Source organism: Hemiscyllium ocellatum, chromosome 33 (genome assembly GCF_020745735.1).
Source record: "Hemiscyllium ocellatum isolate sHemOce1 chromosome 33, sHemOce1.pat.X.cur, whole genome shotgun sequence".
In the NCBI taxonomy this organism is placed as follows: domain Eukaryota; kingdom Metazoa; phylum Chordata; class Chondrichthyes; order Orectolobiformes; family Hemiscylliidae; genus Hemiscyllium; species Hemiscyllium ocellatum.
The window spans coordinates 24,971,454-25,081,244 of record NC_083433.1 but is presented as its reverse complement, the minus strand read 5'-3'; the positions used below and the strand labels follow the sequence as shown (position 1 = coordinate 25,081,244).

Here is a 109,791-nt window from a genome sequence, read left to right as displayed (position 1 = left end):
GATTGAGTTTTTTGAAGAAGTAACAAAGATGATTGATGAGGGCAGAGCAGTGGATGTGATCTATATGGACTTCAGTAAAATTTTGACAGGGTTCTCCATGAGAGACTGGTTAGCAAGGTTAGATCTCACGGAATACAGGGACAACTAGCTCTTTGGATACAGAACTGGCTCAAAGGTAGAAGATAGAAGTAGTGGAGTGTTGTTTTTCAGACTGGAGGCCTGTGACCAGTGGAGTGCCACAAGGATCGGTGCTGGGTCCACTGCTTTTTGTCATTTATATAAATGATTTGGATGTGAGCATAAGAGGTATAGTTAGTAAGTTTGTAGGTGACACCAAAATTGGAGCTGTAGTGGACAGGAAAAAAGGTTACCTCAGATTACAATGGGATCTTGATAACATGGGCCAATGGGCTGAGAAGTGGCAGATGGAGTTTAATTCAGATAGATGCGAGGTGTTGCATTTTGGGAAAACAAATCTTAGCAGGACTTATACACTTAATGGTAAGGTCCTAGGGAGTGTTGCTGAACAGAGAGATCCTGGAATGCAGATTCATAGTTTGTTGAAAGTGGAGTCGCAGGTAGATAGGATAGTGAAGAAGGTGTTTGGTATGCTTTCCTTTATTGGTCAGAGTTGCAGCTGTACAGGACATTGGTCAGGCCACTGTTGGAATATTGCATGCAAATCTGGTCTCTCTCTTATCAGAAGGAAGTTGTGAAACATGAAAGGGTTCCGAAAAGATTTATAAGGATGTTGTCAGGGTTGGAGGATTTGAGCTATAGGGAGAGGTTGAATAGGCTCGGGCTGTTTTTCCTGGAGCGTCTGAGGCTGAGGAGTGACCTTATAAAACCATGAGGGGCATGGATAGGATAAATAGAGTACATAGGTTTAGGGTGAGAGTGGAAAGATATAAAAGAGACCTATGGAGCAATATTTTCACGCACAGGGTGGTACATGTATGGAAGAAGCTGCCAGAGGAAGTGGTGGAGGCTAGTACGATTGCATCATTCAAAAGACATCTGGATGGATATATAAATAAGAAGGGTTTGGAAGGATATGGGCTGGATGCTGGCAGGTGGGACTTGATTGGGTTGGAATATTAGTCAGCATGGACAGGGATCTTGATCACATGGGTTTGTTTCTGTGCTGTACATCTCTATGACTCTAAATGAAGGAAGGGTGGCTGCATGGGTTTCCTCTCACTGTCCAAAGATATCCAGGTTAGGTGGATTGGCCATGCTAACATGCTCACAGTATGTAGGGATGTTAGGTTAGGTGGATTATCCATGGGAACTGCAGGATTACAGTGATGTTGCGGTGGTGGTGGTGGTGGGGGGGGGGGGCGTTGGGTCTGGAGGGATGCTCTTCGAAAAGTCGGTGTGGACTCAATGGGCTGAATGACCTGGTTCCATACTTTAGGGATTCTATGATTCTGTACAGCGAGTAGTTAGGGTATAGAATGCAGTGCCTGGAAATGTTGTGGAGGCAGCTTCAATTGAGGCATTCAAGAGGAATATTGGATGATTATTTGAATAGAAATGGTATGCAAAGATATACAGAAAAGGCAGGAGATTGGTACTAGGTAACAGAAGCCGTGATGAATGGCCCCTTTCTGCACCATAACAATTCTATGATTCATCATCCTTTCAGGTGCAATCACATCCTTCCTACAATGTGATAACCAGAACCATACGCAGCACCTTTGTGATGGTGTAGTCAGCATTTTATACAATTCCAGCAATAACCATCCTACCCTTGTATTTAGTATCTCAGTTAATAATGTAGCCCTTATATCTTCTTAAACACCTTATCTCTCTGCCCAGTTACCTTTAGGGAAGAAGGATATGCAGATCCCTCTTCTCTTTAGTAATCTCCAGTGTCTATCAATCATAGTGTAATCCTCTGGCTGTTAGTCTTCTACAAATGCATTACTTGTCCTTGAAAAGGAGGTAGCAGGCTTCTTTCTTGAACTACGAAAGTCTTTGAGCTGTAGGTATGCCTGCTGTGCTGTTAAGAAGGGGTCTTAGGATTTTGTATCCATAACAGAGAAGGTGAAATACTTCCAAGTCAGTATGGTGTACAACTTGGGAGAGAAATTTGCAACAATGGTTTCCCACACATTTGTTGGCCTCATCCTCTTGGTACCTAATGTGGGTTTGGAATGTGCCATCAAAGTAATCTTGGTCATTTGGTGCAGTGAATCATGTGGATTGTACAACTAATGCCTCTGCACTGATAGTGGAGACAGTGAATGGTTAAGATAATGAGTGGGGTGACAACCAAAGTGGTCTCCTTTGTCTTGTATAGTGTCGAGTTTCTTGAGTATTGTTGGAGCTGCACCTGTACAGGCAAGTGGGGAGTATTCCATCAAACTTCTGATGTTTGCATTGTGGACAGACTTGTGGAGTCAGAAAATTAGTTACTCACTGTAGAATTGTTTGCCTTTGACCTGCTTTTGGAACCACAGTATATATGTGGCTGGTTCAGTTTCTGATCAATGGCAAGATTTAATAATAGGAAAATTAATCAATGGTAATGCATGATGTTTAGATTCTGTCTTATTGGAGATTATTGACTGGCACATGTGTGGTACAAATTGAATTTGCCAATTATTGGTCTAAGATTGGATGGCGTCTGGGTCTTGCTCCATTTGGACACCACAATATCTGAGTTGCCAGAAATGGTATTTAATACTATGCAATAATCGGTGATCATCCACTTCCAACTTTATGATAGCAGGAAGGTCATTGATGACGCAGGTAAAGATGGTTAGGTTGAGGAACTGCTGCCATGTTACTGTGAACATTTTGGACCCCTCTTATCTCAGGAGAGATATGTTTTTTTGTTTCATTATTAATTCGCAGGATGAGGGCATCACTAGTAAGATCAGCATTTATTGCCCATCAAGAATTGCCCAAAGGCCATTTAAGTCAACCACATTGCTGGTCATATGTAGGTCAGACGGGGCAAGAAAGTCAGTTACCTTCTCTAAAGGGCAATAGTGAACCATAGAATATAGAACTTCACAGTACAGGCCCTTCGACCCTCTAATGTTGCACTAACCTGTGATCCAGAAGTCACAGCATAACAGTGCTTCACAGGAAGCTCCAAAACACTGAAGATGTCACCTAGACAGGGGACAAAATGTCTGCAAATCAATTTCCCAGCTCGGCGGACACACCCACGACTACAACACTATACTTGTCCTTTTTCTCCACATCAGCCCCCAACCAACCCCCTTCATCTCACATCATGAGCATTGCCTTTTCTTTCTTTTAACCCCCCCATGTACTTACCCAGCTTCCCCATAAATACATCATAAAAATCATTACCATCTGCAGATAAAATAGGAATACTGCATCGAACTCTCTCTGATATGTCCAACTATTTTCGGAGATCAAACTAACAAAGAAAATTCCATGTTCTTCTTTTCTTGGTTTTGAGTTCTGAACATAATTAGGAGGACATGTTGGAAGGGCATCATGACAATATTGATGAGATGAGGCATTGCGAGAGACTTAGACATTGGTGGGTCCAACACAGGCGGTGGCAGAGGTGAATCGGCTTAGACGTAAAAGATGGTGCCTGAAGATTGGCGACTTCAATGTTTGTTGGGTCTGGTGAAGTGGTGGTGGTTCTGAGCTGGCTCAAAACTCGAACGTAGTTGGACATCTTTTTAAGCTATATCTTTTTATTTTTCTCTTATTCTTAAACAATTAAAATGGCACCATATTGTGGCAACAAATGAAAGCTTTTCACTGTATTTTATTGTATTTCTCACTTGTAAAATACACGTGACAATAAAAATTATCCATTCATTCTCTTAGCAACAACATGGAAAATCAATTGAATGAATTTACAAAGTCACTTGTGTTGGGAATTGGGGTTCCTTTCAACATATTAATGGGAACAATCGAGGCAGTTTAAATTTGCATTAAAAATTAGAAAAATTATTTGTGAAGAAATTAATTAGCCTGTCAAAGCACAGACAGCACTGATTCTGTCACAACAAAAAATCTTCAAATCTGTTACTACTATATTTGAATTTGGGATTTTTTAAGAAATGTATTGATCTTAAACTAGCCAATTACTTTTGAAAAAAATTATATTTTTTTGGAACAAAGAACAAGCAAGCAGGATTTGATAATGCTTGGGACCATATTGAAATGTTTGATTTCTGTTTTAAATATATCACAAAAACAACTTTGTAAACTGGACTGTTAGGTTTCTCCAGAATTCCTGAACCAGATAGATTATTTATAATAAAAGGATACTGACAGGGAAAAAATTAGGGTATCAAATGGGAAATGAAAAAAAAAATCATCTTAGATGCAGTTGTGAATTATATCAAGTGAATAGAAAGTATAGGTGAAATTAACTAACTGATAGCTTTTTCTTGAACATGTGCCCTTGCTGCTTGCAGTTTTTTAAAATAAGACAACTGAAAGGTGGGGTGGAGAATGTAACAAGAACCGCCTGATGAGTAAAGATAAAGGGAGCATTGAAGAATCTTTTAAGTCTAAGCAAATCTGCTGCTGTAATTGAATATATCATAACCAGCTAAAGATGAGCTAAAGTTGTCAAAGGATGATAGCATGGTCTCAATGAAGAATGAGGAAGAAATTCAACAATGTGAGGCAAGGAAAAAGGAAACCAACAAACAGGAGAGGGGTATTTGCCTCACTTGGATACTAACCTTTTACTCCCACAACACTAAGACAGTTATGATAGGAAGTTCCACACATAACACCACAGTGCTCAGAGTAGATACCTCCATTCAGAATGATGCACTCAAGGCCATCTCTCAGTTTGGTCACCTGTTCCCTTCTTTGTTTCTAAACCTCAGATCAATAAGACCAGTATCTTGGAAAAACGTGTTTAAAATGATTCAATTGAACAAAGAAATGAATTAAGGATTTAAAAGCAAGACAATCTTGACGGTTTACAATGCAGGTGAGAACTCTTGGTATCGGATGCTGACCTTAGGTTTAGTGGATATTCAAAGCTTGACATCACCAGTTCTAGTAGCATCAGCATTTTATCTGCAAATCATATTAAACAATTAAATTAGGGGATTTTCCTTCTCAAAGGGAGGACTTCTTTAAAATAGCGTTTTCTTAGTATTCCATATTTAGTATTTCCTGTACTATTGCATTACAGAACTAACCTGTTTTCTGCAAGTATAAATTAAAAAAAAAATTGGGCACCACACTACCCTCTTATGAGTATAAATATTTTTGAAAATAAGATTTTGTGTTATGCAAGAACATTAAACCTTCAAATGGAAATGGGCAAGGGGACAATGGTAATCTGTTAATATGGTCGTTACCATGGCCCTTGGCTGAATGTGTTTAACTAGATGATTAGCATAGCATGGATGACCAGTCCCCAAACTAAGGTATGTCAACAGGGAAGGAGTTGATTGAGCAGCATAACATCCCTGATACTTCAGCCAGAAGGCCTAGGTTCAAGTCCTAATTACTCCAAAGGTGACAGTGTATACAGAAGAGGCACTTCAAGTCTGAGTCAACTTATTTATATTTATCCCACTTTCCAGTACTTGGCCCATAGTCTTGAATGTTATGATATTTACAGAGCTCATCCACCTACGTTTTTTAAAAAGTAGTGAGATTTCCCACCTCTACTGCTCTCCCAGGCGGTGCATTCCAGATTCCCACACCCTTCACTGCAAGCATTTTTCCTCAAATCCTCTCCATTAATGCCCCTCACCTTAAAATAATGTCTCCCTCATTACTGGCTCCACAACCACCTGATGAAGCTAGTGCTTCCAAATAAACTGATGGACTGGTGTTGTGTGTGGATTTTTAACTTTGTACACCCCAGTCCAACACTGGCACCTCCAAGTCATCATTATTGATCCTTCAATTGAGGGAGAATAGCTGCTTATTCATTCTATGCCCCTCAATCTTATAAACCATAAACAGGCCTGCCCTCAGCTTTCTCTGCTCTGAAGAAAACAACCCCAATCAATCCAGCATCTCACACCTGTAAAGTGCCAACTCAGGCAACACCTTGGTCATTCTTCTCTGCAAACCCTACAGTGCAATCACATCCTTCCTGGTGTGGTAACCAGAACCCCACTTAGTCCTCCAACTTAGGCCTAACTAAAGGTTTTATAGCTCCACCATAACCTCCCTGCTCTTATATAACCTATGTCAGAAATCACACGACACCAGATTCTAGTCCAACAAGTTTATTTGAAATCACAAGCTTTTGGAGTTTAGCCCCTTTGCCGAGTGCCTGATAAAAGGGCTACACTTTTATGAGTGGGTTGCTCTTCGGGGCGGGGGGGGCGGTATGACTTTTGTTGGGCCGAAGGGTCTGTTTCCACACTGTATGAAATCTAATTTTAAAAAATTCAGGGATGAATGCTCTACAACTTCAAAATTGCCATCCATTATTTTCCATTCTACAGAACAGCTTCGGGATTGGTGAAACTTTCAATCTGTCAGATCGTATACCTTTTTAGTCTAATTCACTGATGTATCATATCTAAACTACCGCTAATTCAATTAACTAGCTGAAAAATTGCTACAAGTTGTTGACTGTCTATATTAAGTTATTATGATCAGAGACCCTCAAAAATCAACACTTGATGGTCATCTCTTTCTGTTCCATCAAGCATACAGTTGACACTGAATTGAAAAGTGCTGTTCAGACATATCTGGTGCTTCTCTCATCTCAGAGCAACAGCCTTTCCTCATTAAGTACATTTTTAAAAAAGCATTCTACATCCCCTTTCAATGGGTGAGTAAACACATTTAATCAATTGTACTTGAGGTAGAGAGATTAAGAGAAAGCTGAGCGGTGGAAGAGGGGGAAAAGTAACTGCTGCTCCACTCCACTGGGATCTAACTGCAGGAGCAGATCCACTCAGAATGAAACATACCCATGTTTGGCAAAAGGAGTGTGTTGCGAGTAAATGCTTTATTTACACAAGAAAATGTACAAGTATGCTAATTATACAAGAATTATGCAAAAACAGACGTGGATACAGAATGCCAATAATCAAACTGCATATTGATATTAACCAGTAAATATTGTTTAAACAATTTTTATGTATAAAGGTTCACCTTGAGCCACAGACTGGTGTTAGATTTTGGTCCCAAAAGCACAGGACTAGACACCTCGTGCAAATAATTGTTCTTTACAAACATGAACTTGATGGTGAGGCTGAATAGCTTATTCCACCAAGGAGTGGGGCATCACAGTTGAGCCTGATCAATTTACATCTGATAAAATTGTACACACTCTCCAGTGTGGGACACAGGTTAGCAAATTGAAATGTGCTGCCTTGACATGCTCCCTCACTGCATTCCTTATTCCACAGTTCTGAGTGTCAACCTGCTCCTTTGTCTGGCTTCTGCTGCTGCTCTCTAACTGGAAGTCTGCCTACAGCATGTGTTAAAAACAATGACTGCAGATGCTGGAAACCAGATTCTGGATCAGTGGTGCTGGAAGAGCACAGCAGTTCAGGCAGCTTCCAAGAAGCAGCAAAATCAACGTTTTGGGCAAAAGCCCTTCATCAGGAATAAAATTGCCTGACACTTTATTCTTTCTGGACTGGGGGGAGGGGAGAGAAACCATCACCACTGCCTAGCACTGCTCCTGGCAGGAATTCTACATGTGGGTAAACTATATCTGGTTTCCATATGATGGGATCGTTGTTGGGGCATGTTTGCTATTAATCCATAGATTTACTCATCATGTGAGCTTAAACCCAACCAAATAAACAAAGAAGCAAGCAGTTTTGTGACAAAAGTTGCAGGACAGCAGAGCAATAGGTCATTTGAAACTGCAGTTATTTTCTTTGATTGTTACTATTGCATACTCATGTGAAGTGTAGCTTCCGCAACAGAAGTTTAAGGGGATTTTGTAATTTATGAAGCCACTTTTGTCCTGTGTCCTGTTCAGATAACTGGATGCAGAGAATAATATAATAATAGTGGTCAGTAGGCAGTAGATACCTGTATAATTCAACATGCAGACAAAGAAGCTCTCGAAAAAGTCTTTATTCACCGAGAGCAGCAAAGTCACAAAGGGAATTGAAAGTGCATTAAACACGCGGTTTTAATTTTGGTAGATCGTTAACTGCAATCAGTCAGAGAGCAGTAGGCATCTTCCATGGAATGCTGCATTGCATCACTGCACATCCTGACAGCTGTGTGTTGGGGCTGTGCAATAACTACTCACACGTCAGTGAGAGAAACAGAGCCCACCATGAAAAAGGCAGCAGTTCCTTCTGGCCCACACTCCATTTTTTGGTCCTTTTGCTCTGAGCCTTTAAACAGATACCCGATTGTCTTTGGCCCATTTCTTTAAGGTTCGGATTATGTATTCCACCTGAGGATTCCCAGTATTCCGAAGGAGGTGGAGAACTTCTCTCATGGTGTCCCTAGTAAAGAAGCACAATAATTTAGTGAGGTCTGGTCATGAAAAAGAACACATACCATCCCTCCATTGTTCTGTGCTAATCTCTCCTACTGCAGAGGAGGGCAAGAATGGCCACTGGCTAACCCCCCAAAGTATCGATCTAGATCTATAACTCTGATTTCTTGACAGTCCCCAATTTTAATCGCTCCATGCCTACAACTGCCTGGGCCTTTAACTCTCTATGAACCTCACCTCTCTTTATTCCTGAAGTCAGCTTTGGTCATCAGCTTATATAATATGACTTTATTCGGTGTGATGTTGAATTTTGCTTTATAATGTTCCTGGCATCCTTGGATATTTTATTATTGTAAAAATGCTACATGGATATAACTTGCTGCTGCAATTGTAACAAATGGAAATCTACTGGTACTTTGCCCAAGTAGACTTTACCTAATTTTTAAAAAGTTATTCTTGGGATGTGTGTATTGTTGATTGTGTATTTATTGCTCATCCCAAATTTCCCTTGAGATGGTACTGCTGTGCTGCTTTCTTGAAGCACTGTACTCTATGTATTGAAGACAGGCCAACAATGCCATTAGGGAGTGAGTTTCAGGATTGTGACCCAGCAATACTGGAAGAAAGGCGATATACTTCCAAGCAAGGGTGATTAGTGGCTTGGATAGAACTTGCAGTTGGTGGTGTCCCAATGTACCTCATGTCCTTGTCCTTCCAAATAAAAGTGCTCAAGGGCTGTCTAAGAAGCCTAGTCAAATTTATACATTGCTACTACTAAATGTTGGTGATGGACGGATGTTTTTGGATCCGGTGCCAATCAAACAAGTGCTCGTTCTTAGATGGTGTCAAGATACAAGTGTTGTTGGAGTTATTCTTATCCAGGCAAGTGGAGAGCATCTACCTCACTCTGAACTTGCGCCTTACAGATTCTGGACAGGATGTGGGGACTCCCGTGGTGAGTCACTTGTACAGGATTCCTGGCCTCTGATCAGCTCTGTTAGCCACAGTATTTATATGGCTCATCCAGTTCAATTTCTGGTCGATGGTAATCCCAGGATGTTGATCGTGTCGCAGTGATGGTAATACCATCGAATGTTAAGAGATGATGGTTGGATTCTCTCTTGTGAGAAGTGGTCGTTGCCTTGCACTTGTGTGGCACAACTGTTTATGCCACTTTTCAGCCCGAGCCTGGATACCTACTGTCCTGATTTTAACGAGGACTGCCTCAGTATCTGAGGAATTGCAAAATCATCATCAAACATCCCCACAGCTGACTTTATTATGGCAGAATGGTTACTGGTTTGGCCAAGGACATTACCCTGAAAAACTCATACAGGAATATCCAGGAATGGAGATGACTAAACTCCAACAATCACAATCATCTTCCTTTGCGCCAAGTATGACTCCAAACAGTGAAGAATATTCCCAGATTTCCACTGGCTCATCAGATATCATTTGTACTTTATGATTCTAGGTTTGCTCAAGTCAAGCCACACATGGTCAAATCTGGCTTTGAAATCAACTCATACCTCATTTCTGAAATTCTACTTTTTTACCCACATTTGAACCAGGGCTGTAATGATATTAGGTGAAACCCAAACTGGACATCAATGAACAGATTATTGCTAATGATTAAGAGAAGACTAAAGGTGGGGTGGAGGGGAGGGGTTGGTGGGGGAATGTAATTTACTTGGTTTGATTTTTTTCTACTTTTTCTATACAGGACAGACAAGGGCTATTTTCTACATTGTCAGGAATTTCTCAGAGATATAGCTCTATTGCGACAGCTTGGTTAGCAGTGTGGCTAGTTCTGCAGCATGTGTCTTCAGTACTATTGCCAGAAAGTTGTCAGGCCCAAAGCTTTCAGTATTCAGTGCCTTTGTTTTTTGATATCACATGGAATATATTGAACTGGCTGAAGATTTGCACCTGTTATGCTCGGGACTTATGGAGGAAGCATCTACTAGGACTTCTGGCTGAAGATTGTTGAGAGTGCTTCAGCCTTATCCTTGGCAGTGACCTGCTGGGCTCTTCCAACATTGAGGATGGGGATATTTGTGGAGCCTCCTCTTCCAGTGAATTGTTTGATTGTCCAGCATCATTGAAGACTAGATATCGTAGCACTGCAGAGCTTGGATATGATTTGTTGATTGTGAAATCACTTAGCTCTGTCTGTCACTTGCTGTCTTTGCTATTTTGCACTGTAGTGTCATCCTGTTTTGTAGCTTCACCAGATTGACACTTAGTCATTTTTAGATATGCCTGGTGCTGCTCTTGGCATGGTCTCCTGTACTCTTCATTAAACCTGGCTATGATGGTAATGGGAGCATGGGGGATATATCGGGCCATTAAGTTGCAGATTATGTTGGAGTACAGTTCTGCTGCTGCTGATGGCCCACGGTGCCTCATGGATGCCCAGTTTTGAATTGCTAGAAGTCCATCTCATTTGGCTTGATGGTAGTGCCCCTCAACACGATATAAGAATTCTCAACTGTGAAGGCAGGACTTCATCTCTACAAAGAGTGTGCAGTGGTCACTCTTACTTTCATGGACAGATTTATCTTTGACAGGCAGATTGGTGACAATAATGTCAAGTTTGCTTATGTCCCTTGTTGGTTCCCTCATCACCTACTGCAAATCCAGCAATGTCCTTTGGAACTGAACAAGTCTGTTCAGTAGTGCTGCTACTGAGCTACTCTTGATGGTGGACATTAAAATCCCCAAACCAGGGGAGTCTGCATTCTTGCCACCCTCATGGCTTCCTCCAGATGCTGTTCAACATGAAGAATATTAGCCTGGGTGATAGAACATGGTAATCAGCAGGAAGTTTACTTGTTCATGTTTGACCTGACGCCATGAGATCTCATGGGGTTAGAAGTCATTGATAAGGATAGCTAGAGCAACTCCATCCTGTCTATATACCACATTGCCATCTAGGATCTGTCATGCCATTGGGACAGGATATAAGCAGGGATGGTAATGGCAGTGTCTGGGACATAATCACACTCTTGGGAGTCATACCTTACAGACAATGAGACTGCTGTTGTTAGTCTCTGAGACAGCTTTCCTAATATTAGCACTAATCCCCAATATTACTAAAGAGGACTTTGCAGAGTTGACTGGGCTATGTTGTGTTGTTATTTCTACTGCCTCTGTCAATACCAGCTGGTCAATCCACTTTCATTTCTTTTTTGAGACTTTCCAGTAATTGTTCTAACTGACAAGGCAATTTATAGGGCAAGACGGTGAACAGGCTACCTGTGCCTCATACTTTGACCTCTATATTCTTTTGTAAAAAACCAACCACCAAAACAATACATGTTCTGCCACTGGTACTTCAATGCATATACCTCATCCAAGCCGTTTTGGCCTTGCGCTTGGTGTGCTCAATCTAAGGTTCTGTGTCCTGGATAACATTCTCAAGAATCTACTTTCAAAACGCTGTGAACATAGAGTCATAGAGATGTACACCACAGAAACAGACCCTTCGGTCCAATCTGTCCATGCCGACCAATATCCCAACTCAATTGAGCATCTTCATATATTACACCGGAGAGGTGGCTCATGCCCCAACAAAAGCTGCCTTCATTATATCATTGATATTATCCTGAAAAAGATTAGTGGTCCTCTGCTCCATCTTTGCCTGATGCATTCCCCGTTCTGCTTGGTTGACATGGTTGCCTGACTTGCATATAATTCATAAGAAATCAGATAGTGTTCCAGAGTGACAGTCTGGATGATTGCCCACCTCCCTCACACCAGCCTGAAATGCTGAGATTAATTGCAGTAGCCTATTGCTACCTTGATTGAAACCAAATTGGGGCAGCATGGTGGCTCAGTGGTTAACACTGCTGCCTCACAATGCCAGGAAGCAGGGTTCAATTCCAGTCTTGAGTGACTGTGTGTATGGAGTTTGCACATTCTCCCTGTGTCTGCATGGGCTTCCTCCAGGGACTCCAGTTTCCTCCCACTATCCAAAGATGTGCAGGTCAGGTGAATTGGCCATGCTAAATTGCCCATAGTGTTAAGGGATCTGTAGGTTTGTTGCATTAGTCAGGGGTAAATGTAGGGGAATGGGTCTTGGTGGGTTAGTCTATGGATGTTGGTGTGGGCTTGTTGGGCCGAAGGGCCTGTTTCCACACTGTAAGGATTTTATGATTCTAATTACATCAACCCAAAATGTTATATTCTAGACAATAACACAGATGAAGTCATTCAGCCCAGCATGTCTGTTGATGGTCCTTTAAATTAGCTTTATTTCCCCACAACTCTTTAAAAAAAAAGTGGAAAAGAAACTTTTACAAAATTACTATAGATTCTGCTACCTCAACCTTCTGACAGAACATTCCAGATTTTAACAAGTTGCTGTATTTTAAAAAATATAATCTTCCATCTGTTCCTTTTGCCAATTATTTTAGATCCTTGGCATCTCACTCTGACCTTCCCGCTCAAAACTCCTCAAAATTTCAAACACCTGTTAAATCTCACCTTGATTTTCTTAGTCCCAAGATAAAGCAATCCCATTTTCTCCGGTATCTCTCCATAATTGAAATTGCTCAATCCAAGAGATTTACCCTGATATTGCTCTGTTTAAATGGGTCTGCCACTCATTGGATGAATTGACTGAGCTGTCAGGTACACTACAATAAATCTTGTGTTACTTTGCACTTTATTTCCTTTGTTGGAGCTTCCTTGACAGGTCATCATACCAGAGGTGAATGTTCATGCACACAATCTGCTGCCCCACCATTCTTGCTCTATAATTGGCTGCTGGGAGGTTACAAGAAAGCTAGCCTGACTTTTACTTTGCTTGGATGGAATGGCGTGGGTTTGGTGTTTAGCCAATGCCTGTGTCAAGCTTCAAGAAGTACAGCAAAAACAAAATCCACTGCTAGCAAAGAATCATGGGAAGGAACATACAGTTCGAGTTCCAGCCAAACATTCAGTAGTTTTATCTGTCACAAAGAGAACACTGATGGTCAGTGATAAAAAGATTTAGTGTCAGAGTGGGAGCGCCTGCAAGCGAATTTCCCACACCACTGACTGCCTGATCCAAGTTTTCCTGAGCAGGAGTCAGCAAGAAAAGCCTGACGTGGGAAGGAGTTAAATCTCTCAGAGAAACCATTCAGCCAAACAGATGGGTTAGCACTGAGGTGTGCTGGGCAAGACCTGTTGCCAGAAAATTCCACTTTGAACATATACAAAAATGATGGCTCCATCAAGCCTGGTGCAAACTCATGATGGCTCTGGCATTAAGTACTTCTTACTCTGTACATCTCACTCTCAGCCATCAGCTCTCACAGCCATGCAATGTCCTGGGAGACAGAAAAATAAAAACAGAGAAAAACACAAGAGAATTCCTTTCCCAGCCCTTGGTGGTTTGAAGAACACAATAAATGTACCATACCACAACTCTGGTGTACTGATGGCATAACAACATTGCCTGCATTCACTGCCCCAGGCAAACAAGTTGCAGCAGAATAACTGCTGTGAGAAAGAGATTCACCCACCATCTGTTCAACCCTTAACTCTCATCCAAATCACAGGAAGGTCAGAGTATAAAGCAGTGCCAAGGAGACCTACATTAGATAACAGAAGGAGCACATTCAGATAAAAGGGAATAAATGTGTGGAACAATCTGTCTGGCAAGCGATAGAGTGAATGCATGAGGGAGATAAGTTACTAAGAGTCAAAATAGTACTTTTCATCTTTGTCCATTAGGAACTTAATTTTGAGAGACTTTTTTAAAAAACTGTTCACTTCTGAACAGATCGGATCTAATAAAAAGACAAAGTGCTGGAGAAGCTCAGCAGGTCTCACAGTATATGTGGAAAGAGAAACAGAATTAATATTTTGAGTCTTCTTTTGATTTAAAAATGCTAATTAGAATGATTATTACTGGACTCCTCTCAAATGTGTAACTCTGGTTCTGCTTAAAGCAGCGGTGGGCCTCCCATGTTGTGTCATGACAGCAACTAACCACTTACTGTTATTAACTCAGTTGCATCACAGGCTGCTTGCAACTGTAAGAAGTCACCAAACCAGATAGTATCATTGGCACTGACTTAAAAAGACTATTACATAAAAAGCAATACAGTTGAGCAATGGGAGGCATGGGAGTAGTGCCTAGACTAACTACATGCTTTGAGTGGAAAGGAAAGGCATCAAAGCTTGAATTTCAGGGATGACTAAAGAAATCAGGGTTAAAATTAAAAATTCAAAAGGAAGCTCATGATTCATAAGTGTCAAGAATCAAGAGGGAAGCTGAGAAGGAATAAAGGAGGGGCAAAAGAATTCATAAGGATATTTTACATTGATCCCAGCAAGATGATGAGATACTGGTTCAACTTTTCATCCAAAAGATAGCAACTCTAATAATACAGCACTCCTTAGCACTTCACTGAAGTATCAGCAAAGATTGGATTAATGAGTAAGATAACAGCAAACTTCAGGAGGTCAAAGGCTTTTGAAATAGGCAGACACATGACAGATCAAATATAATTTAGAGATTCAGTATTTTTAGCTGTCACAAAGAGAACACTGATGGTCAGTGATAAAAAGAATTAGTGCCAGAGTGCAAGCGAATTTCCCACACCACTGACTACCTGATCCAAGCTTTCCTGAGCAGGAGTCAGCAAGAAAAACCTTACGTGGGAAGGAGTTAAATCTCTCAGAGAAACCACCCAGCCAAACAGATGGGTTAGCACTGAGGTGTGCTGGGCAAGACCTGTTGCCAGAAAATTCCACGTTTAACATATACAAAAATGATGGCTCCATCAAGCCTGGTGCAAACTCATGATGGCTCTGGCATTATAGCACTTCTTACTCTGTACATCTCACTCTCAGCCATCAGCTCTCACAGCCATGCAATGTCTTGGGAGACAGAAAAATAAAAACAGAGAAAAACGCAAGATAATTCCTTTCCCAACCCTAAGTCCTAAGTGATACGTTTTAGGAGGAACATTTTGGGAGTGAAGGGATCAACAAAGGGGCGGGGGACTGAAAAAAAGGAATATTTTAATCAAGCGGATTATTTGATAAGTCGGTGGAAACACGCCCAATATTAACTTTCAAAGAGGCATTGCATATATTAAGAATTTTGCAGAAACATGCATAAGGGGTGGGATTAATTGGGTAGCTCTTTTAAATGGCTATTACAGACACAATACACCAGCTGAATTCCTGTGCTGTATGAGTGGATAATAACCTGACAGGCAGCAAGAATTTAAAGCACACTAGAGGATTTCACAATCATTGTAAACAGCCATGTTTATAATGGACAATTGACAACATGTGATCAGCCTAGGTGTTACAAATCTGTCAATCATTATTTACATGGCAGGAAGCCTTCTACAAAACATAGAGCAGTTCCTACAGCTCTGTTAGTTTCTAACACACAAATACGCAAGTGTTTGAAATAAACCTTGTTCCTGGAGATACTCACTTTGGTTCCCGGCCCGCTAAAATCATTTGAAAAATCCCAACACACGCTCCACGTTTTCCTTCCCAGTACTCCGGATTTGGATCCAGGCGCTCAAGCACATCAAAAGCTTTTGCAGCATAGTAGAACTGTCCCATCTGAAAGGAAAAAGATATTACAGCTGAAGTCTATTGAATTCACCAGTTTAAATTTGATTTAACAAAATACATTTATTTTTTGAAGCTTGTCACTTTCACTAAATCTGTTAGGATTGAATTTTTTTTAAATGACAAAGGGAAGAGAATTTGCATGGGACCCACAGTACAGAAATAATCTATTTGGCCCATACGTCCCTGCTGGTTTTTATACACCAAATGAGTGTTCACCCAGTCTAATATCCTGTATGTGGCTGCAATTCCAGATTATTTCTCTAGTCAATGAAAACCAACATCAGGAACAGGACATGCAGTCAGTATTGCTGTTGGCTATGCTCTCAGTATCAAGGCTGTGTCAGTGCTGGGTGGTGGGACTCACACCTCAATGTATTAAAATGTAGATTAAGAGATGATCAAAATTTAAACAATTTTTGCGTGAATAAAGTGGAGGAGCATTAACTGATGGCAATGTTGATTGTATAAAGAGAGTCTTACAACGAAAGGAAGCAAACAGCATAAGCAGCAAGTGATAGACAGGGCTAAGCCATTCCACAATCCATGGATCAGATCTGCTTAGGCACTGCAGTCCTGCCACATCAAGCTATGAATTGTGATATGCAATTAAACAACTCATTGGAGGAGGTGACCCCACAAATATCCCCATCTTTAATAATGGGGAAGGCTAACACATCAGTACAAAAGATAAGGCTGAAGCATTTGTCATAATTGCCAGCTGGAAGTGCAGAGTGAAAATGATCCATCTCAGCATCATTGGTGTCAGTCTCCAGCTAATTCAATTCACTCTATAGGATATCAAAGAACAGCTGAAGGCATTGGATATTGCAAAAGCTATGAACCTGATAACTATCTGGCAATAATGCTTGAGAAGTGTGTTCCAGAACTTGCCATATTCGCAGCCAAAGGTATTCCACTATAGTTCAATATTAGCATTTATCCAACAATACGGAAATGTCAAATACCTGTATACTAAAGCTGGACAGATCAAGCCTGTTACCACACTATCAATTTACTCTTGATTGCGAATAAAGTGATGGCATTTTCCTTCTGCAATTGCATCAAGCACCACTGGCTTAACAGTACACTCTGCACAGCTATAGCCTTGGTCCTGATTTGGGGGCGAGTTGGTGCGGTGCGTGTGTGCGTATATAGTAAAAGTGGAGTCAACAGAAACCTCTTCACTGTTTGGAGTTATATCTAGCACAAAGGAATATAGTTGTGGCAGTTGAAGATCACTCATCTCAGCTTCGAGACATCTCTGCAGAAGTTTCCTTAGGCCCAAAACCCAACCATCTTCTGCTGTTTCAGCAATGATGTCCTCTCTATAAGGTGACAACTGGGAATGTTCACTGATGACTGCAGAATGTTTATACTATTTGTGACTCCTCAGATTCTAAAGAAGTCCATTTCCAAATACAGTGGACACTTAGACAATATCGAAGCTTCGGCTATCAAGTGGCAAGAAACATTACTTAAGTGTCAGGCAATGAGCATCTCCAATAAGAGATGATCTAACCATCACCTTTCTGGATCCCCTCTCACCAACATCCTAGAGGGTTTCCATTGACTAGAAACTCACCAACAACATTCAAGAAACTTGACATCATCCAGGACAAAGCAGCCCCTCTCATCGGCAATACATCTTCAATCATTCACTGTCTCCACTGCGATGAACTATAACAGCATTGAATACCATCTAGAAATGTACTGGAGAAATTCACCAAGGCATCACCGACAGCACTTTCCAAATCCACAATCAATATCTGGGCAGGAGAATGGGGTTGAGAAACATATTAGCTATGATTGAATTGTGAGGCAGATCCAAGGGCCAAAAGGCCTGATTCTGCTCCTATATTTTATAGTCTTATGGGGTCAGTTGATAGAGTGAGATGCGTTGGTTCCAATTTAAATGCACCAATATACAGCCTCAGATCACATAAGCTGCATCCTTCAATCCAACAAGAAGTCTATGACTCTTCAGTCCAGGAGGATGCAGAACTTTGGCAGAAAGATGCTCTTGTTGGCACAGCAGTAAGTAGATCTTGGGTGGCCTCACAATTCAGTGATGAGCATCCATGTGCTACTCCAGGCTACTTAGGTAAGACACGAGGTCTTCTTCCCCAAGGACAGCAGAAGACCTCTCTGCCTAACCAAGGAAATCTGGACAGAGAAGGTCGACAAATTTGCAGTCATCCAGCGAAAGTGGTAACACTGCCTCAAGTAAATCAATGGCTTCTTCCACTCAACAAGGTAAGTACCACACTTCAGTTCCCCAAAGACAGCAACTAGAAAGCGGGTGAGGCAGGAGTATGGCTGCTGGTGTGGGAGGGCTCACCACGTAGTTAGAAATAGGTTGAGGCTACATTCTCCCATTGGATAGGAATAACGCCTTTGTCAAAGGGCATAAGCTTGGTACTGATGATCCTTGCAAACAGCATTTACAAGCAGCTAGCACACAAGCTGAATAGGCATACTGGGTGACAAACATCACTCTTTCACATTTCCACCTCCAAGATTAGCAGGGTCCCAATCCTGCTGCCCACGAAGGAGGTAGTTTCTAGAATTTGCAGGGTACCTCAACAGATACTTGGCTGTAGCTGGTGAGACAGCAGTTCAGTTACAAGACGTAAGCTTAATGACCAACTATGAGGAGCTACAGGTGAGCATAGGATGTAGTGCATCTGTGTTCTCCAATGTACATACCTCAATCCAAACAGCATTCGATTCTGTAGATCCTATCTGAATGGGAGAAAATTGCTGATCCTTTTATTCTCCCACCAAGGTCAAGCACAGGACGGAACTGCTATTTCTGGGGGGACATGTAGGGAGGAGCAATGTCCTGAGGGGTGCAGTGACATTTTATCCCCCAGTATAATCCAACAGTGGAAATAATTTCATCTCAGTGAGTATAGATCACAAGTTTCCACCTATTGTTGATGGCTCTTTGGCAGTGCAGGAGTGTCACAGTCACATCAAGGGCTGGTTACAGGCAACAATGGCATGTGTGGCTATATTTTGCACATTCTAGAAGTACCAGGTCTTAGAGGAAAGGGGTCAAAACTCAAGCAGAGATCAATGGCATTAGTGCAGGTTGAAATTGAAGTTTATTTGGTCAGATGGGTGCGGTGCAAAGAGACGTCAATATCAAGTGTGCATGTGTGTCTGTAGATTGATAAAATATCTATAAGAGTTGGACATACCCAAACAAATATCAAAACTCAGTTTTGAATTTCTGGAAGTTTTGCAAAAGTAAATTTGAACTGTTTGTTACTGGAATCCATTGGGCACTAATTGTTCCTTACATCCTGTCACAGTTACCTTGTAGCAGTCATTAGCCAAGAGCTGCAATAGACTGAAGGATTCTCCTGATGTCTCCATCTTCAAATAAAGCTCCCATGCCAGGCGGGGCTTCTTGTTCATGATATCTGTGAAGGTGGAAAAAACATAGTGGCAACTTTTGACATGCACTCAGTACCAGGACTTTAAACAAACATGAAAATTGGCAAAGTGGGGATTGGAACATTAAGTTTACTGCATAAATGAGATAATTCTCATGTGACAGAGAATTTCCTTCAAAACTATCCCCAGTGATTTTGAGTGTATTCAAATTAAATATCACAAATGCACAGAGGAACAAGGGATCACTTAGATCTATTTAGTTAGTCATTGTCACTTGACCCTTTCTTAGAAGGGTAACATAAACATTAAACTTCAGACTCTGGTCAATGTTTCACAATATGGTTCTAATCTAAGATCACATCACCTCTGCAGTAGAGAAAGCACTAATCAGTCCATTATGCCCTTGCTAACCCTGTGAGACTGCTATTTATTCAATCTTCTTCTGCATCCTCCCTTTGAATTACTCATGTTTTGACAACTTGTAAGACAGACTTCAAGATGATACAAGGAGCTTCTTTCTGTCCCCTGCATCATACTCACAGAAGAGCTGATTGAGAGGATGCAGAAAGGTGCCAGTTAGAAGGCAATTTTCCATCTGCTTGTGACTAGGGAATATATTGGGAGTATTTGCTATTAGCATATCACTGAAGGCACTGATTAGCAGTTTGGGGCATTTGATGAGCAACTTGCCCCAACAATGGGGAAATGTCTCAAGCTTCTGGTTTGAGTCTGCTGAATCACAGAAACCAGAGAGGTCAAAGCGAAGTTAGGTAAGGGCATTTTGTGACCTCTAAAATTCACCATATGCATCTCTCAACTAGGGAAGACAGCATTCAGCCTCCTGCTCTGGATGGAGTCGTTCCCTAGAAGTTCCCACTGAGAGAGTGCTATGAGCTCTCTCTCAATTGTACCACTTGACTACAGGCAATCCCTGGGTTGCAAACAGATTTTGTTCCAGAGTCTGGTTGCAAATCAATTTGTATGCAAATCAGAATATTAAAGGATATTCAACAATAGGAAGGATGTGGAAGTATTGGAAAAAGTGCAGAGGAGATTTACCAGGATGTTGCCTGGCCTGGAGGGAAGGTCTTATGAGGAAAGGCTGAGAGACTTGGATCTGTTCTCACTGGAGAGAAGAAGGCTAAGAGGGGATATAATAGAGACACACAAGATGATTAGAGGATTAGATAGGGTAGACAGTGAATGTCTCTTTCTGAGGACGATGACATCAGCTTGTATGAGGGGGCACAGCTACAAATTAAGGGGTGATAGATTTAAGACAGATGTCAGAGTCAGGTTCTTTACTCAGAGAATGGTACTGTCGTGGAATGCCCTGCCTGCCAATGTAGGTTAACTCAGCCACATTAGGGACATTTAAATGATCCTTGGATAAGCACATGGATGATGATGGGATAGTGTTGGGGGATGGGCTTAGATTAGTTCACAGGTCGGTGCAACATCAAGGGCTGAAGCGCTGTAAAGTTCTATGTTCTAATATTAAAAAGGATGCTCAACAAAAGATCAACCTGCATAAACATGTATCGAGGCTACATTGTTTTGCATGGCGAAACACCTGTTAATACCGAGCAAGTTTTAGTTTTGGCTCAGTCAGGAACTGACCAAATAAAAGTTCACTATTGATAAATGAAGGCAAAAGTAACCAACACTAGAGAGATATGAAGGCAGTGTAATTCTTCAAAATGACTGCACTTTTCAAACAGTTTAGATTAGATTATTTACAGTGTGGAAACAGGCCCTTCGGCCCAACAAGTCCACACCGACCCTCCAAAGAGCAACCCACCCAGACCCATTCCCCTACAATTACCCCTTCACTTAACACTACGGGCAATTTATCATGGTCAGTTCACCTAACCTGCACATTTTTGGACTGTGGGAGGAAACCGGAGCACCCTAAGGAAACCCATGCAGGTACAGGGAGAATTTGCAAACTCCACATAGACAGTTGCCTGAGGCGGGAAATGAACCCAGGTCTCGGGGCACTGTGAGGCAGCAGTGCTAACCACTGTGCCACCGTGCCGCCCATATTATGGAGCTTCAAAATAAATACAAAAAAATGTAAATACTCAGCAGGTCAGGAAGTATCTGTGGAGAGAAACAGTTATCCTTTCAGATCAATGACCCGTCATCACTAATCAATCTGACATGTTAACTCTGTTTATCTCCACACATGCTGCCAGAACTTCTGGGTACTTGCAACATTTTTTTTTGTTTTCATTTAAGTATTTCAATATGTATAAGGTTTTGTTTTTGTAGTCATGGAGCTCTACTTACAGCAACGGGCCAGCCAGCTGAGGTAAATGTAGTCATTCTTCAGCTTCTCACTCTGAATCAGCTGAAAAACCTATTAATTTTAAAGAAGTACGAAGTTCACAGAGAAGAAATGCTGTATTAGTAAATTCTGTGTATCAAGCCATGCACAACAGCAAGATACCAGGTTCAGTGGGTGACTTGTGTTGAGTCATCTCATGCAGTAAGGGTACACTTGGACTCACTGAGCTCATCTAAGGAGCAGCAAGAACAACTACTGTCAGAACATTCAGTCGCTATCCAGTGATTCTTTCTGGAAAGCTCACATGTGTGAATGTCAGAGTTCAAATGTGATTTGTTTCATGGTCAAAATATCTAATTCTCACAATGAAGAATACCAGCTGAGTAAAATGCTAAAGGAAACAATGACATAAACTGATTCAAAACGAGAAAGTGAAAAGGGAAACAAAACCCCAACTTCTCCAGCCAGATACTTGAGGTCAAAAGCAACCTACAGCTTCCTCAGTTCAGCAAGAACAAAATACCATGGACAAGTGATGGTTCAATTTGAATGGTTCAAACTGAACAAAGGGTTGAACATAAATCTACAGATCTCCGTAAGGAAGTTTTTTTGATTGAACTCTGCAGTATTCTATTACATTTATTTATTAAGTATTGGTAATGAGCTTGTATGACATCAGGACTCCTTTTGATGCTATTTGATAAGTGATCACTGCAAATAGCAAGTTTAAATTTGAGGATCCCAGATAGAAGCTGAAAATCCACAATGCAAGACATCAATAAGATTCAAAAGACAGGCAGAAAATGCAGTCAATTAGTAACAGTGATGACAAAAGATTAAACTTGAGGTTTAAAAACTGGTATACCATGAGAGCAACTGTAGAGTTTTCAGGTCTTGAGGAAAGAAGAGTTAAGCTAAGAAACCAGAACAACAGGTGATGGTATCATCAGAGAGAGAGAGTGAAGTCTGAAACAAGATCTAATTAAAGTTAACAGGAACAAAAAAAGACAGATTAAACTGACACTGAGATTGTGATCAAACCAAAAGATAATGGGTAGGAGCTAGGAAAAGATCTGCTCCTGAATATCATGTCTAAGAATGTGCTTATGGGGATGCTGTTAAAAGAGCCTTCAGAGATTCAGCTTTTGATTGCTGCCATTGGCGTTGCCATTTTTAAATTTGCGTTGAAGAACGCAGTTGGGCTGTGATATAAAACTAATCCTCCAACTAAAAAGACAAGATTTCATCAAACAAGACTGGATGTACAGAACAGACAATTCACTAGGATGCTGTGGAAGCAAGTTCCAGCTTGTAAATATTAAATTCTAGATGAACAGAAGTCTTAAATACCTGATTAATGAGATATCACATCAGTACAACAGAAACTCCCAAATGTTTCACAGAGCTAAAGGAATTTACAATAAAGCTGATATGAACTGTGTGGTTTGTTTATTCATGCAGCTGAATATTTTATAATTGCATGCAAGAGGCATTCCCAAAAATTCTAAAGAATTTAAAAGGAATTTTAAAAAAAATTCTGAACCTATATCATGGCTTATGCAATACAAACACAATTGCTATAAAGTTAAAAATCACACAACACCAGGTTATAGTCCAACAGGTTTAATTAGAAGCACTAGCTTTCGGAGCGCTGCTCCTTCATCAGGTGGTTGTGGAGTACACAGTTGTAAGACACAGAATTTATAGCAATTGTTATTAAAGGTGGTGTATAAATACAAGTTGACAATTTTGTAAATCAATGATGGTAGTTGTTTTACAAAGATTTTGGTAATCTGCCCTAATGTCTCCTGATCTGACCTGGCTCAGTGCCAGTTGCCAGTGATTTATACTCCTGTCAACTGCCTGAGGATACTTTACCACTTTAAAGTCACTATATCAATGCAAATTGATGCTGGGGTTGGTTCAAGTTTAGCAGTCAATGCCTTCAAGAGAAGAAGATTAGTGAGAATCAGCCATTTTCTTCAGGGTATACAGAATGAACAACCCAAAGATCAAAATCCAAACTTCTACCATCTTGGAGGAACCTGGTTTAAATTGCTATTTCTACTACTTCCTCAAGTTGCTAACTGTGACAGAATTTACTGCTCTTGATTTGGTATTCATCTACCACTCAGGCAACAGCGCATTTCAAATCTCCAAGCCCAGACAGAATTTAAACAGGGGACATCAATGAGGAAGGAGAACAAATGGGAGCAGGTGGAGTTGGAGTCCCACACATTATCTGGTCAGCTCCCCTGCATACAAATCAGTGGAAAGTAAAACAGGGCTGAATATTTTAGGGACAGCCATTCTAAGGATTACCCTTTTTTACATCTGTACCGAAGCTCAAAGTTCTGCTGATATATATTGAGGAGAAAGTGAGGACTGCAGATGCTGGAGATCAGAGCTGAAAATGTGTTGCTGGAAAAGCGCAAGTCAGGCAGCATCCAAGGAGCAGGAGAATCGACGTTTTGGGCATGAGCCCTCCTGAAGAAGGGCTCATACCTGAAACGTTGATTCTCCTGCTCCTTGGATGCTGCCTGACCTGATATATATTGATGCTAGGAAGTAATTTTTAAAAAAATCTTGATCAATAGCTGGAACAGGTTTGCCAGGAAGAGTGTCTGAAGCAAAGATGTGGGATTCAATTAACCAATTGAACAAGAATTCAATGTCTCAATCAAAAGTATTTTGTAAACACAGGATTAAAACAGCAAATGGACATTTTCAATGATCATATCGCCTAAGAATCCCTGGCAGCGAAATCTTGGAACTGAGATGATTACCTCTAGCAATAATAATATTTTTTGTGCTTGCTATGACACCAACGAATCAAGAGCATTCCCCCCATTTGAGTTGTAATTTACTGCTCATTTTTCTGAAAAGGAATATATTCAGGAGAACCTCTCTAAGTTTTTATGAAAAAATACACAACTTCTATAAACAACTCTAGGAGCTGTGGAACAGGACTAGTTTCTAAGTAACTGCCCTGTCTGTAGAGAAAGCAATAAGAATCACTCTCTTCAAGCTAGTCTTTAAATCTCAGGAAACAGTGATATCTGTGCTGTAGCTTCTCAGGTTCCTATCATTTATGTTGGAGCTCACAGACTTGCCCAAAATCATCCCTCTTACTTATCTAGCTGTTTCAAAGTGTTTTTGATGGTGGTGGGAGTCACCAGTCAGCTGTGATGGAAGAAGGGTGTCCCATTGGTGTCAAAGAATAATTAAAGCTAAATTTAGCATACTGATCAGTTATATATGCCCTGAACCAATAGCGCATGTTGTTCAGAGAAACATATTGCACAGGGAAGCCCATTTATTTTTCCTTGTTAATAGCATGATTATTGCTAATGTGGTTTAGTGTGGATTTAGAATATTTGTAATATATTCATCCTCCCAAAGAGATCCCAGCTACTCTAAAGGGAGGCCTGTGGAATCTCTAGAATTGTAACTCAAATTACAAAGCAAGATTGCAGCTCAAGTTCCTGAATGACTTACCTCCTCAGCCTCTTTGAAGTTGCCAACAGCTGCTTTTGCCTGTGCATAGTTGAAGTTAAAGAGGTCATCATTATAGAAGTAACTCTGTTTAAAAAAAAGAAAGAGTGGGTCATATTGTGCAGGCTCTTAATATAACACAGGTAAAAAATGAGGTCTGCAGATGCTGGAGATCACAGCTGCTGGTTAAAGCACAGCAGGTTAGGCAGCATCCAAGGAATAGGAAATTCGACATTTCGGGCATAAGCCCTTCATCAGGAATATAACACCACAACTAAGACAAAGTGAACCCAGTTTTCTGTTCACAGAATAAATGCTATTGAAAATCAGGTGGCTGAAGAGATTAAATCTCCCCCTCATCCTGCAAAACACTCAATGTATTTTCTGAACATGCTATTTTCTTTTATCTTCAGATCTTTCTTCCATCACACCTACTTCATGAGTGCTGTCCTCCCAAGCCAGTTCCACAAGATCTGCATGTTAATATTGATTTTCCCTTTGCTCATCCATCTGCTTGTGGGAGGTGGAATATCTTCCTTCCTTCACCACCTTGGGCAACTGTCTGTAGTGTTTACACATTCTCCCTGTGTCTGTGTGGGTTTCCTCCGGGTGCTCCGGTTTCCTCCCACAGTCCAGAGATGTGCAGGTTAGGTGAATTGGCCACGTTAAATTGGCCCTAGTGTTAGGTGGATTAGTCAGGGGTGGGTTTCTTTCTGAGGATCGGTGTGGACTTGTTGGGTCGCAGGGCCTGTTTCCACACTGTAGGTAATCTAATCTAATCTGTGCTATACCGTGATGGTCTACTGTTCAGTCCTATTCTATGCAAACATGCCAATGTGTCAAAGAGTGCATCTGTTAACAGCTGCTCCTCATTCTCAGAGAGATGGTAGTCTACTGTTTTGGGAAAAAGTCCAGGGCTTGTTCCCCACTTTGATTTAGAGGTTTAAATTATGGATTGATAGAGTGGAAATAAAGCCTCATTCCAAACTGAAATTCAGGTTATTGGCAACAAGTGCTACCATTTAAGTGCAATCAGAACACTTTATCACTGTTGTGAGCCCATTATCAGTTAGGACCTATCCCAATTCATAACATAGCTTGTGAAGACTGCAATCCCTTTACACACAATATGAAAACTGGAGGATACAGAGCAAGGCATATTCACAATCATTTCCAATATGAAAGGAAAACATCTCCAAGAAAGACTAGTATTAGTTTTTGATCAAGCAACCTATAAATCTTGTTCTTCACTAATTATTCAGATGGAACTGTGCTCAGTGGCACAGTAAATTGCTGCTATGACCTGATGAAACTTACCACTCAGCTGAATGATGCTTCTAGCTGGTGATTAGATTAGATTAGATTACTTACAGTGTGGAAACAGGCCCTTCGGCCCAACAAGTCCACACCGACCCGCCGAAGCGCAACCCACCCATACCCCTACATTTACCCCTTACCTAACACTACGGGCAATTTAGCATGGCCAATTCACCTGAATTCAAAAAAGTAATTCAATTCACCTGACCCGCACATCTTGAATGGTGGGAGGAAACCGGAGCACCCGGAGGAAACCCACGCAGACACGGGGAGAACGTGCAAACTCCACACAGTCAGTCGCCTGAGTCGGGAATTGAACCCGGGTCTCAGGCGCTGTGAGGCAGCAGTGCTAACCACTGTGCCACCGTGCCGCCCACAGCCACCATGCTGCCCACAATGGTGATGCATTACTTCAGAAAGGAAGGAATAAAGAGGAAAGATAACCTCAAACCAATCTTAATAGGACACACCAAACCATGAATTTTATTTATTATTCCTACATTACAGCAGTAACTGCATTTAAAAGTAATTCAATAACTGCAAAATACTTTGGGATGTCCTATGGTTGTGAAAGGTCCTATACAGAGGAACCTTGATTATCCAGCATGCAAGTATCCAGCAATATTGCAAGGTCCCGATGCTTGGCTAAACTATGTTAAGCAGCATTCAATTATCTGGAATTCGATTAACCGAACTAAATACTCTCTGCCTGTGTCCTTCGGAAAATTGATGTTCCTCTGTATATTGCTACATAATAGAGGCGTTCAAGATGGCAACGTCATTTTTCAAGGGCAATTTGAGGTGGATAATAAGTGTTGTCTTCACTAATGACATGCATGTCCATGACAGATAAAACTAACAGAAATGTGTGATGCATTTTTTTCTTTTTATGAAGGAGCATAAATATAAAATTCAACTACTTATAGCCAGCATGTTTCATGTTAAAGACAGACCTTTGAGTGAATTTTGCACTCATTTTGGGAGCAGCAAAACTGTGGAAAGGAACACTTTCTTATTTTTGACTTTCAGCCTTAGCTTCAAGCACTGTCAAGCAAAGTCAAGATTCACAGCAAAACTTACTCCACTATGCCACAACAATGTACCATCGTCCCAAACTCCGAACAAGATCTTTTCATAGACGAGGCTGGTATTTCACTTACCCAACTGGCTCAGCAGGCTTTTAGCTTCAATTCCTCAGAGTTATGGGCAGTTTTAAGATCTGGTCTTTAAGATCTCGTACTAGGAAATAAACTGGCCTAACTGTATGAGCCATGCCAGACCCCTCAAATATTTTATGAAGGTAGCCTAGATCCGAACTGTTTGTTACTTTAAAGACATAAATGAAGTGGATATTCCAGATGTGTTGCAGCTGGTCAAATTACTTGGCTTTAAGCAAAATAGAATTTATTTAAACATTACAGTTGAAATAAGAACAAAAGAAAATGGAATTTAGAACAACTTAACTATCGGAAAACTTTATCGACCCGATACAGCAACTGAACTAAGGAACTGTTCCAATCCAGTAACATCCCATAAACACACCACTTGGTTAAAAAGGTAAATTGAAACTCAGATTCTTACATGGAGGAGGGAACAATATCCAAAGAAATGTCAAAGAGAAAATCAGTCAGAAATCATTCACTAAAGCTGGCAACCTTTCCTGGACTTCAGCATCTTGTGACTACCACAGCTAAACCAAACTAAAAAAAAACCTGCGGGTAAAAAATGAGGTCTGCAGATGGTGGAGATCACAGTTGAAAATGTGTTGCTGGTTAAAGCACAGCAGGTTAGGCAGCATCCAAGGAATAGGAAATTCGACGTTTCGGGCATAAGCCCTTCATCAGGAATGAGGAGAGTGTGCCAAGCAGGCTAAGATAAAAGGTAGGGAGGAGGGACTTGGGGGAGGGGCGATGGAGATGTGATAGGTGGAAGGAGGTCAAGGTGAGGGTGATAGGCCGGAGTGGGGTGGGGGTGGAGAGGTCAGGAAGAAGATTGCAGGTTAGGAGGGCGGTGCTGAGTTGAGGGAACCGACTGAGACAAGGTGGGGGGAGGGGAAATGAGGAAACTGGAGAAATCTGAGTTCATCCCTTGTGGTTGGAGGGTTCCCAGGCGGAAGATGAGGCGCTCCTCCTCCAGCCGTCGTGTTGTTATGTTCTGCCGGTGGAGGAGTCCAAGGACCTGCATGTCCTCGGTGGAGTGGGAGGGAGAGTTAAAGTGTTGAGCCACGGGGTGGTTGGGTTGGTTGGTCCGGGTGTCCCTGAGGTGTTCTCTGAAGCGTCCCGCAAGTAAGCGGCCCGTCTCCCCAATATAGAGGAGGCCACATCGGGTGCAGCGGATGCAATAGATGATGTGTGTGGAGGTACAGGTGAACTTGTGGCGGATATGGAAGGATCCCTTGGGACCTTGGAGGGAAGTGAGGGAGGTGGTGTGGGCGCAAGTTTTACATTTCCTGCGGTTGCAGGGGAAGGTGCCGGGAGTGGAGGTTGGGTTGGTGGGGGGTGTGGACCTGACGAGGGAGTCACGAAGGGAGTGGTCTTTGCGGAAAGCTGATGGGGAGGGGAGGGAAATATATCCCTGGTGGTGGGGTCCGTTTGGAGGTGGCGGAAATGACGGCGGATGATACGTTGTATATGGAGGTTGGTGGGGTGGTAGGTGAGAACCAGTGGGGTTCTGTCTTGGTGGCGGTTGGAGGAGCGGGGCTCAAGGGCGGAGGAGCGGGAAGTGGAGGAGATGCGGTGGAGGGCATCGTCGATCACGTTTGGGTGGAATCTGCGGTCCTTGAAGAAGGAGGCCATCTGGGCTGTGCGGTGTTGGAACTGGTCCTCCTGGGAGCAGATGCGGCGGAGACGAAGGAATTGGGAATATGGGATGGAGTTTTTACAGGGGGCAGGGATATGGGTGTCATTGGTAAGGGCAGCATATGTTGCCCATCCCTCATTGGTTTTGAACTGATTAGCTTACGAGGTCATGTCAGAGGACAGTTAAGGGTGAACCACATTGTTACTGATTTAGAGTCATATGCAGGCATGGCCAGGTAAGGACAGAACATTTCCATTCCTAACGAATATTACTAAACCAAATGGGGTTTTAAGACCATCAACAATGGCTAGCTGGCAGCCATTAGACAAGTTGTTGAAATTCCAGATTTTCTTTGAATTCAAATTTCACTATCTGCTGTCGTAGGATTGGAACCCTTTTCCTCAGAACATTAGTCTGGGCCCAAGAAAACCACTCCAGTCAGATTACCACGATGTCACCAGTGTTTCCCAAAGTAAAAATTGATGAGGCTCACTTCCTGACTCCTTGATAGTGTTCCCACTGCTGACCACCCAACTACACATCCCGTCCCACATTTGCTAATATCATTGATGTAGTGGTTCTACAAGGTCAGCCAGCTGGACCTTAGAATATGAATTTCATGATTAGACCCGATTAAGCCCTCAGGCCCAAAAGAACTCAATTAGTCCCAATGCTAGACACCAGCTAGCTAGTAAGCTAGACTAAAGGAAACAAAAAAAACCCAAAAGTATGCACCCTCACCCTGAATGCTGGAACTCAAGTTGCAGTTGAAAAGATCAGATCAACAGAATGTCAACCAATGATGAGTTTTGAAATTGACCTCTAAACTAACAATGTCAATGCTACTTTTAAAAAAAACGTTGACTGCAAAGGTCTCAATGTTCAAGAATCTGAAATTCATAGATGAATTTGTTTTTTTTTAAAAATGGACTTGTCTTTTTTGATTTGCCTCATTTCTGCTCTTTGGATATTTGTGCAACATCCACTCATCTTCTATGGAAACTCTCATTCATGCCATTTGTTATCTTAATACTTGCCTATTGCAGTCCTGGCTGGTTTCCCACTTGCTACATATTGTAAACTTGAAATCATCGAAAATTCTATGGCACATAGTCTAAATTGAATCAAGTCCTAATGACCCATGAGCTCTGTACTCACTGACCTTCAGATAAGAAATATTTCAATTTTAAAATGCTCATTTTTGTTTCAAATTCCTCCGTGATCTGACCTCTTCCTATCTCTATAATCTTCTCCAGCTCTATAACCCTCCAAAATTTAGAGTTACTCCATTCTGGTCTTGCAGAATCCCCAATTTTAATCACTATCATTATTGGCTGTGCCTTCTCGTCCTTGTTTTTGGTTATTTGTCCAAATAGTTCCTAAAATGGTTTGGTGCCAAATTTTATTTGAAGTGATGCGCCTTTAAACATGTTGTTACATTAACAACCCCAATAAATACAAGCTACAGTTGTTAGCATAAATCTAACAGGCAGAGGTAGAAAGACCGTAATCCACTGCATCCAAATCCCTCAAATGTCTTGTGTTTTAATAGAGACACAGAAGGGTTGAACTGATCACTGGAAAATACCTTTAAATTCATGGAGCTTACCCTAGAGGATTTGCATGAAACTGGGGTGTGAAGCAAATTTATATTCAAGTTTATCTAAATTATATCTGCCAACTTTGGTCTGTGCCTCACATAACAATACTTCAAACCCTTTTGATTTATATGTCTACGTGTGTTTCCTCTGGGTGCTCTGGTTTCCTCCCACAATCCAAAGATCTGCAGGTTAGCTGAATTGGCCATGCTAAATAGCCCATTGTGTTCAGGTATATGTAGTTTAGGGGCATTAGTCAGGGATAAACATAGGATAATAGGGTAGGGGAATGGGTCTGGGTGGGTTACTCTTCAAAGATTTGGTGTGGACTTGTTGGGCCGAAGGACCTGTTTCCACATTGTAGGCATTCTGTATTGTATCCCTTTGCTATCAGTCCCTTTTTTATTGGATACATCATTTCATTCATTGGTATTGTATAACTGCCTTTCCTGACAGCTGGGTAAACTACCTTTCCAGACCAAAACTCCATTTAATAAATACCCTTTCTTTTGGTTCATCACTGCCATACAAATAAACTGCAACAGCCAGCTGTTAGCCTGGTTTCTTTAAATATCAATATTTTTCCATTGTACTGTTTTCTTATTTAGCTTGTATCCTGATCTGATTTTTTCTTTCAAACTTAGGGATTTGCCTGTGATACTCAGGACACCCTCATAATACCCAGGTCATAGTCTTCTTGTACTCTGAAAAAATGTCATTTGGACCTACAATTGGTTGCCTTTCTTCAAGGTGATTTCTCCCTATTATTTCGCTGTAGGTTTCTCTGTATGTCACCTAATAATTGTCAAGGTTAACCCTTGTCAGAAATTTTCTGTAAATAAAGTGTACAATATTAACTCCATTTCTCTAATGAAGTAGTATACTCTATGAGTGACAGTGACAGAGTCATACATGGCTGCAGCTTGAGCAAACATGCTTCCCCTCCCTGAATCCATAAACAGACCCTTATATACACTTCTACTATTCATGGAATTCTGATTGTTGATTTCCATGTTTCTAAGGTAGTTGTAAAGTCATCTAGTAACTCTACCTTTTGGTTTGCGCATTAAAGCCTCCCAATGCATCCTTTAGTGAACCAATAACTTGCTCAACCACAAATGACTCTCAACATTTGCCTCAAATCCCAACTTCCTTTCTCCTTTGTCTTACATTCAATATTTCTGTTGGTATTTCATTTCTTTTTCATCTCTTTGCTAATCTTTATAATCCTCTTTTCTATTGGATTTCAAAAGACTTTTATTAATACATTATACCACACTTCATATTCCTACTTAACTATAATGGTCCCAATCACAGTTTAATCTCTTAAATGGACTAGAATTACTGCCTCACCAACATATCCAATTGATCTACTCAGTGACACAACTCAGCAAATTGTCATTCAATCCACTGTGCCTGTCCCAATGTAGGAAGAGCTACAAACATACAAACAGTGCAACAAAAGTAGGCCACTCGGACATTCAGGCCTGGTGCTGCTATTCAATAAGACCATGGCTGATCTGACTTAACCTCAGCTCTACGTTTTTGCATACAGCTCACAATCTTTCATTCCTTCAGTAATCATGAATCTACCTACCTCTGCCTTCAAGAAAAATCTGCATTCACTGCTCTTTGAGGAAGGGAATTCCACAGACTCAACCCTTAGAGAAATTACTTTCCATCAGCTCTGATTTAGATATGTTGTGGTTCTGTTCGCCGAGCTGGAAGTTTTTGCTGCAAACGTTTCGTTCCCTGGCTAGGGAACATCATCAGTGCTATTGGAGCCTCCTGTGAAGCGCTGCTTTGATGTTTCTTCCGGTATTTATAGTGGTTTGTTCTTGCCGCTTCCGGGTGTCAGTTTCAGCTGTAGTAGTTTGTATGTGGGGTCCAGGTTGATGTGTCTGTTGATGGATCTTCTTGCCGTTTCCGGGTGTCAGTTTCAGCTGTAGTGGTTTGTATATGGGGTCCAGGTCTATGTGTCTGTTAATGGAGTTTGTGGATGAATGCCATGCCTCTAGGAATTCCCTGGCTGTTCTCTGTCTGGCTTGTCCTATGATGGTAGTGTTTTCCCAGTCAAATTCATGTTCTTGGTTGTCTGAGTGTATGGCTACAAGCCAACTTCCACACTCAGACAACAACTCACTAGAACAAAGGACCCAATAGCCAGCACGAGCCAAATAGTTTACAAAATACCATGCAAGGACTGCACAAAACACTATATAGGACAAACAGGAAGACAGCTAACAATCCGCATCCATGAACATCAGCTAGCCACAAAACGACACGACCAGCTATCCCTAGTAGCCATACACTCAGACAACCAGGAACATGAATTTGACTGGGAAAACACTACCATCATAGGACAAGCCAGACAGAGAACAGCCAGGGAATTCATAGAGGCATGGCATTCATCCACAAACTCCATTAACAGACACATAGACCCGGACCCCATATACAAACCACTACAGCTGAAACTGACACCCGGAAATGGCAAGAAGATCCATCAACAGACACATCAACCTGGACCCCACATACAAACTACTACAGCTGAAACTGACACCCGGAAGCGGCAAGAACAAACCACTATAAATACCGGAAGAAACATCAAAGCAGCGCTTCACAGGAGGCTCCAATAGCACTGATGATGTTCCCTAGCCAGGGAACGAAACGTTTGCAGCAAAAACTTCCAGTTCGGCGAACAGAACCACAACAACGGACACCCGAGCTACAAATCTTCAACCAGACTTTAAACTGTTTTAGATATGTGCCCTCTTATTCTCGAGTCACAACACCTAGTTTCAGGTTCTATCCCCTCAAGATCTTACATATTTAAATTAAGTAACCTCCGACTGTTCTAAACTCTAAATGATACAGGTCGAGTTTGTCCAGCATTTCCTCATAAGACAATTCATTAATTCCAGGTAATAATCTAGTAAATCTTCTCTGAACTGCATCTAAGGCATTAACATTCCTCTTGTAAGTACAGTGGCCAGCGCCGTACACTGTAGTGCAGATCAACTTGAACTGGGTAAACTTCACTTCCTGCTCCTTCCTCTTAGCCATATACTTTTTTGCTCTTCAAGTGTTTATCTATTTCAAACTTAACAACATTCCAGATCACAACGGGGGAGAGGTAATGACCTCACGGTATTATTACTGGACTGTTAATTCAGAGATCCAAGATCCATGGCAGATGACGGAATTTGAATTTAATAAAAATCTGGAATTACGAGTCTTAATGGTGACCATGAATCCATTGCAGATTGTTGGAAAATGCATGTACTTCGCCGATGTCCTTTAGGGAAACAAACTGCCATTCTTACTTGATCAAGCATATACGTGACTCCAGACCTACAGCAATGTGGTTGACTCTGAACTGTCCTCTGGAATGGGCAATAAAGCATCGAGCACTGCCTTCACCCAATGAATGAATAAAAGAAATTCATTCCAGAACAAAATACAGAGTTTGCATGTCACTTCTGGTTCTTTTGTCAATGTATTTAAATTTCTGTTTTGTGGTTAAAAAGAAGCATCTCCCAATATTCTGTCATTGGAAACAGTTTCTCCTGATTTAAACGATTGAAATGGATTATTTTGGAGGGCTCTACATTTTCTCTAAATCTTCTCAGATCTAAAAACCTAATTTGGTTTTAGTCAATCTAAACCTTCAAACTAAATTTGAATCTCCATGAAGACTGTATTTTGTAATTTCTTACTCCTAATTTCTCCACTTCCGCCATATCAGCTCACAGGAGGAGCAGTTTCACTCCAGGATATCCCAGGTGGCCTCTCCACGTGGTCAACAATGCTCTTCAGCGTATCTCCTCCATTTTTGACACCTCTGCGCTTGAACCCCATTCCTCCAACCGCAACTAGAACGCCCCTGGTCTTCACCTTCCACCTCTCTAATCTCGGGATACAACACACCTGCCAATTTCCGCCAGCTACAATCAGACCTCACCACTAGAGATGTATTTCCCTCCCCATCCTATCTGTATTTTACGGAGACCATTCCCTCCATGACTCCCTCGTTAGGTCCACACCCTCCACCAACCCACACTCCATTCCCAGCACCTTCTCTTGCAGCTGCAAGACGTGTAAAACCTGCCCCAAAACCTCCCCCCTCATCACTGTTCAAGTTTTCAAAGGATCTTTTCACATCTGGCAGAGATTTTCCTGCTCATCCAAACACCTCATCCACTGTATCCGTTGCTCTCGATATGGTCTCTACATTGGGGAGACAGGATGCCCACTCACAGAATATTTCAGGGAATATCGCTGACACACACGCAACAACAATCCCACTGCCCTGTGGCCGACCACTTGAACTCTCCCTCCCACTCCACCAAGAACATATAAGTCTTCTCCACCACCAAATCCAAGTCATCTGATGCCAGGAGGGAGAATGCCTCATCTTCTGCCTTGGGACCCTCCAGCCACATGGTATTAATGTCAACTTCACCAGTTTCCTCACCTCCCATCCCCCCACCTCACCCAGATCTAACCCTCCAACCTGGCACTACCGTCTGACCTGGTCTACCTGTCCATCTTCCTTCCCACCTATCCATTCCATCCTCCCCTCAGACATATCACCATCAGACCCCACCTGCACCTCCCTATCGCCTTCCCAGCTACTTTCACCCCAACCCCACCCTCCTATTTATCTGTCAGTCCCCATCTCCATTTCTGATGAAGGGCTGATGCCCGAAACGCTGACTCTCCTGCTTCTTGGATGCTGCCTGACCTGTTGTGCTTTTTCAGCACCACAGTCTTTGACTCAGATCTTTGATCGCCTATTCCTTTTACTCATTTCTATAAGTATCTCAATTCTAATAATACCACGATGGTTGCCACACATTCACTGGGCCTATACTCAAGATAGCTGAGATCTCTGTGCATCTTCAATTTTGTCTCTTGCGTATCCCCAATGTTCAATGGTCCACTACGGGAGGGCTATTTTCTCCCTAATTTCTGACAATTTCTGACTCCCCACTTAAGACGCTCTCTACAATCTATTTTGTTTGTGAAGATTTTGACCATGTTTGATGTCTCCTATATGTCTCAGTCTTAGACATTAATATCACTCCTGTGAAGTGTCTTAAAAAGCTTTACTACACTAAAGGTACTTAAAAAAGTAGATTGTAGCTTATACATTAGTCAGATTTAATCCAGAATAGCCTCTGACTTCACTGGCTGTTGAAAACGAGTCCCTAAGCAGCTGGTACCAACTCCAGAAAGAAGAAATTTTACAATCATAAGACACAGGAGCAAAAATAGGCCATTTGGTCCACTGAATCCATTCTGTGAATAATGAGATCATGTATGATCTGGTAATCCTGCTTTTTTGTCATGATTTCCTTACTGATTATAAATCAGTCTATGTCAGCTTTGGAATATTCTTAACATCACAGTCGTGAGAGGCCTCTGAAGTAAAGAATTCCACAGAGAAGAACTTCCTCCTGATCTGGGTTACATGTTGAAATGAGCTTACTCTGAGATTATGCCCTCTGATTCTAGACTCTCTCACAAGAGAGCAATCTGTCTGCTTATAGCCTGTCAAGTCCTTTAAGAATCTTATATGTTTCAATAAGGTCACCTCCCATTTTTCTAAATGCTGATGAGTGCAAGCAAAAACTACGCAACCTCTCCTCATAAGAAAATCCCTCCATGCCAAGAATTAATCTATTGATCGGTCTCTGGACTGAATCCAATTTCAGTACAAGATCCCTTCGAGAAGGAAAACCATCCACATCTTGTAAGTGTGCTTTGACCATGACTTTCTATAGTTTTCATAAGACCTTTCTATTTTTATCCTCCAGTTCCATTTGAAGTAAAGGCTAACATTCCATTTGCCTTCCCTGTTACTGGCCAAACTTGGATTCTAGCTTTTCCTAAATTTATGCACAAGGACTCATAAATTCCTCTACTGCAGTCTGCATTTAAATTAATATGCAGCTCTTGTATCTTCTTGCCAAAGTGCATGTACTCACATTTTCCAACATTATATTCCATCTGCTAAGTTTATAGCCTTAAATTTTCTATTTACTAAATTCCACTGTGATATGACCTCAATCAGTGTGCATATAACTGCATACAGTTTCAGACTCCCCTTATCTGTACAAACATTTTGCCCAACCACAAAATAGAGGTTTCAATCTGGGAGGGGAAAAATAAGTCACTCTTGGGATTTGGGTGTCATTAGTCAAGTTGCCTTTCAGAAGGTAGTGACAAATCTTCCTTTTGAACCACTGGTAGCAATTTGAAAGAGGAATGGCAAAAGGCATGGCCCAAGAATCCATGGGAAGCACCCTCTCCTCAATTATGAGGTTGTTGATTCAAGTCCCATTCAAGGCTGACACTCCAGTGTAGTACTGAGGCAGAGCTACGTTGGTTTCTCTTCTTCTGGGTAAGTCATTAACTGACATCCTGTCTTTCTACCAGGAGGAAAATCAAAGATGCAGTGATAACAATTTTGAAGAAGAAGAGGGTATTATCCTTGGGGTCACAGCTGATGTTTACCCCGAAACCAAGTTCACTTAAAGCAGTTTAGCTGGTCAGAAGATTCTCGTTTATAAGAGAATGATGGGCATAAAGTGGTTGCATATTTCCTATACTACACTTTGAAAATACCCCACTGGCTGTAAAAGATTTGAAGTGTGCTGTGGTTACTAAAGCCACAATGTAAAAGCAAGTCTTTCACTTCAGAGAGCTGTATAAAGCTAGCTATGCTGGTGTACGATTGTAGACACATATAGGCCAGACAGGGTAAGGCAACAGTGAATCATCAGTTTTGAACCACAATCCAATAGCTCATGATCACTTTTACTAGTTAAAACAAATTCAAATTCTCAACCTTTCGTGATGGAATTTAAATTTCTTTTCCATGGATAATTAATCCAGGCTGCTGGGATATTAGTCCAGTAACATAATCACAACAGCAGTTGCCTCCTCCTCCATCACTTGACTATCCTCTCAATACATGGCCATATGGAGGAAGTGAGAGAATCTGGAAGAATGGAAACAATAGCAACAAAAAAAAACACGACTGACCTTGACAGAGTTTAAATAGATCAAAACATCCTCAAACTGCTTCAGTAGAAAAAAACAGGAGGCCATACACTGACGTCCAGGGATGGTATCTGAAAATAAGATGGGAGTTTTACAAAGAATAAAGAACTATGGTCCAGCTAGGTTTGTAAAAGCTAATTCCCTGGCTTTAAAATCTCTTTCACATAACAAGGAAACCTTTGAGTATACCTGAGCATACTGGCCTCAGTATGCTTTGCTGACTGAAGATAACCAGTAAACTGACACAGGGAACTGTGGCAATACAGGTACAAGGCTGTTCATTACTTGAGGTTTTCTTTCATTAGTACACTGACATCATGCTCTGGAAAACCAGGCACCACACTATCAATCCCATTCAAAGCAGGCCAACAAGAAACATAACTGTTCACTAAGTTGGTCTCTTTGATGAGAGCTTGTCCACTGGTGAGGGTTTTTTTTAAGTGAAGAGAGGTTGAGACAGAGGTGCAGAGCGGTCTGTTCCAAGCCAAGTGTGGCTTTGGAGTGTTTTTTTTAAAAGGTCGGAACAATCAAAGGAGCATGAATGGATGGAGTCAGGCTGCCATAGAAGCGGGTTTTAGTTTAGTTTTCAGTAGTTGTTGGGGCTTTGATGCTGGCTGGGGAAGCTCTACGTTTCTGTTATAGGTAAAAGCTTGCTCGGGTTCCCTGCCTGCTGCCGGAATCACATGTGAGACAATCGATTTTACTGACTTTGCTTTTGCAAAGATGTGTTTATGGGATGTTACTGTATTGGAACAGGTGCTGTCAGTAGTTGAGTTGTATATTATTCTGTTAAGTTTACTATCAGAGTTAAAGTTATAATGTAACCAATTAAATTCAATATGGAGCACAGCACCTTACACCTGCATTTAAATAAGTTACAAGTCAGGGTTGATATATTTGAAGAGGGTTTGGTCTGGCCCATAACATGAGATGCTGTGTAAACTGGGCCAATATGCCTTGCACTTAGGTGATCTCATTGAAGCATCCAAGATTCTGAAGGGGTAGACGCTGACAGATTGTTTTCACTGGTCTGAGAATTTTAAACATGGAGGCATAGACCAAGGATAAGATAATTATTTAGGACTGGGGTGAAGAGAAATTACTTCAAAAAGAATTTTGTAATGCTTTCTATTTCTTTACTCTAGATAGTTGTGGGTACATCAATGAATATATTTAAGGAAGCAGTAGACAAATATCTGATCTCTCAGAAAATTAAGGAATTTGGGGAGTGGACAGAAGTTAGAGTTTAAGTCATGATCACAATTAAGGTCAACCATGATCCTATTAAATGGAGAAACAGGCTCAGTGGGCCATATGGATTACATCTGCTCCTTTTCTTACGTTCTTGATTAAATGTTAAATAGCACGATCCCCTCTCCTCTTATCTGGACGCTGCAGTCTGATGCTGTCTCTTGCCACTGTTGTTTGTGATATACATAAATGATTTGGAGGAAGGGGTAGGTTGCCTCATTAGTAAGTTTGCAGATGACACTAAGATTGGTGGAGGAGCAGATAGTGAAGAGTACTGTTGGGGAAAACAGCAGAATATAGTTAGATTGGGGAGTTGGGCAGAGAAATGGCAGGTGGAGTTCAATCCAGACAAATGTGAGGTGATGCATTTTGGTGATGCAATTCAACAGCAAACTATACAGGAAATGGAAAAGTCCTGGGGAAAATTGGTGTACAGAGAGATCTGGGTATTCAGGTCCATTGTTTCCTGAAGGTATCAATGCAGGTCAGCAGAGTGATCAAGGAGGCATATGGTGTGGTTTCCTTCATCGGACGGGGTATTGAGTACAAGAGTTGGCAGGCCATGTTACAGTTGTATAAGACTTTGGTTTGGCCACTGTGGAATACTGTGTACAGTTCTGGTCTCCACATTACAAAAAGGATGTGGATGCTTTAGAAAAGATGCAGAGAAGATTCACCAGGATGTTGCCTGGTATGGAGGGTGCTAGTTGTGACGTGACGTTGAGTAGATTAGGATTATTTTCAATGGAAAGGAGGATGTTGAGGGGAGACCTGATTGAGCTCTCCAAAATCATGAGAAGTGTAGACAGGGTGGACAGCAAGAAACGTTCCCAGAGTGGAGAACTCAATTTCTAAGGGTCATGAGTTCAAAGTGAGAGGGGAAAAATTTAGGGGAGATATACAGGGAAAGTTCTTCATTGCAGAGGATGGTGGGTGCCTGGAATGTGTTAGTGGTGGGGACAGGAACGATAGTGTAATTTAAGATGTATCTAGACAGATACATGAATGGGCAGGGAGCAAAGGGATACAGATCCGAAGAAAATAGGTGACAGGTTTAGTGCGAGGATCTGTTCGACTTGTAGGGCTGAAGGGCCTGTTCCTGTGCTGTAAGGTTCTTTGTTCAATCTCAGTTCTGCTGCTTAGCAGGAGAACAAGTTAGTACACGTCTGAATTCCATTTTCTAAAACTACAGATTGAGGTTTTGTTTATCCTCCAACTTGCATTCTGCAATGGGTGAGGTAAGGGGATATAACCTTCACTCAGCCAAAATAATGGAGACTGCAAACAAAACAAAATGGAATTTGCTGGAGAGATTCAGCAGGTCTGGTAGCAGCTGCGAAAAGGAAACAGAGTTAACATTTTGAGTCTATTGACCCTTCTTCTGGAGGTTGCACTTCAATACAGAGGACCTCATGTTCTGTCAAGCTATTCAGTACACATTACAATTAAATGAAGCATCCTGGTTTTAAGCCGGTCACACATTCACAAGACTGACGTACGTACCACATTCACTGGCAGAGCCTCCGACCAGCTGGAAATATTGTTGTGCAATCTTCAGGTGCTCCCTCTGTGGGAAGTCAAAGAGAAAGACATAGTCATGTGCACTTTTGTGCATAGGCATTTGTCAAACACTAAATCACATTTCCCTAAAGGTCTGGTGATGCTGAACAAAGTTGGCAACATAAAAAACAGATCAGTGCCCTTACAGGTTTCCTCCTTCGTCACTGTCAGGACAAGCACAATCAAAATCAGCCAAAGTGAGAACAGAAGACCTCTTCAAATCTTTAACACATAAGTGGGTATGAAACAAATCCTCATCTTTTTCTGATTGTCACTAAATTTTTTCTTAATTTGAAATGATCACAGGGCAAAATGAATCACCCAACATGTTGAAATTACATTTGAACATTGAACAGCGTAAGGAAGAAGCAGGGAAATGGAGGTAAGAGGTCAAGGCCATTCAGGAGTGAAAGCATGAAGCCACGAGTAGTTGAAATCTGGAACACTGTTGCGCAAAAGGCTGTGAATGGACAAGAACAACTGGAATTTAGAAGGCTGAAATTGATAAGATTTTTATTATATAAATATATCAAAGGACATTGACTAAAGATGTAAGAATTGAATTTAGATCGGCAATGACGTAATTGTACAGACTCAAGGCTGAATCCTGTTCCTATGCAAAATCTGTTCCACATGGGTGTTTGCTGATATTTACACACCATACTGTTGAAAGTAATCTGAAGAAGTATTACACAAGTTTAGTTCTCATAAATCATTGACTATTCTGTATTGGTTCTCCTCTGGGACCAGCCTCACGACCAGGAGTGAGAGAGAGTGAGAGAGAGAGTGAAAGAGTTAGAATGAAAGAGAGAGTGAGAGTGAAAGAGAGAGAGAGAGAGAGAGAGAGTGAGAGTGAAAGAGAGAGTGTGAAAGAGTGAGTGAGAGAGTGAGAAAGAGAGAGAGTGAGAGTGAGTGAGACAGTGAGAGTGAGAGAGTGTGAGCAAGTGAGAGAGTGAGTGACAGAGTGAGAGACAGAGTGAGTGAGTGAGTGAGAGAGAGAGTGGGAGAGAGTGAAAGAGAGGGGGAGTGACAGTGGGAGAGAGAGAGAGAGACAGAGAATGAGAGAGAATGAAAGTGAGAGAGAGAAAGACAGAAACAGAGTGAGGGACAGAGTGAGAGTGTGAGAAAGAATGAGAGAGTGAGAGGGAGTGTGAGTGAGAGAGTGAAAATGAGAGTGTGAGTGAGAGAGTGTGTGTGAGAGAGAATGAGTGAGAGTGAATCAGAGTGAGTGAGAAAGTGAGAGTGAATGAGAAAGTGAGTGAATGAGAGTGTAAGTGAGTGAGTGGGTGCGAGCATGAGAGAGAGCGTGAGAGTGTGAGAGAGAGTGAAAGAGAGTGAGAAAGAGTGAGAGTGAATGAGAGAAGACAGTGAGAGAGTGAGAGTGAATGAGAGAGCGAGTGAGTGAGAGTGAAAATGTGAGAGTAAATGAGAGAGAGAGTGAGTGAAAGTGAGAGTGAGAGGAAGAGTGAGAGAGATAGAATGAGAAAAAATGAGAGATTAAGGAGGCGGGGGGGTGAAGTTGAGAGGGGGAGGAGAGAGAGAGGTAGGGAGAGAGAGAGTGAAAGAGAGCAAGAGAGTGAGCATGAGAGAGTGAGAGTGAGAGAGAGAGAGAGGGTGTGAGAGTGAGTGAGAAAGAGTGAGAGTGAATGAGAGACAGAATGAGAGAGAAAGAGAGTGAAAGAGACAGTGAGAGAGAGTGAGTGAGAGGGAGAGACTGAGAGTGAATGAGAGAGTGAGTGAATGAGAGTGAGAGGGAGAGAGTGAGGAGAATGGGGAGGGGTGGGGGCATGAGATTGAGAAGGGGAAGGGCAGACAGAGGGGAGAGGAGGGCAGGGGTGAGGAGAAGGAAGGTATGTGGGTTGAAGAGGAGAGGTGGGGACAGGAGGGGGGAATGAGTGGAGTGGGGGTGAGAGAAGGGGGGGGAGAGAGGAAGAGAATGGAAGAGTGTGAGAGGGAGAGAGGGAGAGTGAGAGGGGGGGAGGGAGAGAGGAGGATGGGAGAGAGAGTGAGGGAGAGAGAGGGGAGAGAGAGTGAGTGAGGAGGAGGGGGAAGGGGTGAGGGAGGATGGGGTTGAGAGGGGAAGAATGGGGTCAGAGGGGAAGGGGAGGGTAGGGATTGAGGCTGAGGAGGGGGAGGTGGGAAGTTGGATTGAAGAGGAAAGGGGGGAGAGGAGGGGAGGGGGTGGGGCGGAGAGAGAGAGAGAAGGAAATGGAGAGAATGGGAGAGTGTGAGAGGGAGAGAATGGGAGAGAGAGGGAGTAAGAGGGAGGGAGAGAGTGGGAGGAAGAGAGAGAGGGACAGAGAAGGAGGGAGCGAGAGGGAGAGAGGATGGGAGGGAGAGTGAGACAGAGGGATGGAGAGGGGGAAAGGTGGAAGAGGTTGATGGTTGGAGGGGTGCGGAGGGGCTGATGTTCTAACTGCTCTAGATCTTAGGTACAGTGGCACACATTTGACAGTCAGAGGATTTCCAAAGCAGAAAAAAAATAAACATTGAACACCCTCAGGATGTTGCAAACTTTTCACAGCCAATGTATTGCACCATCAGATGCATTTTATCTTGTAATGTTAGCCAATGTGACAGTGAACAGGAAAATCTCACAAATAGCAAATTTAGATGAACAGCCAGCTAATCTGTTTTTTGGTTTTGGTTAACAGAATAATGTTTACCAGAGCATGCAGAGGCTGTTTTGCCATATTTTACACCTATTTGAACAGAGCTTCAGCTTAATGCCTCATCCAACAGACAAATGCAACACCCACTCAGTCCGCACTCAGGTTAGTTTGGATTCTGGACTCAAGTCTAAGGGTGCAGCCTGAAACCAGGACCTTGTGGCTTAAAAACAAGCATGTTATTGCTTATATAGAGAAGGTGTTATGTGCCAATGTGTAGTAAAGGCCAACTGTGCAGCAATGTACAAAATCAATATCAACACCACACTAATTCCCAGAGTTCTTGCTCCCTAACTGAATTGCAGAATATTAATAATGAACTGTGAAACTCAAACTTATAGGATTAATTTCTTATGTGACAGTAGCATTAGAAGGCATAGTGACAGATGGACAAGACAACACAGGAACAGAAGGCAACACATCAGCAGCACATGCATATTCACCATGTTAGAGGTCATATTTAAGTGGGAAATATGTTAAGATTGCAAAGAGGCTGGCTTGTATACCAGTGTTGATGATCAGTACAGGGTCACGTGGAGATTTCTCCACAGACAAATGCACAATTTCAGTCTCATCTTAGGATGAGAATATGAAGCATCACAAATCATGAACACAATCCCATGCTTGCTGCACTGATATAATTTATAAAGGCCTCAACTCACCGAACCCTGTTCCTGACCAAGAGCCGCATTCACCACACCTTTCAGGATGTACTCCTAATAGGAGAAAAGAGAGTCAAAGCTGGATATTACATGGTCCATTAATTTGTAAATTCTGCTTGTAATAATGTCCAAGTCTGGCCCAAGGGACAGAAGCAGACTTCCTTTTGCACATGTTCATACATAATATAAATCTATAAATCAAAACGTGAAATAGAAACAAATAGACAGCATTTTATAGTTTAAACACACTTGCAGATCATTTATTACTGAAATCTGTAACAACAGAGGCATTAAAACAAAGCAATATTTGATTCTGTACCTTTATGAAATATTATGGAGAAGGTAATAATAAAACTAAAGACAGAAAATGTACTGATTACAGATTAAACTAATTGGTGTCAAAATTTTATTTCATAACCCTCCTGTGGATTTCCTGGGGATGTTTATTACACGAAAGAGCAGTACAAATACAAATTATTGCTCGTGTAGACGTGATCTCTGCTGGCACACTTCCTTTGCTCTCTTGCTACCTCTGGCAGGTTTGACATGGTACTACAGCAGAGCAATTCTGGTCAAGACACCTCTTGTTGGCAAAATATGTCAGACACAAGACTATAAACAAAAATACAAGTAATGCAGTCTCTCATTGGGACTTGATCTTAAATCCCACATCAGAAGTCATTCAAGTGACCATTTTAACCTTTTTGTGAAATCGCTGATAAGAATAGAACATTTAAAACAAGAAGCACACCAAATCTATTTTCAAGCGTGTATTATTCGCGCTGGCTGAAAAGCAGAACACTACATGTTACTAAAGGATTGACTTGGGAATGATTTAATCAAGGCTTTTAAGATGAGTAGCACATTTGAGGTAACAGTTTGTCACAATTCAAAAGGTCTGGGAGATCCAGGTCACATTTTTAGTGTAAGGTCAATTTCCAAGAAATGGTGAACCTGTGGAACAGGCCTCCAGCTCACGTGATGAATAGCGATCCACTGAAATCCTTTAAGCCAGAGCTGGAACAAGCAATGGTTGGGAAGGAAAACATTTAAACAAATATTAGGTACTGTACAGAATTACCAGGCCAGAGAGTGATCTCCTGATTTCGTTTCAATCAATAAAGAGAGGGGAGAATGACAGACTAGTCCCAAGTTGGTCTGGAATTTTAATTTGTTCTTTTATAACTCCAAGGAGGTCACATGAATTTTGGTAGGGCATATACCAGAGGGAGATTTCCTGTTCATCATTCTGAAGATAATTCTGCCTTTCAGCCTGTCCTGCCATTCAATGAAATCATTATTGACCTGTATCTCAACGCTATTTATCTGCCTTTGTTCCATATCCCATTATAACTAATATCTGATTAGTAATCTACCAATGACTATTTTCAAAGTTCACATTCAACCTTGAGCTTTTTTGGAGACAGTACAGGACCCTGCTCACTTTGTGCGAAAACATGCTCCTAATTTCCCTCCAATGTGGTCAACTCTAATATTAAGATTATATCCACTTCTTCTCAATTCCGTCCCCAAACAAAGACGGGTTTGACGGCAGAATGTTTTAGGGGCCCTGAGTGACAAGATCCAGACAATGAGGCGCATCACAATGTTAAGATCATGCTGCCTCGTCTTTTACACTTGTCACAAATGGCATGGTGAGATTCTTGTCGGCCAGCAGCAAGTTGCCAATTGATGGTAATTAAGGTTGGCTAAAGTCCCTGTTGACTGCCCAACCCGCCATGTTAATATCTCAGTGGCATCCTTACCAAACTAATTCAACAAACTAGACATCAGGAAAACCAACATGGAAAAAGGGGGCTTAGCAGGTACTCTAAATAGCCTCCATTTTCGACACTGGGCACCACCTCAGGGCATGTTCCATGGGCAGCAGGCATGCATATTTCATGCCTATGGATATTGGACAGTGCTTCGAAGAACCCTCATGTCACATCTCCAAATCACTTGCAGGACACTTCTGCACTTCAATGCTGCACCTTATGATAGCTCAGCAACTCTGCAATGACACTGCACTCAGGGATTTGCACCCAAATCATAGACTGAATCAGGTTGCATCTCTCAGCAATTTGCTCACTATCATGGTGAAAGACACTTTCAATGACCCCAGATATGAAAGAATAGAGGGGAGGAATTAAGTACCAGTGCCATCACTAAAGAAGTAGTATTAGTCCCCTGACCATGATGCTTTGCATTCTAGGATCCTGAATGAAATAGCTATAGAGATAGTAGATTGAGGGGAGGTGGGACCTGTACAAACTGGATGGGTTATACCTGGGCAAGACCAAGACTGATGTCCTTAGCGGGTACTTGGTAGAGTGGCAGGGGAGGGTTTGTACTAGTGTGGCACAGGGATGGAAACCAGATGAGTAGTTGCAGAAATTGAGGGTGAGTTAGAAACCAAGGCAAACAGGACTAAGAACAAGAATAGGCAGGGAAACTCTGCTGAAAAGAGGAGGGCAGGTATGGTCCTAAAAGAATATTTTGTGTAAGTATTAACCAAAGTGAAGGAATTAGTGGAGGATGATCTTAGGGAAGGTTGTCAAATTTCTAAGCCAAGTTGCCATTAAAAAGGAAGAGGTGTTGTGCATCTTAAAAAGGATTAAGGTAGCTAAGTACCCTGGGGAATATCAAGGAAGGTAAGAGAACAAATTGCTGGAGCATTGACAGACATCTTTGTGTCCTCTTTGGCCTTAGATGATGTTCCAGAGGACAGGAAAATAACCAGTGTTGCCCCATTCTTTAAGAAGGGTAGCAGGGATAATCTAGGAAATTACAAGCTTGTGAGCCTCATGTTGGTGGTAGGAAAATTGTTGGAAAAGATTCTCAGGGGCAAGATCTATACGCATTTAGAAGCAAATGGACCTACTAGTGACAGACAGCAGGGTTTTGTGTGGGGGAGGTCGTGCCTCACTAACTTGATCAAGTTTTTTAGCAAGTGATGAAGATGATTGATGAGGGAAAAGCGGATGATGTTGTCTACATGGGCTTCAGTAAAGCCTTTGACAAGATCCTTCCTGGCAGACTGGTACCAAAGGTCAAGTCACATCAGAGGTGAGCTGGGAAGATGGACACAGAATTAGCTTAGTCTTAGGAGACAGAGGATAGTGGTGGAAGAATACTTTTCAGAATGGAGGGCTGTGACTAGTGGTGTTCCATAGGGATCAGTGCTGGCATCTTTGTTGTTCATGGTCTATATAAATGATTTGAAGAAAAACATGGCTGGTCTAATTAGTAGGTTTGTGGACAATACAAAGATTGGTAGAGTTGCAGATAGTGAGAAGGATTGTCAGAGGATACAACAGGATATATAATAGGAGGCATGGGCAGAAAAATGGCAAATGGAGGTGAATGCACACAATTGTGAAATGATTGGACGGTCAAGTACAGGTGGAAATTGTACAGTGAATGGAAGAACCCTTGGGGTACTGATATGCAGAGAGATCTAGGTTTGCAGGTCCATGAGTCACGGAAGGTGGCAGTGCAGGTAGATAAGGTAGTAAAAAAAGGCCAATGGCACGCTTGCCTTCATTGGAATGGACACTGCGTATAAGGAAAGGCAAGTTGGACTACAACTTTATAGAACACTAGTTAGGTCACATTTGGAATACTATGTACAGTTCTGATTACCACACTGCCAGAAGGATGTGGATACTTTGGAGAGGGTACAGACAAAGTTTACAGCATGTTGCCTGGTATGGGGGATTTTAGCTGTGAAGAAAGGTTGGATAGATTGAGATTGTTTTTACTGGAACACAGGAGGTTGAGGGGCAACTTGATAGAAGTTTACAAGATTGTGAGTGACATGGATAGAATGGAGAATATGAGGTTTTTTCCAGGGTGGAGGGGACACAGGTTCAAGTTGCGTGGCGTGGGGGGGTGGGGGTGTAGAGTTTAAAAACACATGTGCAAGGCAAGGTTTTTTTTATATGCAAAAGGTGATGAGTGTCTGGAATGTACTGTCAGAGGTGGTGGAAGCAGACACAATAGCAGCATTCAAGAAGAACCTGGACGAATACATGAACAGGAAAGGAATAGGGGGACTATAGATCCTCCAAGTGAAGACAGTTTTAGTATGGAAGGGCAAAATGTATCAGCACAGGCTTAGAGGGCTAAAGGACCTGCTCCTGTGCCATACTGCTCTTTGTTCTAAGTGCATTGCTTGCAATTTTCAAAAATCATTGGATTCTAGAGAAGCATTCTGGAGGACTGTAAAACTGCAAACGTGACACCCCTATACAAAAAAGGAAGGGAGGTAAAAAGCTATCAGCCAATTAGCCTAACATCTATTGTTGGAAAATTATTGGAATCAATTATTAAGGAAATAACAACAGAACATTTGCTAACGGGGAGAAGACTTCACACCAAGTTAAATCCGATCTTTGCGGAACTGCGGAGGCAGGGACATAGTGGTGAAACAGCATCAGAAACAAACATCAATGCAGACAGAAGACTCTGCCAAATGAGAGATAGTTTACTTCAGGGGATGATATTTTGTGTAGAAACCTCATGGCAACCCTGCATGGCCAACAGGCATAGTCTATGTGAAGTCAGGTCCAGTGACAGATAAAGTTCAGGTAGGTAAGACATAATAAAATAAGCATTCTTGCCTTGCTTCTTCAGCCAGAATTATCAGCCTACTACTATTTTTCCATGCTGTTTAGTGCAGATATTAAACCAGGAGGCCTTCATAATTGTCAGCAGATCTCAGTCATTAGTGGGGATAGCCTTCATTCAGGTATTCCCAGCACAGGAGTGTGATTCCAGTCCTGGCCTGCACTCATAAGGGGTGATGAACCAAACAGGCAGAGCACCCGTCATGATTCTTTCTGCTATACTGTGGGCTGTTTTATTGTTTGAATGAGAAAGGGGCAGGTATTGTGGAGGATGAAAGTGGGTGACACAGATATTACAGTCAGCGCAGGTGGGGAGGTGTCCCAAGAAAGTGAGCACACAGCACAGAGGGCATGTAGAGTGAACGATGTCACGGGTTAGGTAAGGCCAAGTGAGGAAGATGTTGCAGGAAATAAGAGTGGTATAAGGTGTGATAAGGTATCGGAGAGATTTGAATGACTTATTTTGGTGGAGGGGAGAAGGCATTGACTTCCTTCTTATGATGCTGGGCATTCCTCCACATGGTTTCAATCTGGATGGCAACCTTGTTTTAGATTGTCATGGTTTAATACCTGCATTGTTGGTCCTGGAGGAAGAGTGAGCACATTTGAAGCTCCAAAGTGGAATGCTGATTAACCGTGGCCTGTCATTGTCCAGGATAATTGTTAGTAACTGCCAGGGTTCAGGAGTGACAGTGCTTGTCTCAGTACACAATGAGATGGCACATGCACCAGAGATACCAATTAATTCCATATTACCAATGAATAGTAAGTTGTTTTGGGAACAACACACAGTATAATAGCTGAAAGAACTGCGGATGCTGTAAATCTGAGATAAAAACAGAAATTGCTGGAAAAGCTCAGCGGATCTGGCAGCATCTGTGGAGAGAAATGAAAGTTAATATTTCGGGTCAAGTGACTCTTCCTCAGGACTGATTTCTTTCCACAGATGCTGCCAGACTTGCTGTGCTTTTCCAGTAATTACTATTTTTGACCCAGTATAACGGGACTGAAATCAGATATGACACATGCCATAGGAGCACAATGGCAATTAATGCAACAAGCTGAATCAGACTCAACAAGAAAGCCCATCTGGCCTTGCATTAAGATTCCCTCCAACAAACTCAGTGTGGTTTGCCCTTCAACAAAAAAAAGCTAAGATTCAGCCTTTTGTATCCATCCTTTTAACATTATAAATACATTAATCAAATCATTCCTAAATTTTCTATATTCCAAGATTGCATAAATTTGGCTTATACTGCCCATCCTTGTACTTAAGCACGCAAAATGCTTGAGAAACTCGGAAGATCTGGAGGAGAGAGAAAAACATCTGTGGAGAAACACAGTTAACATTTCAAGTCTGATATAACACCTCTTCAGAACTGAAAGATGTTGGAAAATTGAGTTTTCTTTACAATTTTGACATTGGTAGAGGCCAGGGCAACAGAAAGGTGAGGTACTGTTCACTGCTGTCTCCTTTACATTGGTGAAACCAAATGCAGATGACAAGACCATAAAATGTAGGAGCAGCAGTAGGTCATTTGATCCCTCAAGGGTACTCCACCACTCAACATGATCCTGGTCGACTCACATCTGATGTCCTTTAACGCCCGCCTGTCTGTCTCAACCTTAAACACACGGTGGCACAGTGGTTAGCACTGCTGCCTCACAGAGCCAGAGACCCGGGTTCAATTCCCACCTCAGGCGACTGACTGTGTGGAGTTTGCATGTTCTCCCCGTGTCTGCGTGGGTTTCCTCCGGGTGCTCCAGTTTCCTCCCACAGTCCAAAAATGTGCAGGTCAGGTGAATTGGCCATGCTAAATTGCCCATAGTGTTAGGTAAGGGGTAAATGTAGGGGTATGGGTGGGTTGCGCTTTGGCGGGTCGGTGTGGACTTGTTGGGCTGAAGGGCCTGTTTCCACACTGTAAGTAATCTAAACACAGACACGGACTCTGTCCTTACAACTCTCTGTGACAAGGAGACTCTCAACCCACAAAGAAGAAATTCCTCCTTATCTCAGTTGAATTGACACCCTTTTATTCTCAGACTATGCCCTCTGATCATAAACTCTCCAATCAAGGGAAACATCCTCTCAGCATTTACCCTGCCAAGCTCCATTAGAACTTATGTGTTTCAACAAGATCACCTCTCATTCTTCAAACTCCAGTGAGTAGACTCCCAACCTGTTTAGCCTTTGCTCATAAGATAGTCTGTCCACATAAGGTAGCCTTTAGTGAACACCCCCCAATGAAATTATTATTCATATCAGGCTAAAACTGCACAATGTACTCCAGATATGGACTCATCAGCACCTTCTACTTTTGCAGTAGGACATCCCTACTCTTATACGTCAACCCACTTGAAACAAGAGCCAACATTCCATTTGACTTGCTGATTACCTGTTGCACATGTGTGTTACAAAAACAAACATTGCTGGAGAAACTCAGCAGGTGTGGCAGCATCTGTGGAGAGAAAACAGAGTCAATGCTTCAGGTCCATTGATCCTTCAGTTGACTCTGCTTTTTCTCCACAGATGCCACCAGACTTGCTGAGTTTTGATAGCAATTTCAGGTTTTGTTTCAGATTTTCTGCATACACAGATTTGCTTTTCATACCTACGTGCTAGCTTTCTGTGTTTTTCTGTACCTGAAATGGCTCTCTAGAGGCTGGTATCCGTCACTAAGTCACACCCTTTATCTACATGTGGGGAGTTCTTAACACTGATCCAGCTCCCTCGGACGTACCTCTCATGAGAGAACAGATGTCTGACACTCCTGTTCTTATCTGTCAGTCAGGGCTATGACAATGCTGTCACTTTAAAATCCTTTTTGAAGAGAGGCTGAAAGGCAAAGGCGCCAAACTAGCTATTGAAGACAACTTGAGTAAACAATTTATTAGGCTTTGGGTTTTTTTTTAAGTTGGAACAATGGAAGCAGCCTGGGTGTGGCCAGCTCTCACAGACCAGGCTTTCTAGTTCTTTTAGCTTTAAACAGCAGAAGCCTTTGGGGTCTCAAAAGAATTGGAGGCTTCAGTGAATGATTCCTAGCTGCTATTGTCTCTGAACTTCCTCTTGGTATTTTTCTTCACCTGCATTGGAGAATTCCATGTAAAAAACTGTGTCTGAATGTGCCTTTTTGCCAAAGGGTTTATGGGATGTTACTCCATTGAAACAGTTAATTCGCCATAGATACTGTATCTATTACTCGGTTAAATTATTCTAAATTCTTCTTTGTTTGTATTTTAACTACAGTCATGGAGTCATAGAGATATACAGCACAGAAACAGATTCGTCGGTCCAATTTATCCATGCCAACCAGATATCTAGTCCCATGTGCCAGCATTTTGCCCTTATTCCTTTAAACCCTTCAATATTCTTACACCCAACCAGATACCTTTTAAATGTTGTAATTGTACCAGCCTCCACCACTTCCTCTGGTAGTTCATGCCATACATGTACCACCCTCTGTGTGAAAAAGTTGCTCCTTAGATCTCTTTTAAATCTTTCCCCTGAAGTTTTAAATCTATGCCCTCAAGTTTTGGACTTCCCCACCACAGAGAAAAAACCTCATCTATTCACCCTATTTATGCACCTTATGCTTTTATAAACCTCTATATGATCACCCCTCAGCCTCTGACACTCCAGAGAAAATAGCCCCAGTCTATTCAGCCTCACCCTATAGCTCAATCCTGCAATCCTGGCAACATCTTTATAAATCTTTTCTGAACCCTTTAAAGATTCACTTCTATGATGTTATGAAGGTGTAACAGTGTGCTGTACCTTCAAAAGAGGACAGGTCTTGGCAAGCACGTTGAGTGCTGGAGAATTTACAAAGTAACATTTGGTTCAGAACAGATAACACTGGCAGAGTTGCTAAGAGACAAAAACAAATTTGAATTTGGCCAATCAGTTTAAATTATACCCCAAAAATCCCAAATCCCAATTAAGTTTGAATTTAGTATACTGATAATCTTAAAAGCCAATGACATAATCTAATGCTTTGGGGGGGTATAAGACCGGGGAAAATTGAACAGTTGGGAGAAGAACTGCCAAGCCAGCATCAGTAAACTGCCCAGAGAATAGCTCTCTTAATGGTACCTTTGTCGGTCAGTAACCAGTGAAGCAGAATACCCAAGAAGAAGAAATGAAGACAGGAATACAGAGAAGAACCGAAAGCTGCCTGGTTTTAAGATTAGAAGTTCTGTTCTGTAAATCTTAATTGGGAGTTTTATCGGACTACTATTGTAGAAAGGAAGGTAAAAGATAGGTTTGAGGAAGGAGTTGTAAGTAGTTGTTAGTTAAATATTCTCTGTTACACTTTAAGAAATAAAGTTGTTAATTTTTACTTTAAATGGTTCTTAACCTCTCAAATTTTCACAGATTACTGCACGGCATAAATCTTCTCTGCGTTGCGGGTTTTAAATTAGCAGAGGGGTTTACCCTGAATTGTATCAATGAGGTACGACTGCTTGACCTTGTCACAATCACTACAGTACTCCCACATTTCTTTATGCTGTGGCCTTCTGCAGCTATTCTCCAATTAAATATACTATTTTATTCACCATTACAAAATGAAATGCACATTTTCTCCAATTTATGCTCAATTTCCCAACTTTTTGACCACTTACTTAACCTATAAATATCTCTTTGTAAACAGTTCACATTCCCTTTACAACTTGAATTTCCACATATTTTTGTGTCTTCTGTATATTTGGCTGAAGAATATTTGTTTCCTTCCTCCAAGTTATTAAAATATACTGTAAACAGTTGTGATCCCAGCACTGATTCCTGTGGGTCTCCACTGGTTAGAGGTTGACAACCTGAAAAAGAACCCCTTTATCTCTGGTCCTGTTTCCTTTCCATCAGCGAATTCTCTATCCATGCCAATATCCTACCACAGGCTCTTACCTCATGAGTTAACCTTTCTAAGGTACCTTGTTGAATGCCTTTTGGAAGTCCAAATCCAACACATCTATTTGTTCTTTCCTATCAATTCTGATTCAGGCTTCTTCAAAAGACTCTCATAAATTTGACTGGGTGACTGGTACATGGAACACTGCTTCTGTGTTTGTAGGAATGACCCTGACCTCACAGTTGCTTGCCATTAAACCATCTTCCTCTCATCTAATATTTCTGCCTTGGGTCTGCCACAATGTTCCAACAAAGCACAACATAAGAAAACGGAAAAGCATCTCATGCTCTACTTAGGCACTTTACAGCCTCGAGATCTCAATATTGAATTCATAACTTCAGAAACTGACCATATTTTGTGCCTGTTCTCTATTTTTCTTGCATTCTCTCCACCCACTCCCCCAGAGGCGTGTCTTGTTTACCTTCCTCTCAAGAGTAAAGACCCAATGTCTTCCTTTCACACTTAAATTTACACTAATTTTACATTTGTCTTTCTCTTTCTCCACCATTAACAACACCTTTATCTTTGGGTCTGCTTCTGTTAAAAGTAGAGAAAAGAACAATTTTCTAAAACCTTTCCGTTCCAAGGAAGAGTCATACTAAACTCAAAACATTCAATCTATTTCTCTCTCCACAGATGCTGCCGACTTGTTACATTTCTTATACACTCTGTCCTTGTTTCAGCTTTCCAACATTTGTGGTAATTTGATCTTACTCATAATTTATATCATTATGGAAAATTGATGAGGCAAAATGCAGTGCATGTTAAGCTTGAACTTAAGATTACCGAAAGTGCTTTAACTGTTTGATTTACTTCTGCAGTCTGGACTGTGTTATACTGCTTGTCAGACTGCAGGATTAGATGAACAGAAATTGCTTCCAAATAAACATTCCTGATGAAGGGCTCTTCCCCAAAACGCCGATTCCCCTGCTCCTTAGAAGCTGCCTGACCTGCTGTGCTTTTCCAGCAGCACAATCTCGACTCTGATCTCCAACATCTGTAGCCCTCACTTTCTCCAAATAAACATTGCAATGACTAAGGCTACTGTCTTCTATCTCTGTCACAAATAGCTTTTACTAAGGATCGACTTCATTTCTCTCCCTAACAACAGTCTGATTTAGCCTTAAGCTCTGTAACCATGGCATTCTAATTAATGAGGATTTGAGCTTCCGATTCCATTTCATCTCCATCACCATCACTGCCCACTTCCACCTCCATAACATAGTGCATTTCTGTCACAATTTCTGCTCATCTGCCACTGAAAACCTTGTCGATGCCTTTGTTACTTCAAGACCAGTCAGTGCTCTGCTGGCTGAACTTCCACCATTTACTCTTGAAATTCTTGAAATCAATCAAATCTCTGTTGCTTGTATCCTTACTCATGTAAAGTCTTGTTCACTTTAGTGAACATGGGATCACAGAGATACAGTGATTCACAATTCAGCAAGATCTCAGTTTTAAATCTATATTCTTAAATTCAAATTCCAACACTGTGTCCCCTCCACTATACATCTGTAACCTCCACCTAGACTATAAATCCCCAGAGATTTCTACACTACTTCAGTTCTGGCCTTCTGCCCAATTTTCAATGCCACCCATTAACAGCAGTGCCTTCAACTCTGAAATTCACTCCCTCAACCTGTTTTGTTTGCTATCTTTCTTTCCTCCTTTAAATTGCTCCTTGAGGAACACTCAGAGCCATACAGCACGGGAACAGAGTCTTCAGTCCAACCAGTCCATGCCAAACGTAATCCCAAGCTAAACTTGTCCCATCTGTCTTCAACCAATCTTTTATGTGGCTCAGTTGCAAGTTTTGACTAGTCATTTTGTTGTGAACTTCCTTGTGATGTTCTACCATGTTAAATGTACAATACAAATGCAAGTTATTATCAGTTCTGAATTATGGCTGATTTTTTTTAAAGTTACTATATCAGTGAAGCATATTTAACTGTATTTGGGGAACATATGAGGCATTTTTTACTATGGTGGAAATGAACAAACATAAAAGTATTCACATAACATTTCTACCTCTAGTACCATCATGGAAATGTTAATCTCCTTAAAATACATTGTCATTTTAATGCTGGTGTTAAGTAAATAGAGGAAATGCTGAACATAAGAATTACGAATTTGCTCTTCGTGTGTCCACAGTTGATTACTAAATTACTCATGGTGACCAGAGAAAATGACGAGAAGCTAGGAACTGTGGAGAACTTGAAACTTTAAGGAATTGAAAGTTTGCCAGGTGTTAAGAGCTGGAGTTGCATTATTTTGTGTAAATCCAGCACCAAGAGCCTTTTTTACAATTTGCATTGGGTGGAATTTGATCAAGACAGAAAAGACAAAGTCCACCGAAAGGATAAGGATACATTTTGGTTAATCTGGGTTTTTTTGACTAGTGCCTAATAAAAGACCCTAAAATATTGTGGCAATGTTTTTCCAGTTCTTCTCTTACGGCACATGTAGAAAGTAGGCATTTGGAAATCAGATTTCATTGAAATCTTAGCTTTTATACACACTCTATCATTTCACATCTAATTTAAAATATGAACAAAATTGGTATGAACAAAATACTTTTAATTCACTAACCAAGCACATGACAGCATGACAGATCCTCACTGTTTCTAGCTGTCCAGTCATTGATAATTAGTTGTAAATAGGCTGTACTGCATAAAACCTTACAAAGTCTACTTACTTGAGGAGTTGTTGGCTCCAGGTCTTTGATAAGATTATAGGCCTCCTGTACATCATCTGTAACAATTTATGAGTATTAGCAAATGAGATAACTACAGATAAACAGGAAAAGCAAAAGGTGGAATAAAATCAGTCATATTAGATGGTCAACTCAAAGACATAAAATTCAGGTTATACCCTTGGGTCTTAGTTTGAAACAGAAGTTTATGGATTCCCTAAATTTCACATATCTGGCCGACTGTTGACCCCAGATGAAGTAAGACACCAGGAGATACATAGAATCTTTGTCCTTACACATCAGCTGATTTTAACATGAAGCCAGGAAAGGGTAAAGTATAATCAGAGTAAGATCTTGATCAGGAACTGTGCTGCTGAAAACATGTCAGAATACAGCTCTGTCAAAAGAACATGGGGCAAGGATTGTTTATTTACCAGCAGCAGTTAAAAATGTAGCAGTTCGTTTTTGTCACCATCCTTCATAACTTCACTCACTAACTGTTGATTGACACAACTGTCAGTTTTAGGTGATAACGGACTAAATATATTATATTAACAATGTCAGGAATGGACAGTTTAGTTACAGAGGCAGAGATACCAAAATAACTCCTTATATCTCAAAAGTTGGCTGCATGAATGTTTTTTTTTAAGAAGAAATCAAGCCTCAACTCATTTGGAATCACAGTCAATAATGCCAAAGAAATATTAGGAATTGTTTCTCAAGGGGGTTTTTCCAACAAGATAAAATCTTGCTCAAAGTTTGGGAGAAGATTTGTAGCTCGGGTGCTTGTTGTTGTGGTTCTGTTCGCCGAGCTGGGAGTTTTTGTTGCAAACGTTTCGTCCCCTTTCTAGGTGACATCCTCAGTGCTTGGGAGCCTCCTGTGAAGCGCTTCTGTGATGTTTCCTCCGGCACTTATAGTGGCTTGTCTCTGCCGCTTCCGGTTGTCAGTTGCTGTCCGCTGCAGTGGCCGGTATATTGGGTCCAGGTCGATGTGTTTGTTGATAGAATCTGTGGATGAGTGCCATGCCTCTAGGAATTCCCTGGCTGTTCTCTGTTTGGCTTGCCCTATAATAATAATGTTGTCCCAGTCGAATTCGTGTTGTTTGTCATCTGCGTGTGTGGCTACTAAGGATAGCTGGTTGTGTTGTTTCGTGGCTAGTTGGTGTTCATGGATGCGGGTTGTTAGCTGTCTTCCTGTTTGTCCTGTGTTGTGTTTTGTGCAGTCCTTGCATGGGATTTTGTACACTATGTTGGTTTTGCTCATGCTGGGTATCGGGTCCTTTGTCCTGGTGAGTTGTTGTCTGAGAAATTGTGCGAAGGTATACAGGAAAGCCACACACACAGACCAAGTCCTGAACTATGAAAGCAACCACCCCAACACACACAAAAGTTTCATCAGGACACTATTCAAAAGGGCCACAACACACTGCAGCAGCACACCAGAACTGCAAAAAGAGGAAGAAGAACACCTATACAAGGTATTCACCAAAAACGGATACCCGTGCAATTTCATCAACAGATGCCTAAGGAAAAGACAACGGAACGAGGACATGCCGCAACCCAAAGGACTAGCCACACTACCATACATCAGGAGCATTTCTGAACTGACAGCCAGACTACTGCGACCACTAGGACTCATAACAGCACACAAACCAACAGCCACTCTCAGACAACAACTCACCGGACAAAGGACCCGATACTCAGCATGAGCAAAACCAACATAGTGTACAAAATCCCATGCAAGGACTGCACAAAACACTACATAGGACAAACAGGAAGACAGCTAACAACCCGCATCCATGAACACCAACTAGCCATGAAACGACATGACCAGCTATCCTTAGTAGCCACACACGCAGATGACAAACAACATGAGTTCGACTGGGACAACACTACTATTATAGGGCAATCCAAACAGAGAACAGCCAGGGAATTCCTAGAGGTATGGCACTCATCCACAGATTCTATCAACAAACACATCGACCTGGACCCAATATACCGGCCACTGCAGCGGATAGCAACTGACAACCGGAAGCGGCAGAGACAAGCCACTACAAGTGCCGGAGGAAACATCACAGAAGCGCTTCACAGGAGGCTCCCAAGCACGGAGGATGTCACCTAGAAAGGGGACGAAACGTTTGCAACAAAAACTCCCAGCTCGCGAACAGAACCACAATAATAAAATCTTGCTTTAGTCTAGCAACTTCAACATAAAAAAGTGTTAATAGAAACAATGATCAAATAAAATTTGACACCAAGCCACATACGGGGATAAAAAAACAGGCTTTCAAAATGTGGTCAAAGATGTGAGGAGAGGGAATTAAATAAGTGGAAACAATTAGCAAGGGAATTCTAGGGCAGTTCAAAGTACCACTATCATGGAGGAGTGAATAAATCAGGATTGCTCAAGAGGCCAGAGTGGAGGAGATATATAGGAAGATTCTGGAGCTTGAAGAGGTTACAGAGAAAGAAGGAGTAATATTGTAGAAAATTTTGAAATTGAGACTTTGCTGAACCAGGAGCCGAGGTGTGCCAGTGAGTGCAGGAATAACAGATCAACAGGGCTTGATGAGAAATAAGAATCTGAGAAATAGGAGCAAGAGTGGTCATTCAGCCCCAAAAGCATGTCCTGCCATCAAACAAGATTATCACTATTACCCTAGGCCTCAAATCTTCTTTCACACCGGACCGGTTACCTCAGATTACAACTGGATCTGGACCAGATGAGCCAATGGGCTGAGAAGTAGCAGATGGAGTTTAATTCAGACAAATGCGAGGTGCTGCATTTTGGGAAAGCAAGTCTTAGCAGGACTTATACACTTAATGAGTGTTGCTGAACAAAGAGACCTTGGAGTGCAGGTTCATAGCTCCTTGAAAGTGGAGTCGCAGGTAGATAGGATAGTGAAGAAGGCATTTGGTATGCTTTCCTTTATTGATCAGAGTATTGAGTACAGGAGTTGGGAAGTCATGCTGCGGCTGTACAGGACATTGGTTAGGCCACTGTTGGAATATTGTGTGCAATTCTGGTCTCCTTCCTATTGGAAAGATGTTGTGAAACTTGAAAGGGTTCAAAAAAAGATTTAGAAGGATGTTGCCAGGGTTGGAGGATTTGAGCTATAGGGAGAGGCTGAACAGGCTGGGGCTGTTTTCCTTGGAGCGTCAGAGGCTGAGGGGTGAACTTATAGAGGTTTACAAAATTATGAGGGGCATGGATAGGATAAATAGGCAAAGTGTTTTCCCTGGGGTCGGGGAGTCTAGAACTAGAGGGCATAGGTTTAGGGTGAGAGGGGAAAGATATAAAAGAGACCTAAGGGGCAACATTTTCACACAGAGGGTGGTGCGTGTATGGAATGAGCTGCCATAGGAAGTGGTGGAGGCTGGCACAATCGCAACATTTAAGAGGCATTTGGATGGATATATGAATAGGAAGGGTTTGGAAGGATATGGGCCAGGTGCTGGCAGGTGGGATTAGATTGAGTTGGGATGTCTGTCGGCATGGATGGGTAGGGCCGAAGTGTCTGTTTCCATGCTGTACATCTTTATGACTGTATGTCAACTCCAATATTTCAAAAATGTACTTACTTCATCTTTAAATACTTTCAGCTATCTCGTCTCCACAATTCTCTGGAGTGGAGAATTCCCAACATTAACTTCCCTTTGGGAGAAGAAATCCCTTCACATTTCAATTTTAGATGAGTGACTCCTTATTCTATAACTTTTTTCCCTAGTTCGAGAACCCCCAGAAACATCTTAATAACATCTACCCTGTCAAGTCTCCTCAGAAATTTGTATATTTCAATAAGGTCACTGTTCAATCTTCCAAATTCTGACGAATAAAGGTCAAACTAATTTAGCTGTTCTTGATAATCAACCCCTTCATTCCAGAAATCAGCTTAGTGAATCTCTTTTGAACAGCCTCCAATTCCAGTATGTTACTTTTTAAATACAATGATCAAAACTATCCACAGTCTCCATGCACAGCCTCACCCATACCAGTACACTTACACAAAACTTCATAGTTTATTAAACTATAAACTTTAAGCAATAAAAGGCCAATATTCCATTTCCTTCTCATTGAGTAGATTATGAGGAACAGAGTTCTGGATGAGTTCAAGTTTATGGAAAGTGGAAAACAGGTAGCTGGCTGGACATTAATAGAATTGTGAAGTCTCGAGGTACTAACAGTATGGGTGTGGGTGTGGTAGACAGATTGAGGCAGGGGCAGAGATGGACAATGACAGGGAGGCAGAAGTAGATTGCCATGGTGATGGAGGACGAGAAGTGGGAAATTAACTCAAGTTTAATCAAGTAAAAGAATATGTTTGCAAAGAGCCTTATGGAGTGTGGTAGGGAGATAGAGGGAAGAAAAATGGAATACGAATATAGGACTTATATACGAATATAAGCGCTCTATCGTTCCATAAGATCGTGGATGATCTGATTGTGGTCTTAATTCCACTTACATGGTTGACTTTCATAACCCTCAACTCCATTGTCTATCAAAAGCTTATCTTACTTTGCCTTGAATAAATTCAATAACCCCAGCCACAACTGCTTTCGGAGGAAGAGAATTCTACAGATCAATGTTTTTCTTCTTTTCCATCTTAGAACGGACACCCTTTATTTTTCAATTGTGTCCCTTAATGCTAGTTTGTCTGAGAAAAGGAAACAGGCACCTGCTTTGTACCATATAAGATCCTCAGGGAGTCTGATGTTTCAGTAAGATCACTTCTTATTCTTTTAACTTCATTGGACACAGGTCCAACCCATTCAACCTTTTCTCATTAATTAAGCCTTTCATCCAAATAATTAGACGACTGAACATTCTCTAGACTGTTTTGAAAACAATTATATCATCTATCTAACAAAGAGACCAAAATTATGCACGGTACTCTAGATGTGCTCTCAATGAGGCATTGTACAGACGCAGCAAAAAATCCTTTTCTTTTAAAAGCTACACTCCCTTGCAATAAGCAAAAACATTCCATTTGCCTTGCTAAAAGGCAAATGCTGTACCTGTATTTTGATCTTTTTTGACTCAAGTACAAGGGCACCAAGATCCCTCAGTAACACAGAGTTCTGCAACCTCAATTCTTTCTGTCAAAGTGAAGAAGTTCATATTTTCTCACATTGTACACGATCTACTAAATTTTTACCCACTCACTTAATCTATTTATAACCCTTTGTAGACTCTAAATAACTTACTTCATATTTTGATATAATCAACAAACTTAGCTGCCACACATTGAGCTTCTTCATTCAAGTCACTGACATAGATCATATATAGGTGAGGTCCCAGCACTGATCCCTGTGGTATTCCACTAGTTTCTGCATGCCAACCTGAAAACGATCCATTTATCTCTTCCTAGCACCTAACATATTAGTATTGACAAAGGATTAGTTACTATCTACGCCATAAATCTTACTCATAAAAGAACGAAAGTTGAAGCATGCATAAAGAAGTGGATAGGATCACTGAAATCTTTGTTAAAATCAAGGGGCTGATGGACAAGTTAGGATAAGAATTTAGACCTACAGCAGTGATGGTGTTTGCTGTCTACCTAGTGGAGGACAGTACCTACCTTGCCGGAGGTAGTAAATAACGAGGTTGAGCCTGGCTTCAGGGATGACATCAATAAGTGGTGGGAGGACCTGCAGAGATCCATCCCCACCACGGAATACCACCTGAAATAGTGAAGGATGGAAGAAAAAACACAGAAACATAACATTCAAGACACCTGTTACACTGGAATTATGGCACATTCTCAGAGCAGGCCTTTAATCTCATTTTATCTTATTTAGCACAGCCACCTATAGATTTATAATCTATAAGCACCAGACTTACTACCTTTAAAACAACCAGAGTTGTGAAGTGCACAGCTTTAATCCATAGCCAATGGAAAATTCGAAGTTAGCATGTCAATTTTCTATAATTATATTTCATTTTTCTTACCACCCATCTTAACTTTGGCTGACAAGTAGAAATTAAAACATGCATCACAGAAGAGCCAGGAAATGATTATCTCCAACAAGAGAGAATCTGGCCCTTTGACATTCAATAACATTACCACTGAACTTCGCACAAAAACAACCGGGATTACCATTTCCTAGAAACTAAACTGGACTAGCTACAAGAGCAGAGCAGAGACAAGGAATCTTGCAATAATTAACTCACCTCCCACTCTGAAATCAATAAATTTCTGGGATGGCAGGATTGTTGTTGAAGGAAAGGTTGAATTGATTCTAATTAGTTTTGCTGCAGTTCAGAAGAATGAGGAATGATCTCGTTAAAAACCTACAAAATTCTAATAGGACTAGTCAATGCAGATGCAGGAAGGACGTTCCTGATGATGGGAAATCTAGAACCAGGGGTCATAGTCTAAGGATACCAGGGAACATGCTTATGGCTAAGAAGAGAAGAAATTTCTTAATTAAGATTGGAGAGCCTGTGGAATTCCTCACCACAAAAAACAGTCAGGGCATTGGATAAAACACTTGGGGCTGAAGGGATCAAAGGATATGGGGAAAAAGCAAGAACAAGCCATTGAGTTGGATGATCAGCCATCATCGTGATGAATGGTGGAGCATGCTCGAAGGGCCAAATGGCCTACTCCAGTTCCCATTTTCGATGTTTACAAGGCACAGCTGAGATGTAAAATTCAACCACTTGCCTGGATTACTGCAACAATACACAAGAAGCTTTCCACTTCATCCAGGGAAGATCAGCCTGCTTGATTGGCACAACATCCATACACATTCACACCCTATCATGAGCACTCAGCAGCAGCAGTGTGTATATCTACAAGATATACTGCTGAAATGCTGAGAAGGCTCTTTAGCCAACACTTTCCAAACCCATAGCTATTACGATCTAGAAGGACAAGGCAGCAAACTGAAACATCACCACCAGCAGATTCACAGAAACTCACCATCCAAACTTGGAAATATATCACCGTTCTTTCAGAGTTGCTCCATTAAAATTCTGGAACTCCCTCCTAATGCCAGTGTGTATGTACACACATCAAACAGACTTTAGCGGTTCAAGGTAGCAGCTCACCATGATTTTCTCAAGGAAAACATTGTGTGGGCAGTAATGCTGGACCTGCCAGCAACACCCACATTCCATAAATGATATTTTAAATAAAACTCACTTGGAAAAGTGGCAGATTCCAAAGCCAATAACATTCCCATAGTTACAACATTTCTAAGCAGCCACACAGGTCAAGCTACACCCGATAGAAACATGAAACAAAGTTTCAGCTGTGTACAGATCACCGTTTCTTCTACAATTAGAACATCGGATGCGTCCTGAACATAGGTAAACATAATTGGGTTCAAAAAAGGTTGACAAAGAATACTCTAAAATTTAGATATCAACCAGTTGGGAAGACATAGCCACACTGACGTTTTTCTGCAATTCAACTATGATGTGGGAAAGCAATTTATTTCTTCAAATGCAGAAAAGAAAAGGTACCTTTAACATAAAATTAACAACTCAGATGGTGTGAACAGAGCTAGGGATCAAGTTGGAGATGAGGGAGTAGAAGATCTCTCTCTGTTCCAACAAAAATATCTGTAAAATGGGCTGATGGATTTCTTCAAAAAGAATGACTGCAGTGATCTCCCAGTATTACATACAAATATACAAAATAGGAGTGACAATAGGCAATTAGCTGCTCAAGCTTGACCCACCATTTGATAAGATCACAACTGATTTGGTTGTGGTCTTCACACTTTCCTCCCTACCCCCTAAATCCAAGGACTCCCTTATCATACATTGCATAACCCAAAAGGCAGAAATGTGCCTGACAGACTGGAGGTGAATACATGATACCAATTAAATAAGGTTTCTTGTTGGCCTTAAATACATTTTCAGGTCATCAAGGGATACAAGTGAGCAAAGGGTGTCATTGATTCATTTTTTGGATTACTTTCTTTATATTACCTTTTGGTTGCAAAGTTAAAAGGAATGTGGGAATTGAAACTTAATGCACAGATACAGTCTGTAATAAGAGGCTCAGCAGTGACAAATAGGTTCCAATATAAAAGCAGGTGGTTAAGAAGGCATTTAGTACCCTTATCTTCATTGCTCAGACCACTGAATATAGGAGTTGAGATGTCATGTTGAGATTGTGCAGGACAGTGAGGCCATTTTTGGAGTACTGTGTCAGGTTCTGGTCACCCTGCTATAGGAAGGATATTAAATTGGAATAGATTCAGAAAAGATTAACTTGGATGTTGCCAGGACCGGAGGGTTTCAGTTATAAGGAGAGGCTGGATATATTGGGACTTTTTTCACTTGAGCATAGGAGGTTGAGGGATAACCTTACAGAGGTTTATAAAATTATGAAGGGTGATTAGCAAAGGTCTTTCTTATGGTAGGGAAGTTTAGAACTAGGGGTATATTTTTAAGAAGAGAGGAGAAAGATCTAAAAGGGACCAGAGGGGCAACTTTTTTCACACAGAGGGTGGTTCGTACATGGAATGAACTGCCAGAGGAAGTTTTAGATGCAGGTACAGCTACAACTTTTAAAAGGCATTTGGACAGGTACATTATTAGGAAAGGTTTAGAGGGACATGGGCTAAATGCAAGCAAATGGGACTAGTTGAGTTTGGGAAACTTGGTCGGCACGGACAGGTTGGACTGAATGGTCTGATGAATGACTTCCCAGGTCATGGTTTGGTAATCAATTCAGGAAGTTGGAATTTTGATTGATTATTAAAAGGCTTATGCGGGATATAATAACTTCATAAAGGACACACCCAGAAAGGGGTGTGGAAAACTGATATACGTTATGTACATGGATCTTTGCTGAAATAACTGTCTTCAACTGAACAAGTTCAGAAATAGTAGTGTAGCAGCAACAATGTATAGAAAGCTGCACTTACTATTGGTCATCAGGGAACAGGTAAAGGAATGAGATAATCCTATGAAATTTGTGAGTTCTCACATAGCAGGATTGAGGAAAAAGGAACATAACAGTAGATGTCAGGAAAAAAATCAGAAAACTTTATTAGCCTTGAAAATCTTTGAGTTCAAATCTATCACCTATTTGAATTCTTCAGTGAACTCAAGTATTGTTACACATGCATATTAAACTATTTTCACAAATAGTATGCATGCTGCATTGTGATAAATGCTAATAAATGGTTTGAATCTTATTATTTTGAGGAATCATTTGTCAACTTCAAACTGCGAATAACTGGAATAAGAACATAGGAAGAATAGGCATTCAGCCCATTAAGTCTGCTCTGCTATTACATGGAACATTGAACAGTCCAGCCCTTCAACGCAACATGTCTGCATCAACCATGATGCTATTCTAATCCCAACTGCCTGCACATGGTACATATCCCTCTATTCTCTGCCTGTTCATGTGTCTGTTTAAATGACTCTTAAACTTCATCATGGATATTTCATGGTCCCCTCTAGCCCTCCAATTTTCTTTTTTTCTATCACAAAATGAACTTTTCTGCTTCTTTTATACTCAAGAGACATGTTTATTTCTGTTTCCTAAACTTTCCTTTTTTTATAACTAAAAACTTAAATCATCTTTCATTATCCCAGGTTCCCAAATCTCACTACCCTTATCTTTCATCCTCCCTAGAACTTGCTGGTCCTGAACTCTAGTGGATTTACCTTCAAATAGCTGCCCCCAATCCAATTTTCCAGTTCCAATCTAATTCTATTGCATTTAGTTTTTCCCCAATTTAGCACTTTCACGTGAGAGTCAGTCTTAGCTTTTACCATAACTATCATAAAGCTTACAGAATTATGATTACTGTTCCCAAAATACTCTCCCACTGAAAGTTTGATCATCTGGCCAGGCTCATTCTCAATATAACGATGTATCTAAACTGGCTCCTTCTCTATTTGGACTATTTACATATTGCTTCAAGAATCTCTCCTGAATACACTTAACAAACACTGCCTCATCAATGCCCCGGGCATTGGGAGTCAGAGTGAATATTGGGAAAATTAACATCACCCACTACCACTTCCTGTTGGTTTTACATCTTTCCATGATCTGCTTACATATCTGATCCTCCGATTCCTGCTGGCTATTGGGAAACCTATAAGTATAACATCATGATGGGAATACTGTCTTGCCGGATTTGCCATCCAAGATGTCCTCTCTTTGTACAGCTGTGACATTCTCCTAAATCAGTAACGTAACTCCTCCACCTCTATTACATTGCTCTCTATCATGTCTGAAACAATTAGATTATGGCTGACCATCTACCTCAATGCCACTTTCCCACACTATTTCCAGATCCTTTATGTTAATCGTCAACAGAAATTTATTAATTTTGGTCCTGAAGCTGCTCAAACATTGAGCTTCCACAGCCTCTGGAGTAGAAAATTCCACAAGATTTACTATGATCTTGAAAAAATCTCCTCTTCATCTCAATCCGAAAAGGGTGACCTAAGTTTTTGAGGTTATGTCCCATGGTTCCAAACTCAGCAGCCAGGGAAAAAAAAAATTATCTATGTTCACTCATGCCTCATAAGGATTTGCAAGTTTCAATGAGATCATTTCTCATTCTCCAAAACTCAAAAAGTATACAACCAGATTCCTTAATCTTTCATCAGAAGGCAATCCTGCCATCCCAAAGATTAGTCTGGTGCACTTCTGGTTGGGGGGGGGCAAGGTATCTTTCCTCTGTCCTCAAAACTCTCGCAGATGAAGGCCATTGAATCATTTGCCTTTGTAATTGATACACCTGCATTCCAATTTTTATTGACTCGTGAACAAGGACTCTCAGGTCCCTTTGGACCCCAGCACTTCCTAAATTCTCACATTTAGGAAGTATTCTGGTTTCGTGTTTTCTTCTACCAAAGAAGAGAACTTCACACATATTTGCTTTCCATTCCATCAGCCAATTTCCAGCCCATTTACTTAGCCTCTCCAAATTGCCTTTCTACTTCCTTGCAGCCTTCTCTTGACTTGCACTCCCACCTAGGTTATAGTCAGCAGTAAATATAGAAATTATACAATTAGTTCCCCAAATCCAAATCATTTGTAGAGATTGTGAACCTAACCCTGAGATAGAGGTTTACAGAATCATGAGGGGCATGGATAGGATAAACAGATAAAGTCTCTTCCTTGGGGTGGGGGAGTTCAGAACTAGAGGGCATAGGTTTAGGGTGAGAGGGGAAAGATATAAAAGAGACCTAAGTGGCAATCTTTTCACACAGAGGATGGTATGTGTATGGAATGAGCTGTAAGGGGATGTGGTGGAGGCTAGCACAATTGCAACATTTAAAAGGCATTTGGATGGGTATATGAATAGGAAGGGTTTGGAGGGATAAGGGCCGGGTGCTGGCAGGTGGGACTGGATTGGGTTGGGATATCTGGTCGGCATTGACAGGTTGGACCAAGGGTCTGTTTCCATGCTGTACATCTCTACGACTCTATGACTCTATTCCATTGGTTACAGCATTCATCCCAAGAATGATTACTTTATTCCTACTCTGTCTTCTATCTGTTAATCAATTCTTAATCAATCCTAGTATACTGCCATTAACACACATGCTTTAAGTTTGTTTCCAAAATTCCATGATGGACCTTATCAAAATCTTCTAAAAATCCAAATTCACCATATCCACTGGTTCTTCTTTATCTGTACTACAAGATTAGTCAAATATGATTTCCCTTTCTTAAATCTATGTCGACACTGCCAATTTTGCTATTCCTTCCTCTCTCTTTAAATAATGGACTCACATTTGTTACTTTCCAGTCTGCAAGAAACTTTCCAAATTCTGTAGAATTTTGAACAATAAAAGAAAATATTCCTGGAAATGGTCAGTAGTTCAGACAGAATTTGAGGAGAGAGGAACAGAACTGGTACTGCAGGTCGATGACCTTTCATCAGAGATAGTGGAATTTCCTGCACTTGCCATTTTTACTTCAAGTTCAAATGGTACTTAGTCTTAGTGATAACTTTGAAACTAGGATATACTGTTTTGATTACAGCAACCTAAAATATCGCATGCACTTGGTTAGACAATGAGCATTTTCTCACAGCATTATGGGTACAGCATCTGAATTGCTGTGGTACAGACAACAATTTGTGTTTTTATAGTGCTTTATGCTGAATAATATGCTATAAATTCATGAAAACAAGTCAGCAAGTCATGAAAACAAATTTAACAAATGTGATTCGTTTCTTCATTTACACCAGAAAATGAAAAGGAAAGCTGCAAAACCCCTGCTCCCATTTTGTTACAGATTATTGATTTGGAGGTAGATTTTTTTCCCTCAGTGGAACTGGCTTGCCTCACATCTCAGAAAAGGGAGAAAGTAAGGATTGCAGATGCTGGAGATCAGAGTCAAAAAGTGTGGTGCGAGAAAAGCACAGCCAATCAGGCAGCATTCGAGGAGCAGGACAGTCGACGTTTTGAGCATAAGCTCTTCATTGGGAAAGATGATGAAGAGCTTATGCTTGAAACATCAACTCTCCTGCTCCTTGGATGCCGCCTGGCTGGCTGCGCTTTTCCAGCACTATACTTTTTGACTCACATCTCAGAACAGTCATAAGACTGGCAGGAAGATGATTAAATACTTGCCAAGTTGTGCCTAATGAGCTCCTTTGCAAAATCAAATACAGGGGAAGCAATGTCCATTAAATTTTTTAGTTCTGCCTGTGAAAAGAAAACAAAACTGATAAAATTAAAGGTCATTATTTTCTCGAAAACTTACACAAATGTTGCAAACACAAAAACATATATATGCTTATGCAATTTCTGAATAGTTTTATAAAATGAAAAAAACTTCCCTTCTCAGCACGTGGGCATCACCAGTAAGCATTTTCTGTGTCTGTAGATTGTTAGGGTGAAAAGACGGCCTTTAGTAGAGGGATGTGCTTTTCCTGTTGGATGTGGGAGATTAGGGAGAATTTCAATGCTACTGATAATTATGTCTGCAGGAAAGGTGTTGATTGCAAATCGTATCAGATCACATGGATAGGTTGGAGTGGCAGTTAGAGGCAATGAAGAATTTACAGGAGTTAGGGGGTGTGATGGATGGTGGTTTCATGAAGAGAGAAAAAACGCAGATATAGTTGGGTAGATGGGTTACCTCTAGAAAAGGAAGGAGAGGGAGACAGGTAGTCTCCTGTGGCTAACCCCATCTTAAACAAGTATTCTGTTTTAGAAAATAGAGGGGGTGGCAGACTCTCAGGGGAATGTAGCATTGACAGTCAGGCTTCTGGTACCGAGACTGTGTTGAGGGGTGTGCCAGGTTCCAAACAATCGATTGTGAGAGGGGACTCTCCATTCAGAAGCACAGACAGATATTTCTGCAGCAGGCAAAGAGATATCAGAATGGTGTTGCCTCCCAGCTGCCAAGGTCAAAGATGTCTCAGAGGGGCTACAGAACATTCTCAAAGGGGAGAGAGACCAGCAGGAGGTCGTTGTACATGCTGGAACCAACAACTCAGGAAGAGAAAAGGACAAGATTCTGAGTTGAAAATATAGGAAATTAGGCAGGAGGTTAAAACGTAGCTCCTCAAGAACAGTGCCACATGCTAATGACAGTAGGAAAAGGAAGTTAGAGCAGATGAATGTGTAGCTGAGGAGCTAGTGCAGGGGAGAAGGATACACATTTTTGGCTCAGTGGAATTATGTCTGGAGTAAAGTGACCTGAAAATAAGGACGATTGCAGCTGAATTTGAAGGGGTTCTAATAGACTGGCAGGGAGATTTGCTAGAGCCACTTGGGAAGGTTTAAATTTGGAGTGGGGGGGGGGGGGGGGAGGTCAAATAGTCAAGGCAAGTGGGAGCAAATAAGAGAACGAGATAGGACCGATCAATTTAACTGCATTTATTTCAACGCAAGTGGTCTGACAGGTGAGGTAGATGAACTCTGGCATGGTTGGGAACATGGGACCGGGATATCATAGCTATTACACAGATGTCACTCAGGGATGGACAGGACTGGCAGCTTAATGTTCCAGGGTATAGATTCTATAGAAAGGATAGAAAGGATAGCAAGAAAGGAGGGAAAGTGGCATTTTAGATTGGGGATAACATTACAGCTGTACTTAGAGAAGAGCGCAAAGCTGGTCGGGAAGGTAAGTGATTGATATTTGAATGGAGAAGGAACCCGAGACACCACACGTGTAGTGTCTCCCACCCTCCCTCCTCCTCTAACCTAAAGAAAAAGGTAAGCTACTTAGTGTTCTTGTTTTGGAGACTAAGTGTAGAGTGTGCAGACAGTGGAATGTTCCTCCTGCAGGATGTTTGAGGTAGGAGTGACCACCAATGCTCCTGCCGACTTCATCTGCCGGAAGTGCAGCCAGCTCTAGCTCCTCACAGACCGCGTTAGGGAACTGGAGCTGGAGTTGGACGAACTGAGAATTATTTGAGAGGCTGAGAAGGTGATAGATAGGAGCTACAGGGACATAGTTACACCAGAGAACAGAGGTAGCTGGGTAACAGTTAGAGGTGGGAAGGGGAGGTAGCAGGCAGTGCAGGGATCCCCTGTGGTCGTTCCCCTCAACAATAAGTATACCGCTTTGGATACTGTTGGGGGGGACGGCCTGGCAGGGGTAAGCTGCAGTGACCAAGTCTCTGGCACAAGGTCTGGCTCTGAGGCTCAGAAGGGAAAGGGGGAGAGGTGGAGAGCGCTAGTTATAGGATACTCTATAGTTAGAGGGATAGACAGACGGTTCTGTGAACATGCAAGACTCTCGGATGGTTTGTTGCCTCCCGGGTGCCAGGGTCCGAGACGTCTCAGACCGTGTCTTCAGAATCCTTAAGGGGGAAGGTGTGCAGCCAGAAGTCGTGGTGCACATTGGCACCAATGACATAGGTAGGAAGAGGGGTGGGGAGGTCATTCAGGAGCTCAGGGAGTTAGGCTGGAAGCTAAAAGCTAGGATGGACAGGGTCGTCATCTCTGGGTTATTGCCGGTGACACGTGACAGTTATGCAAGGAATAGGGAGAGAGTGCAGTTGAACACGTGGCTGCAAGGATGGTGTGGGAGGGAGGGTTTCAGATTTTTGGACAATTGGACTGCATTCTGGGGAAGGTGGGACCTGTACAAGCAGGACGGGTTGCACCTGAACCAGAAGGGCACCAATATCCTGGGGGGTAGGTTTGCTAGCACTATTCGGGGGGGTTTAAACTAATTTGGCAGGGGGATGGGATCCGGACTTGTAGTCCAGCAAGTAGGTTAGCTGTTTTTCAGGATGTCCAAGAATGTAGGGAGGCTGTGGAGAAGGTAGCACTGACAGGGAATACTTGCAGACATAGAGATGGGCTCAAGCATGTATACTTCAGAGCAAGAAGTATCAGAAATAAGGTGGGTGAACTTAAGGCATGGATCGATACTTGGGACTACGATGTTGTGGCCATCATGGAAACATGGATAGAAGAGGGACAGGAATGGTTGTTGAAAGTTCCTGGTTTTTTTTGTTGTGAGACACATGGGGAAACACAAAGTGCACAAATCTTTATTTAATTTCCACCACCAGGAAGAAAGGAAACACCCAAGTAGCCTGTGACAAGCAGTGCCCTTCACATCAAAGGGCAATGCTGTGTGATCAAAACAGTGAAGGGAAGGGCAGGAATTAAATCAAAATAGAGTTGGAAGGGGAAATGATGCACTCCACTCCCTGCGGCGCCCACCTCTCCCTGAACAACTCCAGGGTGTTGGTGGACACCGCATGCTCCTTCTCCAAGGACACCCGGGCTCTAACGTAACCGCGGAAGAGGGGCAGGCAGTCGGCCCTCACAACTCCCTCCACGGCTCGCTGCCTGGAAAAATTCAGCAAGGCCGCAGTGAGATTCGAGGTTACAACGTCAGGTTTACAAAACCAGTGTTTGAACCACTGAGCAATCGAACCACTGAAGGTTCCTGGTTATAGATGTTTCAGTAAGATTAGGGACGACGGTAAAAAAGGAGGGGGTGTGGCGTTGCTAATTAGAAATGGTATAATGGCTGCAGAAAGGGGATCTGCCTTTGGAGGTAGTATGGGCTGAAGTCAGAAATAGGAAAGGAGCAGTCACCTTGTTGGGTGTTTCCTATAGGCCCCCAATAGCAGCAGAGATGTGGAGAAACAGATTGGGAAACAGATTTTGGAAAGGTGCAGAAACCACAGGGTATTAGTCATGGGCGATTTCAACTTCCCAAATATTGATTGGAAGCTCTTTAGATCAAGTAGATTGGACCGTACAGTGTTTGTGCAGTGTGTCCAGGAAGCTTTTCTAATTCAGTATGTAGATTGTCCGACCAGAGGGGAGGCCATATTGGATTTGGTGCTCGGTAACGAACCGGGACAAGTGATGGGCTTGTTAGTGGGTGAGCATTTTGGTGATGGTGACCACAATTCTGGGGGAAGGGTAAATACGATGCTGCAAGACAGGATCTGAGGAGCATAAGTTGGGAGCATAGGCTATCAGGGAAGGATGCCATTGAAATGTGGAACATTTTCAAGGAATACATACGACGTGTCCTTGATATGTATGTACCTGTCAGGCAGGAAAGAGATGGTCGTGTGAGGGAACCTTGGTTGACGACGGAGGTTGAATGTCTAGTAAAGAGGAAGAAGGGGGCTTACATAAGGTTGAGGAAACAAGGTTCAGACAGATCTTTGGAGGGATACAGGATAGCCAGGAGGGAGCTGAAGAAAGGGATTAATGGAGCTAAGAGAGGGCATGAAAAATCTTTGGCGGGTAGGATCAAGGATAACCCCAAGGCCTTTTATGCGTATGTGAGAAACATGAGAATGACGAGAACGAGGATAGTTCTGATCAAGGACAGTTGTGGGAGACTGTGTATTGAGTCGGAAGAGATAGGAGAGGTTTTGAATGAGTACTTTTCTTCAGTATTTACAAATGAGAGGGACCGTATTGTTGAAGAGGAGAGTATGAAATGAACTGGTAAGCTAGAGGAGATACTTGTTAGGAAGGAAGATGTGTTGGGCATTTTGAAAAACTTGAGGATAGACAAGTCCCCCGGGCCTGACGGGATATATCCTAGGATTATGTGGGAAGCAAGAGAGGAAATTGCAGAGCCGTTGGCAATGATCTTTTCATCTTCACTGTCAACAGGGGTGGTACCATGCGAATGTTGTGCCCCTGTTCAAAAAAGGGAATAGGGATAACCCCGGGAATTACAGGCCAGTTAGTCTTACTTCGGTGGTAGGCAAAGTAATGGAAAGGGTACTGAGGGATAGGATTTATGAGTATCTGGAAAGACACTGCTTGATTAGGGACAGCCAGCATGGATTTGTGAGGGATAGGTCTTGCCTTACAAGCCTAATTGAATTCTTGGAGGAGGTAACCAAGCATGTGGATGAGGGTAGAGCAGTGGATGTAGTGTACATGGATTTTAGTAAGGCATTTGATAAGGTTCCCCATGGTAGGCTTATGCGGAAAGTCAGGAGGCATGGGATAGTGGAAATTTGGCCAGTTGGATAGAGAACTGGCTAACCGAAGTCAGAGAGTGGTGGTAGATGGTAAATATTCAGCCTGGAGCCCAGTTACAAGTGGAGTTCCGCAGGGATGAATTCTGGGTCCTCTGCTGTTTGTAATTTTTATTAATGACTTGGAAGAGGGAGTCGAAGGGTGGGTCAGTAAATTTGCATACGATACGAAGATAGGCGGAGTTGTGGATAGTGAGGAGGACTGTTTTCAGCTGAAAAGGAACCAATGAGATGTGAAATACAGCTGGCAACATGTAGCAGATTGGATTGTGGAATTATAATTAGTTGTTGATGACAAAGGTTTTGTTTTTGCTCTCAATTACATGATTGGTTTCCAGGTAGCCTAACACCTTGTAGGTGGGTTTGATATAGTCAGAAGCTTTTGGATCTTTGAAAGGGGACATGGTGTTCTTTTCTCTGCTAAAAAATTCCTGAAGTCTTAAGAAAACTAGTTAATATTCCCTCACCAGACACTGCCTGATGCTGCTTTTTACCAATAAATTTGAGATTTTATAATTTGTAAACCACGCCACCTGCAAGTGAGTGAAAACCACCTGTAGAAGAATGAGACCAATGAACAGCTGATCCTGACAAGCCAAACAATCTTCTCAGCGAATCCTGTGGACAGGAGCCACTGAACTGTCTTCTCAGTTTTTTTCTTCCACCCATGACACCAATGTTTTATTGTGTCTGTCTGCATGTGGGTGTAGGAGGAGTATTATATGGGGTTAGAGGTCTCTGGCCCGAAACGTCGAATTTCCTGTTCCTTGGATGCTGCCTGACCTGCTGTGCTTTAACCAGCAACACGTTTTCAGCTTAGAGTTTTAATCAGTAAAGTTATATGTTAACATTTCATAGATGTTTACTTGTAGCTAATAAATAGTAACTTTTATTAAGAACAGAAGCTGGTCCATGCTTTCTGTTAACTTGGGTTTAAAAAGTCAGATAAATTAGGGAATTTTGCATACATGGATAAAATTTGTAACTTCTGTGACAAGTCTGGAATTTGATTTCCCAGATGCTACTTCAGAGAGGCATGACGATTAGTTGGTGGGTTCCAGCACTGTTGCAGACCTTAAACATAATGTAGGCTTACTCTCCAAGTGTGTCATGACAGTGTTTTAATTATCTGAGGTGTCTTGAGTCAGTCACAATGGGCTGGAGAGGGGTCTGGGATCTGGATAGATTTGGAGATCTGGATGGTTCATCTATGGGATTTGGCCAGTTCGTGTATAGATCTGAAAGGATTTGGACAGATTTGAACAGGAAGGATCCCAGCAGATTTAAACAGAGTGAGTTTAAATAAAACTTCGGTGAGATGTAGAACATCTGTCTAATATAGGTTACTTGCCGTTGGTTAAATCAAAAATGGGGGAAATTGCTCTTAACATTGCTAATGAGGATCTGGGTTTCGAAGATACTTCCCAAATTTGCCAACAAAGTTTGTAAAGACAGAGAAAGGAGTCACTTTTACAATTAGCAACAGGCTAAATTTGGGTTCAACTTAGGGTAACAGGAAAGCTGAAATTGTAGCAGAGTTAGGAAAGCATTTAGGTGTATCAGAGAAACAGTCAAGTGGGGTGGAGTTAGAAAGAATTAGGTTGCAAAAGATAAGTGGAGTTAAAGAATGAAAGGAAGGCAAGAGAGATTGAATTAAGATTAGAAGCAGAGGAAAACGAAAAGGAGACGAATGCCCTAGCAGAAGAAGGGGAAAGAATGTTCAAGTTGGAAGAGACGAAGTTGAAACTTGAAGCAAAAAGACTTTAAATGACAAGATAGAAAGGATGATGAGCAAACTTATTGTCGCCAACAGTCTGGTTAGGGATATACAAATATGTCCAAACATTACCAAAATTTGATAAAAGAGACATCGAAGCCTTTTTCATTTCCTTTGTAAAACTGGCTAGAGACTGTGTGGGGTTATGTTAATTCAGACCAAGTTGGTAGGCAGGGCTAGTGCAATGTTTGCAGCACTGTCAGAAGTGCTGTCAAGAGATTATGAAGCTGTTAAACAGGCTATTTGGAGTGGCTATGAATTGGTACCAGAAGCGTATTGATAGTTAAAAATCACACAACACCAGGTTATAGTCCAACAGGTTTATTTGGAAGCACTAGCTTTCAGAGCGCTGCTCCTTCATCAAATGGTTGTGGAGTATAAGAGCGTAGGACACAGAATTTATAACAAATGTTTACTGTGTGCGTAACTGAAATTATATATTGCAAAAGACCTGGATTGTTTGTTAAGTCTCCCATCTTTTAGAATGACCAGGTTGGTTTCAGTTCATTCATATGTAAATTGCAAAACGTTTTTAAAAAGTTACATTCTCAAGTGAACTTTAAAAATTCATGTCATGTCGGCCCAGATAATGCATTTAAGGTGTGAGCTTCCCGGTGTAAGACTGTCTGTGCCACAATGGTCAGACTGATTCTAATCGACAAAACGGATTTACAGAATCTCACATGGATTCATGTCGTTTTTGAGCAAAGTAAAATTTAATTCTGCACGTACACATTCACCCTACAAACTTACGTGTATGTGTGCATGTGGGTGTGTGTGTGTGGGGAGAGGGGAGTTACGAGTGCTTGTGAGAGAGAGTGTATATGTATGTGAGTGTAAAGGGGTATAAGTCTATGAGAGGGTGTATGTATGAGTGTGGAAGTGTATGTGTGAGTGTATGAGTGTGTGTGTCTGTGTGTGTGTCTGTGTGACCATCCTCACAGGTACTGAACTTGGCTAGCAGCTTCTGCTTGGCCACTTTTCGATGTTGCCTGTCCCAAAGTCCGCCTTGGAGGATGGTCACCCATATAGAATGTGGTTCAAAAACACAAGAAAGGAACCAGGTCAGTCTTATGTTGAATTTGAAAGAATTAAATACAGCAACTTCAATAGATGGATGAGAGCATTAAAGATAGAAAAGACATATGAGGGCCTTTTCTGGTGAGAGGTTATTCTGCTGGAGGAGTTTAAAAACTCACTTCCAGAAATAATAAGAACTCATATTGAAGAACAGAAAGAAGGACTGCAGACATAATGGATGAATATGCATTAGTGATAAATTAAAATTTAGCTTCCGACAGCAATTTCAGTCCATGAGGGATAGAAACTGGGAAAAAAAGGGAAGTTGTTAAATGAGAAACCAGAAGTATATCACATTGGGAATAGTTTACCATAGGTGAAAACAGAAATCCAAGAAGGCGAACAGGAGGTGAAAGGCCTCAGGCACACTCACTGTAATAAGATGGAATACACAAAGACACAGTGCTGGTGGTTGAATAAAGCCACGAGGAAAGAGGATGTGGTAAAAGAGGCTAAAGTAGTGGGATTAGTTGAGGTAGTGAAGAAAATCTCAAAAGAAGTCGAGGAGCTGCAGAAAAATACACAGCCTAGTCATGGGCTGGATAGTAAAATACCATCCGGTCTTTACGAAGACTTCACTGCTGTGGGTAAGGTTTACTCAGGAAAAACAGGGGGAGAAGGTAAAGAAGTTAAAATATTGAGAGATATGGAAGCTAGTCAGTCTGTAATAGGAAGAGATAAAAGTATTTGCACTCCATCTGAAATGTTACCTAGGAGTGTGATAATCCGTGACATAGATGGAGATAGATTTAGCATTCTCCTGTGTAAAATCAGGGTGGGAAGTGCATTCAAGACTGGGGAAGTGACAGTGGAAGTGATTGAAAGAGTATCTATTCCAGGAATATACTTTGTTCTTGGAAATTACCTAGCAGGATCAAAGGTGGGAAAGATGCCTTTGTAGTGGAGAAGCTGAAGGAAAACCAGAGAACTGAGGAGTTAACAGAAAAATACATCGGAATTTTTCCAGACTGTGTTGAAAGATGATCTCACATTCCTAAGTTAAAGCAATAAGGAAAAACGAAAGAGAAAGATGAAGGAGTTGAGGTCCAGTTAGCTGACACCCTGTCTGATGAAATGGTAAAGGAAAAACCTGAACAGGTAGAGGATCAGGCAGACATGTTTAGTTCTGAAAAGTTACTGGAGTTACAACAAAAAGATGATACAATAAAGGATTTATACACTAAAGCCTACTCAGAAAAGGAATTAGAACGTATTCTTGAGTGTTATCTAAAGGATAGAATCCAAATGTAAAAATTGGGATCTCAGCAGGTTTGTGCAGAGGAGAAATGGGCAGAACTACATCAGATTGTGTTGCTGGTAGCATACAGACAGAAAGTATTACACATGAATTACCAGTAGGAGGTCATCCAGGAGTGAGGAAGACTCAGGCTAAGGTACAAACGCATTTCTATTAGCCTGTATTGCATGAGGATGTGGTTAAATTTTGCCATGCATGTTACATGTGTCTGGTAATTAGAAAACCTCAGGCGGTAATAAAACAGTACCTTTAGTACCCATTCCTGCGTTTGAGGAACCTTTTACAAGGGTGTTAATTGATTGCAGAGGACCCCTACCTAAAACTAAGCAGCACAGCTCAGTGGTTAGCACTGCTGCCTCACAGCAGCAGGGACCTCAGTTTGATTCCAGTCTTAGGTGACTATCTGTGCGGAGTTTGCACATTCTCCCTGTATCTGCATGGATTTCCTCCCACAATCCAAAGATATATGCAGCACGGAAACAGACCCTTCGGTCCAACCCGTCCATGCCGACCAGATATCCCAACCCGATCTAGTCCCTCCTGCCAGCACCCTGCCCATATCCCTCCAAACCCTTCCTATTCATATACCCATCCAAATGCCTCTTAAATGTTGCAATTGTACCAGCCTCCACCACTTCCTCTGGCAGCTCATTCCATATATGTACCACCCTCTGCGCAAAAAACTTGCCCCTTAGGTCTCTTTTATATCTTGTTCCTCTCACCCTAAATCTATGCCTTCTAGTTCTGGACTCCCCGATCTCAGGGAAAAGACTTTGTCTATTTATCTTATCCATGCCCCTCATAATTTTGTAAACCTCTAAGTTTACCCCTCAGCCTCTGATGCTCCAGGGAAAACAGCCCCAGCCTGTTCAGCCTCTCCCTATAGCTCAAATCCTCCAACCCTGGCAACATCCTTATAAATTTTTTCTGAACCCGTTCAAGTTTCACAACATCTTTCCAATACGAAGGAGACCAGAATTGCACACAATATTCCAACAGTGGCCTAACCAATGTCCTGTACAGCTGCAACGACATCCCAACTCCTGTACTCAATACTCTGACCAATAAAGGAAAGCATACCAAACGTCTTCTTCACTATCCTATCTACCTGCGACTCCACTTTCAAGGAGCTATGATCCTACACTCCAAGGTCTCTTTGTTCAGCAACACTCCCTATGACCTTACCATTAAGTGTATAAGTCCTGCTAAGATTTGCTTTCCCAAAATGCAGCACCTCGGATTTATCTGAATTAAACTCCATCTGCCACTTCTCAGCTCATTGGCCCATCTGGTCAAGATCCTGTTGTAATCTGAGGTAACCCTCTTCGCTGTCCACGACATCTCCAATTTTGGTGTAATCTGCAAACTTACTAACTGTACCTCTTATGCTCGCATCCAAATCATTTATGTAAATGACAAAAAGTAGAGGACCCTACACTGATCCTTGTGGCACTCCACTGGTCACAGGCCTCCAGTCTTAAAAACAACCCTCCACCACCACCTTCTGTCTTCTACCTTTGAGCCAGTTCTGTATCCAAATGGCTGGTTCTCCCTGAATTCCGAGAGATCTAACGTTGCTGATCAGTCTCCCGTGGGGAACCTTGTCGAACGTCTTACTGAAGTCCATGTAGATCACATCTACCGCTCTGCCCTCATCAATCCTCTTTGTTGCTTCTTGAAAAACTAAATCAAATTTGTGAGACATGATTTCCCATGCACAAAGCTATGTTGACTTTCCCTAATCAGTCCTTGTCTTTACATATACAAGTACATCCTGTCCCTCAGGATTCCCCCCAACAACCTGCCCACCACAGACGTCAGGCTCACCGGTCTATTGTTCCCTAGTTTGTCCTTACCACCCTTCTTAACCAGTGGCCACCCTACAGTCTTCCGGCACCTCACCTGTGACTATCGATGATACAAATATTTCAGCAAGAGGCCCAGCAATCACTTCTCTAGCTTCCCACAGAGGTCTAGAGTACACCTGATCAGGTCCTGGGGATTTATCAAGACATCCAGCACTTCCTCCTCTGAAATATGGACATTTTGCAAGGTGTCACCATCTATTTCCCTACAGTCTAAATCTTCCATATCCTTTTCCACAGTAAATACTGATGCAAAATACTCATTTAGTATCTCCCCCATTTTCTGGGGCTGCACACAAAGGCCACCTTGCTGATCTTTGAGGGGCCCTGTTCTTTCCCTAGTTACTTTTTTGTCCTTAATGTATTTGTAAAAACTCTCTGGATTCTCCTTAATTCTATATGCCAAAGTTATCTCATGTCCCCTTTTTGCCCTCCTGATTTCCCTCTTAAGTACACTCCTACTTCCTTTATATTCTTCTACACGATCTATCCCGTCTATGCCCGACATATGCTTCTTTCTTTTTCTTAACCAAACCCTCAATTTCTTTCGTCATCCAGCATTCTCTATACCTACCAGCCTTCCCTTTCACCCTGACAGGAATATACTTTCTCTGGATTCTTGTTATCTCATTTCTGAAGACTTCCCATTTTCCAGCCGTCCCTTTACCTGCGAACATCTGTCCCCAATCAGCGTTCAAAATTTCTTGCCTAATATTGTCAAAATTGGCCTTTCTCCAATTAAGAACTTCAACTTTTAGATCTGGTCTATCCTTTTCCATCATTATTTTAAATCTAGTAGAATTATGGTTGCTGACTCCGAAGTGCTCCCCCACTGACACCTCAGTCACCTGCCCTGCTTTATTTCCCAAGAATGGTTTAAGTTTTGCATCTTCTCTAGTATATACATCCACATACTTAATCAGAAAATTTTCTTGTACACACTTAACAAATTCCTCTCCATCTAAACCCTTAACACTATGACAGTCCCAGTCTATGTTTGGAAAGTTTTACTCCCCAATCATAACCACCCTATTATTCTTACAGATAACTGAGATCTCCTTAAAAATTTATTTCTCAATTTCCCTCTCACTATCAGGGAGTCTATAATACAATCCCAATAAGGTGATCATCCCTTTCTTATTTCTCAGTTCCACCCAAATAACTTCCCTGGATGTATTTCCAGGAATATCCTCCCTCAGCACAGCTGTAATGCTATTCCTTATCAAAAATGACACTCCCCCCTCCTCTCTTAACTCCCTTTCTATCCTTCCTGTAGCATTAGTATCTTGGAACATTAAGCTATCAGTCCTGCCCATCCCTGAGCCATGTTTCTGTAATTGCTATGATATCCCAGTCCCATGTTTCTAACCATGCCCTGAGTTCATCTGCCTTCCCTGTTAGGCCCCTTGCACTGAAATAAATGCAGTTTAATTGATCAGTTCTACCTTGTCCCTGCCTGCCCTGACTGTTTGACTCGCTTCTGTTCTCAACTGTACCAGTCTCAGATTGATCTCTTTCCTCACTATCTCCCTGGGTCTCACCCCTCCCACCTTACTAGTTTAAATCCTCCCGAGCAGCTCTAGTGGTATATTAGTCCCCTTCAAATTTAGATGCAATCCGTCCTTCTTGTACAAGTCACTTCTACCCCAAAAGAGATTCTAATGATCTAAAAATGTGAATCCTTCTCCCATACACCAGCTCCTAAGCCAAGGATGCACCAAATGAATTGACCAAATTCAGTCCATTTGAATTAGCTTTTGGGCATGGTGAGATGACCACAGGAATTAATTAAGGTAAAATTGGTAATTCAGAATTCAGAGACTTATTGGATTATGTGTCAAACTTTAGGGAACGGTTAAATAGAGTGGCGAAGTTGGCTAGACAGCACCTAAAAATATCACAGCATATGATGAAACAGAAAGCAGACAAGAAATCAAAAACACGCAATTGTGCTGTAACGCATTGGTGCTGTTACCAGTGGTAGGAGATCCCTTCAAAGCAAGGTTTAATGGTCCCTATCAGATTGAAAAGTTAAGTCCGGTAAATTACCTGGTAAAGATGCCAGATAGGAAAATAATTTATCGAGCATGTCATGTGAACATGCTGAAGCAGTATTATAACAGAGAAAGGAATTGGAGAAGCAGGAATTGGCACAAAGCTGGTCCTTTTTGCTAAAAGCTGTTGCTTTTCTCAAGGATACTGTGTTCTTGGTTTTTTTTCAGAGGGGTCAGAAACAGCAGGGCCTATTCTAGTTGAAAAGCCAGTGGAGACTCAAGCAACTGAAGAAATGCAGGGCGTTTGTCCAGGGATCTTTCCAGATTGAGTGGTTACAAGATCACAGGGGCACAAGTTGAAGCAGGAGAATTCAAAAGGCATAGATAAGGAAGCTGAAATAGCTTTATCAGAGACTTCTTTTGATCAGATAAGTGGGATAGAGCAGGACAAATAGGTAAACATGCAAGTATCTTTAGCTCTGCTAAGCTTATTGAGTTACAGCACAAAGATGAGAACTTAAAACAGTTGTATGAAAAGGCATATACAGAGAAGGAGAGTGAATGCATCCTTGCCTGTTATTATTTAATAAAGGAAGTCTTAATGAGGAAATGGAGACCATCACACATACAAAATGGGTGAGAAATGGGTAGAAGTTTTGCCAGTAGGGTATAGAAAGGAGGTGCTGTGAGTGGTGCATGAGCTACCACTTAGAGGTCATTTAGGGGTGAGGAAAACACAGGCTAAAATATAAAAACATTTTTCCTGGCCTGGACTAGACAAGGATGTCGTGGAATTTTGCCAGACGTGTCATACATGTCAGCTAATTGGAAAATCACAGGCAGTAATAAAACCTGCACCTTTAATACCTATTCCAGCATTTGAGGAACCTTTCACAAGAGTCTTGATTGATTGTGTAGGTCCCTTCCTCAAACAAGAAGTAGGAATAAGTTTTTATTAACAATAATGAATGTATCGACTAGATTTCCAGAGGTAATCCCATTATACAGTATTACAGCTAACTCGATATGGACTACCAATAGAGATCCAGTCAGATCAAGGATCAAACTTCACATTGAAGCTATTCAAGGAGGTTATGGATAACTCGGGAATAAAACAATTCAAATCTACTGCGTCCCATCCAGAATCGCAAGGAGCTCTACAGAGAAGGCATCAAACAGTAAAGACCATGTTAAAAGCTTCTGGTCAGGATTATCCAGATGATTGGGACAAGGGAATTCTGTTTGTACTTTATATGATCAGAGATGCACCAAAAGAATCGACCAAATTGAGTCCAATTTAATTAATTTTTGGTCGTGAAGTAAGAGGATTATTAAAATTGATTGAGGAGAAATTAATAAATTTGAATTCAGAAACCACCCATTTGCACTATGTGTCAAATTTTAGAGAACGATTAAATAGAGCTGGAGAGTTGGCGAGGCAGCATTTAAAAGTATCACAGCATACAATGAAACAGGAAGCAGATGTGAAATCAAGAATTCACAATTTTGCAATTGGGGATAAGGTATTGGTCTTACTTCCAGTAATACATGAACCTTTAAAAGCAAGGTTTCGTGGACTGTATCAAATCAAGAAGAAATTGAGTGAGGTGAACTACTTGATAAGGACTCCAGACAGGAAGAAATCATGCAGGTGTGTACTGTGAATATGCCAAAAAGTATCTTGACAGGGGAGAAAAGCAAGAAGAGGTGTTAATGATTAAAGCATAGAAGGAAGTACCGAATTCAGAGGATTCTGAATTGGACATTCCTCAAATCATATTGGACAATGAAGAAGTTAACAAAAATTGGGATAAGTTATTGAGGTACCTTCCACAAGAAAATTGAAATGACCTGAAAGAGTTATTACTATCACATGGGGAGATATACAGAAGTAAACTGGGAATTACTAACCTAATTGTGCATGATGTAGGTATAGGAGATGCTGTTCTGATTAAGCAACCTCCTTATAGGCATAACCCTCTAAAGTTGGCACAGGTTCAGAAGGAGGTAGAACTGCATGCTCCAAGATGGCATATTTGAAGTGAGTTACAGTGACTGGAGCTCACCCATAGTCATGGTGCCAAAGCCAGATGGTACCCAGCAGTTACGTGTGGACTATTGCAAAGTCAAGGCCATTACAATGACTGACACATATTCAATTCCACGGTTGGAAGACTGTGTCGAAAAAGTGGGACATCCAACTTACATTTCTAAATTGGACTTGCTGAGAGGCTACTGGTACGTATCTCTGTCAAAAAAGAGCAAAGGCGATTTCGGATTTCGTAATGTCAAATGGACTATTTTAGTCTAAAGTCATGCCACTTGGTATGAAAAACCCTCCAGCCACATTTCAGAGACTGACTACAGTCATTGCCAGGTTACTCAACATTGATGACTTGGTGATTTTTAGTCAGTCACAAAGGGACATTTGCAGCATTTATCAGACTTTGATTGATTAACTTCGGAAGACAGGCTTGGAGGTGAGCCTAGCTAAAACTGAATTTGCCAAAGCCCAAGTCACCTTCCTGAGCCATATTATTGGACACGGACAAAGGCCGCATTGGATGCAAAAATGAAAGTAATTGGGGAATTTCCCACACCGGGAAAAGAGCAGTACTATGGTTCCTGGGATTGAGTGGATTTTACCAAACGCTTGTTCTGAATTTTAGCAGTTTGGCTGCTCCACTCAACGAATTGTTTAAAAAGGGCAAGAAGTTTCAGTACACAGTGCACTGTCAAAAGGCATTTGACATCCTGTTGAAGGGCTTTTGCCCGAAACGTCAAATTTCTTGCTCTTCGGATGCTGCCTGACCTGCTGTGCTTCTCCAGCACCACTCCAATCTAAGCTCTGGTTTACAGTATCTGCAGTCCTCACTTTTGTCTAGCTTAAAAACTGTGTTAACCACTGCCCCAGTATTAGCCACAGCTGATTACACAAAGCCTTTCAATGTGGCTATCGATGCCAGAAATGTGGGTGGGTTGGTGTGGTGCTCCCGCAGGAGGATGACGAGGGAATAGAAAGACGTATCGGGTATTTTTCCAGGAAGTTGAACATTCATCAACAGAAATATTCAACGGTGGACAAAGAGACTTTTAGCTTGGTGTTGGCATTACAACATTTCAATGTTTAAATTACTAGCAATGCATCTGAGTCAATCTTACATACTGATCATAACCCATTGACATTTGTGGACAAATTTACGAACAAAAATGCCAGACTGTTTAGATGGAGCTTGTTATTGCAACTATTCTATTTGACATTTGTGCTTGTGGCAGGTCACGAAAACGTGATTGCTGATGCATTTTCGAGATTCGAATGAGATACGGAGGCATTCAATGGCGGGTGTGCCACAGCCTGAGTTTGCATGTGGTTGTGCACGTTTGAATGTGTATACTTAGTATACGTATATGTATGTTTTAGACTACGAGGGGTTTTAAAAGTTAAGTCATCTTTTGACATTGATGGTTCATTTTTTTAAGGGTGCGGAGGTGTCAAAAAGCTGGTCCTTTTTTGTAAAAGCTGTTCCTTTTCTTAAGGATACTGAGTCCTTAGTTTATTTCAGAAGGGTCATAAACAGGCCAGGCTCCGAAAGGGCTGGATTTGGCTTTTTGTTTACACATGAACAGATGAGTCGTTAGGGCAAAGTTTTTATGTTTTTAGAAGTAATCTGTAGAAGTCAAGGGGCTGTGGCCAGCTCTCTAACTGAGCAGTTCAGTCCAGAATGAGTTTGGGAGTTCAGCAGTGGACTGTGTGAAGAAAGGCTGCTAAGGTCTCTTTTCTTCCGCCCTTCTAACTTCGACCTATAAACCTTTGTTTCATTTTTACTGTGTTTAAGGAGTTTTTTTATTGGGACTGTTGTGTATATTCGGAACAGCATAATTAAGTCCAGTTTGGATAGACTGAGTTCTGTAGGGATTCTTTATTCTGTTCTTCGTGTTTCATTGTGTAATTTTGTGAATAAACTTTTGTCTGTTTTAAGACCTGGTTGTCAATGTAACTAACTTACTTCGGGTAACTTTCACTGTACACTTATCGAAACAAATTGCAAAGTTATGGTTTGGGCTGCCTGCTGAAGAATGTTTTGAGTGGTCTGGCCTAGTCCATAACAGTATTAGTTACGGCCCTCAAAATGAGGAATCAAATCCAGAAGATTTGGATTTTGATGTGCCTCAAAATAAACTGATGAATGACAAAGTCCTCATGGAATGGGATAGGGTAGTGAGCCATCTGTCCCAGGAATATGGAACTGAATTGTAATGTTTGTTGCAGCACTATGACAAAAAATGCATGAATAGAATAGGGACGACTAATATTATAGTGCAAGAGGGTGATGTAGGGAATGCTGTTCCGATAAAACAACATCCCTACAGGCTTAATCCTCTAAAAGCAGCACAGGTGCAGAAGGAAGTGCTCCAAGAAGACATCAAGCTAAGACAGAGTAAGTGAAGTTCGGCAGTTGTTTGGTTCCAAAGTCAGATGGTACTCAACGATTCCGTGTGGATTATCGGAAGGTCAACGCCGTAACTAAATTAGACTCATACCCAAATCCACAGCTGGAGGACTGTGGAGAAAAGGTTGGACAAACCACTGACATCTCAAAGTTGGACTTACTGCCTGATTACTGGCAAGTACCATTGCTGGAGAGAGTGAAAGAAGGTTCTGCGTTTGTAACCCCAAATGTGCTGTATCAATTTAAAATAATGTCCTTTGGAATGAAGAACGCATCAGCCATATTTCAATGCCGTATGAACACAGTCGTGGCAGAATTAGCTAATTGTAATTTGATAAAAGAAGTGTGACAAGGAATATAACCTACCTCTTACTCTGCCAATCTGTTATAAAAGAGTGGTTAAATGAAACTTCATCAGTGAACAAATTAACAGAATTCCTAACAAACTGAACAATTACTCCCAAACTACTACCTATTATCCCTATTTAAACCCAATTTTAGCCTGTGTGCTGATTCTTAAGTTTTCTCCTTTTTCAGTCTTTCTAAAGTTTCTTGCAAATTTGGGAAGCATCTTTGAACCCTGAACCTCTTTAGAAATGTTAACAGCCATTTCCCCCACTTTTGATTTAACCAATCACAAACAACCAAAATTAAACAGATTTTCCACTTCTCATCTAAGTTTTATTTACAGATTGAGGACACTAATCTCCAAGTCTGTTTAAATCTGCTGGCACCTTTCATAACCCAAATCTATCTAAATCTGTTCAGATCCGTCTAAATCCGTCCAAATCTATCCAGATCCTGGACCCAAGCCCCTTTAAAGATGCCATGTGGTAGCTATACACAAAAGATCAATAGTTGTCATGATTTGGAGATGCTGGTGTTGAACTGGGGTGTACAAAGTTTAAAATAAAAAGTCACACAATACGAGATTATAGTCAAACAGGTTTAATTGGAAGCACAAGCTTTCAGAGCGCTGCTCCTTCATCAGGTGGTTGTGATGAAGGAGCAGCGCTCCGAAAGCTAGTGCTTCCAATTAAACCTGGTGGACTAAAACTTGGTGTTGTGTGCTTTTTAACACATGATAAAATTTTTGTTGGTAAGGAAAAGGGGACAGACTGTGTGTTTCATACAGGTAGGAAAAACAAACTCAAGCAGGCCTCTTGAATTCAAAACAGAGTTCAAACAAACCCCATTTCCCTGTTGCGGTGTGGAAGTCAGAAACTGTGTTCTGATGAAAAGTTAATAACTTCAAATGTTGACTGTGTCACTCTCCACAGATGCTACCAAGCTTCTGACCATTTCCTGCAATTGTATCCATATCCTTACGAGGACATGCACATAATTCGGCAGGAGCTGGGATGTAGATTGGGGACAGCTATTTGAAGGGAAGGCCACATTTGATAAGTGGGAGGCTTGCGAACATAGGTTGAAGATAGTGCAGGATTGGCATGTCCCTTTGAAAACAAGGGATAGGAAAAGCGAGATTGGTGAACTGTGGCTGATAGTAGGAATTGTGCAACTAGCCAAGAGGAAAAGGAAAGCATACATAAGATCCAGGCAGCTAAGAACAGAACAGGCTTTGGAGGAATATCGGGATAGTAGGACTAATCTCATACGAGGAATCAAGCGGGCTGAAAGGGGTCATGAAATAACTTTAGCAAGCAGAATTAAAGAGAATCCCAAGATCTTTCATTCATAAATAAGAGACAAGAGGATAACTAGAGAAAGGGTGGGTCCACTAAAGGACAAGGAAGGAAGCTTGTGTGTTGAACCTGAGAAAATGGGTGAGATTCTCAATGATTACTTTGCATCAATGTTCACTGAGGAGAGGGACATATTGAATGCTGAGATTAGAGACAGAAGTTTGATTACTCTGGATCACATTGACATAAGGAGGGAGGATGTGTTGGTAGGCTAAAAGATATTAAGGTGGACAAATCCTCAGGACAGATGGGATCTATCCCAGGTTGCTGAAGGAGGCCAGAGAGGAAACATCTGGGGCCCTGACGTGCCGGAGGACTGGAGAGTTGTTAATGTTGTCCCCCTGTTCAAGAAGGTAATAGGGATATTCCAGGTAACTAAGACCAGTGAGCCTGACGTTGTTAGTGGGAAAGTTGCTGGAGAAGGTACTGAGGGATAAAATCTATTTATATTTAGAAAAGAATGGGCTTATCAGTGATAGGCAACATGGTTTTGTGCAGGGGAGATTGTGCCTTACCAAGCTAATAGAGGTCTTTGAGGAAGTGGCCAAGTTGATAGATGAAGGAAGAGCTATAGATGTCATATACACTGACTTGAGTAAAGCCATGGTAAACTAACGGATAAAGTGAAGTCACATGGTGGGTAGGGTGTTCTAGCTAGGTGGATAAAGAACTACTTGAGCAACAGGAGACAGAGGAGACAGTTGTATGGAGTTTCTCGAAATGGAGAAAGGTGATCAGTGGTGTTCCACAGGGATCAGTGCTGGAGCCATTGTTGTCTGTGATATGCATAAATGATCTGGAAGAGGGCATTGGTGATCTGAGCAATACGTTTGTAGATGACAAGAAGAATGGTGGAGTAGCAGAAAGTATAGGGGACTGTCAAAGAACACAGGAGAATATAGATAGACTGGAGAGTTGGGCGGAGAAGTGGCAGATAGAGTTTAATCTGGGTAAATGTGAGGTGATGCATTTTGGAACGTCTAATTCTAGAGTGAACAGAAGAACCTGGGGAGAAGTTGATGGATAGAGAGATCTGGGAGTTCAGGTCCATTGTACCCTGAAGGTGGTTCCACAGGTGAATAGAGTGGTCAAGAAGGCATATGGTCTGCTTGCCTTCATCGGACAGGGTATTAGTATAAGAGCCGGCAGGTCATGTTAAAATTGTACAAGATTTTGGTTTGGCCGCATTTAGAATACTGTGTAGAGTTCTGGTCGCCACATTACGAAAAGAATGTGGACGCTTTGGAGAGGTTGCAGAGAAGGGTTACGAGGTATGGTATGTAGTAGCTATGAAGAGAGGTTGAGTAGGTTAGCATTGTTTTCATTGGAAAAAAGGAGATTGAGGGGGGACCTGATTGAGGTCTACAAAATCATGAAGGATACAGACAGGGTGAATAGAGATAAGCTTTTACCCAGGATGAGGGGTTCAACAATGAGAGGACGTGCGTTCAAGATGAAAGGAGAAAAGTTTAAGGGGGATAAATGCGGAATGTACTTTACACAGATGGTGGGAGATGCCTAGGAGGCGTTGCCAGCAGAGGTAGTAGAGGCAGGCATGGTAGATTCATTTAAGGTGCATCTGGAGAGATGTGTAAGTAGGTGGGAGCTGAGGGACACAGATGCTTAGGAATTTGGCGATAGGTTTAGACAGTGGATTTGGATCGACACAGGGCTGAAGGGCCTGTTCCTGAGCTGTAAATTTTCTTTGATCTTTGACAAAAACCCAGAACCTCGGTGCCATCAATTGCGAACTTAATTCTCACTTGAAAACTAAATTAGTGAATTCACCAGAACTCAATACTCAATACACAACGACATCCCTTGCCTTCATTAGTTAAGAACCCTAAAACCTTTTTTTAAAGAAAGTAGCATATGCTGTCATCACTTCAAGTATTGCAAGTCAACAGATCTAAATGATCCCTCAACCAACAGAACAGATCTAAGCTCTGCAATCCTCCACATCCAGTTGTGAATAGTGTTGGACAATACCCTACTCACTGGTGCAGGTGGTTTCACAATTATCCCATTCTCAATGATGGGAGAGCCCGCACATCAGTAGAAAACATAAGGTTGAAGTACTCGCAGTAATCTTCAGCCAAAACTGTCGATCCATCTCAACCTTCTCCATAAGACACCAGCGTCACAGATGCCAGTCTTTAGCCTGTTCAATTCACTTTACATGATATCAAGAAGCCGTTAAGGGAAGTGCATACTCCAAAAGCTAAGGGCTCTTAACAACACACTGGCAATAGTACTGAAAACCTGTGCTCCAGAACACGCCTCACCTTTAGCCACGCTGGTCTGGTGTAGCTACAACACTAGTATCTCACGTACAATGTGGAAAATTGCCCGGGTCTGTCCTGTACACAAGAAGCAGGGCAAATCGAACCCATCCAATTACCACCCTACCAGTCAACTCTTGGTTTTTAGTAATGTGAGAAAAGGTCATTAGTGCCAGCATCAGCAATAACCTGCTCACCGATGCCCAGTTTCTGTCCACCAAGGCCATTCACTTCCTGATCTCATTCAGCCTTGGTTCAAACATGGACAAAATAACCAATTCCAGACTTGAGGCAAGAGTGACAGCCCTTGATGTCAAAGTGTCCTGGACCCAACCATCTTCAGCAGCTCATCAATGATCTTCCCTCCATCATAAGGTCAGAAGTGATTGTGTTTGATAATTGCACAATGTTCAGCACCATTTGTGACTTCTCAGATATTAAAGCAGTCCATGTTCAAAACTAACAAGACCTGGACAATATCTCAACTTGGGCTGACAAGTGGAAAGTAACATTCATGCCACAAAAAGACAATCTTTAATCACGGACAATCTAACCATCGCGCGTTGACATTTGATGGAATTAGCACTAAGGAATCATCCATTATCAACATTGGACAGAAGCTAAACTGTACAAGCCATAAATAAAGTGCAGGTTAGAGGCTTGGAATACTGCAGCAAACAACTCACCTTCTGTCCACCATCTACAAGGTGCAAATCAGGATGTGACAGAATACTCCCTACATGCCCTGTAACTCATTCAAAATCCTGGAATCCCCTCCCTAATAGTATTGTAGGTCTACCTACAGCACATGGACTACAGTAGTTCAAGGAAGCAGCACACCACCATATTCTCAAGAACAACTAGGGATGGGCAATAAATGCTGGCCTTGCTAGCACCATCCACATCCCACAAGTGAATTTTTTTAAAAATCGATTCAAATCCTGGGATAACTTTGTTTTCCCCTATAGTGCTCCACTCCCAACACTTGGCTGCCTGCTTCCAAAATCTCACTCTCACGCAATACTTGCTGTTTATCATTCCTGCAAGTGAGGGAGCAGGCAAATGAGTGGGAGAGGGGCAATGAAGGTCAGGAACAGAGTAACAATGCAGGTTTTGAGCAGAATGCTGTATGGAATGCTGAGCTGGGATGGCAAACGGGGCCAGCGACCGTGAAATTTGGACAGCGAGCAAGCAGGAGCACCAAGCAATGCTGGTGAGCAGAGACCAGAAGTATTTGTGGAAATTATTAAGTGTGGTGCAAGCGTTTCTCAGGTGTACAGCTGTTAATGGTACATACAGGCAGTGCAGGCACTGAATTTTGGTTCCAGCTCCCCAGTGAAAATGCCAATTGAATCAACTTCCTGTTCCAATACGATTGTAGGTGATACACAGTTGAAGAAAAGGGATTTTTCAGAACAGTTCGGAAATTATTTTCACCTGAATAGACACAAGAACCTTGAATTCATTACCGCTGGTGGGTAAGGCCATGACAACAGGACCATTACAAAGAGCAAAGAAGTGTAGGAAATGTGAATAAATCAAAAGGTCCCAATATGGTGTTAGCCACAGTCAGGAATGATAGATCAGCTATCTTCCCGTCAGTGCACTGTCTCGCAACAGGCCTGAATAAATAACCATGTAAGTCGGTTGCCAAAGGAGATTCACGTAGAATGCTTTACATGTTGCAGGAAATGAAGGGGTTATATCAGATAAGGGTTAAAACTTTGGCCTCATCTGAGACCTTGAGTTCATGTTGTACTACAGGTGACCCCACTATACACTCTCTCACACTTAGCTCAAAAAATGCACACAATCTGCAAGCAATTAATACATGTAATATTTTGCAAATTCCACTTTGGAAATAGAACCAGTCTGACTTAAGATTGGGATACAGATTCTGACCTCACACTTTTAATTCATTGTCTGAGCTGAGATGTCACCTTTTGTTATAAAACCTCAAATTATCTCGAGAAGGTGACTTAAAAGAAGTTCTGGGATTTACATGTTTATGAACCAAAACTTGCATTCTAAATGATGAAAGACTTAACAATCCAGGTTTGTTCAATATATCACTATATGATATTGTAATTTTTTGCTATAGATTCTGTGTCTTATGATCTTATACTCCACAATCAGCTGATGAAGGAGCAATGCTCTAGGAGCTAGTGTTTCCAAATAAATCTGTTGGACTATAACCTGGTGTTGTGTGATATTTTGACTTTAGCCATATAGTCAGTGATAACAAGCTAGCAAAGTATGTGGGAACAAAGAAGGCATCTAGACCGTTACAAATTAGTTGCTAGAAATCATGTTATCAAAGTCCTTGGGTGAAGAACAGGCAATGCCTAAAAGACTGTGGGAAACAAACATAATATGGTATACTGAAGTTGACCCCCTACAACAAGAATGAAAGAAAACTTGGGCATTAGTCTCTGTTCTCAGCTCAGTGTATTACCTCTGCTGCCTTGCCATTGTAGAGTCGGAAGTGATTGCAGGCTTTCAGGTTCAGTGCGATTGTGCTGTCAGGGTAATGCTGCAGATAGACCGCCAGAACTTCCTGGGAAACATCATAGTAATCCAGTTTGTAGTAGCAGAGTGCTACATAAACATTTAAGGCCATGAACTCCCTAGCAAAACATGAAGGCAAAAGTTAGCAAGCTTGAAGAGCTACATTCTGCAGTAACAAGGAGTGTCTTTGAGATGAGACATTGAGCTGAAAAATGTGTTGCTGGAAAAGCGCAGCAGGTCAGGCAGCATCCAAGGAGCAGGAGAATCGATGTTTCGGGCATAAGCCTTTCTTCAGGATTCCTGAAGTAGGGCTTATGCCCGAAACGTCGATTCTCCTGCTCCTAGGATGCTGCCTGACCTGCTGCGCTTTTCCAGCAACACATTTTTCAGCTCTGATCTCCAGCATCTGCATCCTCACTTTCTCCTAGATGAGACATTGAACCAAGGCTGCAGCTATCTATTCATGTGGATGTAAAATAGTTCTTGGCACTATTTAGAAGAAAAGCATTAGAGTTCTCCCTTGTGCTCTAGCTAATTTATCTCTCAACCCATTTCAGAAAAACAGATTACCAACTGTTACAACCCGGAGCTGAACCCCTCCGTTTATTAAACCAAACACCCAGGAAAGCTGGCCTCACTTCGTAATCTGTTAAAATATGTGTGACAGAGAACTCCCAAATTCCACTAATGAAAGAAAATAACATCAATTTATTTTTTAACTCTAAAAGTGAACAAAATTGCCCATAGTGTCAGGTGTATTAGTTAGGGGTAAATATAGGGTAGGGGAATGGGTCCGGGTGGATTACTCTTCGGAGGATCTTGTTGGGCCAAAGAGCCTGTTTCCATACTGTAGGCCATCTAATGTAATCTAAAATTAAACAACTATCCACAACTGTCAGACATCCTTTCTCTTAACTGCTTACTAACTGCCTCCAATTCTATAACAATATACTGTTCCAGTACGACGCTTACTAAAATTACACCAACTTAATTTCAATACCACACAGCCGCTGCCTTCTGTGTATTTCTTCTTCCGGCTGAGGATCTCCCCGGGTTGACTTCTGTTTTTACTGCAAGTATGTTTCCTATGGAAATGTACCTTTTGATGGAGTGTGTTTCCTAATTTCTTGGAGAGCAAGATGTTAGCTCTCCATGTATTTCTGTCTCGATGGCAATTGCTTTCGGACCAATTTTCAAAAGGTTCACATTTTATGCCCCCTCCCCACATCGGATTGTCTCATTGGTACAATGTTGGTAAAACAATAAGTTCAAATCCTGGGGCAGAATTTAAACTAATTGGTTAAATTCATATTGTTATCAAAACAATAACCAAAACTCAGGTATCCATTTCACAGCCAAATGTTAATATTTTCAATTTTCCAGTACACTTTGGGACTGCCATCCAGTCATATACACAGGTGCTTGTAATCTCTTAGCTCAGGACAGCATTCACATCTTCAGCTTCATAACACTACTCATTATGACACTACTGCTTGCAGTGATTTTGCTGTTTGTATACTGGCAGCCACGTTTTCTACATTACAGAAGTGACTATACTACTTCAATAGTTGTAAAGTGCTTTGGAATGTCTAGTAGTCATGAAAAGCGCCACGTAATTACAAATCTTTTTCCTCTTTTATTCTTTGAGAGATTTTATTATCTCTTCAACTAGATTTAACCCTGACTGGATTCACTCAACACTTTAGAATAGAATCTCATATTTTGTTTCTAATTCAATGTGTCTCTAAGATTAGACTGTACATATTACCTCCTCATATCTTGAGTTTACTTGCGAACAAAATCATTGCAATCCACAGTTTATTCACAGTGACTATATCATGGCCTTTATAAAAGCTTGCCTGACTGCTGGTGACACATCCACTAGCTGAAGCGTCTCCAGCTGTGACTCATTCAAATCTTATTTTGGTCTGTCCTCTTACTCCCTTTAGACTTCCTACTCCTTTAAACATCTCAACTTGTTCTACTCCTCTCATTTAGAATCCAGGCACCCAGGTTTGAAGTGTATCATGCTAATTTTTTTTTCCCCACCGAGCTATCTTCATAGCTTTCCTGCTACAGTCTTCACACTGAGAAGCTTCTGATTCTCAATGATTTTATATCTCACCTCAATTCATCATGTTCTGTTCCTCTCAGAGTCAATTTTTTCTCATCAAATCCTCTATACAAACTTCTCAACCCATATAAACTTCTCAACCCATATCAATGGTCACCCAGTTGACACTGCCATGGCCTTGGCCTTGCTACCTCAATGGTATCTGACCTAACATTTATGATGTAATGAAGACTGCACATTTCCACCTTCCCAAACTCTCATGGATGACTTTGTTACGTCCAGTTTTGAATATTTTGATGAAATGCTGACCAATCGCTCTCCATTAACTTGACATCATCCAAAATATGCATAATAAATTTGATAATTTCTAGATATTAGTGACATCTAAGGATGTGGGTATTTTGCGAAGAAAATAGCATCTATAATTCTATATTTATCTACTTATCTATAAGAGAATAAGCAATTTCCATGTATCAGTGTTTCATTTATTTAGGGAGGTTCTCAGAATGTCCTTGCAGCATTTTCTCTACTCTCCCGAGTGATCATTTACCATTACAGAGCTTGGAATGTTGCACGTCATGCAGACAATGTGGCCCACCTATTGCACATCTATTCTTGTGTAATCAATGCCTTGATACTGGGTATATTGTTCTGGGAGAGGGCATTCTCACTGGTACATTTATCCTGTCAGTGGCTGTGTAGCATTTTGCAAAGGCAGTGCTGGTGATAATGCTCTAGGAGTTTGAGGTGTTTGCTGTTTCATAACGTATACACAAGGGTGTAGCTGCCCTTTGCAGTTGCCCTTTGGATTAGCTTTGTGCTGGGTTTAAGGCTTGGACTTCGGACAATCTGTTCTACAGGTGCTTGTACTGATACACTGGATTCAATGTTGGATTCCTGATGTAGGACTAATGCCCAAACGTCGAGTCTCCTACTCTTTGAATGCTGCCTGAAACAGCAAACAATGTTCAATCACATTGATCTTATGGACCACATGGGGGGGAAATGGGGGCATAGCCGTAATGGGGGAAGTAAACCACAATCCCAGGCAAGTGTTCACGGGATGTGGGCTCAAATCTCAACATAGTCGATGATGAAATTTGATATAAGTTTTAAAAATGGGAGTTAAAAACGGTTCTAATGGTAACCATATAACCACTGGTGATTATCATTAAAAAGCCATCTCATTCACTCATGTCATGTAGGAAAGAAAATCTGCCAGTCTTAACTGGTCTGGTCTGCACTTGATCTAGAACCATAGCAATAGAATTATTTCTTAAATGCCCTTTGGGCAATTAGAGATGACCTAAAATTGCTGGCCTAGCCAGTGAGGCTCATAACTTGTGAATTTTTTAAAAAAACGTCATAGCAAAACCAATGGGTATCAGTTACCACTCATCAATGAATGGTGAGAACGTTCAGTTATATATGTTTCACAGGTTATTTAAGTCATTCAAAAGAACAACACTGAAGCTATCAATTAAGGTGCTCAATGTGTTTTAGATTCCACTGTATTGTCTTGAATGTTAGGACTGAAGGTGTCAGTCCTGCCATACTGAAAACAACTAAAGTATTTGGCTAAATCATTCCAGATTCATGAAATTAGGATTTAAGCATTAATTTGTAAAATATATCACTTCTCTAATAGGTCCTATGGACACATTAATAACTTGTTACTACTTAGTAAGGGCCATGCAAGGTCTACCTGGACTGTCTTGGTCAGTGCACTAACATGTTAATAACCTGATCACAGGTCATCAGTTTATTCTCTAACACGTCATTACATCACACATGTCCCATGTCACCTTATCACATAACCAGTAGCTTGGCATTATACTTCTTCCTTGATATGTTCAAATAACACCAACTATGGAACCATCATGGGAATTACCGATTGTCAAGTAAAATGCGTTTGTAGATATCAATAGCCTCCTGGTAATGGGAACGCATGTAGTGGATTGAAGCTAGACTGAGTTGATCTTCAGTGATGTCCTGTAGATTCTGGTGGTAGTTCATCAACCGCTTCTCGTCACTGAACTATCACAAAACATTTGGAATTCTATTATACATTAAAATAAAGGCAGTGTGAATAGAAACGAGGGAAACAAACAGAACAGTGAGGGCACCACGAAAAGGAAAGGTTTAGCAAAAAGAATGTGAGGAGTTGGGAGGTCATGTTGCAGCTGTACAGGACACTGGTTCGGCCACTGTTGGAATAGTGTGTGCAATTCTGGTCTCCTTCCTATCGGAAAGATGTTGTGAAATTTGAAAGGGTTCAGAAAAGATTTACAAGGATGTTGCCAGGGTTGGAGGATTTGAGCTAGAGGGAGAGGCTGAACAGGCTGGGGCTGTTTTCCCTGGAGCGTCAGAGGCTAAGGGGTGACCTTATTGAGGTTTACAAAATTATGAGGGGCATGAACAGGATAAATAGGCAAAGTCTTTTCCCTGGGGTGGGGGAGTCCAGAACTAGAGGGCATATGTTTAGGGTGAGAGGGGAAAGATATAAAGAGACCCAAGGGGCAACTTTTTCACGCAGAGGGTGGTACGTGTACGGAATGAGCTGCCAGAGGAAGTGGTGGAGGCTGGTACAATTGCAACATTTAAGAGGCATTTGGCTGGATATATGAATAGGAAGGGTTTGGAGGGATATGGACCAGGTGCTGGCAGGTGGGATTAGATTGGGTTGGAATATCTGGTTGGCATGGAATAGTTGGACCAAAGGGTCTGTTTCCATGCTGTACATCTCTATGACTCTATGACTAAAATGAAACAACAGCAAAAGATAGAAGAACAAAAGAAGTAAGTTCTCCATTTCAAGAGAGATTAACAGAAAAACCCATAAAACAAGTGTGATAGCAATATGAAATAGAGAGAGGGAGAACGGGGACAAAGAAAGGCATAAAACAATAAAAATGTGTTAAAGGAAGAAAGGAGTGTAAGTACAAAGAAGACTAAAGACCAAATTTATCTGTAAAACAATCAGAAATAAATATATAACGTGAAATAATAACTAGCATTTCTATAACAATGTTTACATCCTAGGCGTACCTCACAGAAGCATTTTCAAAAGTTGACAGAGAACCAAACAGAAATATATTCAGATCAAGGATTAAAAACTTGACTGAAGAAGTTAGCTTAAAGAGTGACTCAAAAGACAGAAAGGGAGTAAGATGATGTGAAAAGTTTTCACTTGAAAACTCCAGAGCTTAGGACCCAGGCAGCTGAAGGCACAGTTGCCAATGCTGAAGTGGTTAAAATTGGGAATGCTCAAAAGGCCAGAATTGCGCCGGTGGGGGGCGGGGTTCATATCTGTTGCAGCACTAAATGACAAGAGATGGGTATGGTTGAAGGTTAGGACTGAAGTTGTCTGGTGATTTTGGAAGAACTTCACAATAATAATGAGAATTTTAAACCTGAGGATGTTGCTTATTTGGGAAATGGTGTATGTCAGTGAGGAAAGAAAGAAACAGTGATTGGGACTTTATGCCACTTTGAACATAGGTTTTGGGTGACCTCAAGTTCAGGGAGAGTAGAAAATCAGGTCTGGTCAGGAGTGCTTTGGAAGCTAGTAGTAACAAAAAGTTTTTTTTAATATTAACTATTGCATATTAAACAACTTGAGGAGATTACCTTGTGAGCCAGGTGAAACAATAGGCGATTCTGCAATCGACTTTTAGGAGCTGAAAACAGAAGGAGTGGGCTTCAAATTCTAGTTATTGAAAATTTTGCTTCTAAATTTTTAAGCAATAAGTGCACAGCATGTCTGAATCTGGACTGCACTGCCTGGAAATGCGAAGGAGGATTCGATTGAGTGTGACAATGTGGTCCCTTTAACAAGATTATCTTCTCCTTTTTTTTCCCAAAGGAGGTTGTAAAGGCGGAGGCGCTGAATTGTCTGAGCTAGAACCTAGTTTAACAATGGCAGAGGGGAGTGGTCAATTCCCTCAGTTCAGGTTTTTTTCTAGTTTCTTTTACCTGTAACAGTGAGAAGCTGCCAAGCTTCAGCAGCTGGTTCCTGACAGGCTTTTTCTCAGAAATATTTTTGGAATTTGTTTCCTCCTGTCTGTAAGAACCTGTGTTTGAATTTACCTTTTGCCAAGGGACATGTTTATGGGATGTTGCGGGAACTGGAACAGCTCCTTAGTTAAGTTGCTATATTGAGTCGGATGGAGTTTCAAATTAAGTTATTCTAAATTCCTGTTTCCTTTGTTCATGTTTGAACTGTAGTGTTTAAATAAATTCTGTTTTGCTTAAAGTCGAGTGGTTTGACCAGCTGCATCACTCCTGGATTATCCACTTCACAACTGCCTTTAAAGTAAGAAAAAAATTAGGGTCTGGGCTATCTTCTTAAAATATTTTGGAGGGGGGGGGGGTCCTGGCCTGTTCTGTAACACCAGGCATTCATGAGAGAATTTGATGATCATTTGAACAGAAGTAAAGTGTAGGGTCACAGGAAACAAAATTATACTAACTGGATGGATAGGTGAATAGGAAGGGTTTGGAGGGATATGGATCAGGTGCTGGCAAGTGAGACTAGATTAGGTTGGGATAACTGGTCTGCATGGACAAGTTTGACTGAAGGGTCTGTTTCCATGCTGTACATCTCTATGACTCTATAACTCTCTCAGAGAGCTATTCTATTAGCATTACTTCCCCGTGGCCCCACAAATCTTTTTCTAAAAGGAATTGAGATCCCTTTCAAAGTTACTATCGAATGTGTCATCATAATACTTTAAGGTTAAGCTTTCCAGAACTTCATAACTCACATTAAACTCTTCCCTCATCTCCCTTGTAGTGTGTGTTTATCATTTCAGCTGTTGACACATCTATCAGTTGAGTTTCAACCATCTGGTATCTAATTCATTAAAATCCCTTATATAAAATGTTCACTTAAACTTTTCCATTCCAAGGTGTCACCTTTCATTGCTGCCTCCTCTGCCTCTTTGTACATCCCCAGAAAGAAGTAAGTACATGCTAGGTTCACCCAAACATCAGGGTGACAGTCTTCATTCTTTGTCAGGGCTTCATATTCCTAAAACATGCAAATAGAGAAATATAATAAGTCACATGTAGCTGAGACAATCATATCCTTCTGCACAATCCAACAGAATTAACTATGTCTATTTAACAATGCCACATTATCCTTGCAACAAGATAACAGCTTTCAACTCACTTAAAGAAAGTTACAATTTCATGGACAGTTCTCATCACGTCTCAGACACCAGTACGTCCATGTGTTAAATGATAATCTCCGCTCACTTAATCAAAAGATAGCACATTTCTGTAAATCAACTAATAATGCAATCTGCAATTGGTCAAGGCAAGAAGCCATGTTAATTATACATGACATCCAGCCACCAGGAACCAAACAAGAATAGATTGGGGGACTGGATATCGATTTATGGAAAACATTTTCACTCTATTTGTCAATGGTAAATGGTAAAGTAAAAGCAAAAGCAGGATAATGTAGATGCTGAAACAAAAATAAAAAAATGGATGACACATTCAGCAGATCTGACAACTCTGTGGAGAACAAAAAGAGTTAACCCTTAAAAATTACAAGCTTTTTTTTGGTTTAGATACTCCAGTCTCCAGACAGAAGTTTAGGCATGCCTCATACATGTGTGTGGCAACACATTGGACATCCCACTGCACTGGCCACACCATTATTGCCTGGGAAGTTTAAATGCCAATGGGAAATTACGGAATTTCAAATTCTCCAAAAGGTTCTCAACTTGAATTAGAGTCGGACAATTCAGAGGGTTGCAATTTACTTACCTGAACAGTTAGCCAGGAAAAATGAAAAGGATTAAAACCTACTCTAGTACCTGACTAATTATAAAACAGAAGCTCTCAATCGCTGTCAAGACCCAACTTCCAGCTTAAACAACTGACCCAATTATTCTATCTTCTCCATGGACACACAACAAAGGTCACTTGACAGACCATCCCATTATCCCTGAAGACATCTGACTGATCCCCAAGAACACCCGAACAAACAGCCCTGCCCCCAGACACCCCGCCACCAACAGATGCCTTACCTCTACAACTTCCCTCCCATTACTCGCAGATAGCTGAAACCACCATCTCTCTCGAGATGTCTGCCCCACCCTGCCCTCTCACCTGCTTATCTGCCATGTATACCCCATCACTGAGTTGCCACCTTACCCCCTCACCCAGTAAGCATACTATCCATTCGCTCACCCAAATCCTACTTTCTTACCCAAACACTTGCCCACCCAATTTCCGTTCCCATTTACTTAACACACTTACCTTCTCTCAGTAGCTTTTGAAGTAGCCCTGGGATCTTTAACCATTTTGGAACATGGCAGCTATTACCCTGAAAAAGGGACACTGATTCTGCGATGACTCATTCTGATGCTAACTGCATCCGTTGTAATAGATCCTGCATCAGAAGTTTGGCTAGTAAAACCTGGAACTAAGTGTTCTATTTTTTGTCTGATCTAGGTCAGAAATAGGGATTCAACCCAGATCAAAAGATTTAGGGCTCCATTTCTCTCTCCAGAGGTAGGGTCAGACTATTTAATCAACTCCGAACATGCTGTACGGAAAAGAATGGAGAATCTTACGTGCTAGTGAGGTGGACACTGGGTTAATCCCATGATGGTGACAGTCCACAGATTTAGACATGCACTTGTCTTCAAAGTCCTGTTGCTCAGCAAAAGGAGTTCCAATTGCTGTTCAGCTGTAAAATAAAATCCTCCAGTCCAATTCCTGACATACCATACATAATATAGTGACAAAAGGCTTTTGCCCAAAACTTCGATTTTCTTGCTGCCTGACCTGTGCTTTTCCAGCACCACATTCTCAACAATATAGTGACAGTTAGGTTGGACAAGATTTAATTGCTGCAGATTTTACACAGTTAAAAAGTGAGAAGCTGCATTAATTTGCTTAAGAAGGTGGTGGTAAACTGCCTTCCCCGATCACTGCAGTCCATTACTGCAGGTAGATCCACAATGCCATTTGGAAGTGAATTCCAGGATTTTGACCCAGCGACAATGAAGGAACAGTAATATATTTCCAAGTCAGGGTGGTGAGTGATTTGGAGGGGAACTTGGTGATGGTATTCCCATGTATCTGCTGCCCTTGTCCTTTTAAATGGTAGTGGTTGAGAATTTGGAAGGTGCTGCCTAAGGAACCTTGGTGAATTTTGGCAGTGCATCTTGTAGATGGTACACACTGCTGCTACTGAAGTGGTTGTGGAGTGACTAAATGTTTGTGGATGTTGTGGTAGTGAAGTGCACTGTTTTATCCCCGATTGTGTCAAGCTTCTTGTATATTGTTGGAGCTGTACTCATCGAGGCAAGTGGACAGAATCGTCAAGTTGTACTTGGAAGATGATAGACAGGCCTTGGGGAGTCAGGAAACGAGTTACTTGCTGCAGTATTCCTAGCCTCTGGCCTACTATGTTTATACGGCTAGTCCAGTTCAATTTCTGGTCAACGGTAACCACAAAGATGTTGATCCTGGGAGATTCAGTGAAGGTAACATCAAATGTCAAAGAGTGATGATTAGATTGGCTCTTATTAGAGATAGTCATTGACTAGCATATTGTGAAGCAAGGCTGTTAATTGCCACTTATGAACCCTTGCCTGGATATCATTCAGGTCTTGTTCAATTTGGACATGGACTACTTTAGCATCTGAGGTGTCACAAATAGTGCTGATCATTGTGCAATCATCAATAAATATCCCCAGCCCTGTCCTTATAATATGCGAAGGTCTGCAGTCTGAAGATAGTCAGGCCTAGGACATTACCCTGATAAAATTCTTCAGAGATTTCCTGGATCTGAGATGTCTGAGCTCCAACGACCACAACCATCTTCATGTTTGCTAGATACGATTCTAACCAGTAGTGAATTTCTTTCTGATTCTTATTGACTCCAATTTTCCAGTATTAAAGCATTTTAATATACCGGCTATGAGGTCTTTCTGATCCATGGAAAACATTTAAAATGTCAAAGTTTTTTCAAGTTTTCCCCTACCTCCATGGCCCTCCTATAATCTCCAAGGTGGAATGCACAGTATCCCATCCACAAGTCAACGTCTTCTTCATTCTCCCCCACATGCCGCTTGAACTGAAATAGAAAATGAACAGTCACAGAGAAGAGATCTTCCCACCAGTTGAAATGAAAGGAGCTACAGCTCTCAGCAATCATGGATTCATTATCTTAATGGGGAGAGACTTTGGGTGCTCTAGTGCAGGGAGATCCGGATGTCCTCATTCATGAGTCCCAGAAAACTAGCATTCAAGTACAGCAGATAATAAAGAAAGCAAATGGAATGTTGGCTTTTATAGCTAAGGGAACAGAATAAAAAAGTATGAAAGTATTGCTGCAACTATACAAGGTATTGGTGAGACCGCACCTGGAGTATTATGCAGTTTTGGCCCTCTTATTTGAGCAAAGATGTAGTGCCATTGGAGGCAGTTCAGAGGAGTTCACTAGATAGATCCCAGAGATTAAGGGTTTGTCAAATGAGGAGAGATTGAGCTAAACTCTCTGAAATTTAAAAAGAATGAGGGGAGATCAAATGGAGGTATTCAAAATGATAAAAGGTATGGATAAAATAGACATGGAGCAGATATTTCCTCTTGTGGGGCATTCTAAGACAAGTCTTAGAATAAGGGGTAGAACTTTTGAAATAGAGTTCAGGAGAAACTATTTCTTCCAGAGTGTTGTGTATCTGTGGAATTCGCTAACCTGAAGGATAGTGAATGCTGGGATAGTGAGTAAATTTAAGTAGGAGTTAGATTTTTAATTGGTAATGGGTTGAAGGGATATGGAGAAACGGCAGGAAAATGGGGATGAGGAGTATATCAGCAGATCGAATGGGGGATTGACTCAATGGGCTGAATGGCCTAATGTGTTCCTATATCTTGAGCTTAAGCTGCGTATACAGCACTGTGCCAAGTTTAAACTCAAAGGAATGGAATTAAATCATTCAGACCCCCCCAGACCCATATAACCTGCCTTAATTTTATAATCCTTAACACCCTTACCCAACAAAAATCAATATGGCTATCAACTGATCTGCACCTCAATAGCTTTTTAAGAAGGGAGAATTTCAGATTCCCAGCACCCTTTGTAAGAAGACATGCTCACTGACATCACCCCTAGACAACAAAGCTCTATTTAAAAGTTTGGGACTCCTCCCACCAGAAAATACAATTTCATCCTATCTATGCATTTAACTCCTTTAATCATGGGACCCACAACATTTATATCACCCCTTAATCTCTTTTACTCCAGTGAATACAAGTATGTTACCTACAATCGGGTCTTAATTTAAGCCTTAAAATTACAATATTGCTCTGGTGAATGTGTCACTGTCCATTCCTTCTTGCGGTACAGTGCTCTGATGAGAGATCAGTATCCCAGATGGTCTTAGGTTACAGAAGATGTAAATGGACTGGTCAGATGGGCAGCTCAGTGGCAGATAGAATTTCACTGAAAAGTGAGAGTTGATGCACTTTGGAAAAAGTAACAAAATAAGACATTGATAGCAGGACACAAAGCTCAGATGAACAGAGGGATCTTGGGATGCTTGTCCACAGATCCCTAAAAGCAGCAAGACAGGTTAATAGGGCAGTAAGAATGCATATGAGACATTTGCCTTTATTAATCATGGCATTATAAGAGCAGGGAGGTTGTGTACAGAACTTGGATTAGTTTTAGTTAAAGGGCCAGTAACAGGGGGCATAATTTTAAGGTGAATGCAGGAAGTTTAAAAGTGGTTTGGAGCAACGTTTCTTCCCACCCAGAGGGTAGTGGGTATTTGGAAAACACTGCGAAGGATGGTAGAAACTGGAAACCTCACATTCTTTGCGACATATATGGATAAAACCTGATAACATTAGAGGCAATAAGCCAAATGTCGGAAAATGTGTCTAGTGTAGATTTAGAGTAGTTTTGTCATTGCAGACTCGATGAGCCACAGGACCTCATTAATATTGAAATCTATGATTCTATAGGAGAGAATGAGAGCTCTGTACAACTAAAAGATTTCTTTCACCCTTTGTATAGCAGTCACTTTGAGATAGACCAATATTCCATTAACCACTTATGTTAGAACTTGTATCTGTGTAGTCAGTATATGCTTATGGAAAATGGCCATTTGTATTTGATTCCCCAAATTTTGGACAAATTTGTAGTTTGTGGCTTTTCTCAACTTGAAAAATGCTCTGACCTGTATTTCTTAGATCCAAAGTGGATTACATTACCAATGAGACATTACATGCACACACACTCTTCAAGGTCAGAAGGGTAGCTGCAAATCAACTCAGCATATGAAGCAGCAATAGTGCAACCCTCCTGGCCTAAGATAATTAGTATCACATTAAAGGATTAGTTAACTAGATGTCCAAGAGTTGTTCAAGGAATCACTGCACACAACACAATAGGTGTGGCATTTCCTTTGTCAGAAACTGTGTGCAACTGTCCTAGAGCAGAAACAAAACCAGAAAATGCTGGGCATACACAGCAAGTCAGGCAGCAACCTGATGTACTGAATGTTTCCAGCATTGCTTTGTGGTTTGGAAGAGTTAGATAAGAGAATAATATACTGCTGCTCTCCACTTTTCCCAAACAGGATTTGCATAATAAGTCTGTGGAATGGTCATAAACAGAAACCTTTATGCATATAGAGGAATTAATTCATATCTCTGATTGTTACTGTGTTCAAATAACTGATCAGTACTTCTAAAACAAAGCAGATTTGACTTAAAACATGCTTAACGGTTGTATAGGATCAGTGGTCTCCAAGCCAATGAAATATTACAGCTACACAGAGCTATTCACAACATGTATGACTCAAATCTGAGTTCCAGTGTAAGATGAAAAGGAAAAGTTCCTCAGGTTGTTACATATCAGCTGAATGTTAAATACAAGGAGAAAGTTTCCTCTAAGATATTTCTAACAAAGAGTTCCAGAACAACTAGAATTTCCACTCAAATCTGTGATCAGAAGGAAATTCTACTAAGCTTAAACCGTTGCTCATACATAGGGAAAGAATTATTTGAACAAAATATGGACACATTCTTTCACATCTACAGGCTGAATACATTCACCATCTTTTAAATAGTAAAGTCATCCATAGTAAAATTAAAATTATATATGTTGAGACAAAGGGAGCTAATAGGAGGACCAGAGAGCTTCCTTGTATGATTATTCAATGAGCTATGAACACAGTGAAATTAATGGAAAACTGCAGAATTCTGACGTTTATTTCATAGGTAAACAGAGGTTTCTGCAAGGTTGCAGAAACCTTCAGAAGTTCAGATGTTTAGGAATGTGACTTTTACAGTTTAACATGCATAAAAAACGATTTGCCTGGGATAACTCTGATTTATGGGACTGCTCATAGAAAGGTTAAAGTTGTACACTGATTTTTTTGCTCATAGGGCATTCAAAAAACTTTCAATTAAATACATTTTTTTGATGTTTTAACATAGGAAATGGGCCAACCAATGTGCACATATCAATGGCCTTGTGGTATTATTGCTAGATTATTAATCCGGAGACCCAGATAACATTCCGAGTTCGAATCTCACCATGGCAGGAATTAAGCATCTAATGATGACCATGAAACCATTGTCCATTGCCAGGAAAAATTCAACTGGTTCAGGAATGTCCTTCAGGGAAGGGAATCTGTTGTCTTTACCTGGTCTTGCCTAAATATGATGCCAGACCCATATAAATGTGGTTGACTCTTAATTGCCCTCTTGGCAAATAGGATGAGTACTAAAGGCGACTGACTGTGTGGAGTTTGCACGTTCTCCCCGTGTCTGCGTGGGTTTCCTCCGGGTGCTCCGGTTTCCTCCCACAGTCCAAAGATGTGCGGGTCAGGTGAATTGGCTATGCTAAATTGCCCGTAGTGTTAGGCAAGGAGTATATGTAGGGGTATGGGTGGGTTACGCTTCGGCGGGTCGGTGTGGACTTGTTGGGCCGAAGGGCCTGTTTCCACACTGTAAGTAATCTAATCTAATCTAAATGCTGGCCTACCCCATGAATAAATAAAAAATAAATTACCTCTAACTTGGAGGAGAAAAGCACTGCCAACTGAATTAAGGCTGAGGTCAATGAATCACTTACTTTTCATTTGCTTTATAACTATGAACGAAGGTTACTTTTTCACTCAAAGGAATATTGCAGTGAAAGGACAAAATGCCTAATCTGAACATCCAGTTTTACCTCCAGCAATGTCAGGGCCCCTGAGTAGTCTCTACTGGCCAGATATTCCTCCAGCTTTGGAATCTTTTTCCCCTTTTTCTTCTTTTTATCCATCTGCAGCGTTTCCCCACCAACAGCAGGTTTTGCACGTGACAGCATCTGTCAGAAAAGAAAGTACTGATACTCACTCCAGAAGGTTTTGACTTGAATATTAACACAAACCTTATAATAGTCTCTGACCAATTGTATACTTGAGATTACAGCCACCAGAGACAAACAAAGGCAGATGGAACAGCAAACATCTCCATGGTAAAGGACTTAGCTTTAAAATTACCTTTGGCTCCCAACTTTACTCTCATATGTTTCACAGGACTCCATTTCTGCAGGTAATCAGCAACCAGGCTAACTTGATGTCAGATTGGGTTCTAAGTGACCATTCTTCCTTGCAGCATGATTAGTGAATTCCTGTGGATTACAGAGATGCCAACCCCTACTCTCACCCAAACAAACACTCAACTGTATTCTCCAGCGAAAATCAAATTAAGAATGGAACTCAGGATCCCTCATTACTTCCATTCCTCAGTGTCTACTTAAAAAATGAAAGTCAGAGATGTTCGTTCTTTCAACATTTTGGTTTAACAAAAATTGAGAGTTGGATTATTACCTGAAGAGGAAGAATAAGGCAGGGAATTGTGACTTATCATGTTTCTCTTGCAGAGAATCAACATTAATGATGGGTTGAATAGCTCCTCTGTAATCCATTTCATGATTCTATGGAAAACTTTATCAGGAATCTTCTTGATTCCTGGTACATTATCAATATCCTAGGAATCATCATTGACCAGAAACAACTAGAACAGCCATATAAATATTGTGGCTACAAGAGCACATCAAAAGCTAAGCGTTTCATGATGAGTAACACATTTCCAGTCTCCCCAGTGTTGATCTGTCATCTAAAGGCACAAGTGAAGAGACTGGTGAAATTCTCTCCACTTGCCAGGATGAGTGCTGTTCTGAAAGCACACAATAATTCAGCACCGTTCAGACAAAGCTGGCTTGATAAGCATCCCATTGCAGTGGCAGTACAGTATACAGAAGTCACCAAGACTTCTTCAAATCACTTTCCAAACTCACAATTTCCATCTCCAGAAGAACAAGGGTGACAGATAGATGGAGACACCACCATTGCAAGTTTCCCTCCAAGTCACACAACTTATCCGAGAGCTAATGGCAATAATAACTTTAGAAATGTTTTAAATATTTCTTTGATGCATTTATTTTGAATTAAACATTTATTCAGCCACAGTTAACAAAGGCATCGTACTCTACATATTGTAGGCAATAACCATATTCCAAGTCGAGACTTTAAGAGATCGGATATTCAGGGTCTCATCCATGGACATAATCTTCTTCTGGGTCATCGTATCGTTTGTGATCAAGATACTGATTGAACGACTTTGTAACAGACCTTCCGGTTCCCTGAAAATCCCGCGACTGATGCCCGGCCTCAGATTTCCCCAAACCACTCTCTGTTGGATGGAGAGTGCCTGGGCCTCTCTCAGCCGCCTCAGACCCTTCCCCGGCCAGGCGCAGCGTTCTGAATGGCGGAGACCAGGGGCAGGAATTCACGGTTGAAGCGGAGCTGCGGGTGCGGGCGATCCCCATGAACTCACCATTTTGTCGCTTCTTCCCGCTTAGCTTCCAACTCCAAGAAGCCCAACCGCCTGCTATTGCCGTGATAGCAACGAAGCGCCGCCTCCCCGCGGCTATCATAGCAACCGAATCCCGTCTCCCTCCGGGCTGTCATGGCAACAAAGGCCCGCGCCTCGAAATCCTTTCACAGCGACAAAGCCCCGCCTTCTTATGGGGTGTCAAGGCAACAAAGGCCCGCCCCTCGAAATCCTGTCCCAACGACATGGCCCCGCCTTCTTATGGGGTTGTCATGGCAACAAAGGCCCGCCCCTCGAAATCCTGTCCCAGCGACATGGCCCCGTCTCCCTGTGGGGTTGTCATGGCAACAAAGGCCCGCCCCTCGAAATCCTGTCCCAGCGACATGGCCCCGTCTCCCTGTGGAGTTGTCATGGCAACAAAGGCCCGCCCCTCGAAATCCTGTCGCAGCGACAAGGCCCCGCCTCCCTATGGGGTTGTCACGGCAACAAAGGCCCGCCCCTCCAAAGCCTGTCGCAGCGACGCAGCCCCACCACCGGATCCTTCCGACACCTTAAGACATATGTAAATGGGACTTCGTTGTTAAATCAGAAATGCCTTTGGATTAGTTGTAACTCTCGAGAAAGTCAAACCCCAATGTTTGTTTCCTCAGTACGCAAAAGAAACTGTGGATCAGGGCTGCTTCAGTAACTCTATATACTAAAGATTTTTTTGTCAATAAAGTACAATTTTGTAAAAAGAACTTAGGCCCTTTAACGTATTCTCAATGCATTTCACAACAGCATTATAACACAAGGTAAGTACTGTATATAAATTAGCTTGAAGGGTTGTTTTTCAGACGTTTCGTCAGCATACTAGGTAACATCATCAGTGAGTCTCCAGTGAAGCACGGGTGCTATGTCCCACCTCTCCATTTATAGGTCTTGGTTTCTTAAAGTGCGTGATCTCCCCCCCAACCCCGTTGAACACTGCCCCCTTTGCTTGCCCCACCCCCAGCCCCGTCCAAAACAGCCCCCCGCCTGCCCCCTACCTGGCCGCAATACCGTCCAACATTGCCCCCACCCGCCCGATCCCCAACGCTGTCCAACACTTCCCCCACCTGCCCCCACCCCCGAATGCTGTCCAACACTTCCCCCACCTGCCCCTGCCCCAACCCCGTCCAAACCG

At 41.6% G+C, this 109,791-nt stretch overlaps 1 protein-coding gene across 1 annotated transcript; it reads right to left on the bottom strand.

Moving 5' to 3' along the window:
* Positions 1-6,943: 6,943 nt before the first annotated feature.
* ift56 (intraflagellar transport 56) lies at positions 6,944-108,806 on the bottom strand. Its single transcript, XM_060849149.1, has 18 exons — positions 108,630-108,806; positions 106,978-107,115; positions 102,772-102,864; positions 99,681-99,795; positions 98,394-98,443; positions 96,655-96,800; positions 92,637-92,808; positions 68,910-68,984; positions 61,921-62,023; positions 56,342-56,397; positions 44,109-44,162; positions 40,721-40,784; positions 37,949-38,037; positions 25,188-25,271; positions 21,692-21,761; positions 19,319-19,425; positions 15,852-15,985; positions 6,944-8,414 (listed from the first exon to the last, which is right to left on the bottom strand). The coding sequence occupies exons 1-18, from the start codon at positions 108,630-108,632 to the stop codon at positions 8,303-8,305; spliced, it is 1,665 nt and encodes a 554-aa protein (XP_060705132.1). The 5' UTR covers positions 108,633-108,806; the 3' UTR covers positions 6,944-8,302.
* Positions 108,807-109,791: the final 985 nt, after the last annotated feature.

Coding starts and splice junctions, on each gene's coding strand:
- ift56 (XM_060849149.1), bottom strand. Junction 92,809..96,654: donor CGCATTTTACTTGACAATCG/GTAATTCCCATG, acceptor ATGTTTTGCTAG/GGAGTTCATGGCCTTAAATG. Junction 8,415..15,851: donor TTAGCGGGCCGGGAACCAAA/GTGAGTATCTCC, acceptor CTTCTTTACTAG/GGACACCATGAGAGAAGTTC.